The sequence below is a fragment of the Acanthochromis polyacanthus genome, chromosome 2, assembly GCF_021347895.1.
Source record: "Acanthochromis polyacanthus isolate Apoly-LR-REF ecotype Palm Island chromosome 2, KAUST_Apoly_ChrSc, whole genome shotgun sequence".
NCBI lineage: Eukaryota > Metazoa > Chordata > Actinopteri > Pomacentridae > Acanthochromis > Acanthochromis polyacanthus.
The window spans coordinates 44,177,595-44,321,773 of NC_067114.1; the positions used below are offsets into that span (position 1 = coordinate 44,177,595).

The following is a 144,179-nucleotide window of genomic DNA, read 5'->3' on the forward strand; positions in this document are numbered from 1 at the left end:
TTACACAGAGAATAAAACACACTCTTTAGCTGCTAGCGATGCGTTCCCGGCTACATATTGTCATAGTAAATAGATCTCCGGATAGAGAGATTAGAAACGGCTGAAAATAAGGCGCCAGGACACTGCAGCCGGCCAGAACCGCCTGAATCCTCGCTGGCATCGATCGTATGGAGCGGCGTTCATACGGAGGAATCTCCTCCAGGACCGGATCAATCATCTGATTAATAGACGTGTCAATCAGCAGACAGTTAATTTGCAGCTATTTTGAAAGCCAGTTAGTCACTGAATTCATTTTTAGCCACACGAGTTTGTTATGTTGGCCAGTCTGTTAAAATCACGTGCAGATGAGTCTTTCTGAGTAATAGTTCTGCTAGCAGGCTGACGTTCATGATTCACAATGAATTTTATGAACTAATGTTGCATCGATTGTGATTCTTGTACAATCTAATGTCTCCATCGAGTTGAATTCTTCATTTTTTTAAAACACTTTGGTGTCTCTAATAGTAGGTTTTTCACTTAAAGAGCACCTTAAAAGTCTCACATGATGGAGAATTTGTCCATTTTTCACCTGTTCTGACTTGATTATTTGCTGGTTTTCTGATTTCTAGTTCCAGATGCTGAGTTTTTGGACTGAATTTTGGCCACAGAAATTTGGGATTTGTGGAAACTGTACCAGATCTCTTGTCTTCAAATGTTTTTTTTTTTTACCAGCATTTGTGTTCCACAGATGACGACAGAATATTTCATGTAGCCACCAGCAGGTTGACATTCATGACTCAGAATGAATTTCATGAACAAATGTTGGATAGGCTGTGATCTTTATGCAATTTAGTATTTTTATTGGGTCAATTTTTTAGATTTATCTAATACTTTGGTCTATCTAATAGCACGTTTTTCACTTTAATTGCAGCATAAAAGTGTCACCATCCATCCATTCTCTATACACCGCTTTATCCTCATTAGGGTCGCGGGGGTGCTGGAGTCTATCCCAGCTGACTCGGGCGAAGGCAGGGGACACCCTGGACAGGTCACCAGTCTGTCACAGGGCTACATATACAGACACACAATCACAATCACATCTACAGGCAATTTAGAGTAACCAATTAACCTCAGCATATTTTTGGACTGTGGGAGGAAGCCGGAGTGCCCGGAGAAAAGCCACGCATGCACAGGGAGAACATGCAAACTCCATGCAGAAAGATCCCAGGCCCACCCCTGGATTTGATCCGGGGATCTTCTTGCTGCAAGGCGAAAGTGCTAACCACTACCCCACTGTGCAGCCCCCCTAAAAGTGTCACATGATGTAAAATTTGTCCTTTTAAAATCAGAAATGTAAAAAAATTCACCTGTTCTGATCAGGCGTGAACTAACCGTGACGTCACCCGTTGGTTTCAACGCCGAGAAAATGAAGCCCGGATTTTGCTACTTCCTGGTCGCCGTTTTGGATTTTTTGGAGCCAGTGACGTAAAAAGCGTCCTCAAACAGACTGGACCGGAGAGCAGCTAGGGGCAGGATTGGCTGAAAACTCTCTTATCCCACCCACATTTTACCGCAGAGGCTTCTGTTGCTGTCTATCAAGTATAGCCACGCCCCCTGGCTCTGCCAACTTTAACAATTTATTTAAAATTCAGTATTGATTTATTTTAAGATCAGCCACCTGATCTCTCATTTTGACCATGAAAACTAACGGGAAAAAAATCCTGAGCTGTAGAAAATCAGTTTATCACATTTTATTTTTTCCGGTGATGAATTGGGGTCTATGGAGCAAAAGCTTTTTGGAGCCAACCCTAGCGGACGGCGTGATATTGCAAGTTTTTGACACTTCCGGGTTGGCTTCAATTCTGGAGCCAGATGCTACGTCCACTATATATAGTCTATGGTTCTGACTTGAATGTTTGCCGTTATTCTGAATTACAGTTCCATATGTTGAGTTTTTGGAACGGATTTTGATCACAACAGCCTCAGATTTGTGGAAACTGTACGAGATCTATTGTCGTTAAATGTTTTTCTTTTACCAGCGTTTAGGTTCCACACGATGACTAATATTTCTTGTCGCCACCAGCAGGTTGACAGTCATGATTCAGAATGAATTTTATTGTGATCTTTGTGGAAATAATCTGCCATTATCAAGACAAATTTTGTATTTATCTAACACTTTGGTGTATCTAACACTTAGGGCTTTTTTCTAACTTAAAGAGCTCCACAGTGGACCGTTGGTTGCCGAACTCCAGTGACTTAAGTTTGCGATAACTTTTTTTATTGTAAATACGAACACAATTTTGCACCTTATTTCTTCTATGAGCACAATTTGCACGTTACTTTGCACTTTCTTTTGCTCATTACTTTCCTTATTTTTCTTAAATGCAGCGTGTAAGCTAGTGGATACCTTGAATTTCCCCAAGAGGATGAATAAAGTATATCTCATTATCTATCCATAGCACTCCCACATAATGGCTTACTTTTTGTCTTTTTTAATCAGAAATGCAAACAATCTACCCGCTCTGACTCGAATGTTTTTGGATTGACTTTTGATCACTGAAACATATGGGATTTGGGGAAACTGTACTATTTTTGACTGTTTTATATATAGACAAAGTGATAAATCTAGCAAATAATCGCCAAATAATTAATAAGGCAGCTTATCACGGCCTGCAGCCCTCATGTGGTGTTTTGACGAGGCCGATGGGGAGCTCTGTCTCACATGTCAGTCCAAAAAAATCCCCCCATTGGTGCGAATCTTTTGATGCTGTGACAGCGAAGGCCACGGCGATGCAGCTCACCTCATTTTCATAGCCGTCACGCCAGCAGAACGTGGCCTTTATGAAAGCTGTCACTGCTTTCGTGCATCTCTTTTCCCCGGTCTACCAGCTCTCTACAACTGGAGTCATTTGCTTTACAACATGCAATCTGACTGATTCACGCTCGTCTTTGTCTTCCGTCGGCCTCGGGAAGCGGCAGTGACCAGGAGCCGATGCAGCAGGTTTGCGGTTCATTATGTCACCTAATGAGACAGGCTGTTCATCTCAGATCAAATAAAACCGCGCTTCTGTCTGTCATGCACCCTCTTTAACTCCAACACCGCTCTTTTAATTCCTATTTTATAACCACCGGTAAGCAGAATTCAGCGGTTCATCCACAAATAAATCCCCGTTTGTCATGCTACAGGCACACAGAAGAGAATCTGTGCAGAAATAACAAAAATAACTGGTGATATTACACTGGAAGCTCGTATTATTTTCCCACTGAGAGCATTTTTATTTGCAAACATGTTCTTTTTTAATCATTACAGCGTCAGCGGGGTCGAATTCTGCTTACTGGTGGCAATAAAATGGGGTGAAAAAAAGAGCAGCGTAGTAGTTAGAGCGGTTTCTTGGCACGCAGGAGTAAGGGATGTATTTATGTTGCATTTATGTGCATAAGGAACGCATTTACGTTCCTCAGATGATGACTGATACTCGTTCTCTCCACCAGCTGGTTGACATTCATGCCTCAGAATGAATTGTATTGTCAGATGCGTTGCGATCTTTCTCCAATCTACTGCCTTTATCTGGTCAAATGTTTTGATTTATGCAGTTATTTGGTTTATCTAGCAGTTATTTTTCTTCACTGAAAGAGCACCATGCTGACTGGACTGCTGTAAATCCATGCACAGTTTTGCACCGTGTAATTTGCATGTTTTTTTTTTAACATCAGTTTCCTTAGTTGTCCTAAATTTTACATGTGTGAGCTGCTGGATACCAAATATGCCGCCTTCATCAGGTCAAGTATTGGATTTATGCAGTCCTTTTGTTTATCTAACAGTTTTTTTGAGCTTAATGAGGGCCAACAATGTCTCACATAATGTCGACTCTTGTCTGTTTTTTTAATCAAAAATGAAAAATAAACAATAATTTTCATTTCAACATTAATATTTACTGGTTTTCTCAATTTCAGTTGCATAAAATGAGGTTTGGGGCTGAGTTTTGATTGAACAACTTGTGTAATAAAATCATCAAATGTTTTTTACTGGCATTTATGCTCCACAGATGATGACTCCCTCTGAATGAGTCACGGCTCACAATGACCTGTATGAACAAATGTCGGATGGATTGTGACTTTCTTGCAAATATAGTGTCTTTTTCTGGACAAATTTTGGATTTATGCAACACTTTCCTTACTCAACAATCATTTTTCTTTAAGATCACCAAAATAATCTCAGACAATGTAGAATTTGTATCTTTTTAATCAGAAATTTAAATGATTCATCTGCTCAGACTTGAATATTTGCCATTTTTCTGAATTCCAGTTCCTTAGGTTGAGTTTTTGGACTGGATTTTGATCACAGCAACCTGTACTGATTGATGTCATTAAATGATTTTACCAGCATTTATGTTCCACAGATAATGACTCTTTCTGACAGATTCATAACCTTTATGAACAAATGTTGGACGGATCATGATCTTTGTGCAATGTAGTGTCTTTCTCAGATCAAATTTTTGATTTTGGTTTATCTAACAATGAATATTCTACTTAAAGAGCACCACAATGGTCTCACTTTTGCCCTTTTAAATCAGAAATGCAAATAATTCACCTATTTTACTTGAATATTTGCTGGTTTTCTGAATTCCAGTTTCATTTACTGACGTTTTTGACTGGATTTTGATCACAAAATATTGGGATTTGGGCAAATGGTACTGATAGGTTGTTCTGAAATGTCTTTACTGATGTTTATGTTCCACAAATGATGACTCTTTCTGAATGAGTCATGGCTCTAAATGATCTGTATGAACAAATGTAGGATGGATTATAATTTTTGTGCAAATATATTACCTTTATTAGGTCAAATTTTGGATTTATGCAACAAAAGAGTCTGTTTTGAATTAGACATGCAAATAAATCACCTGTTCTGATGTAAATATTTGTTGGTTTTCTCAGTTCCAGTTCCAAGTATTGAGACTTTTGATGGAATATGACGACACCCACTTGGGATGTGGGGAAACTGTACTGTTGGACTGTCATTAAATGTTTTTTTTTTCACCTTTATTTATGTTCCACAGATGATAACTCCGTAATACTTCTCCTCACCACCAACAGGTTGACATGCATGGCTCAGAATGAACTGCATGAACACATATTGTCCTTTTCAGGTCAAATTTTAGTTTTTGATTTATCTAAGAATTAATTTTTTACACCATAACGGTGTATTTTAATCACAACTGCAAATTATTCACCCTTTGTACTTGAATATGTGTTAGTTTCCTGTATTCCAGTTGCATGTGTCGACATTTTTGGCTGGATTTTGATCAGAAACACTTGGAATTTGGGGAGACTGGATGGATTGTCATGAAATGTTTTTTGTACCAGCATTTATGTTCCACAAACTCTGAATGATTCACGGCACAGAATGAATTGTATGAACAAATGTTGGCTGGATTTCAATCTTTGTGCACATATATTACCTGTATCAGGTCAAATTTTGTGTTTAGGCTTATGTAACTGTGACGACCCTCCACTTGGACACCAGGTGTGCCTGTTCAGGAGCTGAGGGTCGTCAGCTGACTGAGCCACACCTGGGATCAAGTGCCTCCCTCATTTCTAGCATGAGCTCTCTCTAGCTGGGTTTCCATTACAGTTTTTCGCAAAATAAAAGCGATATTTCTAAAATTTGACAAAGTATATTTGCGCTTTGAACGTGTTTCCATTGAAGGTTGTTCTGGGCAGAAGCATCGTAACTCTCGTAAAATATCATCCCGTGAGATTTCACTGCAGGAAATCATTTCCGCTTCTATCTCCTTCTAACACTCTGCATTCCTCTGCTGTTTGCTGTCTAGTATGGCAGTGATGTTTTTCTCAAGAATAATGGCAAGAAAAGTCTCAGTCTGCTCTTCTGTCCACACGTACCGCTCCATGTTTACTCCAAGAGAACTGGTCATGTGACCAGGTACGTCACGTCCCGTGACGCATAGTTGCCGAAAAAGTGTTTCCATTGCGCTTTTGCGATATTTTTCAATATCGAAACGTCTGAAAAACCACCTCATGAGAGCGTAAAAACTTTTTAGCCATATTTTAGTCCTTTTTCGAAATTCAGGTGTTTCCATTACCAGTTTTTAATTGCACTATTTACATTTTGCGCATATCTAAGGGTAACGGAAACGCAGCTTCTGACAGGCGTTGCTTCCTTCTGGAGCTCCAGCAGCCTGGTTTTAGTTTGGTTGGCTTGGTTGCTTTACAATAAAACCGTTTTGTTTAGTCACCACCTTGTTGTTGTCTCCCTGTTTTTGTTGCAGCTTCAAATGTTGGTTCGTCCACACATTAGGACAACCAGTATAAATGTTGGTAGCTTTGCTTGCGGACCATCGTGGGCAGAGACTGGTCATTTTTTGTGAATGAGAACAGGTGCTGTCTCGTGTCCTGGCTGTTCAGCATTTAATGGAGGTCTGTGCGTTCTGGTTGTTGGGAGACAACGTGTATTTTCTGGACTTAAAAAGCAGCTCTTGGTGAGTTAAAGTGATTCTGTTTATTTGCTCAGAGGAGCTGTTTGCTGCCAGGCTGTGATGCTGGTGTTTGTGTCTCCAAGTTGTGTGGATTCTGTAGCTGTGCAGCTGTGAGTGCGGCTACCCGGTCAGTGTTTGGTGGAGAGGCCGAATCAGGTCCCAGGCAGTGAGGTACAGAGGATGGACGGTCCTTCACTGTGGTTATACCTGATGTTTTCCCTTCACTTTCCTGCTGTGACCTGGCAGCAGAACAAAAAGCTGCTCCTTCCCTCAGTGCAGTATGACTCTGAGTTCTTGGACGGGGAGAGTTCTGGTAAAAAAAAAAAAAACGTAGCTTCAGAGCCGCGTTGTAACGCTAACAATGAGCATTTTACTTGAAGAGCACATAAAGGTCTCACATGATGTAAACTTTTGCCTTTTTAAATCGGAAATGCAAATAATATACCTGTTTAGACGAGAATATTTGTCAGTTTTCTCAATTCCATTTGCATATATTGAGGTTTTAGACTGGATTTTGATTACAGCAGCAACACATCGTTTGTATATATTGTATTTATCAATACTCTATTCTTATATCATCTGAATCATTTCAGTATGAGTGTGGCTGGATTCTGCTCACTGGTGGCCATAGAAAAGAAAGTAGATCGGTGTAGTATTGAATTTCCCTTTGGGGATTAGTAAAGTTATTGTAGTAATGAAGGAGGTTTCTTGATGGACAGAATTAAGGAAAATAATCCATTTATGTTCTGCTGATGACTATTTTTGACTGATTCATAGCTCAGGATGAATTTTATGAACAAATGTTGGGTTGAAAGCATTCTTTGTGCAAATACATCATCTTTATCAGGTCAAATTTTTGATATTAAAGGCATTAGAGGAGATTTAATTTCCTACGACTTTGAACGTAGCATGCGCATGCACACATACAACTTCTCCCTCACCCCCCTCTAACCTCCCCCCTCTTAACATTTACGAAGAAACGCCCCCCTCCAGAAACTTGCGTAGGACTCGTGAAGTTGCCTACAGCCGCAGTATAATCTTCTCGCGATCCAGTCATCTTTTATTTTCTCTGACCTCAAAAAATGCCTTTCTTTTACGGCTGGGTCCCCCTGGATCTTTATCTGCCATTATGTAAAAAAAGATGAGCAAAACAAGTCGCCAGCTAACTACGAAGCTATACCAAAGCAACACATACACAAAACACGTAAGTCCAAGGCGTACGTAATCTACGTAACTAGGCCTGAGCCGAAAGATTTTTGATTGACAGGAAAGGGGGCAGAGCAAACGCCTCGGTCCGAGCGCATTGATTGGCTGATGTTTATCAGGTCCTGTCATGTCCACAGTTATTTATTTTTTTAGAAACCATACATACAAGTCCACTAAAGGTCAGTATATTCATTTTATGTGAACCAGACAAATTAAACAACAAAAACATCCTCCATAATGCCTTTAACTAACAATTAGTATTAAAGAGCACCAGAATTGCCTCACATGATACTTGCTAGTTTTCTGTATTCCAGTTGCATATGTTGAAGTTTTTGACTGGATTTTGATCCAAAAAACTTGGAATTTGGGGCAACTGGATGGATTGTCATGAAGTGTTTGTACCAGCATTTGTGTTCCACAGATGATGACTCTTTCTGAATTCTGTGACTGGATTGCAATCTTTGTGCACATGTATTGCCTTTATTGGGTCAACTTTTTGATTTTGATTTATCTGACATTTAGGATTTTACTTAAAAAGCACCAAAACAGTCTCAAGTGATGCATGCTTTTGCCTTTTTAAATCAGAAATGCAAATAAATCACTTGTTCTGATGCTTTTTTTCTGAATTCCAATTCCATACGTTGAAATTTTACACAAGATTTTGATTCTACAATTATACAATTTCATTTAGCAGATGCTTTTCTATCAAGTGATGTAGATCTGAGAGTGGATACAACACAAGCAAAGAGCCATAAAACAAGTTGTAACTACTTTTCTAATACCATGTTCATTTCATCATGTGTGGCTGAATTACTGGTGGCCATGTACTTAAAGGAGATTTCTCGTGGTTTCATTTGAAAATGGTTAAAAATGAACTTGTTTGCAAATAGACGTGCTCTCTGGTGTGACTTCTCTGTGCTGATTCCCACTCTGGTGCTGCTGCTGAATGTGGAGGAGGAAACATGTTGAATGTGTTTGTGGATGCAGACTGTGGACCGTTCCGGATGACTGAACAGAGAATAACGCCTGTAGGTGGCAACCATACCTCATCAACAGCTGACTCCCAGCAACACGCACCGATCAGACAGCAGATCTGGGCCTTTCTTTTTTTCTTTTTTTTTTACGCCTTAATGCTATTGATCCCTGATAATTAACGACCGCTGGGGTGGTTTTAAATGGACGGACGGACGCGCGGGCAAAGTGGTCAAAGTTAAAGTGCTCTCCCCCTCCTCTCCCCTCCACCTCTCGGGAACACGCCTACACATGCATGCGCGCACCTACCTACGTACACTCCTCTTACCTACACACGCACACGCACACGTGACTCCGACGCGCAGATCTGGTGCCTGGAGATTTCAACGTGCTCGCTATTCAAGTCATGGACTGCAGCGAGCGGAGGGACCATTAGGAGCCGGTGGCAGAGAGAGAGAGAGAGAGAGAGGAGAGGGGGGGAGAAAAAGAAGAAAAAAAGCAGCAAAAGCCGCTTTATTTGTGGATGATGCTGCTCCACCGCCCGGATCCCGGACGCACGGATTTATCCCCAACAGCCGCTCTTATGTAATCAATACACCGAACTGCTTTTGGGAGGGAACGCAGCACCTGCTTAATCGAAAAATACTGTATGCCATATGCTGTGCCGTTTTTTCTCTCTCCTCTCTTCCAGAGCAGCCTATGGCAATCCATTTGTCCTGATGCGACGCGTGTGATGGTTGCAGTGGGACGGATATCCTTAATTTGATCCAATAGGCGTTCTCAGGGTTTTTTTTTCTTTTTTCTTCTCCTCGTCGCTCCTGTTTGCACCTCTTCCACGCTGACCTTATCAACAATGCTTTAAAAAATAGGTGATTGTTTATCCCCACTACGTCCCCAGTGTTCATTGTTTTTGGTTTGGAGGAGAAACCCCCCAAAAGGAAGCCTCGGACTGCCCAAATTCCACGAGAATCTCACCACTTTTTTTGGTTCTTTTTTTTTTGTTTGTTTTTTCGCTTGGATTTGGAAGGAAACCACCAGTGGGAGTCAACTGGTTCTGGAGGATAAAGAAGCAGAAGAAGAACTGGGCCTGTTTGGACTTGATTTGCCGTCAGAAACTCTGCAGGATTTCCTCCTCCTCTCCAGTCCAGAGGAATACCTTCAGGTCCGGGGAGCCGCTGCTGATTCTGCTGCTGCTGCTGGTGCGTTTTTTCATCCATCCGTGGGAATGGTGGCCGCACCGCGTATCCACGCAACTCTTTCTGAGTGTTTGGCGTCTATTCGCAGGCGAGCATCTTGACTTGTGATCGACAGAGAAACGCGGACTGCAGCAGCCTCCTTGTGTGTGTGGTTTTTTTTTTTTTTTGCTTCTTTTTTTTTTATCCCCCCCCTTTTCACATGGAGATTTGTGCCACGGTCGCACCGCAAATCTTGAAAACGGGGAACCGGGGCCCTGCCGCTGCCGCCGCCGCCGCTGCTGCTGCTGATTTTTCCTGCACTGCTCTCAACCTCGATTTCATTCATTCGAGAAAAATGCGTAAGTATCTGTGATTGAATCCAAATTGCAGCCCTGATGCGCCTTTGCTGTGTGCGTTCCCCCATGCAGACCCATCTCTCATCGCCATTTAACCCGTGATTGTGATTCTGCGCTTGGCTCACTGACTTGAATGCACAGAGAGATACTTTTCCTCTTTTTTTGGTGGATTTTCTGGCTCCTGTGAGCTGGCTGTCGCATCCTGGTTCGGGTGTGAGCGGATTGCTCCCAAACGCGTGTGTGTGTGGATATATATAGAGGCAGATAAAGATAGATGGGAACAAGAATGGGGGAGGGAGGGAGGGAGGGAGGGGGGGGAGTGGAGGGGATGTAGGGGGTAAACTGGTGCAACAAATTGCGCGTCTGAGCGCCTGGTAGAGGCTGTGGGTCCGTGTGGTACAGTCCCTGTTGCCAGTAGGACATTAGTGCTGGAGAAAGGCCTACGTCATATGGTAATTCAAATTCAGTTCAGGTATTCTCAGCATACACGTTTGCAGCAAAAAAGGGCGCCGGATTGGCCAGGTTGGACCGGCTGGGTCCAGAGGAAAAGGAGGAAGGGGAAAAAAAAGGGGCACTTTGGAGTTGTGCATCGGGTCACGCTTTATTTCACAGAATCTTCTCCCTTGTTTTTTTTTTGTTCTGGAAACCTCAGCCAGCCAAGCCACCCTAAGGTGATACAGCAGGTTGTTCTGTCTCCCCACCACCACAGCCTGAGCAGGGTAACCAGAAGTGTGCATTTTTAAAATTCAGTTGTTGCATTGGAGATGAAGCCTCAGAAAGAAAAAGAGAAGCTGTGAATAGGAGCTGTCCCTCAGTGGGAGGTGCTGAAAATGCCCTGATGCTGAAAATACATGTGTGTTGGTTGGAGAGGCTGCATTTGGGGCATCACATCACATATCTGGAGACTTGCTGCTGCTAGTGGTGGTGGTGGTGATGCAGCCACATTCCTTCCACTCCAACATGAAGCCTTCTCAAATGTCCATATTCACATCTGGCTATTTTTTGCTCTCGAGCCGCCTGTAAAATGAAGGACACGGTCTGAGTGTGAATGGGTCGCTTATTCCATAATATCTGCATGCAGCTCCTCCATTACACGGCATCTGCACGTCTGCTGGGTTAAATCATTCCTAAGTAGCTGTTTGAGCAAAGTATTCATCGGTTACCCATCTTATCCTGTATTATTCAGCATCCGTGGGCTCTCTGAATGGCTGAAAACTCAGAGAAAATGGTCACTTTGAGGTAAGAAAGTGTCATTTTCAGCTGTGTGGGATTCTATTCTGCTTTTTTTGTGTGTTAAACATGCAGGTGCCCTGTTATTCCAGTGCTCTGTAACGTACTAGTAAATTAAGGCCACACACCAGTAAATGTCTCAATAGGGCAATGGGCCACCTGAGCAGCTACACTCGGCTCTTAGATTCTGATGGGGGAAAAAAAGCGAGAAGTCTGAAGCTTGACTCGACTGGAAGGATGTGACTGTCCTCTCACCAACTTTAAAGGCAGTTGGCATCATTGTTTCTAGAACAGGCGAGGATTTATGAGCGTCACAGGCGGTAAACATGATTTCTCAACCTGTCGTGACGCGTGAATTTGGGTTTTATCACCTCGTTACGTTCCTGAGTCATCAGGAGCTGGGAGGAGTGTGATCGGCCTGACAAGCGCCGTGGCTTCTGGCGTTTACCTGCATGCCGAGGAGCCGGTGCCAGGACGGCTCACCAGAACGGCCCTGACAGAAGCCCTCACTGTTGGAAATAAGCACTCGGGTGAATAGATTCCTCCTCATGCACATGTAGTCCACCACTGGTTCAGAGCAGGGTGACTCATCTAACAATCCCAGCTTTTCTGTTTCCCCACACACTGAAACCCTGCTTCTGTCTCTTGCTGCTTAAAACGGGTAATTCATGCTATGATAGGAGCTTCACGTGATTCACCTCCGCCACATTCCTCCTCACTAAATGTGACAGAACGCCTCCTTCTTCCTCACTCGTAACCGGCTGATTCATGCTGCTGTGTCAGTTTTTCTTGCATTTAGTGCAAACATCACAGCCCAGGGCATCCCAAACATACGGCTCGTGCCGTTGTCACCTTGAGCTGCCTTTTTCCGATCATTAACACAAACAATGTAAATCGCATAAGCTCCATTGATCAACTGATCAGCCCTCCAGTGGAACTCTCAGGTTCCTTCTTTGAGCCAAAATTAAGAGCCAGTGGATTTCCACACACAACACCGAGCATAATCACTGCACAAATCGAAGTCCGGTCACACACGTGTGGAATAGACTGCATATTTTGCTTGTTTGACATCAAAAGACCAGCCTTTAACACTCGGATTCTCAGTTAATTCTACTCAAATCCTCAAGTTATGGGTCAACCGCAGAAAAGTTCAACGTGGCTGCAGCCAAGTCTCCGATTCCAGCGTGACATTTTCAAGAAAAACTGCAGTTCAGTGCCAAGTAATGATGGTTCAGTTCAATCTAGAGCTGGAAATACTAGTCAGTGATGAGAAATGAATGCATTTATCCATAAAAAAGCCATTTGTCAATCAAAATACCAAATACTCCACGATATAAATCGTGAAAATTTGCTGATTTTCTTATTCTGGATTGATTGGATATTGATTGCCAGTGGGGTTTGTAATTTAAAGACTTGGGCTTTGGGAAAATGGCAACCATTTTTCATTATTTTCTAGCAGCGTAAGATGAAATTATTGATCGATTTAATCAAAAACAAAACAATCAGGGGGGATTAATCCCGGTTGAAAATAGTAAATAATGAATATTTCGCCCGCCGGCTCTAGTCGAGTGGCTCCAGCTTCTCCCTTTCAATTAGCAAATGATTGACGAGGCCTCTGACAAGCCTAAATGTCTCTTTGTGCAACGGCGGGCGTTTGTTCAGTCACAACAGGTCATTCTTCCCTGAAACTGCTCGTGCACATTAAGGCACGTTTCTTCAAAGACTTTGGTTTGTCCACGGTGAAAAATGCTGATTCATTTTCAAATGGCTATCTTCTCCGGGCTTTTATTTCGAGCAATTAATGGGGGCAAGCCAGTGCTGTTTCATCAGTTCATACCATCACCCTGGCCCCTCTGCGTACCTCTCTGTATGATGTGATGGGAGTCTGTCTGGATGAAGTGAAAAGCAGCACAGCTCCCTGCAGGCCTTTATCTTAACTAATAACAGAGGGACTGTGCATTTTCTGCACGCATGCCCACAGCGTTTGTGGACGTAGGTAGGTGAGATGCAGCCCGGGGAGATTAGAATGACTTCCACCCGTCTCCATTTTGATAGATAGCTCTCTGTATCTTTCCAGTAGTACCTCCACAAAACATGTGTTTGTGTCGAGTCGAGAGACAGGCCGATCTGAGCGAGTTGGACTGCTCGGGTGTGAAAGAGTCCAACGCTTGCCAGGCTGAAGAGACTTAGTATTCACTGTAGCAGCTTAAGTTATGCCTTTGTGCACCAGAAAGGGGATTATTCAGCGAATCCCGCTCTGTGTCATTCACGAGTCTGCATTCCTAAATCAACAAATATTAACGTTGGCGATGTTCGGAGGCTGCATGTGCCTGTAGACCCGCTGCTGCTCGTTGCAGCTACGTGTGACTTATGCGGGGCGACAGCGTTGACGCCGGTTAAAAAAAAAGAGATAACTTATGGCACAAATGTCAGAATTGTTTTGACTGTGGCTGTTGGTCGCCTTGTTTCGCTGTCTGTGTCGTGTGCCATGTGTCTGCAGTGGCCTGCAGCAGGAGCCAGCGATCAACTCCGAAGAGAGGCTCTGATAGAAAGAGTATGCTCAGGCAACGGGTGCCATGTTTCTGCCTCTTCAGCATCCAGCCACTCTCTGAAAATGCCATCTTGACCTTTTATAGATTCCTCCACAGATTCCCAACAGCCTACACATATACAGTTTAGCAATAATGCTCCAGTCAACATTATTTTCTGTGATTATAGGTATGGCAGTGCTGTGATGTGAGGCACAGCTGAGTTCCGCCCACTGCTCCGAAGAATGCATAATCACAGTAAACAATGTCCTGGAGGCAATTATGGCTTTCATACAAACGTCTCATTGCTTATTTTTGTGCCATTTCAAAAGTTTTTTTCTTCCAAGTGCAAGAATTTGAACAACTGCAGAGACATTTCACAAGTACTTAGAGGGAAAACAGTTTCTAAAACTGCTTTAATTTGAGATCTGTGGATAAAGCAGACAAGTTAGTGGAGTTCAAAGTCATAAAAACACTTTCTTGATACCAGTAAGCACGCTACGTCAACAGATGTCTAGGCATGCAGTAAATAGCTGGACTAATTTAGCATTTTGGTTACAAATGTATGAATATTTAACTGTTTTACTATCAAATGCAAATGCAGCCATTGGAAATCAATAGAGAGAGTGTCAGTGTGTGACCTAGATATCTGAGAAATGCACAATAGTTAATGTAATTCATGTAGGAAGCCTAGAACTCGCCGGGATGTCACATTAAATCTCATTTCTTTGAAAAGCTTTCTATTTATATTTTTTATATTCATAACTTCTTCAGCTTTTAACTGTAAACAGCTAAACCATGATTAGATTAGATAATGGATTTGATAAAGAAAAGGATCGAACAAGATTCTAATTTAAAGCTGCAGCGTGGAGCTTTTGTCTCCACCTTCTGGCAGTGAAAGTAATGACACCAACACGCTCGCTGCTACCTACAATGTTTGTTCCAAGTTGTTTCCGAGGCGTTTCCTTCGTAGTTTCTAACTTTGTTTTTGCTGTGAACGTTGTCTTCTTCTTCAGCTTTGGCTAATTAGCTATTGCTAGCTGTTCCATCCATCCATCCATTCTCTATACACCGCTTTATCCTCACTAGGGTCACGGGAGGTTCTGGAATCTATCCCAGCTGACTCGGGCGAAGGCAGGGGACACCCTGGACAGGTCACCAGTCTGTCGCAGGGCTACATATATAGACAAACAATCACACTCACATTCTATTGCTAGCTGTTGTGAAATGCATTTCCACCAGTGTGCTAACATGGAATTGTCGCTTTAAACCCTTCTGGTGTACAGAACTCTAGTATATTGCAAAGTACAGAGATTTATCTGGCACTGTATGGCTTAGTCAGCATTGTATGAACTCATTTAGTAAAGATTTGAATGCAACAGATGTTCATTTATATGTAAAAGTCCTGCATTCAGCTTTAAAGACAAGATGAAATGTTAGAATAAAAATTAGAAAAATGGCTATACTAAATTTGACATAGCCGAACTTTCTTCGTGTTGGCTTTTTGATGAAATCCAAAACCTAAATCGGAAATATTGAGTATAAAGATGATGGTTATTAGCAAAAAATGAGGGCGTTTAAAGTGCCACTTGAGTCTTTCTTTGTTTTTTTTGTTTTTTTCTTGCACAAAATGGACCAATCATGTGATGCCTGCTTCAGTAAAGAGAAAGAGGTTGTTGTCATGGAAATCTGTGAAGGAAAATAAAATAATATTATGGTACAAAGTTACTGCAGATGATGCAAGAGAAGAATGCTGGTAGAAAACTGTTAATTGCCCAAGTTGATATATTTGTTTTCCCACTCTCACTTATTTCTAGCATGACACTTTGCACCTTTAAATATGACATTCAACAAATGCAACAAGTGTACGTCTGTCACTGTCCCTTCATGACAGATACATGGAAACCCAAGTGAAATTCGTGTTACTGATTGTATATTAATGTGATAAACAGCTACAGATTACAGCAATAATCACTTTTGTAATCTGTCTTCTATTAGCTGCAGTGTAAAATGATTTTAGACCAAGCTTTAAAACACATTTATGCATTTTAAAGATTTGCATTTAAATAACTAAGCTTGCGTCAACCATCTCATGACATACAGTGGTTATAGAAAATTTTATTGTGGCAACGTTTTTGATTTATGGCTCCTCTCAGCTCTGACAAACAGGAAACGAATAGAATATGCAAAAGCACATGACCAAACATCATTTGTTCACGTGAGATTCCACGTGCAATTCCAATGCATATCTCTAATTGATGAAATATTGTAGTCATTAGTCAATATTGTAATCACATAGTGTGACTAAGCAATCCATAATATAAAGAATATGCAAAGCAATGATCTGAGTATCACCCGGTCTCGGATTGGAAGATTCATGTAAGACAGCAGCTTGAATTTGAAATTCACAGAGAGGGGAAAAAAGTATGAAGATGTCCATAAATTCTAAAACTCCTGCAGTAAAATCCACTTCCCTCTGTCCATCTGTGTAGTCAGTATGTTCCAAACAGAAAGACTTCTGGCAGAATGTGGCACCAGTCCGAGTTTGGAGCATGTTTGGAGGGTATGGACGGGCAGTGGAGAGCTAAATCATGTGGCAAGAGAGACTTTGGAAAGTTTCTGTGATTCTTTTTAACCATCAGTGTTGGAACTGCAAGTATTTAAAGCTGCTGTTCCTTGTAAAGAGCTGCACAGTGGAGTGGTGGTTAGCACTTTCGCCCTGCAGCTAGAAGATCCCCGATTCACCTTCCTGGGATCTTTCTGCATGGAGTTTGCATGTTCTTTCTGTGCATGTGTTTGTTTTCTCCAGGTTCTCTGGCTTCCTCACACAGTCCAAAAGCATGCTGAGGTTATTTGGTAACTCTAAATTGTCCGTAGATGTGAATGCGAGTGTAATTGCTTGTCTGTATATGTAGCCCTGAGAGAGACTCCAGCCTGCCCACGACCCTAATGACGATTAAGTGGTATATAGATAATGGATGGATGTTCCTTGTAAAGGAGCAGGATATTTCAATAGCTCTAGTTTTTGGAATGTTTTTTGTATGCATGAATTGATTTCAGTGATTTTTTTTAAATGGACTGCAGTCTGAAATGGAACAGAAACTACTCCTTCCAATCTTGCAGATGCAGAAATATCTCACTGCAAGTAAAAACCTTGGCCAAACTGTGAGTATGTGTGAGTCAGAAAATGGCCAATTTGGGGATTTATTCTTGCAGCTTATTCTTTATTTCTTGGCCAGATGTTCTACAAAAAGCCAAAAATATACAGCCATGGCCATAAGTTTGGACACAGCATGACTTATGTCTGTTTTGATGTCTATTACAGAACATAAGTATATTGTAAGTGACAATTTTGTGGTATTTTCTAAGATTCACAAGCGTCATGGTACTTGTGTCCAAACTTATGGCCATGGCTGTACAGTTCAAAAGGTTTGGGCTCACCAAGACAATTCCATGTTTTCCATGAAAACGCACACTTTTATTCATGTGTCAACTTAATTGCACATGGATTTTCTAATCATCAATGAGCCTTTCAGCACCATTAGCTAACACAATGTAGCATTAGAACACAGGAGTGATGGTTGCTGGAAATGTTCCTCTGTACCCCGATGGAGATATTCCAACTAGAATAGTCATTTATCACATTAACAATGTCTAGGCTGTATTTGTGATTAATTTAATGTCATCTTCATAGAAAAATAAGGACATTTCTAAGTGACCCCAACCTTTTGAACAGCAGTGTACGTGGTGGTGCAAAATGTCACTAGATCCCGAAAGTCAGTAGCGGTGATCCTCTGGAGAGTGTCCAAAAATTGTTGAAACCAAAGTGGTGAAACATGTGACTCAAAATCAAACAACTTCAACCGAATTTCTTGGTTTGGAGCAAAACCCTTCACCGACACGCCAAGAAACTCATGACCAGATGTGAGATGTTACGCTCCTACCTTTAACTTCTCGTGGTTGGACACACTGTACCCCCAAAAAATTCTGTTGGGTGCTTCCATGGCATTTCCTTCATAGTTGCTGTGATCAACTTTATTGTCGTCTCTAATGATGCCTTCTTCTTTAGCTGTTGCTAATTAGCTATTGCTAGCTGTCAATAAATGCTGTCTAACACCTCTGGTACAGCCATGGCCATAAGTTTGGACACAAGTACCATGACGCTTGTGAATCTTAGAAAATACCACAAAATTGTCACTTACAATATACAGCCATGGCCATAAGTTTGGACACAGCATGACTTATGTCTGTTTTGATGTCTATTACAGAACATAAGTATATTGTAAGTGACAATTTTGTGGTATTTTCTAAGATTCACAAGCGTCATGGTACTTGTGTCCAAACTTATGGCCATGGCTGTAATTGCAAAATATAGAGATTTATCTGGCATTGTGTGGCTTAAACGGCATCGTGTGAACTCATTTAGTAAAAGCCTGAATAACAGACGTTCATTTATATGTAAAAGTCCTGCATTCCAGCTTTTAAAGATGAGATTAAATGTTAAAACCAGAATTAGGCTTGACTATGAGTATGAACCAGGGATTTGCCAATTTGGGGATTTATTCTTGCAGTATATTCTATATTTCTTGGCAAGATGTTCTACCAAAAAAACCAAGAAATACATAGTGGAGCAAGAAAAAAATGTCTCTGGATTCCCAAAGTCAGTAGCAGTGATCCTCTGGAGAGTGTCTGAAAATGTTAAAACCAAAGTGGAGAAACATGTGGCTCAAAATCAAACTACCGCATTTCTTGGTGTGGAGCAAAATCCTTGACTGACACAGCAGGAAACTTATGACCAGATGTGAGAAATTACGCTTCTGCCTTTAACTTGTCATGGTTGGACTCATTGTGCTAATTAGACTGAGACTCGTGGAGGGCAGAGGAGAGACCATCAAATCCCACCGACAGTCTGCTTCACCAACTGCACGGCAGAATCCCGAATCCTGCAACGAGGAGGGGAGTCGTACGAGCCGTTTGATGCGTCAAGTTCAAACCTCGTGTAGGTGAAAATCGAGCCCTTGGAAGGGCTTTGCCTCAAAGCACGGGCAAATCTCATTGTCTGCTTATCGGCCTCAAATTTACTCCGCCTTACTGAGATATTCCCTTAGAGAATTAGGGATAATAGCTGAAGTGATGACTGTCATGATGAGTCTCTATCTCTCTCATGTTCGTGGCCCCCTCCTCTCCCCGTCTCCTCTTTCTGAGATCCCCCCTATTTATCTAATTCCCCACATATTAATATACATTTTATCTCCTGCCATTTCATTGAGCTCTGATGCCTTTGATGGGGAAGGTCTTTCATGTTGCAACTCACGACGAGCAGACAGTAGATTCGCGATCCATCGAAGAAGGGAGTTTCCAAATCAGCGTAAGAATGAAATTAATATCTAGTTCATTAATGCTTTGGCAACCGGCGCAGATTGTAGTTGTTGGAATACACTAGATTGGCTTAATTGGCAAAGATGAAACCCCAGAAACTGGCGCCAAGTCAAACGCTACTAAACCGAGAAGGGAATCTTGTAAGGATGACAAGATTGCCTCTTTAGTGTCGCCTCTGCTGCATTTTCCCCCCTTTTTTTCATGACAACACTTCTCGTCAAATGCACTGTTTTTGTGGGCTCCAACAAAGCTATTAGTACATCATGTTCCCCTGTTGCCATGGACTGATGCATTATTGGTGAACCTCATTGTTTGTTACAAGAGGACTTTGTCCTTCAAAAATCAAAAGAAAAGAAAGAGAAACGCTCTTATGCTGCTTTTTTCTTCTTTATCTTGTATTCTCAATAATAACACAAAGTCCCTTTCAGTTGCCATAAAATGTATTAAGCCTTGGCTAAGTATCCAAAGGATGCTTGGGATAAAGGATAGTTGCAGAGCATTTTACTTTTACTCAATGCCCACATCCAAACAATAACATCCCAATCATTGCTTTGCAGTTACTTTGAACTTCTATTGATCCTCTGCCATTCAATCTGATAATTAACTAACTTAACGTAGGTGCTGAGCGCATACACGCCTTAGCTGGACTATTTGCTGTAAGTATGCGATGTGTAAATAGCTCCGCTTTAAGAAAGTACAGATCTACAAGAGCTGAGCTTGTTGTGGAATCTACTCAGGATTAAGCTTCTCTTCGGCTCCAGTATGAACACAGTTTTCCCCACATCGGCATCAAGACAGAGGCGTGATGTTCACCTATAAATCATGATGAGATCGAGCAGCGTGCAAAAAAATGTAAAAACCAAAGTCAGGGGTGGACGTTCTCAGTCCGTTAACTTTGTACAAAGTGCAGTGAACAGAAAAAACTGTAATTAAATCAAATGACACCTTTAGCCTTTAAAACAGCCCCTGTTCTGCTGGATAAAGCTTTTTTTTTTTAAGGTACTTGGCAGGCTGGTCGGACCACTCAGCTTCTCAGAACTCTTCGTGAAACCCCAGACGGACTCCATTATGCCACCGATGATAGTTCTGTAAGATTTTACTGATGCAGAATGAATTTGGAACTGATTGGACGCCTCCCTCACCGCATTGTCTTAGATTCATTCTTTGCGTTTAACTCACGGGTCGCTGGCTCACATAACTGCTGGATATCAGTATTTGAAAAAAAGAGACATTAACAGAGCTCAGACAAAAAGAACAAAACATAGGACTGAAAATAGAACAAGCTTATAGCCGTTACCGATCATTAACCCTCTGAACCAGCAGGTTTTTAACATACAGCCATGGCCATAAGTTTGGACACAAGTACCATGACGCTTGTGAATCTTAGAAAATACCACAAAATTGTCACTTACAATATATTTATGTTCTGTAATAGACATCAAAACAGACATAAGTCATGCTGTGTCCAAACTTATGGCCATGGCTGTATATTGTAAGTGACAATTTTGTGGTATTTTCTAAGATTCACAAGCGTCATGGTACTTGTGTCCAAACTTATGGCCATGGCTGTCGCAAGAACCTAAATCAATGGGATTTCAACTTCCTGACAACTAGCCTTCAACTTTTTGTACTTATACAAGAAAAATCTGTGCAATATTAATACTTCTCTATCAGTATTTGAACCCATTGTTACCATTAATATGTGCAATATGTTTTTTTCCACATCCGGAGGAATCTGGAGAGTCTGGAGTAGTACTTAAATTTTGTATATTTTTGGCTTGTTTTTTTATTTTTCTATGGATATTTCTTAAATATTTGTGCTGTACTGCTGTAAAAAGGCAAATTTGGTTATTAAACAATCAATGAATGCTTAGTGTATAGAATCACAGTGTATCTGTTTTGTTTGGCAACAACAACCAAACCTCAGCTTAAACTTGTCATCAAAATCATTTTATTCTACATGTGTCAATTTTTAAAAAATGTCAAAAATAGACAATTTGCAGTAACTGTTCGTTTTGTAAAAAACAAAAAATTTTGTACTTCTTGGTGTAATCAAACATTCTTGAGTGACTCAGGTGTGACCAACAGTCACATGACAACAATTCAGATAGTTTTTTGGCTGTACTGAGTTGAACTGCAGGCAGTGTTTACACAAAGTGGTTAGCAGATAAGTATGGAAACAAATTAAGCAGGTAAAAGGTAACATATCTATAGTATGTAGAGCCACAATTTGATAAATGCTGTAGATGATGATTCCAGTTCTTTCTATTTCTGCAAAATGAAAAATCAACACCTTTTTTAAAAAAATATTCATTCCATCATACCTTTATTATACTGTTCTATTTTTGTCTCGCCGTGGCTGTGCTGTTCCCATAGAGGTGCAGGACTTTATACTGCAGAGAAAAATGAGCCCACAGTGAGGAGAACAATTTGACAGGAGCAAAAAGAAACTGCTTGGGGTTTCCAGGGAGTTCAAAAATGTCTGGACGGTGTGAAACAAATGCTGTCTCAGTACTACAAGGCAGAGCAATCATGCAAATTGCAGGCTGGAAATATGTCAGAAATTAAAACTACAAACAATGTTCCAATTATCTCTCCCTCAAAAAGTGCCTGCAGGTATCTCAGATATGGACATCTCCACACCGCAGCACATGCTGTTTATCTACAGTATGAGCTTGTTTAATTAATGATGAAATACTTTTGATAGGTTGCCAAAAACATCCCTGCTTCTCAAATGACATAAACATCACCTTTTTTTTTTTTTTTTTTTACATACTATTGACTGCCATCTGACAAGTGGGCAGTCTAATTAATCTGGAAAGTAAACAGCAGATTAATCATTAATGGGACTAATCATTAGGTGCAGTTTGAGCTTACTAAGTGTTATGCATCTCTTGCCACGTCTTTAAAGAATGCACCGTGAAAGCAAAAATCCTGCAAGCTCATCTAACCGGCACCTGGTGCGTGGACTTTAATTACCCCGGCGCGAAATTCCGACACGAACAGAGGTCCCAAGTCTTTATCTCATTCACACCTTGGTAATGAAAATGACTAACAATGCGAGGCAATTAATAATGTCAGAGAAAGAGGCGCTGTTCGACTCGCCGGCCCACCACTTGTTGTGCAGGAGTTTCATTTAGCAGGTCCTGTTGTGCGATTAGATAAGGATGCACCAGCGTCCTGGATGCAGAAAACACACACACACACGCACACGCTTTGTTTCTGGGTCCCATCAGGCAACACATTTTAGTCTGGTTTTGCTTTTCTGCCCTCGGTGACGACAAACGAACAAGCTCTCCGCTCAGTTCAGTTCAGATGTTCAATCTGATGCTGGTTTGAGGTGAAAACTTCTCCTAAATGTCTTTTCAGGCACTAAAATCAACTTAAATACAACGTTATGTGACATTACCACACTGATTTAATCATAACCTTTCTTTAATTATGGATTATTTCTCCATTATTTCCTCAGTAAATGTGTAATTGGGTTTTTATTTCCTAAAGCCTGAGGTGAAACCATCAAATCCTCACATTTGACAAACCATAAAACACATAAATGCATGGAAAATGACTAACAATTAACGGAATATTCAATGTTTATTTACACCATTTCTATTAACTACATCAAATTATAATAAATGTGTCATCTGATTAGTGTTTCTCTGATGGCAATTTCTTAAAGTTTTTGAATTTTATTCTTTTATTTGTCAAAAAATTTTAAAATAACAAATTATAAGAAGCTGCAATGGACATTTTCACATTTTTTGATGTTTATAATATTTGGTTACATTAAAAATATAAATATTGATCAGTTTATTGCAAAAAATGCATATTTGCATGAAAAAACCCTTAAATTAACTGTGAACTCAAAGTTAATTTATCAAATTTCTGACAATCGATCAATGATCTGATTATCAAGCAAAAATGTTTGTCCGATTTCAGTTTCTTGCATTTTTTTTTTCAATTTTATCATTTTCTTTGTCAATACATGATTTTAAATTACATTTTTGAAATGTTGGTCAAACAAAATAGTCCGTTTTATGATGTCACAGCGGACATTTTTAATTAAATCTTTTGGTTTTAAAATGCTAGTCAAACTAAATAATACATTTTAAGGTGTCACATTGGGCTCTGTGAGTTTAAATATGCAATTTTCTCATATTTTAAAACAAAATTACAGACAAATTTACCACAAAAGGGAAAAATGCATATTTGACTGAAAATATACTTACCACTTGTTACTTAAAGTTTACTGAACAAAAATGCGAATATGCGACTGTTTTAATCAAGAATGAGTCATCTGAATATCGTTTAATTTCTTGAATTTTAAAACTTTGCCTTTTTTCTGTCAATGCTTGAGTGTAAATTGATTTTGTTTTTTTACATGTAAGCCAACCAGTAAAAGACTTAAAGCTTCCAATGGGTATTTCTCACAATTTTCTGCTACTTTTGCTCAAAATCACTGACCCATTTCTTGCAAAAACAGCCGACAGATCAGCTGAAAATGACAGAAATGCAGTTTACACGTCATTCCACTGACAAGCAGCACAATCTCTGATCATTCAACAGCGTCCCCGAGTCGTGTTCTCTCCTTCTCGGGTAGCGATGATATGTAGACGATGTATCATGAGTCATTTAATATAGCGTGGAGCAGCTAGGCTAAGGGGCATATGGCCATGCTGGAGCTCAGCCATGTGGCTTAAGGCGGGGTAAACGCATGGGCAGAGACTGTTGGTGCATTAGCAGTTCAGCTCTGCATCATGTTTCAATGTTGTTCCTACAGCGAGAGTGCTGTTTATCCAACAGCAGTAAATAAAACATTACAATCATTTTTTTTTCTTTTTGCAGCCACGAATAGAGAAAGTTCGGAGGAATTAGGGCCATCACACTGTAAATACCACTTGTCTGTGCATGGAGATGAGACGGGGGAAAAAAAAGGGGAGACAGAAGGAGAGGGAGAGCGCCACTGAAATATCCTTGGCCACGAAGGATGCTCCATTCGCATGTTATTCACGGACAGTTTGTACCGGCGCTAACATCCTGCTAAGGCTCTGATCGGCTGCGATTGGCTAAATGCACCAGAGAGAAACGCTGCCGCAGAGTCGCAGAGCCGACGCCGGGACTGTGTGTGTCGACTGTTGATTACTTGGAGGAGGGGGGGGAGTGTAGAGCCTGTGCTTCCATCTATTTCATATTCATGAGCCAAATGGTGCACGTTGTAATATTCATGGACAAATTAGGCGCCGAAACACAGCGGCGTGAGCGGGACCGGAAACGAAACGGGGACCTCGTGAACTTTCACTCCTGCCACAGTGAACACAGATTTGAGTTTTCTTTTTTTGGTTTCTTTCCATCACTAATCCTGGCTTCCCCATCCTGCAGAAATGAGCTGCTGATGCTGAATATATCCCACAGATTTATTCAGTTATTTATTTTTTGTAGCGAGCACCATGTACTAGCAGCAGTGGTGAAGCGAGGACAGTGACGAAAAAAACCCCTAAATGTCCCGTTTACTGTACAAGAGGTTGAGAGCGGGCTGGCTTGTAGGAGACCGGCTTTGTTCTGCCTCTCTGATCAGCTGGCTTGCTAGCAGTCGGGAGGGAGCAACAGAAGTGTGTCCAATCAAGCTGAGCCCTGTTTTAAAAGGCCCTGCAGTCCTTGGGCAGAGGCCGCGTTTATGACCCAAAATCGAGGAGACGAGCCTGGCCTCTGTCCAAGCCCTCCAGCTCGTATATTCTGGTCGAGCATCCAGAGGAAAGTGCAGCACTGCAAAGGAAGGCCCCCCGAGACACCTGTACATGTGTAACTGGCTGTGTGTCGGAGTGTGTGTGTGTGTGTTTACAGTGTGCAGGATGAAAGAAATCCTTGTTAAACTTCAACCCTGTGATTTTTTTTTTCAGTTTTTCAACAATGAAATCATCAAAATCTACCAATAAGAGAAGCTATGTGGTGCAAATAGTGTCAATTCAATTTTATTTATATCGTGCCAGTTACAATTCAGACTGTCTCAAGACCCCAAATGGCAATCATGTCAAGAAAAATTCAAAATATGTGCTTTAAATATACACTAAAATCTAGACAATACTGTCACTCCCAGCCATCATAAATACAATCTGCTCAGTGTTGCTAGAAATCACATCTGACTTAACAATCAAATTAAAAGGCAACTCATTTACATTAGCCAAGTGGGAATCTACAGTAATTTTTGTGATTACACTGCGGTTGGTCTATTACTGTAATGGTGTGGATTTATGGCACATTTTTTCCCATTAGGTGATCAAAGCGTTTTGTTCCATCTATTCCACAGTTGATCCCCAAACCGAAGGTCACAATCACGACTGAAGGACCTTGTGGGCCTGAAATCTGTTCGAACGGATGCATTGTGAGAAATTGACTGTAAATTAAATAGATTGGAAGTGGTTACTGACTGAAAATTTGGTAATGGATTCCAGAAATGATACTTGGAAAGGACTAAATATATTTTCATTCCTTGATATACAGGGTCCATAAAAGAAAGTTTTATTGCCTTTCAACAGTGAATCAAGGTCAATTTAACTGTGCCTTTTTGACAAGAATTTAACAAGAAAAACTCTTCTGTCAAACTGAAAACAGATTTCTGCAAAATGTGAGGTGACTGCATAAGTGTTCTCCCCCTTTAAAGTGAGTAGTTCGACACAGGTGCTGCTAAATGGTGCTAGAAAGTCTTACAAAGGCTGATTTGGAGATCATGTGAGGTCAGTGAATGAGTCTCAGTGATTGTATCTGGAAGGTCCAGTTGCTGTTGAATCAGTACTCCTGGATAGAACTACACCATGAATACTAAAGAACAGAAACTCTGTGAAAAGGTTACCTATGACTTCTCTGGAGGATTCACAAGCTTCAGCAGCTGAGATGAGAGAGACTGATTCAACAACTGATTCGTATCTTCACCAGTCAAAACTTTATGAGAGGGAGGAAAAGATAAAGACATTGTTGAAAAAACCTGTATTGAATCTGGACTAGAGTTCACCAGAAGACGTGGAGACTCTGAAGTCAACTGGAAGAAGGTAGATTTTATGCTTGTTGGACATCAAACTCTGCACATAATCGCAAACACACCATTCTAATTGTAAAGCATGGTGGTGGCAGCATCATGGTGGGAAGCAAAAAAAGTTTCATATACAGCAAGAGAGTGCAAAGTAACCGGTGGATTTATGTCTGATGTGAAGTTCATGTGGGTACAGCTGACCTTGATTTTAAAAAAAAGATATTTCATTTATTCTACAAAGGTAGCATTATGGTGTGAAGCGTAGTGGTGGCAGCATCATGGTGGGAAGCATGGTGGTGGCAGCATCATGGTGAGAAGCATGGTGGTGGCAGCATCATGGTGGGAAGCATGGTGACGGCAGCATCATGGTGAGAAGCATGGTGGCGGCAGCATCATGGTGGGAAGCATGGTGGTGGCAGCATCATGGTGGGAAGCATGGTGGTGGCAGCATCATGGTGAGAAGCATGGTGGTGGCAGCATCATGGTGGGAAGCATGGTGGTGGCCGCATCATGGTGGGAAGCATGGTGGCGGCAGCATCATGGTGGGAAGCATGGTGGTGGCAGCATCATGGTGGGAAGCATGGTGGTGGCCGCATCATGGTGGGAAGCATGGTGGCGGCAGCATCATGAGGGGAAGCATGGTGGTGGCAGCATCATGGTAGGAAGCATGGTGGTGGCAGCATCATGACGTGAAGCATGGTGGTGGCAGCATCATGGTAGGAAGCACGGTGGTGGCAGCATCATGACGTGAAGCATGGTGGTGGCAGCATCATGGTAGGAAGCACGGTGGTGGCAGCATCATGGTGGGAAGCATGGTGGCGGCAGCATCATGATGGGAAGCATGGTGGTGGCAGCATCATGGTAGGAAGCATGGTGGTGGCAGCATCATGACGTGAAGCATGGTGGTGGCAGCATCATGGTGGGAAGCATGGTGGTGGCAGCATCATAACGTGGGGATGTTTCTCAGCAGCGTCTCCTAGAAGGCGTGTAAAGGCAGATGGTAAAATAAATGCTGCAAGGTCTTGAGAAATCCTGAAGGACAACCTGATTTGGTTTGCAAGAGAACTGAGACTTAGGAGAAGATTTGTTTTCCATCAAGACAATGAGCTGAAGCAAACAGCCAAAGCTCCACAGAAACGGTTTACAGACAGCAAGGTGAATGCTCTGGAGTCAGACTTCAGACCTCAATCCAACTGAGAGTTTGCGGTAAGACTTGAAAAGGATTGTTCACTCTTGATGCCCATGCAAACTGACGGTTTTACAAAGTAGAATGAGGTATAATAGTAGCATCTCGATTTTTCAAGGCTGATTGACAGTCAGGCTCAATGCTGTAACTGCAGCCAAAGGTGCATCTACTAAATACTGACTAGAAGGAGGTGGATACTTATGCAGCCACCTTACCTTTTATAACTTTAATTAAGAATGGTTTTTTTTTTGGTAAATTCTTGTAAAAAAAAAAAAAAAAAGCCTGATGTTGAAAAGCAATGAAAAGGAAAGGGTACTGAATACTCTTTGTAGGTACTGTATCATACCTTAAATGCTCATTTTATCCCCAGAAATGCTTTGCAAGATGTACCACCATTGACGATACAAGGCCTATGAGATCTGAAATTCCACCAAAGTCACAGCAGGAATGTTATGTGGACGCAGCCACCCAAACTGTTTTGTTGTACTTGTGACGGTTTGTTTTCCCCAGAGCGGATCCATGCCAGCAGGCCCCTCAATTTTGCCTCGCTCACGGTGATCAATAAGCATTAGCTCGAGACATGTGTTTTGTCAAGTAGGTTGTTGGGTGAATGACTGGCAGCTCTCTGCCTCTCCGAAACATCAACATGAACTCTGACTGAGCGAACACACTCCTCGACTTGAATGAGTGACTCTCGCCGGGCTGTCGTTGTTGTTATGTTTCGCTGTTTTTCAGAACTTGAAAATCATTGCAGCTGTTCTGGAGCTCTGAAATAATCTGTATTTTGGATCAGTTTTAGGTGGAAAAAAGGTCGAACTTAGAGCACTCTGATGCTGGGTTTGAACATCGATCTGAGTTTTAACCTTTTTTTTAGTTTGTATATCATCATTTTATTGTCTTTACCTTTAACCGAACTGTACTGGTTCTTAGCTGCTCTTAAATAACAGAAGAAAACTGTCCACTGTATAAAATTTGGTATTTTCAAGAGGTGGGTAAGAATTTGATTGATTTTCTCAAATCCACAAACTGCAGCTGCAACTTTAAAGATAAGATGAGCAGCACAAGATGTGATATTTACCTGCTTACACCTCATTCTTTTAGGAGCTACTTTATCTTGGGACGCTTCATCATGTGCTAATTCATAATTAAAATTTGATAACACGTTAAGGAAAAACACAATCAGCTAGATCATTTCTCTAGTGAAATGCCACCTACACTGGTTTTAATTGAACTACAAAAACACAATCTACACATGTGGTGCTTCATGCACAAGCAAATACTTGAATGTTAAACCAAAAGCTGCCATGATTTACTTAGAACTTTGAACACAACACCACCAAACAAAGAAGATACAGTCAAAATGTACATCTGTCCAGCTGCCCACATGTGTTACCAAAGCTGAGAAAGGCTTTAATTTCATTACGAGGTTTGTCATTTGTTCTACATAGCCTGGAAACCTTTTGTTGTGTGTCTGTTTTTGGTTAAATACTTGATATTTTTGCATAGTCTGGTGGAGTAAACAGTTTATTTTTGACATTTTTAAATAAGTCATTTAGGAAATAAGTGGTTTTCATGAAACATCAAGATTTTAAATTTATATCTGATTTTTTTTTTTTGCCCTGATAGAACATCACAAGTGAGTAGTTCAGTCACTGTTGGAAAACGTAAGGACCAAATTATTCAGTTTTTATGGTTTCGGGCTGTAAAGTGGTGTAATTTCTTTTATTTTTTTAAGCTACCATGTTTAAACCTGCCAGCAGATTTTGGGGTTCCTTGACCATCAAAATAAAAAGGTGTTCAGTTTACAAGTTACAGCTCATCAATGACCTGTTTTGTCTTTAAAAACAGATGGAGGGCATTTTCAGTCAGGATTCTTAATATGCAGCCACATGTAAAATGTGACTCTGTGCTGCAAAATTCAAAACTTTTTCATGATCCAGCGCTGCAAATGTGAAGATGATTTCTTTCTTTCTTTTTGGTTTACGTATATCTTGAAAAACTCCCATTTTTTTTTCTATATTTATAATAACTGATAAAGGAAAACTAAATAACTAAGCTGATTACTTGATAATGAAAACAGCCGTGAGTCACAGACCTTGTGCAAGTTGTGATTTTTTTTTCAGCTATTTTTTACTCACAACATATTTATGTGCCTTAAAATGAGAACTGATTGTATCAGTGAGTTTAGTGTTGATAATGTGTGGCCCAGTTACATAAAAACACATTAAACAAGTCACATGGAGCAGATCTGTGCAAATTTGCTCCTAAAAGGAAACATTTTTTTTGTTAATGATTAATAGTGTTGGTACACGATTAACAAAAGCTAGCAAACAGACTTTAGGTTCATTACTACCTACTGGGCTGGACTGTGCATCAGTGTACTGGTGTGGCAGAAATTAGGGAACTGAGAAAGGTTATAAGAAGATGTGTTGTTTTTAACATGTTAATACTCTACTAAGGAATGCAGCGGAGTTATGTGATGATCGGCGTGCGTTTGTCTGTCTGTCTGTCTGTCTGTTCGCTACATTACTCAAAAACGGAATAACGTATTTTGATGACATTTTCAGTGAAGGTCAGAAATGACACAAGGACCACCTGATTAGATTTTGGCAGTGATAGTCTGGAACCACGGATTTGTGAAAAATTTCTGTATTGTTGCAAACTAGTGGCATGGTGTCACTGTAACCATGACAACAAGTGAACACTACATCAGCTGCCTGCTGGTGATCACATGATTGTGATCCTACTACAAACCCACCACTGTGGACTTATCAGGACTTATCCCTCAGAAATGATACAAGAAACAACTGATTAAATTGTGGGGGTGTTTCTGAGTCCCATCAATTCCTATCGCCCGCTACATATTTAGATCACGTGATTCGGTATCCGTACACATCTTTCTTATTAAAGATTTCATCCATTGGAAATGATAAAACGACTGAGCAGCCTTGGCGGTGTACTGCATTCTCTGAGTGCTTTTCTTGCTTTTTCTGTAATTAATTAGTCGAAATTAATGCGTTAAAGTACCAGCCTTTATAATTAAAATTTGCAGCCGGGTGCCTTTTTTTTGTTCCTAGCTACTTTCTGAAGCACACTAAGAGTCAGAAAATTTACTGCTGCCGTAGAAACATTAAAAAAAATTGAGAAAAGTGTGTGGGGGGGGAGCATTTCCATGAGACTTCCTCAGCTTGAGTTTTTCACCAACCAGATACAAAAATAAGTGCATCTGCCTGCTGGAATTTTCGAGAGGCCTTGAGTCACGCGGTTAGGTAAAACGCTGAATTCGGCAAGTGGTCTGATGAGGATCCTGCTCTTATTAGTACAATCGCAATTCTGCTCCAAATGTGACTTGATTGCGCCATCATTTATTTGCTCATTTATTTGCCTTCTTCGAGTTTTTTGGCACATTTTAAAAGAAAGACTCGTCGAAGCAGCCCATCAGCGTCTTTTCTCTCCTCTGATGGTGAACCTTGATGTTGTTGGGCTGTTTTTTCAGCGACACGGTGCGATGTGATCTGTCTGTGTAGCTACATTCAAACACCGGTTGTGAATAACAAGGTGTGTTTTTTAAATCATTAACATTCCATTTCTTACATGTATGATAAAATGCAGCTCCAGCTGAGTTGGAGTTCTTTCATGTCTCTGTTGCCGTTTCCATTCTTTCTTTGCAGCAACATGTAATGATGCCGAAACCAATTTGCACCTGTTTTTTTTTTTTTTACATCTGCCTTTCACACTCGCAATCATACCAACATGTAAGTTGCCTGTGCAGTTGCCTTTGCTGAGCTACAAAGCGGAACGGCTGATAACACCCCACTTCCCATGTCAAATTTATTAAATTATAAAGCAGCAGTATTCATGTGCAGCTCTCTGTGCAGAAACAGCGTCTGAATCCTAAGATAGGATGCGTTGAATCGGATTTTTTTTTTCTTTCTTTGCACAACAAAGACCCGATCTATCAGAGGCAGAGAGTGCGGCAACCAACTTCCAGATGTGCAACAGGAGAGATAATTTAATTATTGAAAATCTTGTGGCCTCGGCGTTCAAGGTTAATTGTCGTAAGTTCAGGCCAATCTACCACCAAGGCACAAGGGAGCGGACCAGAGGACAGACGACACACCAGAATTCAATTTTGTCAAGATGATTGTGCATCCAAGCAATATTTTCCATTAGAGTCTTTGGGAGCAGACTACTTTCAAGCGGTTTCAAAGACTTTCTCCAATTTTCTACATAAGTTACCGCTTGTCCTCTCCTCTCACTGACATCACAGCTAATAAGAAAACTAACGCGAGCAGATCTAGCGAGGAACTAAGCGCAAGTAAAAAGGTGATGTGCAGTGTTTTCGTAAGCCGAGACTCTTGGCTGCAAGATTAACATAGGCACCGTAGATAGATATTCCACTCAGTGGCATGTTAGCTCGTCTCAGCCGTTTAGAGGATTGCTTGTGTAATGCCATCTGTATTCTGGGGATGAACACCCACTTTTACACCAGGACGGAGAGAGAGGAGCAACAGCGACTTCAGCCAACATCTTTTTGCTCGCCTTTCTTTCCATCTCCCTTTCAGTCGTCCGCCGGTTGCTTTCATCCACTCGAGAATGTGACACAAGCCCCGGATGCATTGCTGAGGGAACAATTCATCAAACATGTGACGGATAAAAAGCAGTCGTCAAACACAGAACGCTGTAAAACGCAACGGATGATGGGTGGCTGATACAAAACGCTTCATACATAATTGTTCCTCCACAGTTAAGGAGCGAGCTGTGATGTAGACGACAATAAATCACATGACGCACACGTGTCGCGTTTCATGCAGCAGCAAAGACTTGAATATCAAACCGAAAGCTGTAATTATTTACTCAGAGCTTCCGCTAGAAAATGGAAACTAAAAGGATCAGTCAACAGATTTTTAAAAAAAGATTTTGATAGTCAAATAATCATTTCTTAAGCAAAAAATACCAAACATTTGCACGATCGAGTGCCTCAAAAGTGAGGATTCTTCTTTTCTGACACTTTACTTGATAATAAAAAATAGCTGTGAGTTGTAGATCTTGTGCAAGTTACAAATTTTTGCAGCATTTTTGCCTCAAGACACACACCTTAAAATGCAGAAGCACTAGTTCAATCTATGCTCTGCTTCAAATCACATCAGATTGGTGGCATCGGTATTGATAATGTTGCATAAAATGCATTAAAGATGTCAAATGGTTCAGATTTGTGCAAATTTGCTCCCAAAGTGAAGCATGTCGGGCGCTGAGCTTTTTTTTGGAATTAATAATTCAGTTTTGCAGCCAAGGAGTAATATCTGTGGGTCAAAGTCAGACATTTTTGAATATTCTGTGAGATTAAAGTGGAAATTTTTTGAGTGAAACTTGAATATTTTCAGTTCAGTGCTGAGTTTTATGCCTGCAGACTTGATGTCATTATACTTTGCAATTAGAAAAATACTAGCCAGAATAACAAGCCATAATGAACGGCTGGCAGGTAGCCAGAATAACCATATTAATGTAAGAATTCAGACTCTGAAGACTCTTTCAATGTCAAACTAAAATCATTTGCCATAAAAGATTCAGGTCATAAGTGGGTTATAGATGCTGCAGTTGATTTCTTTCCAACACAAAAAATAAATCTGGTTTTTCAGAATATTTAAGTATTTTTTTCTTGTAAATTTAACTACGGCTTCAATCTGGGGAAATTCAGTTTTTTTAATAATAAATATTTTTTAAAAGTTTTAATATCCCTTAAAATATCATAATTTATGAATATTTATAAATTTGTAATGTTGGCTCAACCACATTATTTCACAGATGCTGGTCATGTATTTTTTTTTAAAATAAATTTAAAAAATGTAAAAATCATTTGGAATAAGTAAATATTCTGGAGTTTAGCCAAAATGTGACTTTAATCTCGGAGAATATTCAACAGAAATATTTTCTTTTTAAAAAAAAAAAAAAGAAGAAGAAAAAAGAAATATTTTTATTGTAAATTTCCATCTTCAATCTTGGAAATTCAGCATTTAAAATAATAATTATTATTTTTATTACATTTCAAAACGCCCTTGTTGGCTCAACCACAGTGTTTCACAGATTACTGCCTTCAGTGGATGACTAAGTAAATAAATTAAAAATATCATTTCAAATCCTTTTTCATATCAAAAGGAAATGCTCAGAATTTAGGCCAGAATCTGACTTGAATCTCCGAGAATATTCAATAGAAATATTTTTCCTGACAGTTTACAACTTCAGTGTGGGAAAGTTTGAGTTTTTCTTAACAATTGTTTATTTATTTATTTTAACTTACAAAGGTCCTAAAACGGCCTCGTGCAAACTGAAGCATACGTGATGAAGAAACCCTTAATGCTCTGGGCACAGATAAGCTCCAAACTCCCAGAACAGGCTGGAGAAGTCTGCAAATTCTGCATAATGTATTAGGTAATTGGGTGTTTGGCTTGTAAACAGCATAGTGGGACTTGGTTGTGGCTATTAAACGACATAATGAACGGCTTTTTTTTCCCTAGCAAGAGAATTAAAACAAGAATAAACCGTGCAGCAGCTCCACAGCATTGGTAATGTTGGGTATCATGTGACTAAAAGGCTCACATCATTGGATTTATAACAAACCCGACCCCACAGATCCAACCTTCTGCTGTGGTTTTACCTTCCCTTTCCAATAAATTTCTTGTGTCAGTCAGATCTTTGCTCCAGAACAATTTGTAACCAGCAGAATTAACCTTTTTGGAAAAGTGCAAGTAGACCAGATCTCCAGGATAGGCGAGTAAAGCTCCGCTGTCTCTCTGCTGCTCTTTCAGCCGAGCATTGAAGTCAGCAGCGAAATCCGGAGACTGTTCAGAAGTTTACGGAGAGGTGACGCCCGTCATCGCTGTAATGGTGAAACAGCACGGCCCATGATGCAGATCCATATGAAGCTGTCATGCTCACACTGCTGTTATTGATGCCAAATTGTTTTCGAAACCCTTTGTGTCTCTAAATGTGATGAGATTTTTTTTCTCCTTGTCTTATTTTGGCGGCGGCTTTGCTGGTGATAAATGATCATTGCTTTGTGGGACCAGTCTGTTTTGTTCCTCATTGTTCCATTTCATTCTCAAGTGCTTTTCATCTTCCATACTCAATACCAGTCACTCCGTTTGTCTGGGCTTGGACGCGGTTATTTCCACGTTTAGAAATTCGTGCATCCGTACGTTTTGTGTTTTTGTAATCTCACTGAAGATGCCATCTCTTTCTTGTGTGTGTGTGTGTGTGTGTGTGTGTGTGTGTGTGTGTGTGTGTGTGTGTGTGTGTTCAGTCGTGTGGCTGTCGGTGCTCATGCAAACTTCCCAGTTCCCAGGTCTTCCTCTGTTTATTCCAAACAAGCTGCTGTTTCTGGTCCAAGGAATTCAAATGCATAATTTTCTGGGCTAAGCAGCTTCTCGTTTTTGTTTTACAAGACCTGCAAGGCACCGGGTGCTAAGAACAGAAGCATTTCCAAGGCCTGATACGTGCTGCAGCTCTGCAACTTTATTTTAGACTGGCTTTGCATTACAATGCAATCAGATAATATAGATATGTATGGATGGCTCAAATGAGTTTTGGTGAGGCTTGCACATTTGTATTCTGCAGGACTCTCGATTGATTGTTATGCTCCGTTTCATAAATGAGGAGAAATATTGCTCACACATGCGCTACACAGAAGAAGATTTTTAACTGGAGTCAACAGATAATACAGCAAAAAAAGAGAAGCTGGAGGTTGTAGCCATTGATCTTAATCACCTGCCAGCCAGGCAATTAGTCTAATGGTTGGAATAAACAGCCGCATCACAGACACACTCGTACTGTAGGATTATTTTCACTCCAGCCTTTAACACCGCTGTCAGAACAAGGCCAAAACAAGCAACTTTGTTGTTCAAATATAGCTCAGACAAGCACCTCGTTTTTTATTTCCCCACGGACTGAGCAGGGGGACGATCACCCTCGCCCTATTTTTAATTGACACGACATTATTTTGGTCTTTTCAGACTCAAATAAACACGTCAAAGGGCTGCGTGACATCTATTTGTACATGATAACGCTTTTATAGACAAGACAAGTTGGAATATATAGCTTTAAGGTATGTAAATCAGCTGCATGCACAAGTTTATTTTGACAATTTTAGTTTTTAATTGGTGATTTCGGTAGCGATGCTATGTAATAAATATGCAACAGTTTGTTTGTTATTTATAGGTCATGTTGCACATTTGCATACTTCTATTTTAGATTCATTCTCATGTCAGAAAGACGTCGTCCCCATGTGCTTACTCGCTGCACCAGAAGAGTCCTGACAGCAATTTGCTGGCTTTAAACACATAAACATGATTTCTAAAACCCCGAAACATGAGTGCCTAAAAAACAAGCCTTTTCAATATTGTACATAGAAAACCAGTTTATCATAGCTCTTTCCATTTTGGAGCAGGCCCTGATTTTAATTACTATACATGGTGAATTAGCTAATGAATAATGAATGGATTCCTCACACTAAGTGCTCTGACTGCTAATGCACTCGCAATTCTCTCACTCTACAACCCCCTCACACACTGCCAATGTTGCTTTCTGATTCTGTCTTCTTCTTTCTTTTTTTTTGAACCCACCACCCTCCATCTCCCAAAGTCTGATTCGTGCACACACCACTTCTTCCCCCATCTCGGCTTTTTCTCACTCTCTCGCTGAGATTTGATTAGATTTTCCTCTGTAAGGAATTATTTAGTGATGAGAGTGGAGAATGAGAAGGAGACAGAGAAAAGGCTCCGGGATAGAAGGAGACGGATAGTGGTTCTCGGGGGAGCGAGGGAGAAAGGAGAAAAAGGAGCTTCGAGGAAAAGAGAGTGGGGGAAAAAAAGGCTGGAGGCTTAAGGTGCAGTGGAGCTGCAGACATGCAGAAAGAGACGGAGAAAGCTAATGTACTCGGTGCTCGGTGTGCATAACTTCAAATTCCATTGAGTTAAGGCATACATACACAAAGAGAAAAAATCTACAAATATACATCTTCAAATGTAGGAAAATATATGTAATACAGAAACATACAAGGGTTGTGTGTTTTACTCTGACAGCCTGCTGGTGAAAACAAGTGTAAACTCCAGACTCAAAGGCTCTGGTTGACTTATTTCTGCATATATTTTCTCATCCTGTGCTCCAGTTTCCTCCCAGGGGCCAAAGACATGGAGGTGAGGTGACCTGGAGACTCTAAAGTGCATCTAGATGTGAAGATGTTTCTCTGTATATGGGATAGACTCCGTGGTTTTCAGCCACTGCATGATGGGATGGACTCCAATCCCCCTGAGGCAGATAATGCAACAAGTGGTGCAGAAATGCTCAGGATAACAACACCTGATAGAGTCTCAAGTATTTTGGGCTGTTTAAAGAGCCCATGTAAAGCAGACTTGTGGATCTATAATATTATTTCTGGGGGCTACTATAACATGTTTAGATGCTTTAATGTTCAAAAAACACATTTTTTTTTCTCCCGCTGTACATCGCTGCCGTGGTATCTTTTTCTCATTGTCTGTCTGAAACGTGATTGGTCAAATTAATCGAGGAAAGTGAGGCCACGTTGGTTATCTTAACCCCAAATATCTGAGTAGTAGAGCAAATAATGGAAACTGAAATGTACCTGCTCATTTTTTATTTGAGGGTCTGGCTAAGTAGTTACTAGACAGTCATTAGGCTAATAATAATAATAACATTAACGATAATAATATCAGCTGGTTAGTCCAAACAGAAAGGAGAAACATTAGAGAAAGCCATAAAAAAGTGGAGAAACAGAGTTAAACATGATAAAAGATTTTATAAAAAGGAATCGATACACCAACACCAGATCGAAAAATGAAAGATTCAAAACTGCCATGTTTAAGTGAGGAAAAAGAACAAGTGGAATAAAAGAAAATAGAGGGTAAAACCATAAAAAACAAAGCTAGAAGTAATAATAATAAAAGTAATAGTAAATGAATAAAATAAACACATAAATAAAGAATGGAGGGTAAAAGAATAAGATGAATAAATTAGATGATAACCAGTGCATGCTGATGATGTGAATAAGTGACAGAAGGAAAGTGTCGACTTAAAACAAGACATGTGAGGCTGGAAGGAAGCAGAGTTTACTACTGGAGAGAATAACTACCTTTGGCATTGACCTAGGGCTTTGTAAAGCACAAAAAAAGTCATACAGTGACTGAAAACCTTTAAAAACATAACATGGGTTGCATTTAAAATCAGTCACTACACACTATATAGTACACTAATGTTAAATGTTAAGTTACAGTTGTTACACCCTCTAGCGCCCTCAAACATCCCACAATGCACTGTGACAAGTACTGAACAGCCGATTGTCACTAACCAGCAAAATATATGTTGTTGCATTGTGTTGAAGGAGTCAGCTGAGGATTGCATTTACACAGATTTCTGATGGTTATTTTATAGTGTTGCAACATATTTTCTATGAATATATCTTTTTCATATGTATATATCCAAGAGTTATGTCAAGAAACTATTCAAATTCATAATAATTTATATTAGCGTGTTCAACGGAAGCAGAGCGGTGTATCACAACACAATAATTTGGGAAAATACACTTAGTCTAGCAAGAATTTCTCACAAAAATGAATGTCGGTTCACTGCCATAGTCGGCATTGATCTAATATGTTTAACTTCAGTGGCAGCAGTGATAATTAATAGCGCCGAAAATCGAATAGTGCCTGAAAGTGTTTACTTTAGCTGAGGATAGGATATAGTAGTCCCTGTATAGGAAGTAGGAAATGAGTGGATGATTGTGCACAAAGCCATGGGCTCTTTAAAGAAGCTAACAAAGCTAACGGTGGCTCAAAAAATGGCAAATAGACACAGTCCACCTATAAAAAGGATGGAAAAAAGTCAGTGGGTTAGTTAGTGACCTGTATTGACTGTTGATTGTAAAAGCTCCATCTACTAGCTGTAGTAATTAATTATGAGGAGAACAAAGGAGGATTTGGGATGATGTAGTTACAGAACCACAAAATTCATGTAGGGAGGAGACGGGGGTGGATGGATGGGACGACAAAACATTACATATGCTGTAAGCTGATAACTACACCCCAATCTGTCCCTAAAGCTACCCAGGTTGTTTTTGTGCCTGACCTGAACCAAACAGACATTAAAAAATGCCTGTTTTATATTAGCCTCCTGTGGGTAATGCAATGAGAGTATTGACAGACTGCTTACATGCTCATTAGGGCGGTCAGACTTGTTTGTGTAAAGTGAAAAGTGTTGCTGGAAGTGACGAAATCTCCGAAAACAGGCTCTCGGAGAGTTGCAGCATCCCTCGGCTCACTGTTGTGGTTTTCCGGTCCGGAATAAATTGTGACTCACAGCTGGCAGCTGTTTTTAGGCAGAACAACTCAAAAATATCCAAACCTGGTCAAACAAGACGCAGAAACAGTGGAGATTATGGTGCATCTGGCAACTAAAAAAAACTCAAATTTGTCTCAGTTTTTGATGAAGATCAACAACAAAAGTCAAGCAAACATTGGGTTGCATTGATTAGGAGTCCAGAAACTTCAAATGAACTCTAACGTTGCTTCATGAATAGACTGTTGTTTTAAGGTTTTAGGCAAAGCCATTTACAGGCATTTATCAAGAAAATCAAAAAGTTAAAGTTCTGGGACTAATCTTTTCTGTGAAATCCTTTAACCTTTTAGTCCCTGAGCCCTGTTTTTGAGGCACCTGCTCGAAAATGAAAAAAATAAATAAAAAGGCTATATCTCTGGAACCTCTTAGTTCCAGGGCTCGACTGCAAAATCACACTTTTAAAAACATTTGATTCCATTTTTATTGTCAGACTTTTATTTATATGTAAAGGGTACAGGATGTAAAATAGAAATTTAAACAGCCAATCAGAGCGTTCGACACGAGAAGAGTCGATTGATAGTTTTCTAGTTTTTTAAGAAAAGATAATGAAAGAGCAGATTTGTTAGTCCCTAGAGCCCCCGCTGGTGGGGATTCTAGGGACTAACAGGTTAAATATCCCAGTGGATTATCTTGAAATCTCAATGTGTGTATGTTTATTCATAAGAAACCAACATATTCTTTGTTTTCACTCAGTCGAATAAAAAAAACAACACATTTGTTCAGTTTCATACCAAGAAAAATCAGCCCACAAACTGGTGTGATGTAGTGGATTTTTTAAACTACTGTACCTGCATCATGTAATATGCATTAAAGCCGTAGCTGCTCTTCTCAGATATAATCGCTTTAATGTGTTCATGAAACCAGCAGGGAATTTGTCTAATATCTGCTGTGTTACGATGTTCACCGATCAGCGCCTACGGTGGAACCAGTGACGAGTGAAGTGAATACCACTTATTATCTCGTTACGGTGGCACCTGTCAAGGTGTTGGCTCTATGAGGCAGCAAGCGAACAGTCAGGTCTGGAAGTTGACGTGTTGAAAGCGGGGGAAAAAGAGCAAAGCGTGAGGACGTTGTGTGGTGTTTTCAGCGTGCAGTGGTCACCCAAAGCGGTCCGAGGCAGGACGACCAGTGAACCGGCGACAAGGTCACGGGCGCCCAGGGCTCGTTAAAGCGTGTGGGAAGCGAAGGCTGACCCGTGTGGTCCGATCCAGAGGAGCTGCTGAGGCACAAACTGCTGAAAGCCTGAAAGCCGGCTTTGATAGAAAGGTGTCAGAACAAACAGGGCGTTGCAGCTTGTTGCCCATTTCGACGTCTGTCCGTGGCTAAAGGCGGCTACAATCGGCACGCTAGCTTCAAAACTAAAAAAAGACAACCCTGGATTTATTTTTCTCTTCACCCAGACCCGCCCACAGACACTCCACCAGCCCACATACAAACACACCACCACTCATAAGCGTAATGGATGGACACTCGAGGCTACTTAAACGCTAATATGCAGCTATTTTAAGAGCAGGTGAAAGGTTTTGTCACCGGCAGGCCACCACAGTGAGGAGATGATAGATTCATGCTATCATAGTGTGGGCTTACTGTTTCGTGATGAATGTCTATATTTGCACAGGCTGCATAATCCATTTCCACACAGTAAATAAGTCAGATAATGCCATCGCCAGTTCCATCACTTTAACCTTGAAACTTGAAGGTCTTTGCAGGTCTGGAACTAATAAATAATTACAAACACCAGAATCTGACTACACACACTCTTGTACCTCTTTGAAAGTGCGGGTAAACAATGAGTAATATTTTTTAAAAACTCCAAATAGTATCCAGATTTCAGCAAAAATAATTGCAGCTTTCTGCTAAGATACAGACCAGAATGCCTGACCTGAGTTCTGCAGCTCAATGATCAAAAAACTAAGTAAACAAACACCAGCTTGTGTATATTTGTAACAGTGTTTTGGTATTGCTAGTAAATTCCAAATAAAATCCAAAAATGAGCAAAAATTTGGTTCCTTCTTCTGTAAATAATATCCGCAATCATCTATTGTCACAATATTGCAAATATTTTACAGTAAAATCAAAAATAAAGAGCTGACATGCACTGAAATGCAGCAAGAATTTAAATTGACAACAAAATGTGGAGTTTATTTCAGAAGCTGTGCATCAAAACAAGGCTTTGTGCTAAAATTTGCTTATTAAATGGAGGAATTTAGAAATGAATGCCTGTCTAATCCAAGCCTGCTACCTTCTGCAGTTGACTTTAAGTGAATTAAACCTCACTATTTGAGGAAATATGCCCCAATACCACCAGGCTGCAAATGTAGAGAGCCTGACACCTGGAAGAAAAAAGCAGCCTACCCCATTTTAACTAAACTCATACAACACATCGTGATGAATTCCTCTTTGTGCTTGTCATTATGAGCCTGAGGTAGCTTAGCGGCTAACGTAAAAACAGATACACAACTGCAGTTTATAGCTGCATCTCATCAGGAGCTGGTAAACCTGTTACCTGGGAGGATGGTGAAAAAACCATCGCTGAGCATCGCTCCGTGTTGTTTCTGTGTAACAGGCTACTCGAAAAATAAATAAAAATAATGGCTTTCTCAAGCAGCCCACAGAGGGACGAGTCCACGGGGATTTCTAACTGTAATACTAATCGCCGGTCCGACTGTTTACGGAGAGATGGAATAAGGCGGCTCAGTGGAATGAATCTGATTTTCCTTTTAACGTCGTGTGGACGGTGCGGTGTGTAGTTTACCTGCAGAAGAGATGGCAGCAAGAAGCCTTCCTGGTAGTAATGTGGAAGGTACTTTGGCACAATGCATCAACCTGAACATCGCTGCAGACCGTTGCAAGTGTCCTCAGATGGCACTGAGGATAAAGAGCCCTGCTGCTCAAGAATGGTTTGACTTCAAGGTCGTGCCTTTGGCTGTGTCCGAAATCATCCACTTACTCCCTGCTTCAGCTGTGGTAGTGAACCGACTGCCGTTTGGGCGATGAATTCATGTAGTACTACGTGTATTTTCCAAAAGTGATGAATGAAAGCACCATTGTTTTTCTTCTTTGTGTTTTGTTGTGGAAGTTCAGCGAGGTCTAGAGAGGATGAGGAGGCAGACACAGAGAGACACACTGGAGACTCGGATGACTTAAGGTTGTGATTAAGGTTTACTGATATCAGGAGAAGTGACACCGACAGAGCAGCAGTACATGCAGGCAGTGCCAGCATCAGCTCTGAGGATTCTCTCTGATCTTCAGGTTTATATTATAGTTGGGAGAAGGTCAGATTTAGACCAGACCAATATGGAGACAGCTCGTCTGCTTAGTCGCTTCAGGATAGACAATATCTACCCTTGACCAGAGCAGAAGGTCCTGGCATGTCTTCCTGAAGCTGCAAGGAAATGCATTAGAAAGGGGAAAGAGTTGTTTTCCCTTTACATGTTGGGATACATTGCTCTGCTGCCATAAAACCTATTAATACAAATTATTATTATACATTTTTAGATGTGGACAAGCTACACACATATAGAAAAAGATATATTTGTGGAAAATAGATCTTAACTCTATAAAATATACATTAACACTATAAAAATAGTGTCATGAATACATAGAAAGGTCAGCAATGCATGATGGAGCAAAATGATGGTTAATGACCACTGGCTGTCCATTACTTTAAATGGTGCATTATGGGATATTTTGAGTACACTATATAGTGTGTAGTGACTGATTTCAGACACAACTTTGGTCTCCAAATTAGCCAATCTCAATCTGATCGAGCGTTTTTGGAATCTGCAGGAGAAACAAACTCACTGGATTTAAAGGCTCTAAGGCAAACCTCTTGGAGGTTTTTGGACACTTTAGGAGGTCTATGGAGTCCAGAACTCAGTGGATCAGAGCTGTTTTGGTGGCACAAGGCAGGTCTAAACACTGTTATTCAGGTGGTTTTAATGTTGTGGCTGATCGCTGTATAAACACAAAGGCTGGCTGCAGCCTTCAGATGAATGCATGTTTTCCTAAAATCATGAATAACTGAGACCAAGAGGCACACTGGTTGACAAATGCAAACACTGGTGTCAAGTCCGCTACATGCCTGACTCACACAATCTGGCATGAAAAGGGGAGAACAACAAGTTACATCAGATGAACAATAATCAGCGGCACAGTGGCTGGACAAACGGAGCCTCGGGCCAACCGGGATTAAATATAAATAGCAACAAACATGTCAAGATGACCCAGGGCCACTTAAACTTGGTTGAAGACCGAGGTTAGAAGCTTCAAGTGTGAAAAGACACAAAAAGTGTCTGGAGCAGGGACTGTTCCACTTGTGCCCATTAACATCTGAACCAGGATTCAGTCCAAGTTAGTGTCTTTATGCACAAACACAAGTCCCACATGACTACCATCGTCATGCTTGTGGTCATATGAGGCTCAGCAGTGTGTATGTTAACGTTTCAGGGTATTTTTTACAAAACTAAACTATTTCTAAGCCATGCAAACACCAAAAAGCGACTTACAGAGGGTCAAAAAGGATACAATGTTCTGATTCTGTGCTTTGTTTTTAAAAGAATTGCAAAGAATAGACAAAAAATGTATAGTTTTTTTAAAAGACGATGCATAAAATGTAGCAAACAAACAGCAAGGGCAAAGACCAGGAAAGACATTTGAGGAGGAGATTTTCAGTTCAACTTAGTATCTTTACAAACAACAAAATTCACACATTACCACTATTATCATGGTGGCTGTGGTCATATAAGATCAGTATTGTGTATGTTAGCTTTTCAGTGTAATTCTACAAACAAAGTATTGCTAATGGTTGCAAAAGTTACTCATAGAGGATCTGAGGGGACTATTTGTGCAACAGTTGCTTTGTCATTTCATTTAATATGGTCAATGAGGTTTTTAAAATGTTTGTTAGGATTGCAAAGAATAGAAAAAAATCCTAACCTAAAGTATTTCTGAGGCATGCAGACATGAAAAGCTACTTACAGAGGATATAAGAGAATAAAATGTTCAGATTGTCTGCAATAAGTGCTGTATTTTTAAAATAATTCCAAATAATAGTAAAGTCTTATAGAATGTCAGAACAAAGATTGTGGTAGTTTGTGATTTACTGTCACTTAAGTTGTTTATAAATAATACATTTTGAGAAACAACTCATAAAACGAAGCAACAAATAGCAACAGCAAACAAGGACAAAAGACATTTTAGGAAGAGATGTGAATTTTCTGTTCAAATATAAGAATATCATCGAATATCATAGAATATCTGTACAGAAATGACACTATACTATATTTAGATATACATTTAAAAAAATCAACAAGGCATAAAACAAGGCAGCAAACAGTAAGGACAAATCAACTGGGAAACACATTTTGGGAGGAGATTTTTACTTCGGTTTAGTTTCTTTGCAAACAACAAAATTCGGACATCATGATTACTGTCATGATTATTGTGGTCATATTAGAAGGTATCAGTGTGTTTGTTAGCTTTTCAGTGTAATTATACAAAACTAAAGTACTGCAACAGTGTGCAAATGTCCAAAAGTTACCCAAAGAAGACAATATTTTGCCCATTTTCTGCAATAATTGGTATATGCAAAAATATTTATATTTTTGTGATTTTTTTTCAGTTATTAGGATTGCAAAGAACTCAAAAGTCCTATCGAATGTCTATACAGAAATTACACTATATTACTTATAAATAAGTCATAAAACGAAGCAGCAAACAGCAAGGACAAACAAGGACAAACCAACCGGCAATCGCATTTTGGGAGGAGATGGGAATTTTGGCACAACACCAATTCTTAACAGCTTATTAGCATACCAGCTGAGACTGCTCACCGTGAACAAATAACGAAAGGAGAAAAAAAACAAGCATGATGGACTACCTACAGTATGTTGTCAACACGGGCTACACACAATCAATCAGCTTTCAGCAGTGAGCAGCCAAACACAATCCCTGACGAAGCACAACCACATCTCGCCTGTTGGACAGCTGGATTAACACTTTCTCTGCCAGCGATACAAAAAGAGACACTGATCAGAATCACGCTCCTGTTGCTAGACAACAACAAACACCAGATGACCTTGTGCTAGCAGGCCGATAATACGGCTCACGGTGCTGATTTGCCACGCTCTCGGTACGCTGGAGATGCCGCTTCTTCTTTTTTTTTTTTGCAAGAAAATTGTTGACTGCCACTTGAATAATTGTATTTTCCCATGCTTTGATTCCTGACTGACTTCAAGTCGGTCTCCCACCAAGCGTCATGCATTCACTGTCGAATTATCAAAGCAGATTAACAGAGAGAAAAGAAAAGAGCAGGAAGAAGAGGGGGAAAAAAGGGAGGGAGAAAAAAATCATCTAAATCTCTCCGCTGAGAAAATGTCTGCTCTTCAGCTTTCATTTATTGAGTCCAAATATATTTGATGGTGGTTATTTTTAAACAGACCTTAATCCTCTGCTCACCCTTCATTGTGAGGTAGATAATTATAGTAATCTGGTCGAAGGGAATTTAATTTCCAAGCTGTAAATCGTTGCAGAGGGAAGGACTAGTTGCTTTATGAAAGGAAATGTGATGGCCTACAATTTCCACAGTTATGTGAAAACACGTTTGCGACACGGGACTTTGTTCTGAGTCGACTTTTTGCAGTTTTATGATTCTAATTAGCCCCGATGTCAGCAGGTACCAGTACGAGACGATGAGGCAGATATATACTTTGAGAGGAATAGTTGAGAAGTACCAATTGTTCTTTTTGTTCTATATAGAGCTGAATAGATTGCTTTAGAAGTAGGACAACCTCATAGCGCTCCCCTAATATTCACTTCAAATAGAAATCTCACCTCCACTCCTTGAAGCTTGTCTTGTGCAGATGACTTTCTCTTGAAGATATTCAGAGTAGATTTGAGATCCAGCCGTAGCCGTACGATTGAGCGCTTGTCAACGACCCAAACTCTGACTTCCCTGGAGGAAGCAAAAGAGAGTTTCACTGCAGGGATCGATAGAAGCTTTGCATTGTTTTCAATTTATTAAGCAGTTTTGAGGAAGGCGGGTTCAGATATGTACGCATCAATCAGTCATTGTTTAATGCTGTGGCTGCGTTCATTAAATGTGAAGTTGATGAAGGGTTGAAACTCCTCGTGCTGTCTGAGTAAAACTTCCTTGTGCCAAATATTGCTCAGAAAAGACAAAAGACACAACATAAGCAATAAGAAATAAGTAAGATACAACACTGAACTCAAGTAAGTAAGCTAAATAAGAATAAAATAGAACGATAAAAAGTAAAAAAAAAAAAAGAAATATTGCACCTGAATGAAAGAAATAAATATCTCATGTGAACTTAAGTGCTATACATGAAGCACTGATACAGTGCTGAGAAAAGTAATGTTGCAACTGATGTTTATGTTATTAGATGCTTCCAGTGTTTTAGCTGTACAGTGGAATATTTTTCTCACATTTGCTTCTGTACACATAGGCTCCCAGGTGCACAGTGATGCAACACTGAAATCAAATAAGTAAGCCAAAATAAGGCTAAAATAGGACAAAAAAATGAAGTATTTGCACCTGAAAAATTAGATAAAAATGAGATATTGCATGAAAGTGAAACATTGCACATGTAATCCAAATTTTACACATCATAATGAAATATTACACATTAAACTGAGGCATTGCACCTGTAATATTTGTATATATTAGTGTCTCTTTATACTTATATTGTCTTTTATGGAAGTGTTTTTATATTGTCTTATGGCTGAAACTGGGACCAGGGTCTAATTCCGTATTGTTTCATGTGCAAATGTGGAATGATATGACAACAAAGAACCTTTGACCTTTGGAAAAAAAAAAAGAAAAAAGCACATGAACTTAATGCTACACATGATGTTGTACTGAGAAAAGAAGTATTGCAACTGATATTGATGTTATTGTTTAGAAGCATCCCGTGTTTTAGTTCTATCATGGCATGTTTTTCTCACTGCTTTGTCAGTTTTTCAGTGCTACGTTTTCTTCTCTACTCATAAGCTCACACTGAAATGAAACAAGGAAGCTAAAATTAGGCTAAAATAGAACAATAAAAAGTAAAAGAAATAATAATATTTGAACTTGAAAAATGAAATAAAAGTGAAATATTGTGTGATACAATAATAATGTTGGACATAAATGTGAAATATTGCACATACATTCCAAAATTTTCACATAATAATGAAATATTGTACATTAAATTGAAATACTGCACCTGAGAAATGAATATTTAAAACACTGCACATGAACATAAATGCTACACATGGTGCACAAACTGATATTGTATCGAGAAGAGGAATGTTGCAGATGCTATTTATGTTTTTGTTGTATTTTCAGTTTTCAGTTAACTGCAACATTTGCTTCTCTGCTCATAGGTTTGCAGATACACAGTGATACAACACCAAAATCAAATAATTTAGCTAAAATAAGGCTAAAATAGAATAAAATAAGTTTTAAAAAAATGAAGCATTTGCACCTGAAAAATTAGCTAAAAATGAAATATTGCATGATGCCGTGACAGAGTTGTACAAGAAAGTGAACTATTGCATAGTTTACACATGATAATGAAATATTACGCATTAAACTGAAATATTTATGTGTTTTAGCTGCACAATGGCATATTTTTCTGACTGCATTTCATTTATTTTCCTTCTTATAGGCCCGCAGGTGCTCTTTACATGATTGGATGCGGTGAGCTTTTATTATACGTATCAAAGCGATTAACTCTATAGGAGCCTTGTGTTCTTCTAGCTTTAACCTTATGCCTTTTATAAGACTCCAAACACGATTCTGAGAGCGACCTCAAGCATACAGATCTATTCATCCTCTTAAATTTTGAAAGAAGTGCTCTTTAACATTATCTATTAATGCTTATAATCAGGAATGGTGTGCAGTTTCTGGGATTTCTTGATTTTATTACTATAAAAAGTAATGCTTAATATCATTCGTTTGCTGTTCCATTTGGTCAAGTCCACTTAAAATCAAGTCAAGCTGATGGATGAACTTTAGCGAGATGCTTCCAAAGGTGAAGTATTATGTTTGGCAAAACTGGCTTAAAATGTAAATAAACTAAAAATCTAGATTTTGGGAGAAAAGGGCATCTAGGCAGGCTGAATATTCAGTGGAATCTTTTCGGTCTCGTTGTACCTGTTTGGAGGCACAGTAATAATTTAAGAAGTTTGTGGGCATGTGAGTAGATGCCGTTTGTATTATTAATATTTTCCTTTATTGACCTTAAAGACTGAAGCAAACTTCTTGTTTAACTCGGAGTACACAGAGGTGGCTTAATGCTACACTAAGCCAAAGCTGTTTTGTCCTCGCCTGTCGTTTAACAAGAAAAATGCAAGTTCTGCCATTTTAAATTCACGCCATAAATGCAACCTGCACGTTATTTCGGCTCATGTGTGCACAGTAATCAGTGTTTCAGTAACTGTGCTCGCTTTCTGGATTTTTGAGAACCAATCTTCATTCCGAGTGTGCACCAGCACAGAGATACGCGACGACGCAGCGGTCTTGGCGTTGGCCTTATTAGCGCCGTGTGAATGGCTTCTCACACACCGACAGACATCGGGCACAATCCGGAGAAAGGATTTCCAGCGAGAGACAGTAGCACACTGGTGGGCAGCAATCTTAGACAAAAGAACAAAAAGGCTGCACTACGTATGGTGTCATCTGTTGTCACTATCCTGTCACCCCAATGTGAACACAAAAGCTCCAGAGAGAACTGCCTGCGACTTCTGCTATTCAATCAATTTGCAAACTAGAATGGCCGGAATTCATTGGCAAGTAGCTGTGACTGAACAGAGGACACTTCAGTGAACTAATCCCTTTTAGCACTCTGCATTTTGGAGGGAGTGGCAACCTGCCAACGCCGGCCATTGAAGCTTCATTGCTATTGTGTCATTTTTAATGCAGCACTGTTGTCTCTCTCAATACCGACAATGGATGCCGGCCGTTTGGAGGCATCACCACAGAATACCGCAGCACCGGTGGATATCTCAAAGATTCCGACATGTAATTTGTCTCCCCGGTCATGAGAATGTGAAACTTGCAGTGTTGTGTCATTAAAACCCCAATTCCCTGGCTGATTTTCTGCAGCTCATGAAACTGAGAGGAAGCACATCCGCCGTGTTATTAGCATCATTGGAAGGAGTCATTGGTGAAGCATGAAATGTAACAAGGGCATAGCTGCTCTGTGGAGGTAAATATTTAATAATTCAAATAGAATGAGTGTCAAAAGTTCACTCAGGGTTCTTTCGGCGGCAGTCGGTCCTCGGCTGCGTGTTCACCCACTTCACCAGTCCTCTGCTAAAACGATGATTAGTCTAACGGCTGGGAGGAAGGCAGTTTACGGAGGCTGTGCAGCTCCTTATTCAGCTGCTCTCGTCTGCCTGACGCACACCGCTACCTGCCTTCATGCACCACATGTGGAGAGGGAAGTCCAAGCGCGTGCAGCCGTTTACCGCGACTGCCACCGCCGCCTGAGTCACGCTAACGCACCGCCTTTTCATTTAGTCCAATCAGCCTCGACTCTGCCGCGATGCCCTTCCACCTACAGTCGGACGATCCTGCAGATCTCTTTTTACAAGTGCAGTCATGGGAGCAGATTGGTGGGCTAGACAAGTGACACGAATACTAAGAGCGCCCTCGCATTCAGTCAGTCTGCCACCCAGGGCATCCTGTCTTAATCCCTTTGCGGAGACCAGACAGAGCCTTGGCAGAGTGCATTTGAACATGGAGGTCTTTGCAGATTATTTAGCCCATGCAATTATCATAATGGAGGCAGCATAAGGTAATATGTGAATAGGAATTGAATTATCACTTGAAAGGTGTCTCTTTAGCCCCTCGCTCTCCCTCTTTCCAGGGCTGGCGCAAGATAACAGCCCGCCTCTACTAAACCTGAAATTAAAGCACGCTGAATAACATACAAGAACTCTGTGTTCCGTAATGAGATACTGTTTAACACACAAATATAAAGCCTGAACAACTGCTGCAAAAACACTGCACATACTAATGTAAAGACGTGTGCCTCCTGGAATATTTGCTAGCATTGTTGCAATGCACAAGCTAACCTTCTTTTCCATTCTATTTAAACACAGTGGTTTGATCCTTCACAATCCCTCTTAAGATGTTCTAAACTTTATTTAACTTGGTTTCCTAAAGAATGTAAAATGAAAAAATCTTGTCCCCTTTACTTCTTAATCTTCCTGTTCCACTAAATTGGAGTCATAAATGGAGGAAATAAAATGCTGTAATGCACAAGCTAGCCTGGCTAATACATATATTATATTATATTTAAGGCTGTTACACAGTGGTTTGATGCTTCATAAACCCTCCTAAGATATTACAAACCTTACTGAATTATGTCTACGAAAGGTTTTTTGTATTAGAAAATGTTGTCCCCTTTACCTCTGAAGTTTCCTGTTCTGCTAAATTGGACATACATAAGTCACTTAAATGGTCATTTAACAGATGTACAGAAAAAATGCTGTAATGCATAAGCTAACCTTGCTATTATATATACATTATATTCTGTTTAAAGCTGTAACAGATTGGTCTAATGCTTCACAAACTCACTTAAGATGTTATAAATGTTAATGAATTAGGTCTCCTAAAGATTTTTTGGATTAAAAATGTTGTTCCATTTGTTTCTTAAGTTTCCGGTTCGACTAAATTGGAAACAGATGTGGCTTTCATAGTCATTCATGGTCGCCAAAACCGCTGCAATGCAGAAGCTAACCTGTGTTCTAGTCTATTTAAAATTGCTAGATGTGGTTTGATGCTACAAAAACTGTCTTAAGATGTTATAAACTTTAATTAATCAGGCCTCATTGAGCTCTGCTAAACAGTTTTTCTATTATTTTTACCTCTCAGGTTTTCCTCTTTTGCTGTGTTGGAAATAGATATCATGGCACTTTCATAACCATTTAATAAAAACGGCTGTAATGTAATAATGGTGCAGACATAGGCTGGGGCTCATACATCATCACTCTATAGGGCAAACCGGCTGATAATTATATCACAATCCTCATCAGAAACAAGAGATTGATTAAAAATAACGTCTTTTGTTCTGTCTTCACATGTAATGTCGCAGCTTATTGCCCGATGGCAAATTAAAATGTGTCTATAGGTTTTTGTGCTCGCAGCAATTGTCTGTCCGGCTCTAATTCCAGATGGCAGTTTGATTGCTCTCAATTCTGCCTTTCTTTTAATTTAATCTCCTCCATCACAGACTGGAGAAAATGAGCGTGGTCATCTAAATAGATGATGATTTTCAATAATATGATCGCACCATCTGGGAGCGCTGCTGCCCCGAGGGGATGGTGGAGGTTACGGTCGGGTCAGGGGGTCAGCAGCACCACCTCTTCATCTCATGATGAAGAGTCCACGATTATTGTCTGTTCTGGTTTTCTGGGCGGAACAAATAAAGCTTGTTTGGCTAGTTAGAGGCTCATTTTTTACATCAACTCAGAAACATATTGTAGATATACACTCACCGGACACTTTATTAGATCTATTCAATTGTTAGCTTGTTAGCACAAATAGCTAATCAGCCATGGATGCATTCAGACATGTAGATGTGGTCAAGACAACTTGCTGAAGGTCAAACCGAGTATCAGAATGGGGAAGAAAGAGGATTTAAGTGACTTTGAACGTGACGTGGTTGTTGGTGCCAGACGGACTGCTCTGAGTATTTCACAAACCGCTCATCTACTGGGATTTTCAGCCACAACCATCTCTAGGATTTACAGAGAATGGTCGGAAAATATCCAGTGAGCAGCAGTTGTGTGGACAAAAATGCCTTGTTGATGTGAGAGGTCAGAGGAGAATGGACAGACTGGTTGGAGATGATAGAACGGCAGCAGTAACTCAAATAACCGCTCATTCAACACGTCCAACCTTGAAGAAGATGGGCTATAACAGACCACACCAGGTGCCACTCCTGTCAGCTCAGAACAGGAAACTGAGGCAACAATTTACACACACTCACCAAAATTGGACAATAGAAGACTGGAAAAATGTTGCCTGGTCTGATGAGGCTCCATTTCGGATGGTGGGGTCACAGTTTGGCGTAAACAACATGAAAGCATGGATCCATCCTGCCATGTATCAATGCTTCAGGCTGCTGCTGGTGGTGTAATGGTGGAGAGGAGATTTTCTTGGCACACTTTGGGCTCCGTAGTCCCAAATGAGCATCATTTAGACTCCACAGTCTACCTGAGTATTGTAGCTAACCATTTCCTTTACTTTATGACCACAGTGGACCATCTTCTGATGGCTCCTTCCAGCAGGATGTTGCACCATGTCACAAAGCTCAAATCATCTCAAACTGGTTTCTTGAACATGACAGTGAGTTCACTGTACTCCAACGGCCTCCACAGTCACCAGATCTCAATCCAATAGAACGTCTGGGATGTGGTAGAACGAGAGATTGGCATCATGGATGTGCAGCTGAAAAATCTGCAGCTACTGTGTGATGCTATCATGGTAATTTGAACCAAAATCTCTGAGGAATGTTTCCAACACCTTGTCGAAAGCACCACAAAGAATTCAGCAGTTCTGAAAGGCAAAAGAGGGTTCAATCTTTTACTAGCAAGGTGTACCTAATAAAGTGGCCAGTGAGTGCAGTTTCTCATGACCCTGGTAAAGTTGGTACTGAAAGTGGTTGCATGGGTTTTCTATTTACATATTGATTGGCCAGTCACAGCATTAAAACCACTGGCATTGATCATCTTATTCTCATTAAAATGCATGTTCTGCTGGAAAACCTTGGGTTTGATGCTGCTTTTGTACCTGGATTATTCCACCTCAATCCACCAAATTTAAAAAACAAAACTTCATGCCTGATCACCTCACATTTGTCTGATTTTCTTTTTGTATTCAAATGTATTTTGTTAAGTAAAACATGTAAAATATATGATCGCAGGTCTTGTATGTACAGAGCAGAGTGTGGTCATGTCAATTTTTGCATTGTTTTCTTCAGAGGATTCGCACCAATCTTTCATAACTTTGGAAATAATGTGGCTAGAGTCCTGAAAATTTGCATCTTCATTGATATGCACATCTGGCCTTCAATGCTACAACCTTGCCTTGATAGGATAATACAAACCAGTTATATGATGGATTGAAATCTAGTCATAAAATGTCAATATTTCTGTCTACTCTGATATTCCATCAACTATAAAACCTTCATTTTTAACTCTAAGAGACTGAATTGGTTTCCTGTGATTGGCACCAACAGGCTTTAAAAATGTAGAGAATGGTGCTGGTTAGAGGTATGCTTTATGAGTAAAAAAGTTATTGAAATTCCATTTTTTCTTGTATTTATAGCCGATATTAGGGTGATTATGGAGGGGGTTTGATGGTGAAACGACTCTAATAATGTCCCAGCTGGAAGAGCTGGAGGCTAAAAGAAAAATCATGGTTTTCCAACTCGTAGAGCTTGAAATAATTTTATGAAAAGTGGTACCATAAGTATAGCAACAAAAAACCAGCCTGCATAATCCAAAGGATGTGTTGCTAAGTGCCAGATCCCCGAGCGTCCTGGTTTTGACGGCACCCAATCATTGTCAGATGGTGAATATGGTTCTGATCCCTACACCTATTTTGAGCTAAACCCCAAGCTCACTCTAAAGCTCAACACCTCTAACAAATAAACTGCATTGAAGGAATTTGCTCCTAGTGCTGAAATCATGCCCCAGTGTCAGCCGTTCCATAGGTTTCCAAGCCCAGCTTTGTATTTTACAGGATACAAATTCACTGCGAGGTTGGGTAGAGGTATTTATGAGCTTGTTTTGATTTTTATTTTGTTTGTTTATTTGCCTCGTTGAGGTCAAAATCAGTCAACACAACTTTAAGATGAATGAAAGGAGTGAGTGGAGCTCCTGTGAAAGCGCTGAGTTTTAATAAATCTGGAGTGTTCCTGCAGTTGTCATAGCATCCTGTGCCCTATGGTTATATAGCGCCACTCCACCTTTCCACGAACGCCCTTGGCAGTCATTCATTCATGAGGCATTTAATCTCTGCACAGGTGAGAGAAAATACATAGCATAAACCCACGAGTTGTACTTTTTTTTTTTCATGTAATGCCTATAGCCGGCTCGGTGACTCTAAATCGTCTTCCAACAAGGCGCTATAGGACGTGCCACATGGTTGTATCTCCCATGCAATCAGGATGTATCCACTAAAAATGAAATACTGTGGCTCCAAACAGCTGTACTTCAGCAGTTTCACCAGGATGTTCACGTTACTTTCATCACCTTGAAAGAGAAATACGTGGCGGCTGCTGTCAGCCGCACGGAAATTATTTACATCTGGTTTAATGCGGAGATTAAGCAGTGATTTCTCCAGTTCTCTGTGGACGTTCTGATAATTTAAAGTCCACATGCAAAATGTGATTTGCATCACTCCTTCTATTGTGACCCAGACGTCAGCGTGCTGCTGCAGTGGCCTGTAATTATTTTCACAGAGGAGACAGCAGAGAGCCGCTGCTTTGGCAAAACGCTCACTGAATGTGTCGAGAAAGAAATGTCCTTTTTTTAAAGCTTCGTCAACAACTGACCCAACCGAGCCACATGATGAAGACATAAAATGTGCAATATGTATATAGATACATCTGGCTTAAACTGGGAGAGAAATGATACCAGCGACTCCACCAGAACCGCTGACAGTAAACCGTGCACATGACAGCCGCAATAAGGCCAGTAGTCTAAAAACCTTAACCTAGTTCCAGGCATAGACACACTTTTAAAAATGGCTGCAGCAAGCAAGCCAGTATTTTAAAAAAAAGAAAGAAGTGTTGGATAACACCATCTCGAGAGAATGAAAAATGTTCAAGAAAATGCACTTCATTTTTTGCTGTTCTGAGACTTCTCCGGTCAACAAAAGGGCCATCATTTCCATTCCTGTTAAAAGAATAGAGTACGGCTGATAAGTCAGCAGCACCCGGCAGCCTCCTACTGCAGATTTATTTCCTTAACACCAGCACTCGGAGAACTGAGGCCAAGATGGAGGAGGGGAATTGCTTTATTTTTTTCTTTCAGGTGGAGCAGAACTGGAGAGTGAAGCACTTCCAGTCTGCATGTCACTGATGGCCGCTAGTTAAGATGGACGATTTTCAAGCCCCCAAGTCCCCCAACATCCACCACACTGGGACTTATTCAAACAGGCACGCACACGTGAACACAGCAGAGAGAGGGCAACATTCATGCTGCAGGATTTGAAAGTCTAGTGTTCACATTAACAGCAGAAACACAGTCACAACATCAAATTGCCATCTTAAGAAAACCGGTAATTATTGTTGGGATGTTTGCACACATTTACACTCCTACCGCTAACAACCGAGACACAAAGCTGCAGGATTCTGAACCACGGTTCAATCATATAGCGTTAATATCTGTCTTTATAATCTTTATTCTAAAAATATTGTGTTTATCAATCCATCACCACCATGTGTCCTTTACACATTACTGTCTAATTGTGCACAATCATTTTCTTAAATGCATGATTTCAAAGAAAAAATCTTATATTTCAAGGCTATTATTTTCAAATATGTAATTAAACTGACAGTTATTTTCTTTTAATCAGTTAATGGTTTTGCTTATTGAGAAGAAAATGTATAAAAATGGTCAGCAACTGTCTAAAGTCCAAAAATATTTTCTTTGCTATTACGTCAGACTGTTGAGCACGAGGAAGCGTTTGGCATTCTGGCTCCTCAAAATGACTGAAACAATAAATCGATCGGCAAGCTAATTGCAGATTATCTGTTAAGCCGTTTAACGGGAAATTAATCAGCTAATTGATTACGCTCCACTTTCTCCGAGTAATTAGGTCAGGAATGCGGGGTATTTTTGGCTTAAATTAACTTTTTTTTTGGTGAATTCCATGGAAAAACAGCAAGCAAAAAATGGATTCAATCGTATTTAAACAAAAATTCCACCCAAATTTCTGCTATAATCTCCTGTTTGAGTCAGATTATCGAGAAAAAAGTAATAATTTGTGTGGGAATCTTGAGGATTGGGGTCTTCGGAAGGGAGAAAAAGTAGACTTTGAGTGTCACAGATTTCAAATCCTGTAATTTGTTTAATCTTTTAACATGCAGACGTTAGAGGGCTTCGGTTCTTGTGTGTTTATCCGCAGATTTAGGTTAATTCCAAACACTGATACAACAGGCCTGTCATCCATCTGTACCTCCGAGGATGCCACCCGTGCCCAGGTCTTGTAAACCCCAGATGGCCCGCGAGGTTACACCATCAGCGCAAACGAGGTTAAAAACAAGACAAGCAACAAACGTATGCAAATGTAATGAATCGGTAATGTGTTGAATGAATTAGCAAGTTGATATTCAGTTCACCAGACAGGCCCTCTTAGTGGCCACGGGCTTCTTTCTCCGTCATGATGAGTCTTGCCACATTTCATAACGCTTCATATTTTACTCATTCTTTCAATTTCATCCTGACTGGATCAGCAGCAAACGGCCGATGAGTAGCGGTCTAACAAACGACGTGACTTCATTTACATCGCCTTTGTTTAGACGCTTTCTCTGCTCCAAAATACGCCAGAAAGTAAATGATAAAATAATGTAAATGCACACTTCCATTCAAAAGTTTGGGGTCACTCAGACAATTTCATGTTTTCCATGAAAACTCACGCTTTTATTCATGTGCTAACATAACTGCACAAGGGTTTTCTAATCATCAATGAGCCTTTTAGCATGATTAGCTAACACAATGTAGCATTAGAACACAGGAGTGATGGTTGCTGGAAATGTTCCTCTGTACCCCTATGGAGATATTCCATTAAAAATCAGCTGTTTCCAGCTGGAATAGTCATTTAACATTGTCTAGACTAAATTTCTGATTCATTTAATGTTATCTTCATTAAAAAAAATACTTTTCTTTCAAAAATAAGGACATTTCTAAGTGACCCCAAATTTTTGAACAGCAGTCTTCATGTTTTAGTGACTTTATTCGTCATAAATTATCATTCTGTTTCATGAAGGAGTGTGAAAATGCGTACAGAAAGCCCAAAATTAGTCATTCATATGTTTTTTTTTATTATTCAAGGTGATTTTTTATTAGAAATAATATAAAAAAGTGGCAAAAAATGGCAGGACAGTATGTTAGAAATGATTTTTTTTTTTAACAATTTCTGCTTTTCTTGTTGTTTTTCACAAAAATGACATATACAAAATTGCTGTCTTACTTTTTGAAAATCTAGAAAATGCAAGTCGACCGTGTTGTAGAGAGTTCTAAAACACTACTGGAGTCCAGTCCTGAGAGAAAGATGCACAATGTGTCTCCTCAGAAGCCTGGAAAAGCCTGTAAAGTCATTTCCAAGTGTTTTTTTTCCCCTTTAGTTGCTACAGTGCAAATCATAGTGAAAGAACAGAGTTGCACAGTGTGAGAAATATCAAAAGGTTGTGGTAGGAATCCAAACCTCTATGGTGGCAAGAATGGTCATGAGAAAAGCCAAGAACCATTCAAGGATCAGCACTGAAGCTATCTTTGTGAATCTGAAGCAGACACAGAACAAGGCATGGACTCCTCTTCCGCAAGACAGACACACAAAAGCCCACCTGGACAAAGAAAAAAGCTTCTAGTCTTCAGTTCTGTGCCTACATGAGACATAAATGGAGTTGCATGGACACAAGGATGTGGCTCTGAGGTGGAGAAAGACGGGAGAAGCACTCAACCCCCAAAGAACACCACCCCCCGGTCAAGCACGGTGGTGGGAGCACAACACTTTAGGGGTGTTTTTTTTTAGCCGACGGGCCTGGAAACCTTGTCAAAGTAAATCACGAGAAAAGAGGACTACATTAAGATTCTGCAGAAACACTTGGCCCTGGGCTGCAGTGCACCTTCCAGTAAGACAAAGATTAAAAAAAAACATGCAGCCAAAGTGATGCAGAAATGGTTAGAAGAAAGCAGCATCGACACTTTGGAGTCCAGGTCTGCATCCCATCCAGGATCTGGGGACACGGAGAGCAGAGTGATGCAAGGAAGCCTTCCAACCTCCAACACCTGGAGGTTGCTGCAAAAGAAAGCTGGTCCAAAATCCCACTGGGCACCTGCAAAAAGCTTGTTAGCGATTGCAAGAGCTCCTTAATTGCTGTGGCGGCAAACTGATTGCTGAGAATTATTCCAGATGCTGCATTTTTCCCCAAAAATGTGAATGTTCTTTAAATATTTCTATTTTTGCAGTAATATTTCTAACTAAACGCCTTTCTGTCTTTGCCGTTTTCACCGTAAATCTCAATTTTGGCACTCGTATGAATAATTTTGGGCTCAAGAGCGTTTGACGAAGGAGGTGAAAATGATTTGTGCTTCCTGCAGAGCGCTAATGACATCAGGTGTTAACTGTGACAGAATCAGGGTTTTAATCTCGTAACAAACATGAGATTAGCATCTCGCTGTCGAACATGTGACTTTGGTGTTGTTTACTAGATTTCAGATGTTTACATACATTTTTTTCCCGTTGTCCCTCGGTTGGAATAATCCTATTGTACACAAAACAAATCCAAATTCCCCCTTTAGAACTCTGAGGGGAAATGTCTCACCGACAAGCTCCTGTGAATTTGACAAACAAGAAAGTGTGGCTGCAAAGCGAGTCACTTCATAATTCAACGTTTCTTGTTGCATTTCTCCCTCAAAGATTTATCTTGCTCGATTTGATTTGTGTAGAGCAGTTTTGACACGTTTCTTCTCGTGTTCGCACCGTGAGAATACAAAACTGTTAGTTTTTTTGAGCAGTTATCTCGACATTTGTGCTGTGAAAATGTCTAAACCAGGGGTGTCAAACTCATTTCAGTTCAGGGGCCACATTCAGTCCAATTTGATCTCAAGCATAATACCCTTTAAATAACCACAACTCCAAATGTTTCCTTTGTTTTAGTGCAAAAACAAGTGCATTCTGAAGATGCTCTTCAAGGAATGATCTTTTTACAAAATAGTATGAACAGCATAAAATTTCTTCATAAAAATAAGGTTAATTTCAACAACGCTATGCCTCAGTTTATCATTTACAACATACAGATCACAATTTATCAATGAAAAGGCACAAAACCTTTAGCCACAGGTATCTGTAACTGAACCATATTGTGTTTTACTTTCTGATCAAAACAACAAAAGTCAGACAAAAAAAGACGAAAACAACAAAAGCGAGAAATAAAATGACCAAAAAAAATCAGAGAAATGACATGAAACAAAACAAAAAGAGGCAAAAATTTGATAAAATAAAGTTACAAGGTGACAAGAAAGTGGAAAAAAACAAGCCAAAAAATTACATAAATGACACAAATGAGACAAAAAAATGACAAAAGAAACAAAATGACGGAAAAATAAACGACGCAAGTGAGACAAAGAAAAACACAAAACGATAAAAAACAGCCCGCAAAACAACGAATAAAGCAACACACAAAATGCAGAAAAAACACAAGCGACACAAAAAGAAAGCACAAAAAAAGAAACAAAACGACAAAAACATGAGACAAACGACAAGTCAAACAAAAATAAAAAATGAAAAACAAAAAAATGAGACACAACATTACCAAAGAACAATGTACAACCTAGTATTTCACTTTATGATCAAATCAACTTGAATTTATCGTTTTAAAAATTGACAATTTCTACGCTTTTCAAAGTTGTCCCACAGGCCAGATTGAACCCTCTGGCGGCCATTTTTGGTCCGCGGGCCACATGTTTGACACCACTGGTCTAAAACAACACATTTTGCTATTAGAAGTAAACTGCAGTCATCTGACACTGACATTTCAATGCAACCTAAATGCTGCTGTTTTCTTTCCCAACAAGCGAACTGGGAAAAATCACAGCATTGTCCGACGCTGGTGGCTGCTGGTGCAGAAGCAGGAAAGTAAAGGGTGGGTGTGTTTTTATGTTGCTGGCAGGATTTTCGATGTAAACAGCTCCTGCTTTCACTGACTCTGAATACATGTTGAGCGAGCCTGGATGGAATTAATCCACGCAGTGTTGCACCAACAAAGAGAGGAAGGTGGTTTTGAAGCACATGTTTTATTCTGCAGCTATATGTGCCTTCCCTTTATGTAATGAGCCATTGTGCTGCTGCTGAAATGCTCGCGGCCAAAAGCTAGAATTACGCCAGAAGTGCTCGTTTCTTGAAGCGTCGGAGTGTAATTGCGGACTGATGCGCTTTATTGACAGCAGATAATCACTATCGGTGTGTTTGCCGTGTCTGACATTTTCTTCTCTTAGGTGGCAGCGCGGGGTTGTTGTAATTCCAGCTCGACAAAATGAGCTCCTGCCGGTGGGAGGCCTTATTCGATCTGATTCCCCAGCAGAGGCTCGTCGCTCCACAAGCCTCCGCTGCATCGCCAGGCTGGCTGGTGCAAAAAACCAGACCACATGTAGACTCATTTCTACTGATTAAGTCAGCCACTCATCCTCACCGGAGAACATTTCCACCTCAGTTAACAATTCTCACAGTTTAGAAAACACCTGTCATAATACACTTGTTTCTCCTTGCTCGTGGGTTGACAGAAAGAGATGATTAGCGGATAACTCCGGTTGTAGGAGTTCCAAAGAGAAAAGGAGAATGCTTAAATCTGAGCACCTAGTAGGCAGGGTTAATGCTTTTTGCAATAGGTAAGGCTGCTTTGCTCCAGGCAAAGGCATTAACTGCGCTGAGGAATGGTGTCTGTGGCACTTACGAGCACAGCGTGACACAACGCTGTCACACTTTCGTCACATATATGATGTGTTTGTCGTACTGCGTGCATTGATTTATTTGTAGGTTACCGTCTTTGGGGGGCAGGAATAAAAAATGAGGGTTGATAGCAGCACATCAATGCTGCAGTGTGGAAGTGGGAGGCTCAGGCTGTACTGTATGTGTATGAATCCCTGCTATTTTTATCCCCAGCATACTCAGGCATATTCCTAGACATGTCGGCTGAATGGACTAATCTAATCTAATTTAATCCAATCTAAGATAGCGGGGTAACGAGTTTCTTGTTAGTCACTTGATTTGGGGGATAATAAATTCTGCAGGAGTTATGCAAGGACAATATCAGACCTCTGCGCTCTCTTGAATTGAGTTATTTGTCAGAGATATTGGTGTGATGATAAAGTGGATCGCAATGAAAAGTAAACAGCGCTGCAATATTGCTTTGAATCATGAATGACTAAAAAATGTTGTTTTTGAGACCTAGGGAAATTAATCTTGTAAAATATTTCAAAGGCAATTGACAGACTGTGGAATACATTAGCAAGATAGTAAAAAATTAGCCTTGTTTTGCTGCCATTGGAAAACACTCAGCAGTGACTTTGCTATTTCTTTGTTGTGTTTTTGGATCAGAATATAATCCATAGCACAATTATAGCCAAGAATAGATGGACTTTCTGTCTGCCAGTGCATACATTTCACAGGTTGCTTTGCTTTTTTTTTTTGCATTGTTTTAAGTAGATCTGTGCAAATTTCTGTGTGTTTGTAAAAGCGCAGGGCTTCATTCAGCGTAATGCTCCGGTGTTAGTGACATGAGTCCTAATATAACTCGTAATGCGCTATATCCTTTGAAACTTTCATGACTAAGGCTTTTGTGTATTAAATAATTCCAGGCTAATGACTAAAGGGGCTTACGAGAAATTCTCAGGTCCAGATCCAATGGGAGGCAGATGCTAAGTTCTCGTTTTTCATTTTCGGTCTCCTGTGTAGATGCATCACCTTCTGTGAAGTCTGGAAATCTGGGACAATCCAGGTTTAGTGAGCCGACAAAAGGAAGCCTTTTTATATCACACGAATGGGCAATATTGACAATTAATTTAGGCTTTCGATTCATCTTGCACTTGTTCTTTTGTCATTCTGTGCACGTTGTACTGTATAAATGCATTGCATAATTCATCATAAAATAATCTGCTGATAAATTTTTGAGGATTCGTTAGATCTAATGTGTCAAAAGGAAATGTTTCTATGATTTCCCAGAGCTTCGAGTTGTGTCTTCACATTGTTTGTTTTAGCTGATCAACAGTCCAAATCCCAAAGATATTAAATTTACAATCATATAAAACATACAAAAGAAGCCACTGTACACATCGGAGAGGCTGAAAGTGATTTTTTTTTCTACTGACTGACTAATCAATGCTGCGCTGAAGAGGATTTTTTTTTTTAAATCGTATAACGGATTAACTGGTCACTAACTATTCTTCTCTCTCTTTTTTCTTCTTGTTTGCAGAGAACACAAACAGCAGATGAACTATGAATGCTGAACACAATGATCTCCTCCCTCCAGCGCCAGACAATGAGAGGTCGTAGGCTGAAGGGGGCGCTCTCCAACCCCCTCTTTGTGCTGCTTTTGGCCCTTCAGATCCTGGTGGTGGCTGGGCTGGTTCGCGCTCAGACCTGTCCCTCCGTCTGCTCATGCAGTAACCAATTCAGCAAAGTCATATGCACCCGCCGCAGCCTCCGAGACGTCCCCGATGGCATTTCCACCAACACTCGCTACCTGAACCTCCAGGATAACCTTATTCAGGTCATCAAGGTGGACAGTTTCAAACACCTGCGCCATCTGGAGATCCTGCAACTGAGCAAGAATCACATCCGCAGCATCGAAATTGGCGCCTTCAATGGGCTAGCCAGTCTCAACACGTTGGAGCTCTTCGATAATCGGCTCACGACAATCCCCAATGGAGCATTCGAGTACTTGTCCAAGCTGAAGGAACTGTGGCTACGGAACAACCCCATCGAAAGTATACCATCTTATGCCTTCAACCGGGTCCCCTCGCTTCGAAGGCTGGATCTAGGTGAGCTCAAGCGTCTGTCCTACATTTCTGACGGAGCTTTCAAGGACCTGAGCAACCTGCGCTACCTGAACCTGGGAATGTGCAACCTCAAGGAGATCCCCAACATCTTACCTTTGGTCAGGCTTGAGGAGCTAGAAATGTCTGGTAACCAGCTCGCTGTTGTCAAGCCCAGCTCATTTACAGGGTTAGTGAACCTCCAGAAGCTGTGGATGATGCATGCCCAAGTCCAAACCATCGAGAGGAACTCCTTCGATGACCTTCAGTCGCTGGTGGAGCTCAACCTGGCTCACAACAACCTTACCTTTCTACCGCATGACCTCTTCACGCCGTTGCATCGCCTGGAGCGAGTCCACCTGCACCACAACCCCTGGAACTGCAACTGTGATATTCTGTGGCTCAGCTGGTGGCTGAAGGAAACAGTACCCGCTAACACCAGCTGCTGTGCACGTTGCCATACTCCTACAGTCTTTAAAGGTCGCTACATTGGAGAACTGGACCACAGCTACTTCCAGTGCGACGTTCCCGTTATCGTGGAGCCACCCAGTGACTTAAACGTGACAGAAGGCATGGGGGCGGAGCTTAAATGCCGCACCAGCTCGCTGACCTCCATCAGCTGGCTCACACCAAACGGCTCTCTGGTGACTCATGGGGCTTATAAGGTGCGTTTGTCTGTACTCAATGATGGGACCCTGAACTTTACCAGCGTCACAATGCAGGACACTGGGACTTACACCTGCATGGTTAGCAACACGGCGGGCAACATTTCTGCCTCCGCCGTGCTTAACGTCACCTCCGTGGAAAACAGCGGGGTGACCTACTTCACCACAGTCACCGTGGAGACCATTGAGCCCCCGGGGGATGACAGCCAAACGCCGCTTCCACCTTTCGGCTGGGTGTCATCGTCGACGACAAAAGGCACTCCCGTTTCCACAAGGACCACAGAGCGGACTTACACCATTCCGGTTCTGGATCTGGATGGAGAAGGATCCCCCAACGGCCTGGACGAGGTCATGAAAACCACCAAGATCATCATCGGCTGCTTCGTGGCCATCACGCTCATGGCCGCCGTCCTGCTGGTTATTTTCTACAAGATGAGGAAGCAGCATAACCAGCAGGATCCCGACGGGCCGGCCTCCTCCATGGAGGTGATTACGGTGGAGGAAGAGCTGGCGGGTGTCGCTGCTATGGAGAGACACCTATCGCTGCCCCCTCTGGAGCACTACAACCACTACAACACCTACAAGAGCACTTACCACCACCCTCCCATGCTCAGTACCATACACAGCTCAGCCACACAGGAACCTTTACTGATTCAAGCCTGCTCAAAAGACAACGTACAAGAGACTCAGATCTGATCTTAAGTTTGACTAAATATCCAGTATCAGCAGTTTCACACTTGGAGTACAATGGACCAAATATGTGAAGATAAAAGATAAATCAAATGCCGTTGACTTGACAGAGTTGATGTCGGCAATTAATCAGCATTTGGCAAAGGGACGACATATGATACTTTAACAAGTGTCTTTACAAAAACAAAGATTATTTATTAAAAATATGTCTAGTGGCTAAATGAAGAAAAACAATTTGTGATAGCTTTTTAGCTCATTTTATTTCTCTCTCTCTCTCTCTCTCTCTCTCTCTCTCTGTGTAATACTGCACAAGGGGAAGAATGGTTTCCTCAAAGTGAGAAAAGTAAAGGTTTAGGTGTGTAGATTTTGGCCTTAAACTAATAGAATTTCAACACTTTGCTTTTACCTGATGATCGCGTTTACTTGCCAGTTGGTCACCGAGTCCAATTTGGAGGAAGTTCAAGAGACATAAAGCTGGTTTGTTGCCTCTCACCATCATATTCTAGCTGTCACTTAACACAAAATTAGATCTCTTAATGGCACGGCTCTGGATGATATCACAGTGAAGTCAGCATGCCTGAGGAGCGAAGCTGCTACGAGTAAATGCGCATTTCCCCCGTGGCTCCTAAACAACAGCCACGCAGCCTTCACTTCAATTAAGATTAAGGTCTTGCTCCCACTTTCCCCTCCTACATTTTCTTTGCACTTCACCACTCCCCCCCCCCTTCCTTCTAATCCTCCTCCCTTCTTCTTCAATCCCACCCGTCTACCCCCTCTCTTATTTCCTCCCTGTCCTCTCGCTTCTCCGATTGTCTCGCCGTCATGTTCCTCACCCCCTCGCCACGTCTCATTTGTCTCGCTTTATCCGCCAGGCGTGTGCCGCGCGACCGGCAAAGAATATTGCTTAGGAAAATGAAGGGGAGCATAAGGCTGTGGTCTGCGGCCTCTCCCGTTAACCCAGCCATGATCTACGTCCACTCAGTGTTGCGTTACCTTTGCCATCACCCCGGGGTCGCGCGAGCTGAGGCGCTGATAGTCCATCTGTTAGTCCAGATAAAGAGGCAAATGAGGCTGCTTTGTAATGTAGTGTGACCCTGTCCAAGTGACGGGGGCTAACGAAGCCAGTGGAGCAGCTAGAAAACCTGCAACAAAATAAGGGGGAGATGGGTTATAGCCCATTAATCTGTATCAGCAGTTCATTTGCAGACTAACAGAGGAAAGCTGATAAGAAAACAGCATGAGACTTTTTCACTCTCCCCATGCCCAACATCTAAAGGAGGGGCACAGGCCTTTGATATTGAAGCGACCCCTGCTCGGTCTCATTTTTGTTGGAGGGAAACACACACACACTTTGATGCTGCATCATTTATCATAACATTGTCTCTCCCGTCTGTTTGCACTTTGCTTTTTCATTTAGTCTTTCAAAGAGGGGCGGCTTAGGGAAAGAGGAAGGTAGGAGCGAAAAGTGAAGATGAAGAAGAAGAAGAGCTACCGGGGGTGGGGGGTGGGGGGTGAGGAGGTAGAAGGGAAGCCAGACTCACAACAGTCATGAGGGGTCTTCAGAGATATTGCAGATATGAAGAGAGAGGAGTGAAAAATAGATAAGGAATAAGGAGGCAAAAAAAAGAACTAGCCATCAGCCTGTCGCCATGGAAACAGTGACCTTGTGCAGAAAGTAAGAAGAGGTAGATATGCCTTTCGCTTTGGTCTCCGTGCAACAAGCATATTTTAATTTCCCACCGGCGATTTTCACAAAACGCGGCTGATTATCGACAAAAAGCGGCGTTATGCGATGCATGTTTACGGAGGGGCTTTGGTTTTTTTGTTTGTTTTTTTGAAGGGATTCGACCCACACACGATGTCACTTCGCGTCTGTTTGAGTTATTTAAAATAAATCTCCCTCATAAAGCAGAAAAATAGGACAATTTTAACAGTGCGGCAGGCAGTTTCCACTCGCCTTATTGACTTTCATCTCTGTGAAAGACGGCTACCATGGCTTAAAAATATGAGCCAAAACAAAGCGCTGTCACTCACAAAATCAGAAGCTTCTGATCAGCCCGGTCTCTTAAAACTCATTCTTTTGTCTCCTACAACAGCAGTGGGATGGCGAACAAACACAGATGAGAAGCGAAAACATGCATTTAAAGACTGGTCCTCTGGTGGGGACAGATGAAGCTGTAAATGGAGCAAGAACAATTGAAACAGAAACCTATTCACCGGCAGCCCTTCGGGGAGCGTTATGAATGATGGGAATAGTACCGTCAGTGGTAATGTCAGTGAGTAAACCATTCTTTCCCTTTTCCACTGTTTCCTTTTTTCAATGCTCAATTCCTTTTCAATGCTTTTGGTGGCTTAATGATTCAATGTTGACGCTGGCTACAGTGAAAAAAAAAAGGTTCAGATTTTTTATATATATATTTGGGAATGAGGGTTGTGAGTTCCTGAGAATGAATGGAATATCTCTGTGTTGGTATTTGCTTTAGCAGGATGGAATTATGCGGGGAGGAAAAAAAACGCCAGAATGAAATTAAGACTGACAAGCAGAATGTTGGACTTGAAATACCAGCAGAGTGAGCTTGATTTTTTTGTGCGAAACCCTTAGCCAAGGTGATCAAATTCTTGTGTGTTATTCTGCCAACTGTCCATGTATGGGGGGGGTTACTGTAATGTGGGAAACGTTCTCTCTCATTTTTGGAGAGAACAATCATCACACGGTAAAAATTTCTACAAAAAAAATATTTTCAAAAACATAATGCAAAAAAAAATCTTCAGATCATAATTTTACATGTGCTTCAATTGTTAAAAAAAAGACAAAAAGCAAAACAAAAAGAAGAAAAAAAACAACAACACCAACAACGAGAGACTGTGCTTGTAAGGAGTCCAACTAATTTCCCTGAGGATGATGTTCAATTATTGATACCTGAGATTGTAGTTCATACTGTACATGAATACAAATAAAAATTGCAATTCTTTTTTTTCCAATAGGTTTCACGGGATGTATTATTAACTCAGATGTTGTCACCATTTTGCTGTCCTTGTCCCATTTGCACGTGAACACGTGTATAGACAGAAAAAAAGGATTGCTAAGCAACTCCCAGAATGCTGAACCGAGAAGAATGTGCGAGGAAGTAGCTTATTTTATGAGGTCAGAGGAGGGAAGTGGATCTCTTTAAGGGGAAAAGGAAGTGCTCTCTTTCTGCATTATACATGGGAAGTCAGAGTCTTTTATCTAATTTGAATCACTCCATCTGTTTGACAGAATCACTTGAATCATGTGGGCCAATCTGAGAATTTCCTCACCAAACAGCACAATAGGCTGTTCCAGCTCCCTCAGCTGACTCAGTCGGATGAATGCTTGCAGAACGTCGGAGAACATTGTCAGAGAAATGCAAGCCTCCGCTATCCTCGCTGGCATTTTTTTATTTTATTTAAAGTTGAATCAATTAAATCTTGAATCTCCACTGGAAACAATCGTGGCCGGTGAGTGAAAAATTACAGCAATCCAATGAAGAGACTGCCTGTCATTATGACATCCTCGCTACCCAAGTAGCACAAAATGGCTCACAGTTACAATTGCCTTTGGGATTGCTCCATTTCATTCACAAAGTACTTATGAGATGGCTGCCCATGTCGGCGCAGGCTTCAAGCAGACACTCTCAGGTCAGTCTAGTGTCTTTTCCAAAATGATCATTAATTCATTTGCTAAGTGATCAATTTATCAAGGTGAAAACGCTCCGGCTTGGTGAAACGATGTCGGATCTAGTTCAGCAACACTATTAATATCTGGGAAGTTATAGTATGTATACTGCATGAGAGGGATCAAAGTATTTTCACTTGTAGCACAACAGTTTATAATTTATTTTCTGTGGAAGCGGTGTTGGTTTGAAATTAGACTTTTCAGTTCTCAAAATTGATGTTCCTGTGCAACATGTCAATTTCTTTTTGGAGGAAAGCCAGATTTTAAGTTTGTGCACAAATACATCTCAAGTCAACATATATTTGCTTTTTATTTTCTTTCTTTAGATGCTTTAGTTGAGGCAGAATTCACCCTTAACCCCAGAAAATAAAGAAGACGCTTCAAATATGCTGTAAAAGATTTTAACACAAACCATGATATTTTCCTAATCTTAACCACATAGTTTTGGTGCCTAACCTTAACCAAGCTTCTAACGTGCATTTATCTTTGTGAAGATGTCAACAAACCCATATTTTACTAAACCTAACCATGTATCTTTCTGTCTGAACCTAACCAAACGGAAAAAAAACCCAGTCTCCTGGATGAAAGTCCTGCAGCTGACTTATGTCTCCATCCAGCCTCCTTATCCAGACTTTATGGCTCTTTTAAACTGGAAGCCTTTTCTGAGATAAGATAAGATCAGCCTTTATTAATCCCACAGTGGGGAGAAATTTGCAGTCCTACAGCAGCAAAGGGGATGATGCAAAAATGTAGGGAACATCAGTAGAAAATACAAATATCCATAAGTACTGATACTTCAGTGTGTGGATATTCAGATACTGCAAAGAAAAAAACGCTCTTCTGGATGTGGAAACAACAACATTACAGAACAGATTCTATCACATGTAGACACACATTTAAAAGTAGAAACATACTGATATTGCACAGACTCTAGTATATGTAGAAAAAAAATGTTGCACAATTTTTAAATGTGCAAACCATTCATAGTGCGCAGTCATGTGTTTGTTTTTTTCAGAATAAAACTTAATTTCTTTCAAAATGTAAATGAAAATGCAGCTTAGCTGTACACGAATGTAATTTTTGTGAGTCAGGGTTGCATTGTTAGTACACAGAATGGAATTCCTCAGATCAGACATTATCAAAGGTACAATAAGAACAGTGAAAATACAAAATGCAACATCTGGTTGAAAAATTATTAAGTGCAAGTGTAGCTATTAAAACAGTGGGATAGTTTATTCTAGAAAATCCACAGATGTTGCACAGAAAAGTAACAAGTTGCAGCATACTTTTGAGCATAATCCAATAAGAAGGGCTCGAAGTAAAATATTAAAGATCTGTTGGCTGCTCTTGTGTGGCTGTGAGGCTTCACGGCCTTTTAATCAGTCACAAAACTGCACCGCATTTTCAAAAAAAACTACACTGATAAACAAGAAATAGCAGCCTGGAATACACGACCAGTATGGTGATTTGCTGCAAGGATCTTAGTTATGTAGCTCTCTTTGTCTTTTTTCTGCATTCAAAGGACTACTGCTCGTCAGATGATAGCTGGGTCTTAAATGTTTGAGATGGCTGTAAAGTACAGTAAACGCACAACGAGCGTCGATGCAAAGAGCAGCCTGCAGATGAAAGGCTCGCAGAAGAAAGCAAACATCTGGACTACACGAGAGCTGGAGCCACAGCGGCCACGTTGCCACAGGTAACGGGTAAACAAAAAAAAATCTTCAGCAAGCAACAGCGAGTCCACTTCAGGCTCTTCTATTACCAACATGCTGCATGGTGGTGTATTTACAAAGCCTGGCATCATGTGGAGTAATCCCAGCTCCTTACCAGCTCTCCTTCAGCATTCTGAAAAAGGAAAAGATGTTCCAGCTTTCAATGTATGACAAATATGATAAAAAATAGTCTATTTCAGCACCTGTTTATGTCACCTCTCTTGCTGTGATCTGTTACGTCCCCAAAGCACCTTCACCTCCCGCCCTTCCTGTCTGTTTTAACCCTCCCGTTGTCCTCATTTACAGGCACCAAAAAATATTGTTTCCTAGTCTGAAAAATAACCAAAAATTCAGCAAAAAATTTTCCCCAAATTTCTGAAAAGTTGTAAAACCTTCAGAAAGAAAATTCCAATAATTCCTTTAAAAAATTCTTAAAAGTTTTATTTTTTAAAAAAATCCCTAAATTTGGCAAGAAAATTCTTGTAAATATTTTTAAAAATTAGTAAAAATATTTTTAAAAATTAGTAAAAAATTTTTTTTAAAAATGTTTAAAAAACCAAAAATATCTAAAGTGATTACATATATATCAGTAAAACTTCAGATTTTTTTCTTTACGAACATTCACAAAAAAATCAACCAAAATCCAGCGAGATTTTTTGTGAATGTTCTTAAAGAAACATTTTTTTTTACACTTCTTTTTTTCCACCAAAAGAATGTTGAAAATGTGGAAGTTTTCACTGTGAAGTTAAATATTTTTTCCCACATTTTCAAATTTTAAAATGGGTAAATTTGGCCCACAGGATGACATGAGGGTTAATAGATTCACAACTTGACTGCTCTGTTCACATCAGCTTCTGGTTAATATTAATCATCGTTACGCGTCTCACTATTCGGATAAATGGAATAAATCGTGCCGTACACTCTTGAAAAGGACCAGATTTGTCGGCACTATTGCATTCCCACAATGCCGTGTGATTTTTAATTACATCCTCTGCCTTCTGGAAGAGAATTCGGAAGTTTTACTCTGGCTCTCTATTATCCTGTGAGGCTGGACTGTACATCTCCAAACAAATGATCAATTATTTCCTGCTTTGCCACCTGAAGGCACACGATTTCCTGCCGCAGAGTCGCTGTGGAAGCCGCCTTATGTCATGTGCACATTGTCCCACAACAGACGAAGACCAGAAGTCATTAATTAATGGAGTAGAAGAAGGAGGAACTTGGAAAATGACTCATTTCTCTACATAAAAGAATGCAATTAGACTTTTTTTTTTGCAGCAAGACCTTCACTACGGGTTAATAGTGAACACGACCGGGGGCCATTTATGTTATGGGAAGTGTGGAATAAAGCTAGTTTCTACTTCTATACAATCTGCAGTTGAGTTTCATTGTGGCATATTCCCACACAGTTCAGGTAAATAGTATAAAATACAAACTATCAAACGCTAAAATATAAATATCTCCAGAAAACATGACAATGACCTCCTGACAGTATAAAAAAACAGAAGTGCTCCTGCATTGTGTTTTGTTCAACAACAAAGCCGAACAGAAAAAAGAGAACTGAGTGCGACCGCTTAACAAGAATAGCATGTGGAACAGGGTACATACATCATGACCTACATACTGTGCACAAAACAAGCGCCTTACTGTTCTGCTGCATGCTGAGCGTACAGTCCATGCAAATTTCGGGACTTACACAGAGTCTGCTCACACACTTGCAGATAAAATTTCCATCACACAAGCTCTTTCATACATGGAAAACCACGGCCTGGCCACTGCTATGCTGCCTGAATGTTGATTTAAGGTTCCATTAAGGAGAAAGAGAGACTGTACATCAGGCAAAACACAATCGTGCTGTATTTGCTGCTTCTTAATCAAGGTTAAACTGTGTTTGATCATGTTCAAAACAGACATGATTAGAAAAACAACATGCGACCTGATATTCAAGCCTCTCGCTCAGCTGAGGGAGAGTCTGGTGCGAAGAGACAAGGCAGTCGGGTTAAATCGACCACCGGCAAACTGTGAAACAGATGGTTTCCCGCTGCTGTCCATAATCAGGCGTCTACCAACACCTGTTACATATATGAACAGAAAGAGAGAAGGTGAGGCTGCCAGCGAGTAGAGTGCACGGACTGATAGGTGTGGAGTGGAGAAAAAAAATCCTCTGAAAGGGTAACTTGTGGACAGCGCTGGTGGCCCAGATGCCTTAAGCCATGTCAACACAGAAGGCGTAGTGTGAGCAGCATGTTAGCAGAACAGCAGCAGCAGCAGCTCTGGTGCTCTGTGTGTGTCTAAATAAGAGGCATTAAGACACAGTATTGAGTCAGCAGCGCTCAGAGCCTAACACCAACACCATAGTTATGTCCATAAAAGGCAGGAAAATAGACTTTCAGTGTGAAAACAGGCTTGGAGTCATGTTTACACGTACATACTGTAGCACCGGTGAAGCCATTACTGCACTTGACTAGGCAGTTGGATTGATTAAAACATGTCAGTTCCATTAGACATGCATGAGATAAAATAGAATTCATCTTTTTCTGTGGACACGCCTTAGGGTGGTCACAAGCCATGTAATGACAGCAATCGGCCACAACATTAAAACCACTGACAGGTGAAGCGATAGCATCGATCGTGTCGCTACAATGGCACCTGTCAGCCAGTGGGGTGTATTAGGCACCAATTGAACAGTCAGTCCTTGAAGTTGATGCGTGAGAAGAAGGAAACATGGGCGGGAGTAACGATCTGTTGCATTGTGATGACTGAAAGACTGAACATCTCCACAATAGCTGATCTTGTGGGGTGTTCACAGCAGGCGGTGGTCAGTATGAATCAAAAGTGGTCAAAGGAAGGACAACCACTGAACCGGTGACAGAGTCATTGCAAGCTCACTGATACTCATGGAGAGCAAAGTTAAAAACCCTAATGCTTGCTATGATGGCTTGCTGCAGACTGGTCACAATGCCCACGCTGACCCCTCTCCAACACCAGAAGAACCAACAACGGAGCAATGAAAAGACGGTGGCTTGCTGTGTCAAACTAAGCTAAACACGCCTCTGGTTGGAGCTAGTGTTGCCCTTTGTCTCCCCTCTTCTATGTGATATTCATAGACAGGCTCTAGGCGGGGCGGCATGGCTCAGTGGGTAGAGTGGCTGTCTTGTAACTGGAAGGTTGCTGGTTTGATCCTTGGCCTGCCGTGCTCATGTGAAGGTGTCCCTGAGCAAGATCCCTAATTGCTCCTGATGGGTCGTGGTTAGCACCTTGCATGGCAGCTTCTGCTGTCAGTGTGTGAATGGGTAAATGTGACATATCATGTAAAGCACTTTGGATGAAAGTGCTATATAAATACAACCATTTATCTTAAAGGTGAGGAAAGAGTCCACTTTAGGGACCTCGTGATCTTTTGCAGGTGATGTGTTTCTGTTGGCTTTATCAGACTGGGAAGTTCAGCACACAACAGGGAAGTCTGCAGTAGAAGCGATGAGAGTCAGCGCCTCAGAGTTTGAGATTTTTGGAGGTTTGAATAGCTCTCTCCGGGTAGCGAAGGAGTTCAAGGATCTAAAGATCTTGCTCATGATTGATGGGAAGGATGGGTGCAGCCCTGGCAGTAATGCAGGAGTTGTAATGGATTGTTGTGGTGAAAACGGAGCTGGAGCTGGAAGTCGAAACTCTTGATGTACCAGTTCGTCTTTGTTCCAACCCTCAACTACCGTCATAAACTCTGGGTAATGACTGAAAGAATGAGATTACAGATACAAGCGTCTGAATTGAGGACTGAGGTGGTTTAGGCGTCTTATTGGGATGCCTCCTGGCCACCTTCCTTTGGGAGGAGACCCCAGAACTTTATGGAGGTATTACACATCCCATCTGGTCTGGGAATGCCCTGGGATCCCTTACAAGGTACTGGAAAGTGTTGCTGGGATGGGATGGGAGACGGACCTGTTGCCTCGGCAAGATGATGACAGATACACGAAGAAAAATGGATCAGTGGAGGCATTTTACATCATGTGGATGTGGATGGCTAAGTACACACGTGGACAAAATTGTTGGTACCCCTCAGTTAAAGAAGGAAAAACCCACAATTCTCACTGAAATCACTTGAAACTCACAAAAGTAACAATAAATAAAAATGTATTGAAAATTAAATAATCAAAAACAGCCATTACTTTTGAATTGTTGATTAACATAATTATTTAAAAAAACAAACTAATGAAACAGGCCTGGACAAAAATGATGGTACCTCTATAAAAGATTGAAAACTATTTGACCAGAGTCACATGATTAACTCAGGTGTGTCATTTAATTGACATCACAGGTGTTTCCAAACTCATAATCAGTCAGTCTACCTATTTAAAGGGAGACAAGTAGTCACCCTGCTGTTTGGTGAAAAGGTGTGTACCACACTGAACATGGACAACAGAAAGCGAAGGAGAGAATTGTCCCAGGACATCCGAAAAAAAATGATAGACAAACATCTTAAAGGTAAAGGCTATAAGACCATCTCTAAACAGCTTGAAGTTCCTGTGACAACAGTGGCTCATATTATTCAGAAGTTCAAGACCCACGGGACAGTAGCCAACCTCCCTGGACGTGGCCGCAAGAGGAAAATTGATGACAAATTGAAGAGACGGATCGTTCGAATTGTATCCAAAGAGCCCAGAGCAACCTCCAAAGAAATTAAAGGTGAACTCCAAGGCCAAGGTACATCAGTGTCAGATCGCACCATTCGTCGTTGTTTGAGCCAAAGTGGACTTCGTGGGAGACGACCAAGGAGGACACCACTGCTGAAAAAAACTCATAAAAAAGCCAGACTGGAATTTGCAAAAATGCATGTTGACAAGCCACAAAGCTTCTGGGAGAATGTCCTTTGGACAGATGAGACCAAACTGGAGCTTTTTGGTAAGGCACATCAACTCTATGTTCATAGACTCAAAAACCAAGCATACGAAGAAAAGAACACTGTCCCTACGGTGAAACATGGAGGAGGCTCAGTAATGTTTTGGGGCTGCTTTGCTGCATCTGGCACAGGGTGTCTTGAAAGTGTGCAAGGTACGATGAAATCTGAAGACTATCAAGGCATTCTGGAGAGAAATGTGCTGCCTAGTGTCAGAAAGCTTGGTCTCAGTCGCAGGTCATGGGTCTTCCAACAGGACAACGATCCAAAACACACAGCCAAAAACACCCAAGAATGGCTGAGAGAAAAGCGTTGGACTATTCTAAAGTGGCCTTCTATGAGCCCAGATCTGAATCCCATTGAACATATGTGGAAGGAGCTGAAACATGCCATTTGGAGAAGACACCCATCAAACCTGAGACAACTGGAGCTGTTTGCTCATGAGGAGTGGGCCAAAATACCTGTTGACAGCTGCAGAACGCTCATTGACAAATACAGAAATCGTTTAATTGCAGTGATTGCCTCAAAGGTTGTGCAACAAAATATTAAGTTATGGGTACCATCATTTTTGTCCAGCCCTATTTCATTAGTTTGTTTTTTTAAACAATTATGTTAATCAACAATTCAAAAGTGATGGCTGATTTTGATTATTTAATTTTCAATAAATTTTTATTTATTGTTACTTTTGTGAGTTTCAAGTGATTTCAGTGAGAATTGTGGGTTTTTCCTTCTTTAACTGAGGGGTACCAACAATTTTTCCACTTGTGTATGTGCATTAAGCAGGGAAGGGGTAAAGGCAGGAAGCACGATAGAAAGAGAGCCAACAGGTAATGTTCTTATTTGAAATATACATATAGACACGTACCGTCAAAATTAGTCTGACTCGCCAGATGTTGGATGTAAATACTAGTCTGCAACTAACTGAAGGCTACCTACAGTTATAGTTTCTTTGCTGGTGGAAAAAATAAACCCCCAGGAAGCAACTTACCACAGTGAAAATTTTCAGTTTTACAGAGGATTTGGATTGTTTATTTTAATCCAAGTGGTGCTCGTCAAACGGAAACAATACCACCTGTTTTTATTTTCAGTAAACACTCCTTCGCTTGGTTCCAACCATGGTGACTGCGATTGGTTTAATGAGATGCAAACAAGCCAGAGCGTTTTTTCACCCTAGAGCACAGCGATAGCGTGGTGGGCTGTCAAGGCGTCCTTTCATTGGAGCAGTATTCTCTGATGGGGTTATTGTTTGCTAAGTAGTTAAGGGGCTTTGGGGTACTTATCAGAGGTCAGGGATTCATGCCCCGACATCACCAAGTCGCCACTGCTGGGCCTTTAGCAAGGACGCCTTAGTCTGGCTGACTCTGCACTCTGATCCAAACTCATCCTGTTGTACTCTGTGCAATGACAAAATTAAATGTTAATCTGATTGCCGTGGCTTCTTTCAGCAGGATAATTCTTGCTGCCACACTTCAAAAACTGCTCAGGAATGATTTGAAGAACATGACAAAGAGTTCAAGGTGATGATTTAGCTTCCAAATTCCCCAGATGTTGATGCAATTGAGCATTTGTGGGATGTTCTGGAAAACAAACCTCACCTCATGAGTCACACAGACGGTCATTGTCTCTGTGAAATGCACCCCGTTGCATGCTGGTTGCTTTGCGGTGCGTCGCCCTGGAGCTCATTTGCATCAAGTAGGTTTGACTTCTACAAATTAGGTGAATTAGGCGTTTTGAGCTGCATTGTGGCGCATCGCCCCGCAGCTAATTTGCATAAAATAGGTTCAATACTATTTTATGCAAATTTAGTGCAGGGAGCGGCGGTCCAACACTGAAATTAGCCGTTGTTGAATTAAAATTAACACAGATTCAGCAGCTTTTTTCTCGCCTCAAATGCTTTCAGATATACTTTTCGCTGAACTTTTTTCGTAATAAAATAGAAAGTTTGCGACTGAGCAGCCACAAATAACAAACCTCCAGGAAGCAGCTTACCACAGGGAAAATTTTCATTTTTACGGAGGATTTGGACTGTGTTTTGTGTTTCGATGGATTACTCATTTTCATCCAAGTGCTCGTCACATGGGAACAGTTTCACCTGTTTTTATTCACAGAAAGCACGTATTCGCTCGATTCCAACCACAGTGACTGTGATTAGTTTAATGAGATGCAAACAAGCCAGAGCTGTTGCTGAACTAAAATGAGGACAGATACGTCAACTGCACAGCTTACGTATTTCTCGCTTCAAATGCTTTCAGAAATACTTTTTGCTTAACTGTTTTGATTTTTTAAAAAAAGGAAAGTTTGGGACCGAGCTGCCATGTTGGTCCGACTCTTCCGCTGGACTGAAGGTACGTGTCGACACGATCTGTCAGTTTCTCCATTCATTGTCTATGTGAAACGCATCGCATTGCATGCTGGTTGCATTGTGGCGAGTTTTGAGCTGCGCTGTGGCATGTTGCCCTGGAGCTAATTTGCATAAAATACTTTAATTTCTACTTCATGCGCATTCAGTGCAGCGAGCAGAGGTCCAACGCCTAAACTAGCCGTTGTTGAACTAAAATGAGGACAGATTCAGCAGCTTATTTCTCGCATCAAATGAAATACTTTTTGCTGAACTGTTGTCTTAATAAAAGAGAAAGTTCATGACCGAGCCGCCCTGTTAGTCTGACACACCTAAGGAACTGAAGCTAAAGCGCCGTCATGTGACCACCCAGTGGCCTGCAGGTGACCCGCCCACCAAACCGGCGATATTCAGATGCGGTGTGTTTCCATGCGAGAGAAAGCGCCCCTTTGGACACGTACCATTACAGGACTTAACGGATCTGCAGCGTAATGTCAGGTAACGCATCACACATGCAGAGATCTTGTGGCATAATTACTTCGGACGGTTTTTGGTGTCACAAGGAAGACCTATTTTGACAAGTGGTTTTAATATGGTGGCTGATTGGTGTAGGTTCTTTTTAGCTGTAATCAGGCTTGAAAGCTTAGTTGGTTGCGTGCTGTTTCTCTTCTCTCCTCTCACAACAAAATACTAGAAATGCTCTACAAATACCGCTTGAAAGGAATACAATGGAACCGGGGTTGCCACCACTAACATCAGACAGAGTCGACGTGAAACAGACGCAAGCCAAGGCCTACAATTTGTGTTCCAGGCACTGATAGTTGCCCTTCACTATAGTTGGCGTCTCTCACAGTTTTGGCAGCTTTCAGGCTCAAAATAACTTCAGACATTTGTCTGTGCAGACTGGATAAGAGACGGAGCCAAGTATCTTACGATTTTATGGAGAAAATATTCATGTGGCCCGAATGCTCGCTCTGCATGTGAGTGTTGTCTGTTGTGTTGTGTGTGTGAGGTACCAGATGCTTTTTAAAATTTGGTTTGATTAATATGCTAGTTAATGGATAATTTACTGCAGTATCACTCAGCTGAAAAACTGCTTGGGCAAGAAAAAACAGATTAAAGGTAACAGCAACTTTAAAGGCCGCAGACATTTGGAACACTTTTGTGCAACATTTATCAGTTTTTCCCCCCACTCACAGCTGAAAATGTTCACCGTTATCACAAAATATTACGGAGTGACAGAGGAAAAACAACTCAGAGGGCTCAGTATTGGAACATATCGGTTTTAATATGGGAGGAAAAGCGGTGATACCAAAGTTGTACCGTCTCTGAGACAAACCGTCGCTGCAACAAACGATCCAAAAGTTGATTTGAGCAAACTGGCAGAAGCAGCAGAGGCATGTGGCTGCTGCCTGAAAGTGATACGCTCTCAACATGCCTGTTAGACTCACGTGGGCTGGAAATCTAAAATGTGTGTTGCAGAAAGCAGCTCTCCTTAAGAGAGGGGAGGCTTAAAAGCTGCATGCTGATGTCAGCCAGCGTTGCCCTTTGGGTCGGAAGAAGACATCTGTTTTCTTTAATGTGCAGAAGTCAGTGTGGTTGTTACAACAAAAACCACTAGCAGGGAAAATATGACAAGATGAGTATCATCTGATAAAAAAGTAATCATTTTATTTATTTAGGACTTTGCAGCAGATAAGCACAAAGTGAATTTCAAAGAGAGAGAACGAAAGATTGCCATATTTACAGACGACGTTTTATTTTCAAGATACGGAGCTACACTTGTCTTGTCCAAATCCATCTTCATTTTGCGTTGGTTCTTCTAAACTTTAATTTGATACTGAGCTATTCCTCTGCAAACTTTCCTCCCATGCAAACAGGCAAAGCAAACACAGAAGAGTGTTTAATATTAAAGACTGCACACACTATTGCAATTATTTTTTCCAGGCTTGTATCAGGATCAAAATTGGTCTCATCCCTTCTGCGACGGAGCAGAAGGAACGTGGCCGGGCTAATTGGTGCTGACAAATTGGAAGCGAGTTAAACATGAAAAGATTGTCACATTCAGAGGAGGACAAACTGTAACAGGACCTCACATGTTGTGCTGACAAATCAGACTGTTATGTAGCAGATAAAAAATAAACCCATCCCATAGTCTGTGCATTTATAACTGTCATTGTACAGACAAAGGCATGAATTCCAACAGTCGTGTACTGTCTTTTTACAAAAAAATATGGTGAAAACCTGTAAAATCTGATGCTGTTTTGGAGACAGAGACAAAAGATGACAATTTACAGCAGACTAAAGTAAAAGATGCTGGTGTGAACTGAACAAAAACTGTTCATCGAGCACTGATCCCAGCAGCTTGAATCAGGCACTGAGAGTGGCCTTTTTCACTATTTTTTTCTTTTTCTACATAAAATTATATTATTGCTCCTTTGTTTCTAAAATATATTTAACAGATTAAAGTGTGCCATACATCATAGCCTTTGAACAAAGGTCCCCAAACCATAAAAATGTACAGCACTATAGGGTACTTTTAAATGGAGTTTTCAATTTTGGCTCATAAAGATAAAATATGCCTTGTTAGCCATAGAATATATCTGCAACTCATAGTTTATACATTTTAAAAGAAGAAAATGTTGTAATTTAAAGGCAAATACAGTTAGAGTTAAAGCTGATTACAATAGAAACACTATATAAATACAATATGTTACCGGTCTAAACAGTGACTGTAGCAAACAAATTTACCCTCAGGGACTAATAAAGTATTACTAATCTCTTCTATTTCACACAATATTCACGATTTTATGAAAAAACTACAAGTGAGACACTATAAAAAATACTGTGAAGTATTAGTGAAGACCACTGCCAGTGCTTTACTGTAATTTGTTACATTTCTGGTATAGTTTCATGCAGCACAGACACAGTTGTACAAATGTATAATGCATCGAGGTTAACATTTTGAAGGTACTCTCTGGATCCAGTGGAAATTTGCAGCTTTTCTCAGCTATATATCAGTGTAGACAGCATGTATTTTGATGTTTTGGGGTGTTCCTTGTTTGAAATTCAATATTTTTGCATTTTTTATGGGACTTTAAGATGTCTAATATTTCACTGAGTAAAAATTGGTTTTCTAGATCACAGAAATGGTAGAATTCTACATCATAAATATAAAATACACCTTGGTATTTATGTTGCATAACAGCAATTCATACCTTATGCATTTTAAAAGAAGAAAATGTTGTAGTTTACAGGCAAATACAGCAAGTTACTGATCTATTTACAGCACTAAACAGTAACTGCTTAGAGCGCTGCAATCTTTTAGACAATATTCATGATTTTAAGTAGATTATGTATGCAACACTGTGAAAATACAGTCAAATATTCTATAATTTTATGGGAAAATTTGTTACAGCTCTTGAGTTTTAGCATAACAGGCAAAGCTGTGAAAATACACAATGCATTAAAGATATAGGCGGGCAATGCTAAATATCCTCTGAATCCACCTTTTGAAACTGAAATTCAGAGCTTTTCTCAATTTTATGTCAATGTTAACTTCATATTTTGAAGTTTCGGGGTGTCTGTTGGTAAAACTTCATCATTTTTGTGCAACTTTAAGAAGATGTTTAATATTTCACCGAGTAAAAATGACCATAGCAAAGTGAAAACCTGAGTAAAGACCATAAAAATGGTTTTCTAGATCACAGATATTCTAGATCATACACCTTGTTATTTATGTTGTATGACTGAAATGTATAGTTTTACATTTTAAAAGAACAAAATGTTGTAATTGAAAGCCAAATACATAACACAGATAATGTTGATTACAGTGAAAACATGATATAAATGCAGTATATTAATGGTCAAAACACTACATGCTGAGAGTGCTGTAATCTATTATACAATATTTAGGATTTTAAGTCGATTATGTATGCAAAACTGTAAAAACACAGCTGCCAGGATTCTACAGGAAAACTATAGCAGCTCTGGTTTTAGACATAACAGGCAAAATTGTAAAAATACACAGTGCATTGAGATTAAGATGTAGGAGGGTAGATAAATATCCTCTGAATCCACCCTTTGAAACTATTTTACATCAGTGTAAAGTTAATATTTTGAAGTTATGGGGTGTTGGTTGGCCCAACATTCCTCACTTTGGGCCTGTTGTATTCTGGTGGACCTTTAAGAAGACGCCTAACATTTCCCTGAGTAAAACATCCCTCTGATTAAGTGCCAGTTGTTGCTTGGGCGTGTGCTGGACAAATGTGAGGCTGTGGATTTACACAGTCGGTGGAGGAGTGTGAGTGCAGCTGCTGCAGCGGCGGCTGCTGTGAGCTCGGATGCACCAGGAGTGTCATATGCTAAACAGGTGGTTACCTGAGTTGGCAGAGACAGTTGGCAGCGGCGGCAGCGATAGTCTGTGCCCTTTTCCGTGCTTTGATGAGCTGGCAGCGGACTAGCCGACTGTTCAGCCGTTCAAATGACAAGCTGCTGCTTCGTTCTGGCACTTCTAATGCGGGAGCGCTGTTCTAGCAGCAGCGACCACCACCACATCATCACACCAGCGTTTGTGGAGGCAAAGCCGGAGTGAATTACAGATGAGCAGACCTGCTCTTACATGCTTGATGAACGCCAGACTGTGAGGCATTACGTCAGGGTGAGCAAGAGAAAGACAGAAGCACTGACCACAGAGGAGAGCTACAGCAGCTTTGAAAGCAGTTTAAGGCAGCTGTTACTTTTCAATATTAACATTACTGGTATTATTCAGAGCTGCACAGTGGCGTCGTGGTTAACACCTTCATCTTGCAGCTGGAAGATCCCCGGCCTTCCCGGAATCTCTGCATGGAGTTTGCATGTTCTCCCTGTGCATTTGTGGGTTTTCTCCGGATACCTCGGCTTCCTCTCACAGTCCAAAAATATGCTGAGGTTAATTGATTATTCTAAATTTTCTGTAGGTGTGAATGCAAGCATGATTGTTTGTCTCTATATGTAGACCTGCGACACTGTTGACCTGTCCAGGTGTCCCCTGTCTTCACCCTAAATCAGCTGGAATAGACTCCAGCCCCCGCGGCCCTAATGAGGACTGAGCGGTGTATAAATAATGGATGGACGGATGATATTATCTATGCTATATAAATGAATAACAATATACTGTAATGGGTAGTCTGTTAAAGAAAAAACTTTCACTTCTTCCAAGGATTTTGTTTTCTTTCTCAATTTTTAGTTGTTTTAGAAAGCATTCTGAAACAGAAAAATAAAGTGAAAGGGGGACACAACAACTTACCCCCCTTTTCTAATTTTTACTCCGCTAAGGAGGCGGAGCCAAGGCGGAATTATGTGACGATCGATGTTGGTTTGTCCATCTGTCTGTTTGTCTGTTAGCAACATTACTCAAAAATGGACTAGAGGATCTGGATGAAATTTTCAGGGAAGGTCAGAAATGACACAAGGACCAAGTGATTAGATTTTGGCAGTGATGCGGTTTGTAGTCTGGATCCACGGATTTGTTAAATATTTCTGTGTCATTGCGAGATAGCGGCATGGTGTCACTGTAACTATGATTAGAAGTGAACTCTACGTCAGCTGCCTGCTACAAATCCACCGCTGGACACTTATCAGGACTTATCCATCAGAAATGATACAAGGAACAGCTGATTAAATTGTGGGGGTGTTTCTGAATCCCATCAATTCCCGCATGGCCCAAATGAGTTTTTACAATATTCTTTTATCAGTGTAAATGTCAGATTTTGAAGTTTTTTGAGGTGGGTGTTGGTGAAAACAATTCACTGAGTAAAAATGACCATAACAAAGTAAAAACCTGAGTAAAAACTATAAAAATGGTTTTCTAGATCATAGAAATTCTGGAATCCTAGATCACAAAGACAAATATTGTTTTTGTAATTAGTATAATTAACATTACTGATATTACTCATACTGTACTATATAATACATGGTCCAAATGAGCTTTCCAAAATTTTATATCAGTGTAAACTTCATGTTTTGTAATAGTTCCCAGTAAAATCCTGAATAAAAGCCAAATAAAAATGATTTTCTAGATCACAGAAATTCCAGAGTTTTCAATCATAGAGGAAAATAGAATTTTTTGTCATTAATTTTTATTTATTTTATAATTAACATTACTGATACAACTCTTACTATAGCACTATAGTATTAGTGTAATCTTTATATTTTTAAGTTAAGGGGTGTGTGTTGGTGAAAATTCATCATTTTATAACAGCTCAAAGAGTAAAGATTAGCAAAACAAAGAAAAAAAGATTAAATATTCATAGGAAACTGCAGAGAATTATGAGAAACAAAATACATTTTATGTTAAAAGTAAGAAAACTGACATAAATAAATTTGGTCTGAATGTGAAGGTTGATTTTGAAGGTGATGTTTTTCAGCAGTAAAAGCCCAGCCAGCTCCACTTGTTGAAGGACTCATGCCAGAAATGCAAAGCGTCCGGCGGAGGTCATGCCTGAGAATCTCAAGAGCACATTCTTTTAAAGGAATTAAAGCATTTGAGGAATGGCTTTGCCTTGTCAGGACTTAAAGGGAATCTGTAAAATCTAATAAAAAAACTGGATTGAGATGGTGGTGCTGGGATGTGGGCTGGTGGTAACATGGTGCTACAATGTGCTTTCTTCACGGTCTACAGCAACGCCACAGCAGGTGGGACAGAAGAATCGCTGGAGTCAGGATGATGATGTGAAGCCACTGAGAAAGTCGAATTGAAGTCTTTGTGGGTTGTTAAAGGAACAGTGGCTGAATCAGCTTTTTAGCAGGTTGAACCTACTTCACACACTGTACTACACTTAACCATCTGATGTTAAACTTAAAATCGCTCTCCAGTTATTCATTAATCCCCTAAAAACTCATCTTCATGCATCAAAATTATACATTTAGAAGGGGGTTAAGCACAGGGGGTTACAACAGATATTTTGGGGGGCCACCGAAAAGTTGTAAGAAAAAATGACAACTGCAATCGACCTCTCGCTTGTACAAAGTATTTTTCATGTTTGTTTGTTTTTGGCTCTTTAACCCAGTAGGAAAGCTGTATATGACCTTTTCATTTTGGACTGTGTAACAGGGGTAAAAATCAGGCTCTTTTCCCCAAACTTTTGTCTTCCCCACACTTCTTAATAACCGATGCCGATGATGTACTTCACATTCTCGGATCGGTCAAAGCTCGGAAAAAGGGTCAAAAACGTCAACGAAAACCGGGTCGGGAGTGATCGGACGCAGAAGAAAGTTAAAAAAGAGAAGGTTACAGCAGGAAACATCAACTACTGGAGTCCTCCTTGGCACTTGAGTTTAGTGAGTAAGGTAAGAGCAGAAAGGGAGCTGCCACTCGGACACCGTTCTCCCACCCAGAGAGGACCTCTTTCTGCTGTCGCTGCTACACATACTGCCCTAGTAGAGGTTTTAGGTGGAATATTCCTTTTAACCAGCCCCTCAGGTCTCTTTGAGGATTTTGGATGGAAAACTCGGTTAAACCAACATTTTAGGTGCATGTCCAGGGATGTAAGGTGGAATGTTCCTTTAAGGTGGATGTGTGAGGACCTTGTAGGTGGAATACTTCCTGAAACCAACCTGTTAGGTCAACATTCAAAGATTTAAGGTGGAATATTCCTTTAAACCAACCTAAATTTCATGTTTTGATCATTATCAATTGAGAAACCTCAATCCAGACTCCTCACAAACACGTCTGAGATTTATGCTGCTGTTATTTGTTTAGTCCAGGCTAAATGACAGAAATCCACAACTGTAATTTTATTTCAGGACTCTGTTATTAAATGTCAAAACAATCCATGTGACTCTAAAAACTTAACAGCTTTACAAACTCTGAGATTAAACTCTCCACAAGGATCCAAAATTAGTTGGACTTCTACATGAGAGCTTTAATTATTCTTCATCTACTTCCTGAAAAGTTTGGTCAATAAAAAAGACAAAACTAATATTTTCAGCTGAATAAAGACAGACTTTGTGATTTTTCTGCTCACATGTTGTGTTGTTGGAAACTCACTCTTTCAACCCCCTGGAAACCAGTGTTTGTCCTGTTTTTGTGTCGGCGATCCTAGACAGCCGGTCATAATGTTTTTTGAGCAACACACCATACTATGATGTTTTTACAGTGAAGGTTCTACTATGGAGCCAGTTTGACATGTTCAGGCGTTCTATGTGTCAAAACTCAGAGATTTCAGGTATCAGAAGGTGGTTTTCAACTTTCTTTGTTAACTTTCTGCTTCAACTTTCAACTAAATTTACTTCACTAAGCCAGCCCTCTGGACTTCCAGTAAGTTGTGTTCCCATTGGCTGTCCAGGTGGCTGCTTGTCACATGCTTACCACATGTTGAAAAAAATGGCATTTTTTTCCGACATACTATACTATGCGGTTTTTTTTGGACAAAATTAATGATGTTTTTTTTTTCAAAGAAAACTGCTCTATAATATTTTTCACGGCCTACTTTACATTATTTCATCATATGGCATGTTTTCATCACATGTTGAAAAAATCGCAATTTTTTTCGACATACTATACTATGGCGTTTTTTTTGGACAAAATTCATGACGATTTTTTTTCAAAGAAAACTGCTCTATAATATTTTTCACGGCCTACTTTACATTATTTCATCATATGGCATGTTTTCATCACATGTTGAAAAAATCGCAATTTTTTTCGACATACTATACTATGACGGTTTTTTTGGACAAAATTCTTGACGATTTTTTTTTCAAAGAAAACTGCTCTGTAGTGTTTTTCATGGCCTACTTTACATTATTTCAGCATATGGCATGTTTTTATGATATGTTGAAAAAATGGCATTTTTTTTCGACATACTATGCTATGGCGGTTTTTTTGGACAAAATTCATGATGATTTTTTTTTCAAAGAAACCTGCTCTGTAGTGTTTTTCACGGCCTACTTTACATTATTTCATCATATGGCATGTTTTTATGATATGTTGAAAAAATGGCATTTTTTTTCGACATACTATACTATGACGGTTTTTTTGGACAAAATTCTTGACGATTTTTTTTTCAAAGAAACCTGCTCTGTAGTGTTTTTCATGGCCTACTTTACATTATTTCAGCATATGGCATGTTTTTACCACATGTTGAAAAAAATGACATTTTTTGTGCCTTTTCAGACGACGTACTAAACTATGAGGTTTTTTGTCCATTTTCGGAAAACAAATGATGTTGTTTGTCCATTTTTGATGACGTACTCAACTATGATGGTTTTTTTTTGTCCATTTTTGGACGACATACTAAATTTTGATGTTTTTTTTTTTAAAAGTCATTTTTTTAAAGAAAACTGCTCTATAGTGTTTTTCAGGGCCGACTTTACATTATTTCATCATATAGCATGTTTTTACGACATGCTGAAAAAATGGCATTTAGCAGTAAGCTGTGTTCCTATTGGCTGTCCAGGTGGCTGCTTGGTGCTATCAGGAACACCTGAGTAGCTCAATGTCTTCCTGCTTTATGTCTGCAGTCAAACATTTCCTCTGCTTCTCTTCACTGAACCGGGTTTGGCTCCGTTGCTTTAGTTTGTTCTTTAGGCGTTGGCTTGGAGCTTCCAGCAGTAAAATCCTCTTTAATGTGTTTCTTGGTGTGTTTTAGGGCTTTGTACTGGATAGTTGTCTTGGTAAATGTGGTTCTTTAGCCACAGTTAGCACATGGTGCTAATGTGTGCAGTGATTAGTGGATTTGGTGCAGCCGAGTTGTGTCTTTATCTTGGCTGTAGTGAGTCTTTAGAGGTTTTTGGTCAGACACATTCTGTATTCTTGTTTGTGAACCAATGTTGGTTGTCCAGAAGGTAAGAGTTCCTGTCCTGATTCTCTGTTTAAAGAGCTTCTCTACTAGGCTGCAGGACACTTTAGCGTTTGGGTTGTGCTAGTTTGGTTTTTGTACGGTTTCATTTGGATGACTATCTTGAGGCCCCTCCATGTGGTTTAGTGAGGTTTTCTGGAACAGTTCTACAAAGCAACCTGCAGCAGAAGAGATTTTGAGAGTTTTTAGGAAGTTCTAGAGACCAGACTTTAGAGCAGCAGAAACATTTGTCAGCAGTTTGAGAAGGTGAGCTTCAGAGTAGAAATGAGAAGGAAACCTTCTTGACCTGTGCGGTGAGGTCCTGTACCAAGAGTTTGAGCAGGTTGTGAAGAGTCTGTAGTTCTTTGGTCTGAAAGCACCAGAAGAGTCAACTCATTAAAGTAGAAAACAGGAGATATTGTTGGTTCTTCTGTTGCTCTGCAGTTTCCACTTTCCTTAGACTGAATATCAAGTTTCTATTTTCAATGATTTACCGTGTGAGCCCAAGAAGACTTCAATAAACTCCCTCCATCCCCTGAACACAACACATTTTATTACCATGTTAAATCATTTTTTTAAAATATGTTTGAGTTTTAATCATAGTTTTACCATAGTTGTTTTGTCTTTGCTTGTTCAGTTTTGTCATCTGTGTGAAAGGTGCTAAACAAATAAAGCTGAATTGATAAACTAAATAATTGACTAACTCATGATTGTGACAACAGAAGTATTTTCATTGTGATTTAAGGGTTTTCATTTTTAGGGTTGTTGTTAAAATCTTTACAGAAAAAAAAAGACTAAATAAATAAATTACATTAAGAAAAGCAATTAAATCAAAAGAAAAAAACATTTAATACAAAAATGTTCAAAAACAAAATTAAACATTTAATACAATGAAATTATATTAAGAAAAAATAGTTATTAAACTGAAGATACAACACATGTAATGAAGAAATGAAACATTTTTCAACAAAAATATTAAACATTAAAGATTAAATATTTTAGATAAACATTTAAAAATACAATTAAAATATATCAAACATTTTTAAAAAATCAAACATTTAATTAGATTATTAAACCTTTAAAAAGACAAAAACACTTAATTAAAAAATTAAATGTTTAATTAGAAAATTAAATCTTAAAGAGAATAAAACTTTAAATAGGAATTATAAAATACAATGAAGCATTTAAAAAGAAAATTAAACATTAAAAAGTGATAAAACATTTAAAAAGAAAAACCTTTAAAGATTTAACCGAAAAATTAAACATTGGGAAAGAAAAGGAAAGTTTTCAAACAAGCCGATAAAAAACAACAAACATTAAAAAGAACATTTCAAACATTTCAAAATCACACATTAGAAAAGAATAAAAGGTGAGAAAAGAGCAAAACTAAACATTTAAGAAGAATCAAACTAAAGACAAAACATTTGAAAAGACACCAGTTAGACTTTAGAAGATCAAATTAAACAGAAGAAACGATAAAACGATCAAAAAGAGCAAAAACAGATAAAGGTCTTAAAGCGTTTTCTAGTCTGAAATGAAAACATCAAATTGTTTCTTCAAACATTTCCTCTTTCTATATTCTTGGTTTGATTTTGGACAGATTTACTAAGAGCTCATTTAAGAAAACTGCTTTCCAGATAAAGTCTACTCGTAGTTGAAGGCATCGATCAAACTAATGTTACCTTCTGATCTCCACAAACTTTACTGTTCAGTGAAGAGAATCAAAGTTTGTTCAGGATTTCTCAAGAACCCACAGGTGAAGGTCTGAGAAGAACTCAGATGGATGGTCTAAATGTCAAATCAAGACTCATGGTCACAAGTTTTAAGGCTTCTGTTAACCACAAAGTTCAAATCAACAGTAAAGTACTGAGAAACTTTTAAAATTTCAGCCCTCGGGCTGTCTGAAAGCTCAGGTCCTGAGGACTTGGGAGGTCTGGAGGCTTTAGAAAGTCTTGGAACTGAGGGTTCAACCCAAAAAATGGTCGAGACGAGACGAGAGTTAAAAAAAAAACTCGAACATAACAAAAACTAGATGATAAATGCGCAAAAAAAAGAAGACTTTATATCTGAGTGAGTGGCTTAGGGGATAAGAAGAGAGACTACAAGGTGGAAGGTTGTAGGATCAAACCCACCACTGGCATTTTTCTTTCTTTGTCTAAGTTTTTCAAAAAATTTAAGAAGGGTCTGGTCTGGTCTTGAACCAGCAACCTACAGCTCCATAGGCAAAGCCTCAACTCACTGAGCTACAGATCAGACAAAAAGAAATAAATTCGTCGTCCCTTTGTCATCGTAGTTTCCAAGTGACCACATGGGTGGAGCCAAGGCAGAGTCTGGGTGGAGTCAGGGCGGAGAGTAGGTGGAGAGGTGGGTGGCGGCCTCCCCCCTCTACCCACCTCCCCCCACTGCTCCCACCGACCGACGAGTTTTTCGAAAATCCAAGTCTCGACGAGTTATCCTGAGTTTCTGGAGTTTCCACCAGGTCAGAGGCAGAACAAGTTGTCATGAAGAGGTGTTGAAGTTGGCGAGGATGGAGTGACTTTTTACAGCGACTAGAAGGAAGACGACTAGAAGAGCAGGTCTTTAACCACAAATCCCTAAAATTCATGGAGTCGGCTCCAGAGAAATGAAGGGAGGTCAACTTTTATCAGCCTCCATCCAGATGTTCAACTTGATATCTTTACTTTGAGATTTTTAGCACCACAAACCTTTAGTATCACACTTTATGATCATTTATTAGGACTTTAATGGAATCCAGCAGCAGATTTAGTTTTTGTTGACAAACTTTATTCTTGTCGTCGTGGGACTGCAGGATTTAAACTGTTCGTTCAATTTGACCTCATGTTTTTTAGTTTTAGTGGAGAAAGTGATTTTATTTGTCGATTAGTCTCTTAAAAACCAAATAATAAATTGGATTAGTCAACAAGTCCTCAAATTCATACGACCGCATCGGTCCTATGCACCGTGCACCGGAATATGACCCGTGAGAGCGTATTTACGTTAGCACCCCTACGGGGAAAAGGAATGTATTACGGGATTTAATTCACGAAACGGGTTTTCCGTCGCAAAACGGCTTTTTCCTCACTTTCCCAACACGGGTTTAGGGTTATGGTTAAGGTTAGGGTTAGGGACAGGGATAGTGTTAGATAAAAGTTTGTTCATGGTGACGTTTCACCTGCGACTCCGGAGTGTCGATATTTACTCAACCGCTAGAGGTCGCATAGTCAAAACGTAACACTGGGTCGTAATGCGGGCATGTACAGACGACCTATGTGGTCGTTTTTTGTTTGAGGACAGGCTGGGATTAGTCAAGAGGTTTAAATTTCTTACTTTGACATATTTTAAATATGACAAAAAAAATATGAAAATAAAGCGTCTTGAGACAATTTGACCTGTAATTGGCATTATATAAATAAAACTGAATTTAAACTGTATGTACCTTGTAATGTTGGAGGAATTCAGCCATATATGTTGGAAAACACATTTTCTTTGTACATTAATCTGTTGATTGTTTTCTCCAGTAATTCATTTCCTGTTTTGGTTTATAAAATGTCAAACCCAAATATATTTAGTTTACCATAATAAAAACCAAAAACATTTACATTCATGATGCAGGAATCAGGCAGTTTTTCACTTTTTATCTTAGTTTAGTCAGAAAGATAGTTGATCATGTGTGAATTGTTGCAGCTTGTGAGCCGTAAAAGGTTTTAATCTTTGGGGCCGAGTGTCAGAAAACATTTAGAAAGTACTTGAGTAGTCTTTTCACCAAATACTTTTTTACTCTTACTTGAGTAATTTTTTAGATGACTACTGTTTACTTCTACTTGAGTGATATTATTTTGAAGTAACGTTACTCTTACCTCAGTAAAATTTTTGGCTACTCTGCCCACCTCTGCTCCTCACCTACTTCAGACAGCCGGGACAGAACAACGTTTGGTGGACCAAAGGCTAAACTATGATGTTTGTTGGGCAACCTGCTATACTAAAGGCTTTTTCTATTGACATATATCTATGACGCTTATTTGCTTTTTGTTTTTGTTTTTTTTGTTGTTGTTGTTTATAAGTAACATATAAGAATTTGAACAGTATTAAAAATGACTATACTTTTACTTGTGCAATGAACTATTATTCTATGGCATCTTTTAGACCACATATTATACTCTGACGTTTTCTTGAATAACATACTATTTTGACAATATGCTGCACTATGAGATTTTTTGAACCACATATCATACATGACAGTTTCCTGTTTTTTGACGGGATTACCACAGACCTGACCGTGAACACCGTTGACACCCACCTGAGGGAGACGCTGCCTAAGATGTCCAGGCTGCTTGGTCGTGGTCTTTCTGCTCAAGAACTTCTTCATCAACTACGTCTTCTTTTGAAGAGGCCCTCAGATGCTGCAATCTCTGACTTTAAGGAGGAACTGCTGCTTTTACTCTGTAACCAGACGGCGGTTATTTTAAAGACCCAGCTCCTGGCGGCTTTGAGTGAAAATTTAACATACAATCAAAACGGAACTGCAGACAGTTAAATCTGAGCTGTCGGTCAGTATTTCAAACATCAAGTCCAACCCGGGTGTCCTAAGGCACGCTGTGGGTGAAACAGAAACTTCAGTCTCCACATCACCGACGACATCGTCACACTCCAAAGCAGAGCACCTGTCTGCTGAACTTTTAAAAGTGGATTATAAAGGTGAAGAATGTGAGCAGCAGAGGAACAGATGTGATCAGAAAGAAGTCATTTTCTATTTTCTTTTCTTTCTGGTTGACCTGATGCTGTCAGATGCAGATGTTGGAGCTGATTCTGATCTTTCAGGATAAAAATCTGCTTTTCCTTCACAGACTTTTCAGGAAATTATTCTCTCAGGTTTTCTCTGTTATTTATATTTTTATTATCTGTCATTATTTCATTATTATAAAATAAAGTTGGAGGCATAAAGACTCATTTAGTCATTCTATTCCTGAAATCTTTGACGTAGCAGAACTAAACTTCGATTTTCCTTCTTGTACTTCTGATACTAGAACTAAACGTGTCTTCAACACGGATCATCTGGTTTGAATGAATCAGCAGCAAAATCACAACAACAAAGGAGACCATTTTCAACACATTCATGAAACTGATGTCATTTAAAACTTTCAGAGTCAGGAAACGTCTATTTCGTTCTCTTTCCCTTTTAAGAACATGCTTTTTTCTACAAGAATGGGCAGATTAATGAAGTTCCTGCATCCTCCTCCATCACTCACTGCAGCTCGAGCACACCAGCTCACCTATGAATGCTTAAACATTTTAAACCCTTGAGCTGCACAATTTCAAGTTGTAGTAGTGCAGTTTTTCAGTCCAGAAATAAACTTTGAATGAAAATAAGCCAGAAAACACAACCTGACAGGAGAAGTTCCTTTAGTTGGTTACATAGAAAGCCTTGACTTTCACTGCAGCTTCAAGCCACAAATATGGAACAATGGTGGTGGTTACTTATTTTTCTCATCGTATGGCATCTAGCATGTAATAAAAGCACCATATGGGTACATTAATAAGGTAAAAATAATGTTTTGTTTTGTTTTTACCAGTAAGTGACTTTAAACACAAGCTTTGACCACTGCAATACATGGCCAAGAGAAAACTGTGCATGTACACTACAGGCCAAAAGTTTGGAAGCAACCTCAAGTTTCTGTTCACAATGTCGTTTTTTAAAAACCAGGATGAATTCTGTGGATTTTGGGATGTATTTACTGCATGATCATACTTTGATTTCATTGATATGCACCATTTTCCTCAATTTACCTTGAGGTATACGTTGATGTTACTAAGCAATTGCTGAATAAATCTTAAGAAGCGTCCTTACTTTAAGGATTGAGAAGATATACAAGAGACAAGTAAAAAATAAATCACAGTTTGCATTATTCAGACACTCTAAGTTTTGCATTATCATTCACTACTATTCACTTATTATTCGCTTTTGAGAGTTTGCATACAAAAATCTCAATAAATCTCTCTACAACAACCACAGAAATGGCTGGAAAGAAACAAGAAAGAAGAGTACAAATATAAATACCTGATAATTACAGTGAAAATGTGATGAATGACTCTTTCTATAATACTCATGTCTATTGTGTTGCAGAATGAAACTAGGATCTTTGTTTTGTACAAATTTGATCTTGCTTCCAAACTTTTGGCCTGTACATGTATACATGTGTTTTCTCCCTTTTATTATTACTATTATTTTAAAATAAATCTTAGTATGCATTTTGTGATGAATTGGTATTCTTCCTTCTCTTTCAGTTGAAATTTGCAAACTCTAATCGTCCACATCAATCACTTCTCTGTAACAAGGATTCAGAGTAGCAGGCTATGTAATCAGATTACAGCAGATTACTGTACAAGTCTCAGTAATCACATTACAGTTACTGAAGCGGTGGATTCATCTTCGTCTGCACATCGCATTGAAATTCAACCAGAAAATACTCCATGATGCAACTTTTATCTAATAGCCTATTCACTGACTGTTGAATATTGTTTTTATGTAAATATTAATATTCTAATGCAGCCACGAGCTGTTGCCTAGCAACAGCTGCTGTAAGTGGAAGAAGACAGACGAGTGGTGGGAGGACAGACGTTGGACAGAATTTTTAAAAAGTAGTGGAGGGATACATAGAATACCAAATAAAGAGCGCACTCGTTATTAGGAATGATTTCCAGGAGAAGACTAACAGTGTTGGGGGGGGCAAAGGAAATTATTAGCATCAATTTCTTAAAAAAATTCTTATAAATGCAAGGAAAATGCCAAAGCATTTCACAAAGCATGATAGAATAAAAATAAATAAATAATAAATAAAAATATCTCACATTTTTAATGACGAATTAAGACACAAGCAAATCAACTTGGTCCATGTGGCGCTCTTTAAAAAAATATTTACAGCAGTGATAAAATATGTTTTCGTTAAAACCTACAATACGAACATTAGAAAGGGTGCTTTGGTGAATAAACATAATATATAGTAAAGAAATATATTTGTCAAATAAAAATACACATGGTCGGTCCCACACACTATAATGAAAAACTGAGTATTATTCCTTACTACTACTTAGTACACAAGTAATTTTTAAACTAATTAAGTAGTAAAATAATTATAATTTAGAGAAAAATCATGCTAATTAATTAGGTTTTCAGGATAAATCTCATCCCTATGGTTAATCGTACCAACAACATCATCAGGGGACGTTGCAACAGTGAGTCAGCTATCATTCTGTGTCATTTCTGACAGCTCTTAAAACATTTTAACACCGTGCATGTGAATAACGTGCAGAGATGAAATCTTAACTCAGCGGTTTGATAACATCCACTTAAAAAAGCAGCACTTCGGTCCCCAGACATCCTCAGAAAAGCAGCACTTTCAAAGTATGCTGACATGAAATAAAATGGAACACGTCACTCAGGATGTGCTGTACAGTACTACTGTAAATCCATATGTAAGGATACCAAAATAATCCCTTTAAAGCCAGAGAGGGAGAGAGGGAAGGGGGAGTGGGTGTGCGGCAGAGGAAAGTGGGATCACAACTCAGCGTTCACCTCCAGAACTTGGAGTAAGCACTTTTTCTTGTGTCAGAGCCTGGAGTTGCGCCAAGCTCTAACCAAACACCTCATCACCTTTTGAGAGGATTACATGCCTTGACATTTTGACATTTGTATACATACAAATGCATCTTCCCTTTCTGTCTCTCGGTGGGTTTGTTTCCTGCCAAGTGCACATGCAACGGATAAACTGTGCTGCAACGCATTCAGTGCCCTACCTGTTACATGATTCAAGACAAAACTGTTGGCATTTTTTGCATTTTTTTCTAAATCTGACATTTTGCACATGCAATTGACAAAGATGTATAAATTAGGTCTTGGATTTTTTTCATTTTTTGTTTTGTTGTTTTGTGTATTTTTTGGTATTTCTTTGTGTTTTATGTTGCATTTGTATAGGGATTGTATTATAAGTGATGCAATTGCATTGACACATTGTAAAGATATTGTATGGACCCCAGGAAGAATAGCTTCGGCATTGCCATAGCTAATGGGGATCCAAATCAATCAATCAATCAATTAATTAATTATAGAAAAAAATATGCGTCAAAAAATTACTCATTTAATCGCAGCTTTCTCAGTTCCCTAATTTCTAGCACACAGGTAACACTGATGAACACTCCAGCCCAGTAGGTGGTGGTAATGAACCTAAAGTCTGTTTGCCAACCATGAAGAAGATGCACAGAACGCACTGATGTCAGCGCACAAGAAAGTTTGCTGAACAGTGAAAGATGACAAGACCGCATTGAGCTTGTTGGGTGGAAAATTTTCTTTTGAAAATCTTTCCGATATCAGCTTAGATAAAAGCGTGGTTGTGTGCAAATTGTGCAACAAAGAGTTTTCTGATCGCTGCAGCATTCGAGTCGACGGCATCACCTCAATGTAAAACATGCTGCTGTTAGCACCAGAGCTAACGTTAGCTACAACAGTCCTGGTTGTGATTAACTGATATTCTCCACTCTGTATATGTACAAGTCACTGCCATTTCCACGAGCAAGACTTTTGCAAACTTGCACATCAATCCCTTTTCGGTTATTAAGTATCCAATGTAATAGAGTATGTAATCAGATTACACTGCAGGAGATTACAGCATCATAATGTAAATTTAGTTTTAGGTGGATAAATTTAGAGTCTGAATGATCTATCAGTTGGTAACTGTATCAGATCACAAATATAAAATAGCATCAACTCATTTATTATTTGTCTATTTATCTATTTCACTGAACATAATGCAGGAAAAGGATGCTTGAAATAACTCAGAAACAGGATCATCACAGTTTGCTCAGCAGACTGACTCCATATGTTCTGCAGCACATGTACAGTAGCAGAGCGCACATCACAGCCGAGCAGGCGGTGGTGTGGAGTCCAGTGTTGCCTTCCCACTAAGTTGCTAACAAAGTGAGCAGTACTTTGCTGCTGCAGAGCTAATAAACGATGACCTCCATCACTCTTCCTTTTCAATATAACTCTGACACACACCAGTCAGTCACAATAATAAAACCACTGACAGGAGAAGTGATTGATTATCTCGTTGCAATGCAATATTCTGTTGGGAGATCTGGGCTCCTGGATATTACTTTGACATGTACCACCCACCCAAACGGGGTGCTTTGTTCACGCAGGGCCTTTAGCTCAGCATGTGGGTCTAATGGTGAAGAATATCAGCCAGTATAACGATTTCAGTATATTTTACTCCCTAAAATCAGCGCTGCCATCGGCCTCTAAAACGGGGTGTTGGTTGGGCTACAATCAACAAGTTGTTAGACATTTTTGCAAAATTCTTTCATCTGTAAAAATATAATTGGACCCTCCAAATAATCTTCTGACAGGCAGATGCTGTAGGAGGAAGATATGCCAGGACTCTCTGCTCTGGTCAAGGTTAGATATCGTCTATTCTGATGTGACTAAGCAGACTAGCTGTGTCCATATTAGTCCATAATCTAAATCTGACCTTCTCCCAACTACAATATATACCCAAAGACCAGAAAGAATCCTCAGAATTGATGCTGGCATTGCCTGCATGTACTGCTGCTCTTCATATCAGTAAACCTTACTTGCAACCTTTTTACCTTCACTTTATACCCTAATACTCTGTATTGTCTTATTGTTCAACCCTTTATCGAATATCCATGCTGTTGTAACAACTTAATTTCCCTCCTATGATTAATAAAATCGTCTTCAACAGGAAAACATGTCCAATAATTCATATAAATGCAACAGTTTCACTTTTAAACACTTACATTTGGGGGTTTGCACCATTCTAAGTGCTTAATTTTCACATTAAAAGTCTAACAATATGTTTTTACATCATCAAAAGCAGCTGTTTTGGGTTGGTTCATATAAAACCCCCAGAACCGGTGCTCTGTATGTAGAAATTGAGCCGACACCACGACATCCAAATATTAGCGGTGAAGCTAAAGGGGTCAGAAAGTCCTGCAACAGGCTGCTGATGTGCTATTCTACAAATTCATACAGTTTCTAAGAGGAGGATGAAAGTCTGCGTTATGTAGAACTGACAACAGCTGGTCATCAAGAGCAATGTAGTGGTTAAGTGATTCTATGATTTGAACAGAGCATCGGTTGTCTCTGGACATTTCCCTCCCCAGCGTTTCCCACTGCTAGCATTAGCTCGAGCCGTCTGATGTGTCGACTCTTCAGATGTTCATCAGAGGAAGTTATTTTTCACTCCTCCTCTTGACAGCTTAGCAAAGCATAGTTTGCAGTCTGATTCACATCTTTATTATTTTTATCATCATGCCTTTATCCTAAAACATTTCCAAACTGCTGACTCCTCCTCTGCCCACCTGCTCAGCTAATGGGAGTTGTCATAAAGTGGTGGCAGAAGCAGTAGAAGTACATGACCACAGTATAACGAACGCTGGGGTCAGTATTGGTGCAGCCTTAATAATTCAGATTGCATGTCAGGTTATAAAACTAAATGTTTTAGTGCTCCCAGAAGCAAAGTGTCCAGATGAAAAAACCCAGAACTTTGCTGAATAGACCTGCAGATGGCAGACAGATCCGTCCAATTTTTCAGAGAAGCTGCCAGGAAGAATAAAAAAAAGGAAAACTGCCCCGAGCTAAGTGTGCAAAGCTCGTAGAGACTTAAAACTGTAATTACTGCCAAAGAGGCTTCTGCAAAGAACCAAATTAAGGGCCCAAATACGTTTGCAAATGAGATATTTCAGTTATTGATTTTCAGTATAATTGCAAAAATTTCCCAAAAACATGTTTTCACCTTGTCATTAGAGGGACTCGAGTGCAGATCGATGGGCAAAAATTGCCATTTTCATCCGTTTAAAATTAAATCTCCAACGCAATAAAGCATGCAAATAGTGAAGGGATCTGAATACTTTATGAATCCACTATAAAAATATGATCATAAAGGTGAGCGGCCTGCAGAGATGGCCCCCTGTGTGAATGCAAAATGGCTCTGGATGGAGCTGCAACCATGACGGATGGTCGGTAGTCCAACAGGTGAGCTGAGACTGAGTCCAGGATCAAGTATTTATAATAAATCAAGAAGTTTTTGTAGGTTCTGATTATTTCCAGTTACTGAAAGGTTAACACAGGGGCACATGTGAATGATGTGAGGATCCGAGCTGCTGAAAACACACTGCGTCCTCACAAAAAGCACTGGATAACATTAATGGACAAGCAGAATGGAGGGAATATTGCCCTAGCATGAAACACTGCATAAGAAAAAAAGGAAAAAACGCTCAGTCACTATCCTGCAGCTGCTGCTGACGTTTGCAAAAAAGTGTTTTCATCATCTGTGGGACGAGGACTGGGCAGGAAGTTGGCCTGTGAGGATCCATATATAACATGCAGGAGGAGGAATTGACTTTATATAACTCTTCAGCGGCTGTAAAAGGTTTGCCGTTCTGGGGAGAAATCTTATCCAAATCTGCATCAGCATGGCGACAAAACAGCCAGCCTCCCGAGGCTTTTACTCCATTTTCCTAATTTTCCTAAGAAGATGTTAAAAAATCACGGCGATGAGAGGCATTTTTATCGAGATAATTATCTTCCGCCAGTTGTTGACTGTTGTCGTCGCGTGGCTCACACATCAGGCGGCGCACAGCTAGCGTAACTAAAACACCCCAACATGCTGCTTTTACTGTCGATGTGCTAAGTACCGAGATGTGAAGCTGTAGACACTAATCATTATGGCTGTTATTTTACATTTTTTAACCGTTGGCAGGAAGACTCGTTAAATGGCTCGTGCATTTTATATTTGACTCTGTTTAGCGTTGAGTAATAACGCCTATAAAACAGAAAAGAAAAAAAAGAGAATTCTTGTTTTCCCTCATGACAATTTTCCCTGCATGTGACCGATATTTACTTTCCCAGCTGAGTCTTCTCATCTCTCTTGAGTACGAGCACATGACAGTTGCAGGCTTGGAGTGCAGGATATGAAAGATCTCTCTGTAGATTAATTAAACGTCAAGTTTCCAAAGAGCTTATATATGCACATAATACAGCCAGTTCGAACCAGTTAACAAGATGCTGTCCCAGGTGCAGCATCTGTGGTCTTAAAGGTCTCCGTCGGTCGTCATCACCTCCATTCTCAGCGGCTGAACGTCGCCTCATTTCCACGACAACAACCAGCATCGCACGCGTGAAGCGAGAATCATAATGAACACTTGAAGAAGCGATGCAACGACAATCAACATACCTTCTGTGATAAAAGCTTTAATTTCCACGAGCTGTTTCTTTCTTCTCATGCAGATCGCATGCAAACTTTGGCAAAACACCAATTTAAAGACGTGTAAGTGTCGCACACAAAGGTACTCCCTGGGTACAGTACGGACGCTGCTGCTTTTTGAGAGGCCGGACTGCTCAATCGACAACACCTGCATGTGACAAACAAGTACGCTTTGCACTCGTGCACACTGCTGGAGCTGATCTGATCCGTCAAAGCAGATGTTTGAGAGGTGAAATATGACAAAATATGAAAGACTGAGCGTTTCAGAGCAATGAGACAACACGTCATTCATTCTAAAGACTGTGGAATTTTACAGCCTTGAGTTTCAGAAAGGCCAAACATGACTGCACAAAGCTTTAATCTCCTTCTGTTTGACATCAATGGGCACTTGCTGCATTTTACTGTATGCTACAGCAAGCTGGAATGAACTGCCTACCTACTGCACCTTCTGCTCCTGCTGCAGTGAGCTTCTGTAAGCCAGGAGTTCTTGTGTTGTTGCTGGCACGATGCTGTTTTGTTGCTCTGCTGTTCGGAGAATTGCATCAAAACAGGTAGGAGCTGCATTCCGCTGTGCTGCACAGATCTGGACGAGCAGGTAACCTTTAAAATCAAAGGAGGCCTGGTGGCTTCGACACACGCCATGCATCTGCGACATCACCAATTCAATTTCGTCCTGAGACCTTTGTTTCATGTCACACTCCTTTATCTGTCGCCCTGTTTCTGCTACATGCCGCCACCTCACTGTCCAAAACAGGTAAAAATGCCACCAAAGAAATCTAAAAATAATGTTAAGATTGGGACTGAATTTCTTTCACTTTTCTTTAATTACTCCCTTTGTTAAAGATGCAGTTTTTAACCTTGTTAGTGAATCCTAACAGTGTTTTTTATGTGTTGGAAGACAACTTATGTGCAAAATAAGCCTGCAAATTCATGGGTGAGCATTTCCATCTTGAGACAGGTTTGCATACTGCCACCCCCAATGTCCAAAAGAGGCAAAAATACCAGACAGGAAATCTAAAAAAACAAAAACAAAGGTAAGACTGAGGTTTAATTTCTTGCATTTTGCTTTAGGGACTCCCTCTGTTAAAGATGAAGTTTTTAACCTTGTTAGTGTATCCTAATGGTGTTTTTCATAGGCTCCAATACACCTTATGGGCAAAACAAATCTACAAATTCATTGGTGAGCATTTCCATCTTGAAAGTGGTTTACACACTCAATCTTTTGCAGGAGATTCAAAATCAATCTCAGTAAAATATAATAAGGCTGCTCACTTTATTGTGGATCCAATCATATTGTAATTTAGAGACATAGCAGTTAAATAATGTAACATTCAGAGAAGCAGCGTTAAATCACACCACAGGTTCATCTCCATCATGTAATATGCTGGTTTTACACTCAAACTAGAATCCATCGAGGCAGAGAAACCGTCACTGAAGTCCCACAGCTCAGTTAAGATGCTAAATTTATTACGCTTCAGTATCGTTTCCTCTGTGGAATCCTAAGAATCCCTCACTTATATACGGGGAGTTTGCAGATTATACATTTCAGGTGAAAAACTCGAAGGAGGAAAGCAACCGTGGAGCTGCACATTGAAAAACAACCTCTGCAATAACCTCCATAAGCAGGGAGCAGATATACTGTCCATTCTACCTACAGAAAACCATGTCCATCCTCTTCTGGGATATTATAGCGCTGTAATTCCATAAGTCCAATATAATTCAATCGATCACCACCTCCTTCATAACTGCCCGGTTCTCCCACTGCTTCTGCCAAATCCAAGAGCAAACTGCAATGCATCATAAAGCGAGTGGAAAAGTGTGACCTCTCCCTCTTCAGAGCACACGGGGAAGATTTCCACAGATCTTATCGTCTTCCAGGAGGCAAAAATGTTAATATCCGTGTCTATCGGTGCAGTAATTATCACAGTATGATAGCGGTACTTAGTGTTTTACCGCCTATAAATCAATAAAACATACAAACAAAAATGAAAAAAAAACACTGCATTCATACAAAAATTTGCATTTCTGTTTGTTCCAAGTGAAAAGCCAACATCTGCATATACATCGATTTGAGTGCTTTTCCTCCCTTCACTCAGTTCTTTATTCAGAAATTCACGCTGTGGATGTTGACATTTATTCAGAGGGCAAGGAAACATGGATGACAAGGATGAGGAAAAGTTTGTTAGAATGATTAATGGGCCTGTTGACTCAGGAAAGACACACCCCATGTTTGCAGAAAGATAAGGATAAAAAAAGGGGTGAATTTTGAAGCAGATTGTTCATTAAACATGCATGAGTGTACCACGTGCTTCCTGTATGTTTAATGGGCACCTTGAAAAGAGGATGAAAAACAAATACGTTGGTGATTAGATGTAAAGAATGTCCCGTTGACCGAGCACACTGAAGGTGAAAACTCCAACGAGGCCACCGCCGCCAGCTGAAAATCAAAGTAACGTCACCGTGTTCAAGGCAGAACTGGGAGAGGAGTTGTTTCTATGAAAGACTGAGCATCTGGGATGCTTTTTTCTTTTTTTCTGTGATTCAGCACATTAGAAGAAACAATTTTGAAGGAGAGTGGGCAGACGACCATGCACTGAGCAGGGTGACCTCCTGCCTTTGAAGAAGTCTCAAAAGGGTTTTTGAAGCTTTTTTTTTTTCAGTTTCAAAAGTCTGCCTTCATGTGGCCTGCAAGGTTGTGCACAAAAAAGGCACAGATTCAACACCGGGCTCTGCTATTTTATACCTTTATGCAGCTACATCTTCTTTTTGTTGTTTTTTAGCATACACAGCTCTGCAGGAAACAGTTCAAATATTAAAAACAGGCATAATCACACGAGGAAATCCATTTTAGAATCTAAAAAACGTACATGCTCACTCTGCGCGACGACAGCTACACTCAAACATATCTCAGTGAGCTGAAAGACCAGCCTCGCTCAAGGCTGTTAGACCTGGCAGCACCACCAGGTTCTGAAGTGTCTGGCACTAGTGCTGGAGATGCCGTGCGTGACTGTCAATGCTCTTCAAATCACGTCGACCATGGCAAGAAACAGCATTTGTCCAGGACAGTGAAGGTCTTCTCGGGCAGGCCCCTCTCGACTGCCCAGATCCGGGTCAGTTGAGTGGGGTTAGCGACTGGAGGATGCTGGTAGACCTGGACCAAAAGCTCTGCTTCCCACCTGAGATCACATCCACCTACCTGCGACCAGACCTGGTGCTATGGTCAGCTTCACTTAGGAGCATCTACATCATTGAGCTCACAGTGCCCTCAATAGAAGAGGCCAAGAAACTGAGCTATATGGAGCTTGCCACCAATGCAAAGCAGCAAGGCGGGAAGGTGAGGGTCCAACCAGTCGAGGTAGGCTGCAGAGGCTTTGTAGGCACCTCGACATCCAGGCTTCTCCGAGTGACGGCCCACCAGCAGACAGTCAAGGACCTCCCCAGAGCCGCTGAAAAGGGAAGTCAGTGACTGTGGATGAAGAGAAAGGACTCCACCTGGGCCTTCAGGTGAGTAGACGGCATCTAGGGGGTGAACCTGGGACGCTGGGATTCACTGCTGAACCCTCTGGAGGTGTCGTGGGCCTATCAGCGAAACACCGAGGAAGGAAGGCGCCCACAAGGATGCTCTCACTCACTGGACCATCCCACAGAGTCTTAGGTGTTCACGTATGCATGAATAGATATCAACATCTAGTCCTACACAACAGATCTAAGTATCAGCCTCAAGGTAGGATTTAACAGAACTTGGAGGGAAAAAGGCTTTTGCTAAAAGAAAGAAAGAAAATTCTGAGTACAGGAGGCTGAAAGCAGTGTGCACTGCATTTACGAAGGATTTTACAAGAACAGAGTCGATACCAGAAGTCCAAAAATGTGAATGTATTGACTTCTTTTTGGTTTCATAAAATGCTGGAAGCACCAGAGATGCTGGACAATAACAGAGTGTGGAAGAGTTCAGGTTCAGCAACAGGTCTGCAGCAGAGTTTCACCCACATCTCCATAAACACCAGCGAGAGAATCGAAAAATCGGAGCCAAGTTACAGGCAAACAGTGCCAAAGAACATTTTGAAAAACAAAAAAGCATCAAACTTATCCAAACACCCCAAAGACAGACTTCTGGATCTGCACACAGTCAGTCATTTTGAGCTTTATTAAATCTAACATATATATTCAGAGAAATCCACCTCAGTCCTTATGAAATATATTTTATATTTAAACTACTGTTGTGTATTTTATGCTCTCAAATGTGGTTTATTGAGAGATATTTTTGATATATGCTTGGTGAAGGTTGTCTGGGACCTCAGGGGTAGAGTCCTCATGCTGCTGTGTTTGGTTGATGTATTTAACTCCTAAGAAGGAGAACAAACTGCTCTGTATGTCGGAATTTAAATGAATTCAAACTTTAGATTTTTAGTCTGACCACAAAAGAAAAGGTGCAAACTGAATGTGTTCAATATATTTTAGAGTTTTTACTTCTATTTATCATTATTACTATTTTTATGCTTGGTATGTCCACGATCTTTTTTTACCTCTCTTTTGTACAAATATGGATTGAACTTCAAATTTTTCTTGTACATATACAATGACAAAGATGCCTTCTTCTTCCTCTTTTTCTTGTAGCTGTTCTTTTTGTAGTTGTCCTTGCAGTTGTTCTTTTTCTTCTTGTAGTTGTTCGCCTTCTTTGGTAGTTATTTGTTCTTCATGTAGTTCTTCTTGTAGTCCTTGTTCTTCTTCGTCTTCTTGTAGCAATTGTTATTCTTGTAGTTCTTCTTTTGGTTGATCTTCTTGTAGTTGTTCTTCTTGTAGTTGTTTTTCTTGTAGTTGATCTTCTTGTAGGTGTTCTTCTTGTAGTTGTTTTTCTTGTAGTTGTTTTTCTTGTAGTTGATCTTCTTGAAGATGATCTTCTTGTAGTTGTTCTTCTTGTAGTTGTTTTTCTTGTAGTTGATCTTCTTGTAGTTGTTCTTGTAGTTGTTTTTCTTGTAGTTGATCTTCTTGTAGTTGATCTTTTTGTAGGTGTTCTTCTTGTAGTTGTTCTTCTTGTAGTTGTTTTTCTTGTAGTTGATCTTCTTGTAGTTGATCTTCTTGTAGTTGTTCTTGTTGCAGTTCTTGTTGTAGTTCTTGTTCTTCTTGTAGTTGATCTTCTTGCTCTTGTTGATGTTTTTGTAGTGTTCTTTCTCCTCTTCTTGTTCCTCTTCTCGCATTTCTAGTTCGTCTTCTTCTTCTTCTTCTTATCATTATTATTAATATTGTTGTTCTTCTTATTATTATTATCATCATCGCTATTATTGTTAATTTAAAGAAAAATAAATAAAAACATCTCCCCAAAAAGAGCCTTAAACTGATTTTAGTGATTTAAATCCTGAAAGATCTGTGCTTAGGGGAACAAAATATACTCAGAACACATTTTCAAGATGAGTGAGTCTCTATTGTTACATTTATATTAAAAACATGTCATCACAATGCTCGTATGCTGAAATTGTACCTGTATTTTTTCCAGTGTCTGACAGCTGCATTTGTCGAAGCAATGATCCGCACACAAAGTTTACAAAGATGAACTTATAATGCATACATGCAATATTGATAATGTTAACACTGTGTGTGCATGTGTGCGTGAGCTCTAAGGATGTGAGCTATTAGTCGACTAAATAATTGATTAAGCAATTAAACAATCAGTTAAACTAACCATTAATATTTAATTAACATACAATGTCAGCTCATGTTTGCTTCAGATGTTAGGAGCAGCAGGATGCTCCCCGCGACCTGCAGACGTCGGTGAAAATTGGTGCAGTTTGACAACATTTTGCCTTTTGAAATGAAAATAAGGTTGTATATAAGCTGTATCAGAAAAAAATGGGATATAATAACTCCACAGCGGCAATATTAAACCACTTTCAGCACAGGCCTGTTGAGGCTAACCTGCAGAAAATCAAAAAGAAACAAGCTGCTGGAGGTAGCACTGCTAACAATAGCCACAAAAAGCTAAGCTATTTTGACACTGTTATTTGTGGAAGCTATGATCCTGCATGCAAATTATCACAGCAATGACTGTGCAAAGGCTTATGAGACTTAATGGAAGATGCTGAGCCAGAATACAAAGTGCAAGGATGCAAAATTCTAATCAAGATTAGAGAAAAATCTGTGTTTTCTTACTTTAAGACTGGTCAGCTACCCTATAATTGAAATTTCTGGAGCAAGAGTTGCCGCTAGCAGCAGTTTTTCTAAAAAGTTAAGGTTGAAATGCATTAATTTGACTTGTTTTCTTTGTTGGTTTTGCACCAAAAATCATGGCATTTCTGCTACTGGTGCCTATTACTAAATTTCTGGCATCACGACACCCCTGCCAGTTGGTCATCATCTGCGCCTCGAACAGAAATATCCTTTAATCTGTGCTGCTCATTCGACTTGGACTTGATGATGAAAATCAAGTTGTTATTTTTTTTTTCCCCCCAAATGTGTCCATATGGTGTTTTTTATGTGCTAAGTGGAATAAGCTGACAACGCCATGACGGACCATTTCCACTGCTGTAGCTTAAAAAAAAAACAGATTCAGGGTTTCAAGCCTAACAAACCTGAGGAACCAATCCTGTCAACTCGCAGGATGATACTTTGCATATTAAAGAATTAATCCACAAGTAGCCTTTGTGTATGTGGAGTAAATTCATAGAACAGAGTCAAAGGTGAGCAGGTGCTGAAGCTGCAGGAAACAGCGGAGGGACGGGCGGAGATAGAAGCAGCTAATCTGCATATTTATACTGAAGGAGGTGAAGAGCTGCATCTGCAGGGATTATTTTCATGGAAACTCCATTAAACATGCAATTTAGATGAACAGGATGAGTTTTTATTGGGCTTAATCAATGCCGGAAGAGAAAGTTTAACTTCGCATTGATGTAGAGATGCAATTTGTGCCATTTGTACAACTATAAATTTAAAATAATTTCCAGATCTTGACAAGTTGTTTTGAACATAAAGTAAAATACTACATTGCTCATTGTTCGTTTCTTGTTTTGTGTGTATTTTTCTAATATTTTCGTTTTGTTTTTGTTGCTTTTTTGTCTTCTTTTGGTCTGATTTTTGTCATTTGTCTATTTTTTTGCATTTTGTGTCTCAATTTTGGAATATTTTTGTCTTGTTTTTGTTTTTTTGTCTTTTTTGTAAGATTTTTGATTGTCTAATTTTTGACATTTTTGTGTCTCATTCTTCTAATATTTCATCTTGTTTTCCATTTTTTGTCTTTTGTTGTCTAACGTATGTTGTTTGTCTCATGTTTTTGTTGTTATATTTCTCATTTTTGTCATTTTGTGTTTCCTTTTTTTGTCTTGCCTGTTTTTTGTCTTACTTTTGTCGTTTTGTGTTTTGCTTTACTCATTGTTTCGTGTACTGTTTTTGTCATTTTGCGCCTTTTTTGTCTCGCTTATCCATTTTCTTGTTGCTTTGTATATTTTTTGTCAAATTTTTTGTCCCTTTTCCGTTTTGTTCTGTGTCGTTTGTCTCATTTTTTCGTCATTCTGTTTCTCGCTTTTGTCGTTTTGTGTCTGGTTTTTGTCATTTTGTCTCATTTTTGTAATATTTTGCTTAGTTTTTTGTTGATTCTGCCGTTTTTTTATCTGCTTTTTGTCATTTGATCATGAAGTTAAATACTGTATCATTCAATTCCAGATACCCGTCACTAAATGATCTGTTAGTTGTAATGTATAAATGATAAACTGAGACATAATATTGTTGAAATTGCACTTATTTTTCTTAATAAATTTTAGGTTGTTCATAATGTTTTGTAAAAAGATAATTCCTTTAATGTTAAAAAAAATCAGAGCGTACTTTTTTGCTTGAGTTGTGGTTATTTATAGTTATTATGCTGTGGTTTTACCGGTTTTCGGAACACTTGAGATCAAATTGATCTGAATGTGGCTCCTGAGCTAAAATGACTTTGACAGCCCTGCCTGATCTTATTCCATTTCTGTGGTGTCAACAGTTCAAGATATTCCTTAAAGCTTTTGGCTGAGCCGCTGACACACAGCATCTACGTAATGTAAGACGCATTTACAGACCGGCAGAGAGGACAGCTGTGATTTGAAGAGGCAGACGTACCTGCTGTGCCGTTGTCGACTAATTACAGTAATGCTGGCATTACTGCCATCTGAGTCTTTTCACTGCAAACACTATAATTTCTCTGCCAATTCGTCTCTGTTTCTTTATTAATGCTTTGCCATTAAAAGCAAGCAAAGTCATCTGACTAAAGAAACAGTTTAGCGTGATTTTACATCACGTTTAACCCGTTCATGTTTGAAAATCTGGTTTCCCTTCTAATTCTCAGCGAGTGTTGCAGCTTTGACACCTAAAACTGTCACTGTTCTTCTTAAAGTTGCCTCACAGACCGCAGAAATCTGTGGAAATGTCAAATTCCGACACTGTTTTAGTCATTTTATCTTTCTTGGCAGATAATAAGTACAATGTGGGAAGGCAAAAATATCTTTGAAGATGCAACCAGCTGCTGGATAATAGGTAGAAATACGTTTAAACTGTGAGACCAGAGTAACAAACTAAAGCTTCCTAAACAGTGAAAATAAAGGCAATTTGAGTGACAAAAATGTAATCCTCTGTCAGTGAGCTGTTACATAATCCTTTATGTTTTTAAATGTGGGTCTTTGAGGTAGCTAAAGCTTCATTTTACACACAAACTTTAAGAAACTGAGCCTCCCGTGTATGAATAAGTACCGGCAGATGGTGGAAGCTGCTCTGCAGGACTTTGCCAAATGAATTCACACAATGCTGATTGAGCCTATCAGTGTCAGATGAATGTGTCTGTGTTGAAATCTGGTGTCCTTCCTGTCCTGACGCACCAAGTGGGGATGCATTTTACGTCAACCGGTGACGTTTTCCTCAAAGAACTGAAGCGGGGTGTAACCGTAGCGACAGAAACAAAGTATGGCAGAAAAAAAATGATGAAACGGTCCAAGAAAAGTTACTGAGGATCCGGATTATTAGGAAACTCTGCCTTAATTAATGTCTAAAATATGACATAGATCATGACAGTGTTGGTGTAATTGCTTTCACTGCCAGAAGAGGGCAGCAAAAGTTCTGCACTGGAGATTTAACAGAATTTAAGCAGCAACTTGTGCCGTAAGTCGGAATTTGTGTCTCCATGGCGATGGCTTTCCTTTTCTTCGAAGCACTGCCATCAGGTCAGTCTGACTTATGCAACACAAATGAAAGAAAGCGAATTTAGCACAATCCAATGTGTACAACCGGCAAATGTAAACAAAGCTGTGTTCCTCGTATGGCGTCGCATGATAATGTATTTGTCCGTTCTGCTCGCCAGCTAGCTCCCGCGCGAAATTTGTTTTGACGTAGCGAACGATGTGTGTTGGAATGATGGAACAAGACTTTCATAATAAATTTGCAGGAGATGGCTGTAGGTCGAGGACGTCGTAAACCGAGGACCTACTATATTAATATGTCTGCCTTACTAGGGCACATATTGACAAAATCTGCTGATAGAATAAGCATCCTAACAGAAGATGTGATTTAGCGTTGTGCATTTTTATAAGCAGTGACCTACAGTAATTTTATAATTCTAGAAAAATTGTCATTGCATAAACGATAGGATACACCATCATATTTGTGTAATGAGTTTTAAAAATTCAGTATATTTGATTCAGTATATTGCAGTTTCAGAAACACGGTGATGAACTGCATTATTTAAATGAGAGTGGGGCTATACTGCAATTTTAAAAATCTAAATTCATTAAAAAAATTGTCATAGCATACAGAATACACTAACATATTCATATAATTTGAGTGTAAAAAGAAAAACATGCAATCAGAACAGTGAGATCTACATTTGCATTCATCGCTGTGATCCCTGTACACTTGCTGTGATCGTATAACTTATGCTGCTCATTTTGCAATTAACGTGTCATACTCAGGCATTTTATATCGCGCTGCACTTTCACTGCTTCTTTTGGTTTGATGCTAGACAATATTCCACTGAATCGAATCAAATCTTTTGTAAAAAAAATCATGTAAGCCATTGATTCAAAATTTATGCAGAAACACTGTGATCCTCGAGTGTATCGATATTTTCTTGCAGCAGGTTTTTGTGCAGCCTCTGATTCTGTTGAGGAAGTTGTCAGTGTCTTTGCCAGCGACTATATTTTGTGTAATAAAACTCAGAGAATCCTCCATTTGACATTCATTCAGGAACTGAATGAAGCTGCTGCCTTCACTTCAGTCTCTTAAAGTAAAACAATTACTGCACTGTCCTTTATGAACGATACGAAGGCTGCAAATTCCCTGCATTGATGCTCTCTCCTCGTTTTATCAGCAAAATTCGGTATTTTGTGTGACTTTCATGGACTACAGGGACTCACAGTGACACCATATTGGAGGAGCTTATTACTGAACCTATGAGAGCTGAGGGAACAAAGGGCTGAAGGGACCAGAATTGGGGCAAAGCATTTTGTATAACACTGCAAAATGAGATCAAACTGACTTTTTTCGGCGAGAAGATGAGTTTACATCCAGCTGCAGAAGTCTCAATTGCCCTAAAACAGCCACTGTGGGCTTTTCCTGGTGGGCTCCACTAACTAAGATAAGGACATAATGTTGAAAATGGCTGACTTCCAAGAGATGCGCAGCGTAAGCTCCGAGCCAGAAGATGTGATTTAATGGGTAAGTGTGAAACTCGGGGAGGCACTCTCTCGGCTGCACTCTGAGGACAGCGAGGGGCAGCGGACAGGATGGCGTTTGTCAAGGGGCCGGAAAACAGACTTGATTTTTGATGCATTTTGCACAAAGCTGCTCTTGCGTTTCGTTCCATTTCATCTCCTTTTGCTGAGAATCTTTGGGCATTTTCATTATCAGATATTTCCCCATGAGTGGTGTTTTTCAGAAAACACTGCTGGGACCCATAGGCATGAAACAATAAAAAGGACTCGGGAGAGACACAGATGGAAACTATTCTCCAGGCTTGTAGGTATACAGCCCCAAAGCAGAGTAAATTATGCTAAACTAGTCCAACCTGCTGTCTGTAGTGTGACTATTTGCCTCTGTGAGCATTAGACTCATCTGCACTGTTAAAGCAGAAATTCAATCTGTTGTTTCGGTGCTCTTTTTTTTCCTCAAATTGAGTCTGTATAAAGTGGCTGCTTTGAAGCGACGAGGTTTAATTAACTCATAGATGCAAAAGTGGATCAAAAATGACCCAGTGAGGTCGTTTTCTTGCAAAATCTTTGAAATGAAAAGTTTTTATCATTTCATATTCCAGTCATTTTTCAAAAAAAAACATGTTTTTGATATCATTTTATTCAAATATTCATTTTACCTTTTATGCTTTCAAAGAAATTGTAGTATTGGTATTACTACCAGAAGCTCTTTATCATTGATATCATACAAGAGGTGAGGCACAGACTTAGAGGGATGGAGAGCAGCAACAGCTGGAGGAAAAATGGATGTTGACATGTTTCTATTGCTGTTCTGTGTAAAATTCTTCTTTTTCAACTATCAGAACGTTAACAAGAAAAACACTGAGTGGTATCATTTCCGACACATGAAATCTTTAAAAAATTCATAGTCCACAGCGGTGGATTTGTAGTAGGATCACAACCATGTGATCATCAGCAGGCAGCTGACATAGTGTTCACTTGTTGTCATGGTTACAGTGACTCTGTGCCACTGTCTCACAATAACACAGAAATCTCTCACAAATCCACAGATCCAGATTATAAGCCACATCACTGCCAAATTCTAATCAGGTGGTCCTTGTGTTATTTCTGACCTTCCCTGAAAATTTTGTCTAAGTTCATTTTTGAGTAATGCTGCTAACAGACAGACAGACAGACAAACCAACGCACATCATCATATAACTGCACTGCGCTCCTTGGCAAAGTAAAAATCTCTTACAATGTGAAAAACATGCATATTTCAAACATGTAATCATTATTGTGTGGAAAAAATATAACACAAACAATAATACTAATTAAAGCTGCAGGCAGCGTTGATCGGGTCCTCACGTCCTCGCTGATCAGAGAATCCAAGAAGTCCACCAGGTGGCGATGCTATATTTCGGCCTATGGATGTGACCGGACTCACACATCACACATGTAAAGTTTCAGGCAGATTGGAGCATGTACAGGCTAGATATGCAACACTCCCTGTCCTTCCACCAGGTGGCACTGTCAGCGTGACTGTATATCGGTCTATGGAATTCATCTGGGCCGGGCTCTGTTTATGTGCAGAAATTGGTCCAAGATCCCCCAAAATATGACACATAATTCAAAATGGCCGACTTCCTGTTGGGTTTTTGGTATTTGTGCAGGAGGCTTTTTGCACGTCCTGATGTGTTGCATATGTGTACCAAATTTCGTGGCTGTAGGTGAAACGTGGTTCGGGGGCTGAATTTTCATAATATTGCAGGTGGGGCTGTTGAACCATTTTGCCACATACATGTGCAGTTCCCTTGAAATATCAAAGTTTTTTGTGCAAACCTTCACACGTTTTCGAGTATACTTAGGGTCTCACAAATGTGTTTGTTTCGTCCAAAGAAGAAATTCTAATCATTCCTTGCATTTCGAGAGTGTCCTATGCACCTTTGGCGCTCGGACCCTAAAATGCCACAAAAACACACTGGTTCTTATACGGGTGATTTTTGGCCCACTTATGGAGGAGTGTAGGGTCCAATCACTCATGCATCTAAGGGTCAGTGCAGGTGTTTGAATGAACATCGAATCCTCATTATCTACAAAAAAATTCGGTTGTTTGTCTCTGGGGTTTGCAGCTACAGTTTTTCCAGAGCTTGTCCATCACCGAATATCTCCCGCTCATGATCACAACACGATAGTCTGAAGGGTATCCAGGCACAGCGAGGTAGAGAAACTTGTATGAGGGGAGAACCTTGTCTTGTCAGCACTAGTAAAAGTCTGCAGCTTTCTGAGAGTGCAGTGTCAATCACTGCGAGGCACAGCTGACAGGGTCAACCGATCCGTTATGCAGTATGTGCACTTTTCAGGCAGACCCAAGGGAGGTGCCAAGGGTAGCTTAAGAACAGCCTCGCCGTTCGCAAGACTACCAATGACCTCCAAATCTCATTTGCTGTTCCTATAGGATTCCACATATACTCTAAATACACAGAGCCTGGTGGGAGCTTAGCCTTCACCTGCAGTCAGCACAAACCATTGAATTGTTTTTGAAAGAATAAAAAATACATTGCAGTCTCTTATCGGGCATATTTAAGATATTTCTTGGGTCTTATTACCGACCGTCTTAAGACTTGACATCTGATCTTTTTTTATCTTCTTTTTTTCAGTTGGAATTCATGAACTGGACCTTGGTGGACATTCGGCCTTGTATTTTCAAAGTGCATAGAAAATTGGTCTCATCACTAAAGCATGTGTGGTCAGTCAGCTCAGGTTATCCAGCAGGAACAGGAAAAAAAAAAACAATGTTGTTTACCAACAGGAATTTTTGTTGGATTTTTTTCTCTTTCCTCCTTCTACTGTACAACCCAGTTTGTGGGTTTACAGTTACATTTAAGTGGGTCAACAAAAAAAAGAGAGAGAGAGAGAGAGAAAAAAGAAAAGTTTGGGAACTCAAGTTACCAAAGGCTTAAAGCAACACACAGGCAGAGGAGGAAAGCAAACAGCTTACTCTCCTATCTTTCTCCACTCTCTCCCACACTGGATTAAAGGAAGATAGGAAAGTTGGGCATGGAAATGGAATGATTTATTTAAGACAGGTCGCTCCACCAGGAGTAAGCGCTGTCCCCGGGGATACCCTATTTTCTGTACGCTGCTTCCTCTCCGTCACCACCTCCCTCACTCACAGCACATGCAGCCATTTCCATATGCATTTCAACGGGAAAGAAGCAATAAAGACGCAAGACAGCCGACGACGTCATGATGAACGTCTGTGCCGTGTTGTTAGTCGCTTTATTCTGACTTATTTACTGTCACTGTGATTTATTTTCTCATTTTTCAGGTCTCTTTGTGCTGGTGTAGCTTAATGTGCTTCTAATTGGAATGAAGCCTATATGCATGTAAAGCCATAACATTAAAACCACTGACAGTGAAGTGAGCGTCACTGATTATGTCGTTAAAACCCGTCACAGGATGGGATATATTAGGCGGCATGAGAGCGATCAGCTCTTGAGGTGGAAGCGTTAAAAGCAGGAAAAATGGCGAAAACAGACTTTGACAATGGCCATAAGGGGAAAATATTTAAAAAAATCATAACTTTGTGCAAAAAAAATCAATATAAAAATGCTTCTAGTGCATTTCCTGTTTCAGTGACAGAAGTACTGCACAAATATTGACCAAATTCTCAAAAATTAATACTGTTTAGGGAGGTTATCCCTTAGATTTGGATTTCAAATCTAAGGGGTACCCCAGATTCCTCCTCCTCTGACCCACAGAAAACCTACCCAGGAATTAGTCTGATGTGAGCATTTCCAACCACATCTTCATTCCGAAACTGGATCAGATCAGCACCTGACCTTTGCTTTAAACCTGCACTCTTTAAAGCCTATGGATTCACTTGTTGTGCACAATGCAAGAAGACAAAAATACAGAAAGGCACGTTCAGCAACATTCAGTTTAAACACTGGGTCAGAGCACCTCCCAAACAGCAGGTTTTGTTGGGTTATAATGCTGTGCAGTGGTGTTGACTTGGCCTCCAATTCCCCCAGATCTCAAGCTAATCATGCATTTGGAGGCCCCACCTTGCATCTTCCAGATCTGCTGGTAATCTTGTGGTGCCAGAAACCTCAAGAGACCGTCAGAGGTCTGTGAAGTCCATTCCTCGAAGGATTAGAGCTGCTTTGGTAGCACAAGGAGGAGCTGCACGGTGGTTTTAATGCTTTGGCTGATATACAGGTGCTGAAATAGTCGCTAGGTGTGACATTTCGGAGGTAGAGGGAAAAATTAAGCACCAACATGCTTATTTTCTTACTTACAGACGCTTCTGTCGAAACCAACAGGGCCACATACCCAGAAACTAGTTCTGCAAAGTGTACACAGCTGTTAACCGACTCAAACTGGCAGTATCATTTGCATACGCGCATTTAGCAAATGGCAATATGACATTTCAGTTTCCCTTTTACTGGGTGTGCTGCAGTTAACCAAATTTGAGGCTTTGGAAGCTGGGGACAACAGTAATTTCCATGTCAGGCACATTGTATTGTTGCGTAATACAATGAGTTATTTTCATAAAATTGCCATTATCAAAATATTCAACCGAGCTGCTGTTTCAAAGGGGAAAAAACAACTTAAAAGCAGATTTCACAAACCATTACGGTCATGGGCAGAGCAGTAGATTTATGAATACGAAGTCTTTTTTTTCTAAAGCGAAACACAACACACCTGCGACTTAAACCCACCTAAAACACAAGGAGAGAACACGACAGCTGTAGAATACGGTCTGTACATCCTGTAGGTATCACAGTGGCTCTATCTCACTGCCAGGTGTGGCTCTGTGATCTGAAATGACAACATAAACCTCTAATATTCAGCTCCACTCACCTCACAGCTCTGAACAGTGTGCTTCCACACATTCCACAGAGTTCATTTCTCATTTTTATTTCGCCACAAATGACCTCTTAGCGGAGGATTCGGGTGTCTATCTGTCCGACCAGAAGTGATGCCTTTGGTATTGTTATCGCTAATTCTTAATTGTATTAGAGATTTTGAGGAAATTGCAGACAGCTGTTAATTGGTTTATGTTCCATATCTTGCAGATAGGTTGTCCTGTCTTTCAGTCAGGACTGTTTCACTACAGAGGTTCTTCTTTCCCTATACATGCTATATATTGTTTTGCCTGCATGAAAACCCCCTTTTTTTTTAAAGTGATGTAATTGAATTGACATGGAAATCGTGGCAGAGTGGCAGACATGTGCTATTTACTTGTTCCTGGCTGGAATTTTAAAGACTGAGGCCAAAACTCCTGCAGGTCTGGAGGGGAATTTGCAGCTCGTTGCTCTCTGCTTAGCTTTGCTTGTTGCTGGGCTGGTAGCGGGTTCATTAGAGGATTTTTTAGCAGAACGGAGATGATGATGAGAGCAGCGAGACCTGAACTACAACAGTAAAGTCGTGAGCCGCAAAACTACAACAACAAGTTGGAGACGAAGCCGAAGGGAGGCCAGGTGGTAATTATCTGCTAGTTCATCGCTGCACCCGACCTCCTTCACCGTTACACAAATTAAGGCGACCCGATGAAATAACATTGATTACAGCAGCTTTAAAGACACAGCTGTACAGACAAGAAGAGCCCAATTATCACCTGAGTGACACGGGAAGAATTTCCTCGAAACTCGAGGCAGAAACGACTGAACGGTTACAATATTCGCCACAACCAGTGGAGCTGCCAAACTGCAAGACTTAGCACAGCGGGATTTAACTGCTGGCAGCCTCGGCTCTCTCCGTTGCACAGCGTTTCCTTGGTTTAAACGTTAAACCCAAGGCTTTGCTAACGAGCAATTAACAATGCATAAACAGTGTGCAGACTGCTGGTAGGGTTTTACATGCAGATAATGTCCTTTTGAAAGATGTCAAAGACAGCCAGGAGGTAAGAAAATCTGCAGACTCACAAAGGAACTGATAAACAGCAGGCATTTTACTAAATAGGAGAGGTAGAAAGAGAAACTTTTTGGGAATATAGAGCTATTGTAGTCTTAAAATGTGTACTCAGACACTAAAGTGATGGCCACCTGTTGCAAATTAAAGGCTATAATTTTCAAACCCAGTTAAAACTTCATTTCTTTTTGTACTTGAGAGCTAAATGTATTATCGTTGCATGCAGAGAAACTTTATTTGAAGCTTCTTTTTTCCTTCATTTTTTTATCGCGGTAAAGACATGTTGAGCCCACGCCCAGTAGCTTCTCAGCACAGCAACAGTCTTTTCCTCAAAGCCAGTGAGCTGCTTCACAGCTAGGGAGTAAGAGCTGCACTCAAAGCCATTTGTGGTGTTCTTTATTGATTCATTTTCCAAGATTTTGCAGCCGTTTCTCCTTGACAAGCTTGTTTTTTTTGCCCTTGCAGAGCAGCTTGGATTTTTTTGCCCTGATTGCTGCCAAGTTCACGCCAGGTCTGTGACATTTTGCAGCTACTTGGATACCAGTTAACACAAGGAGAATTTACTGCTGCCCTCACATCTGAGCTATGACACACCTTTGACATTAGTATCAGTGGCTGCAAGAAATCCTTTTCGCTTTTGTGCGAAGACTCGGGATCTGACTCATGTGCGCCGCAGTAAAAATTCAGTTTCAAGCTCATCAAATGGTAAATAGGGTCAGGCTCTCGTCAGTTCAAACAGAATTCGCAATAGTTTATATAGGTTCTGGCTTGATTTTCTCCTCTATGGAACCAATCAGAAACTCTCCCACCGTCTATGCCCAATTACACCCCCGAAAAGCATGAGTCAACTGCAGCACCTAACACGGAGCTGCCTTCCTAAATCTGCATTAAAAGCTCCAGCAACCACATCACTGTGCGAGTGCCGAGCGGTCCGTTTGAGCAGCATGCTGACTCATAGCTGCAGAGCAAGTAGAGCTGCAGCAAGGAGGGAGGACGACGTGGAAATTTTGCACGAGAATCTAATCTGGCATGAAATTTTTTTCAAAGCACAATGAATTCTGCCCACCGAAATGTTCTGGATTTTGCATAATTGTGATTTTAATTTGCATCAGTGACCAAATAAACAAAGAATCTGAGCACATTTCTGCGCTACACAGACTAAAGAACAGAAAAAAACGTTCTTAAGGGACTCGAGGACAGTAGCATGAAGACATTTACTGCCAAGTAGATGCTTCTGCAATAGATGTACCAAGGGACACCTGAAGGACAGACTGAGTGGACACAAATCTCATTCATTCCTGTGGTGTGGCGTGGAAGTGAACATGCAATGACATTCTCAAGAAGGAAAAGCAGCTATTAAGGAATCCATCACAGACAGACAACAAATAGGAACGTATTTTTAAAGGTGGCACAGTCTGAATGGACCGTATGACATTCCAATTAACAAAAGTAATAATCATAAGTGCCGACTGGGTGATATGACGTGCCGTGTTTTCGTTATTTCTTTTCTTTTTATAACACTTGTGTTCTGAATTCGAGTTATTGCGCTGCATTTTGAAATGCTGCTATTTCCCAGTGTTTTATCTATAAAGAGCAGCAGGTTTAAACAATCTGTTTTGACTGTTTCCACCCTGAAGAGGTGCCAGTGAGGTCACTAATATGCATGACTAAATAAAGGCTTTTGATACATCTCCTCTCGTCGCTCTGACTAAGAGCGCCTGAAGAACGTTCTCTTTGCTGTGATCACTTTTTCATCTTCAAGAGCACCTCAAGGCTTCCTGGATTCAAAGCAAGCCGAACACCGTGAGCACTAGGTCTCTCCTTTTGTCCTACAACCGAAAAAGAACTGAGGTTTCATACCAGGGCCTATTCATTCAGCATAATTGCCTAATAATTTTCAAGAAGTTTCCCTGGTGAAAAATGTAATTTGCCACTCTTTTTTCCTCCACAGAAACAGGCAGTTTTCAGTTCTAATTAACAAATTGCTCGTGTAATGTGCAGAGTTGTTTAGCCAAAATAACAGCCGGTGAGCCAGTTCAGTTTCCAGTTTCTTTTTTCAGGTTTATACTGCGTCAGTGTCGGCCAAAAAGTTACAGAAAACTTGCAGCACAGAAATGCCAAAGATGTGTCAGAGATTAATAAGAAAATATGTCTCCTTGACATAGTTTTTCCACAGCAGAGCAGCCACAACTTCATTTTTCAACCAGAAAAATGTCCCACTCGGTATGCACAAATAAACAAAAAAATAAGCTTAAAAAAAATCTTATTTTTATCTTTATTTTAAATCATATTAACATAATGTTCCTCTATGCAGTCAGGTTTCAAAAAACATTAACAATGACTCATAATTAAATGTTTTAAACTCCCAAATATCAATAATAATACCGACATTAAAACCTCAGTGCAATCTGAATAACTCCAGGTGATAGTATTTCCCCTCTTGTTATGTTCATTTCTCAGAAAAAGCAATGATGTTCCGGTCATGGTTAATTATCCAAAAATGGCAAAAACCAAAAACCCCCCAATAAACATTGTCTGTAGCTCATTATTAACTCCATTACTGACCATTTCTATCAACCTTTAGTGCAGTGGTGCTCTTTACCTCTCACAGATCATGGTTCAATGAGGACTCGTTTATCATTTAAAAAACATGTCATTTTTTTAAAATGTACATTGGAAAGATCTATATAAAAATACAATAGTTTTCCATGACATTGATTTTTTTTTTAAAAATTGTATTTTACATTTTGAATTTTTTGCTTTTTACAGAGATGATAAATTAACACCTCTACCGCTCAGCGTCAAATTGGCCTGCTGATTTGAAATCAAGACAAATGAGGATTTGTATTGAAAGTAAACTGTATTTAAGCTCTGTTTGTGAAACAGAAACGTGAAATTAATCATTTTCATTTTATATATTGAAGCTTCCTACCAAGATAATACTTTGAACAATTTGTTTTTTGATTTTATTTTTAAAGCGGTTGAATTTGACCCGAAATACAACAGGAGGGTTAAAGTAAAATCTTGATTTTTGAAGTTTTTAAATCCAAAATTATGTCACAGTTTTTAAGAATAATCACAGTTGTCAAAAAAAAAAAAAAAAAAGATACTGGGGACCACTGTTGCTCTGGCCATAGCTACAAACCTAAAACTTAAGAGAATGGCAGCTGTACACAAAAATCTAACATTTTTGCTCAAAAAACCCCTTCAGAAAAAACAACTTGAACAACTAAACCTGTGCTTCTTTTTATTCTGTACTGTCTTTAAACTCTTTTTCTCTCATTTGAAACTGCTGTAACAGTGAACTTTCCGCTCTGTGGGATAAATAGAGTTTATCTTGTCTTATGAAATCCTTATCCTGCAACATAAACCAGACAAAATTTAACAGAACATCCCTTCGATTAACACATTTATGTTTGGCAGACTGAATTTTAAATCGGAAATCTGCTTGGTCCAGCTTTACTTGGGAGCATTTGGGGTGACTGCGTCCCCTTGCTGTTCTGAATATTTGCTCAAATGCTGCAGTTGAAGCGCTTATGCAGTAACATTTACGGGCAATAACAGATATTTTACCCATTTTTGTCGCAACTTTCTTGTAGCGAATAGCGCATACACATTCGTCCCTGTTGACTAGCTCACGTTTATCACTGGATCTGAACCCAGAATATTCCCAAGCAGAGGCAGAGGCATTTCTCTCTTCTAGTGTCCCGTATTCCCAGTGAGGCTTGCAGTCTTTCTCAGCTCAGCCTCCTGCCTGTTCCACCAGTGGCTTAGAGAGACTATAAAAAGAATTCACTCCACTTGGATGTTTTTTTCCCCTTTTTTCTTTGCAGTTCAACATCGAATCATGGTGGATGTAATTTGGCTTTTCTGAGAAGAATTTACAAAAAAGACTGTTTCAGGTTAAATTGAAAATGGACCTTTACAAAGAAATGACAATTAATTAAAAATCTAAAATGTAAAACGAGTCACTGCAGATGTATTCACCTCCTTTAAAGGGACTAATTCAAGAACACTCTGTGATAAGGTTATTGAAAAGCATATTTCAGGAGATGGATACGAGAAAATATTTAAGTTACTGAATGTCCCTTGGAATCAGGTTAAATCCATCATTAAGAAACGAAGGAATATGGAACATGAATAAATCTGATGAGAGCAGGACGTCCTTTCAAACCGATGACAGAGTTTCAGCAACGAAAATGGGAGAGAATGTGCAAACATGATCTGTTGTCTGTTCTTTACTAGTCAAAGCTTTATTGAGGAATGACAAAGAGAAAGACACAGAAGAAAAATACTCACATTAAATCTGGACTAGAGTTCAGCTGAAGACATGTGAAGACTCTGAAGTCAGCTGGAAGAAGACTCTTTGGTTTGAGAAGACCAGAATTGAGCTTCTTGGCCATCAGACTAGACACTAAGTTTGGTGGACACCACTGTACATAATCACAAACACACCATCAAAAACACCAAGCATGGTGGAAGTGGCATCATGATGTGAAGCACGGTGGTGGCAGCATCATGTTGTGAAGCATGGTGGTGGCAGCATCATGATGTGAAGCATGGTGGAGGCAGCATCATGATGTGAGGCATGGTGGTGGCAGCATCATGATGTGAGGCATGGTGGTGGCGGCATCATGATGTGAAGCATGGTGGTGGCAGGACCATGATGTGAAGCACGGTGGTGGCAGGACCATGATGTGAAGCACGGTGGTGGCGGCATCGTGATGTGAAGCATGGTGGTGGCGGCATCATGATGTGAAGCATGGTGGTGGCGGCATCATGATGTGAAGCATGGTAGTGGAAGCATCGTGATGTGAAGCATTGTGGTGGCAGCATCATGATGTGAAGCATGGTGGTGGCAGCATCATGATGTGAAGCATTGTGGTGGCGGCATCATGATGTGAAGCATTGTGGTGGCGGCATCATGATGTGAAGCATTGTGGTGGCGGCATCATGATGTGAAGCATGGTGGTGGCGGCACCGTGATGTGAAGCACGGTGGTGGCAGCATCATGACGTGAAGCACGGTGGTGGCAGCATCATGATGTGAAGCATTGTGGTGGCGGCATCATGATGTGAAGCATTGTGGTGGCGGCATCATGATGTGAAGCATGGTGGTGGCGGCACCGTGATGTGAAGCACGGTGGTGGCAGCATCATGACGTGAAGCACGGTGGTGGCGGCATCATGATGTGAAGCATGGTGGTGGCGGCATCATGATGTGAAGCATTGTGGTGGCAGCATCATGATGTGAAGCATGGTGGTGGCAGCATCACGATGGGAAGCATAGTGGTGGCGGCATCATGATGTGAAGCATGGTGGTGGCGGCATCATGATGTGAAGCATGGTGGTGGCGGCATCATGATGTGAAGCATGGTGGTGGCGGCATCAATATGTGAAGCATGGTGGTGGCGGCATCATGATGTGAAGCATTGTGGTGGCGGCATCATGATGTGAAGCATGGTGGTGGCAGCATTTTATTGTGAAGCACGGTGGTGGCAGCATCATGATGTGAAGCATGGTGGTGGAAGCATCATGACGTGAAGCACGGTGGTGGCAGCATCATGATAAAACATATCATGAGCATCATGAGCAGCAGGCCCTTGAAGACTTGTACAGGTAGAGAGTAAAATGAATTCAGAAATTCTCATATGGAGGTAATCCCAGAGGACAAACTGATGCAGTCTAAAGAGAAATGCCACTCGGGAGATTTCCTTTTAGGCATAAAATGACCCGAAGCAAACAGCCAAAGCACCGCAGAAATGTTTAAAGACAACATGGTGAATGTTCTGGAGTGGTCGAGTCAGAGTCCAGACCTCAATCCACCTGAGAATTTGTAGCTGGAATTTAAAAAGGAAGTTCACTCATGATCCCTGTGTAACCTTTTGCAAGAAAGACTGAGGTGAGATTGCAGCCTCCATATTTAGACCTCTTCACACAGGAGCAGCTACAGGTGGATCTACTAAATACTGATGTGAAGGGGCTGAAAACCTACAAAATCAATCATGCAATGCTTTAAATCTTCAATCAACTGGCATTACTTTGACAAGTAATAGTCATATTTTTGGAAATTCACGTCAACAAAGGTAAATTAAATTGATTATGATTTAATTTTTTAAAGAATTAAAAGAAGAAAACTTCCATTGGAGGTGAAAACTTTTAACAGACACCGTATATCTTCATTCACTTCGGTCAGGTGGTGCGTGATGCGCCCGACAATCCATCAAATTAAAAGTGTCGCTTTGATTGAGGATCGTGCTTTATTGCCGGCATTGAAAATCATACCTTCCAGACTTCTGTAGCGCCGTGATATCACCCCAACCTAGCGACTGTTCCGCTTCCTTCAGATGCACACACAGTCCCAAAATACACACTCCGGATAAATACTATGTGGGAACCATCTGCCCCCAAAAATAGAATCTAATTTGATGCAATCTCTCAAGTGCCAATCAGTCTTACCAGCAAAGTGCCTGTACAGAGTTTTCCGTTAACATCAAACGTCCTCTCATTCCACACCAAGAGTTTCCTACCACTTGCTGAGTTTCCAATCTTTGCACTCTTGCCGCTACGCTAAGTGAGCACCGCCTTGCCAGGAAAAGAAGCCTGTAGGGTGTGTGTCAGTGTGTGTGTGTGTGTGTGTGTGTGTGTGTGTGTGTGTGTGTGTGTGTGTGTGTGTGTGTGTGTGTGTGTGTGTGCGGTGGGGGTGCATTTGTTTGTGTTGCACATGAAGGAGCATGCTCTCTTTCTCAAAAAGACCTCACAGTTTAATGGAATTGTGCGCGGTGAATGTGAGACAAGACCAAGAAATGAGCCACCAGCAACCCCACGGGTATCACTTTTCCTTTCGCTGAGCTGTGTGTGGAGATGAGACCGAACATGAACGCGACGCACCGCTTTTGTGAAATGCCACCGAAGCAAGAACCTCCTGGTTTTCTTTCAAAAAACATACACAGATTACAGCGAGTAGGGGATCACAATTACGGCTCGACAGAAAAGATCTTTGTGCCATAAGTGCTGCTTCACATGAAGGAGATAATGGATCCTGCATGCTGGTTTTAACAACAATTATTGTTATACTCACTTGGAAAGAAAAAGAAGAATCTTGGACCTCCTTTTGCCTTCAGAACTGCACCCTATAAAACCAGACCCATCGGATAATAGCAGAAAATTCAACTTTTTTGGAACTGATATGTTTGTTAACCCTTTTAACAAAATACACAAAAAATTAAATCTCTTTGTTATTGTTTTTTTTCTCATTTTTTTTTCATTTTCAATCTGTTTTTGTTGTCTATTTTCTTTTTTTCCTTTTTTTTACATTTTCAATATCTTTATTTTTCATCTTTTTTTTGTCATTTTCAATCTCTGTCTTATTTTTTGGTAATTTTCAACCTTGTTGTTTTATTTCTAATTTTTTTTCTCATTTTTACAGTTTTTGTTGCTTTTTGTCATTTTTTGTTGTTTTTTGTCAGCTGTCTTGTCATTTCTGATCTCTGTTGTTTTTTGTCTAATTTGTGTCATTTACCGTCTGTTTTTATTGTTTTTTGTCTAATATGTCTACAATATCTTTTTTGTTGTTTTGTTTTGTGTCACATTTTGTTTTAGCATTTTTAGTCTGTTTTTCGAAAAATTTCTTGTTGTATTCAATCTCTGTTTTTTTGTCATTTTCAGTCTCTTGTTGTTGTGTTTTTGTCTATTTTTTTGTCATTTTCAGTCTCTTTGTTTGTCATCAGATTTCTTGTCAGTCAATCTCTGCAGTTTTTTTGTCATTTTCAGTCTCTTGTTGTTGTTTATTGTGTAATTTTTTTGTCATTTTCAATGATTTTGTTGTTTTTTTTGTCAGTTGTCTTGTCATTTTCAATCTCTGTTGTTTTTTGTCGAATTTTTGGCATTTACAGTCACTTTTTATTGCTTTTTTGTCTAATATTTTACAATTTTCAATCTTTTATTATTTTTTTTAATCTAATTTTTTGCTCGTGTTGCTTTCGCAAAGACACATCTGAAACATCAAGACTTTTGGGAGAATATTCCGTGGACTAAATGACTGAACTTTTTGGAAGGTGTGTGTAAAAATAACACAGCATTTCAGAAAAGGAACATCATAGAAACAGTCAAACATGGTGGACACTGTTGACAGCTTTGACCTGAATTTTTTTTTTTATATTAACACTTAAATTGCTGCCTGTTTTTGTTAATTTAATATTTATTATCAGTAATTTCACAAAACAAGACAGGGAATATCTCTCAAATTACAGTAAAGTTTTTTTTTTTTAAACTGCTAAATAAAGGTTGTTTTTCACAGTCGAGTTTGGACGTCTTCAGTATTGTTGTACGATGTATAGAATAGAATAAAGAAAAACTCCTGAATGACTAATGTCCTTCAGATTATTTACTTGTGTTGTATATTAGTAGTGGATATGTATTTTGCATCAGAATCTTCCACACCTTCATTTTCTGAAAAGCGAAACGTTCTTTTTAAATCATCGTAACACGGCTCTTTAGATATCCAGCGTGCTGTCGCTTCTGAGACTCTTCCACATGGAGATTGAGTCTATTGTTGACTCTGTATTTTCACAACCAGACTGTCATCACTCCACTAACAGTAATGCCTCCCAAAAGGACTGTTGATTAGTCCATTAGCGGAGCTGCAATTACTATTGTACCTGCAGTCATTTGCTGCTGAAATGAGAAATCAGCCCTCACAGGCTCTCTCAGATATCATCTCTCTCAGATATTCACTGCGGTTCACGAGTTGTTTTGCGATGAACTGTTTGATTTAAGTTTGTAATTTAATTTCGCGATGCACAAACTTCCCCTTGACCCGGCTGATATATTTCTCCTTCAGTTTGTGATTTCTTTTGTCACCAGAAATGACTGAGAGGAAGGAGGGCATGAACTTATTACTTTCAATCAAAGGTGGGTGTAAAGAAATAATTGTCTCACCAGTGCCTTTTGAACACAGGGGGGAGTCTGTGATTGTGGCCGAGCCCCTCACTCAGATGTCTAGTGGCCATGTAGTATTATTACTGTTTGCTATATTACTACTAAAGCCGGTGTCGCTGTAGAAGAGGCTTTCTTTGCCTTTGTTATTGTGAATTTTCTCCTTGTATTTTGGTGCAAAATGGCTGCAGTGAACCCCAGAACTTACTATGATGACAGTTTTAAATATTTGGCTGCTTTTGTCATCATGCACAAACAGATCCACATAAACTCACCGGTCATTTTATTAGGTACACCTGGTCAATTGCTTGTTAGCACAAATAGCTAATCAGCCAATCGCGTGGAAGTATTTCGGCATGCAGACGTGGTCAAAAAGACTTACTGAAGTTCAAAACAAGCATCAGAATGGAGAAGAAAACGGATTTAAAAGAACAAAAATATGAATATTTTACAGAGATTATTTGAAAGAAAAATTATCTATATGAAGGACTGAAATATAGTAAATTATTTTTGAAATTATTTTACTTGTTCTTAAATTGCTGGTAATCTGTAGTAAAATTTAAAGAAAACAGTAATAATTGACTATAAAATAAAAAAGGCTCAAAACTGAACATAATGTATACATTTAAAATCTGTATTTTCACATACAAGAATTTATTCTTTCCAACATTTACCTGTGAAATTACACCATTTATAGCGTATTTAAAAGATCAAAAATAATATTTTACAGATGTTTCCCATTAATTGAAAGAATAATTATTCATATGAAGGACTGAAATGTGGTAAATTACTGTTGAATCAGGGTTTTTTTTCAGATTTTTTCCTGTTGTTTAATTACAGGTAATATCTAATAAAAAGTATTAATTGACTGCAAAATTTTAAAAAAAAATCAAACATAATGTCCACATTGAAAATCTGTCTTTTTACAAACAGGAATTTATTGATTCATTGTGTGGCCATAAAATTTCAGTTATATCCACTACAATTATTATTTTACAGACTTTGTTATTATTTACTTTTTTTTTTTTACTTTGTAGCATTCTGCTGTTTTTAAATGTATTTTTTCAGGTCCGTTTCTGACAGATTTTCAGCTTGTTCATGTTTTTTGTTTTCACAGTGCATGAAAAAAATCACATCACAATCAGTCTCTATTTTGCAGTAAAACAGTAGAAGCATGGCAGCATTGTACTTATTGGACTTTTACAGTGGAAACGGTTTGTGGTACACAGTGATTCATCAGTTTATGTCCCTACAGACAACAGAAAAAAATGCAGTTTTGCTGTGTACACACTATTTCTTCAAAGTAAGGAACTAGTGCTGCTGCTACGTGGCTTTTTTTCTTACAAGCGATGATTCAGAGCAGAAAAAAAAAGCGGCGATCAAAAGGCAGGAGCAGAAGGTCCGGTCTGGCTCTGAGGGTCACGGGGTTAGCTGACACCGAGGTCAGTAGACCTGGGAAATTTTCAGGAACTTTCAAAGCTTCTTCCGGTGCAGTTAGAAAGTGTCAGATGCTGTGATGAAACCGGCTTTCATGAGGAAGGACGGCCCCGGGAGAGGAAGAACAAGAGGCACCTCTATCGCAGAGGTTAAGATCTTCAGAGTTAGCAGTCTCAGAAATTGCCAATTAACGGCACCTCGGGTTGGAGCCAACACCCGAGCTTCCCGGAGACACTTTTCAACCAGGAGACTGTGAGAATCAGGCCCTCATGGTGGAGGATTTAAGACAGCACTTAACCAGCATGTTTACTACAAGATTCTGTAGTAAGTGCAACAAAGAGCTCGGTAAAAGTCATTCAAGACCTTTAAAAAAGCAATCTAGGAGACTACATCGTGACGCTTGGTGGCTGAAGCTTTTACTACATCATTTCGTAGTTGTTTGTTCTGAATTTTAACTCCGCCAAGGAACGTGGTGGAGTTATGTGACAGGCAGCATTAGTTTGTCCATCTTGTTGTCTGTCTGTCTGTTAGCATCATTACTCAAAATCGGACTAATGGATTTGGATGAAATTTTCTGGGAAGGTCAGAAATGACACAAGGACCAAGTGATTAGATTTTGGCAGCGTACATGGATTTGTTAAAGATTTCTGATCGGTAAATTGGTAATTTTACGTCTTTATACATCCTAGTTTGGTTGTTTATCATCATTTTGAGGTTGTTTTGTGCTGTACCCGCCCTTTGAAATGAAGGAATATATGACAAAAAAATCTGAATAACTTGTAAAAACGTGAATTAAAAAGTATAAACTCATTTTTTGTCTTTATGAGTTCATTTGGTGTCTTGTTTTGGCTGTTTTAAATCCTTTTGTGGTAGTTTAGCATCTCATTCTGGTTGTTTTTCTGTCATTTCGTGGTCTTTATGTGACATTTTGGTCATTTTACTTCCTTTTACTTGACAGTTTGGTTGTTTTTCATCATTTTGTGGTTGCTTGTGCCATACTTTGGTCATTTAATGTCTCTATGAATTAATTTGATGTCTTATTTTGGCTGTTTTATATCATTTTGTGGTTGTTTTGTGTCGTACTTTGGTCATTTAATGTCTCTATGAGTTAATTTGGCTGTTTTATATCATTTTGTGGTTGTTTTGTGTTGTACTTTGGTCATTTAATGTCTCTATGAGTTAACTGGGCTGTTTTATATCATTTCGTGGTGGTTTGGTGTCACATTTTGGTTGTTTTACGTCATTTGGTGATTAGATTTTGGCAGTGATGCGGCTTATAGTCTGGATTCACAGATTTGTTAAAGATTTCTGTATCATTGCGAGATAGCGGCATGCCGTCACTGTAACCATGACAACAACTGAACACTACATCAGCTGCCTGCTGACGATTACATGATTGGGATTCTACTACAAATTGACCGCTGCAGACTTATGGGGACTTATTTGTTGCAAAAATGATACAAGGAACAATTGATGAAATTGCAGGCACATTTCTGAGTCCCATCAATTCCCTGCCACCCACTACATATTTAGGTGATGTGATTCGGTATCCATGCATAACGTACACATGCATAATACACGCCTATGCTCAGCGCAAGGTCATTTTTTATTAAAGATTTCATCCATTGTAAATCATACAGCAACTGAGCAGCCTTGTACTGCGCTCTTGGAGTGCTTGTCTTGTTTTGTCTTCAGTATCATTTTGCCTCCAAACGGGGGGCAGAAAAGGCCATGGCCACCCCTCCAATCTCACTGGAACCCCTGATAGGTCATAAAACTAGAAAGTGCAAGTGAAAGCAGCCAGGATGACGTCTGTTAACATCACAGAGGGCGCTAAAAAAACAAGCTGCACTCAAAATTTCATACATTTTCTTCATATTTTAACCATACACACAGCTGCCTTACAAATACACACTATTTCTTGCAGTGTGCATACAACGGTAACACACTACTTTGTCATAATATGGCACTTTTAAGTTTGACAATTGCAGTCTGCAGTGAGAAATCAGTTGTTATCAGATATGACTTACAAGGATTGTGGTGCTGGTTTGCACAAGAAACTAGAAAAGCACTCAGAGAGTATTTCTGACCTTCCCTGAAAAGTTCCAAATCCGTTGATCTGTTTTTGAGTAATTCTGTGAACAGACAGACGGACAAACCAATGTCGATCATAACATAACGCTGCCGTGTTCCTTGGCAGAATAATAAAGACTTACCACTGAGTGATTTCTTCACTCTCATATTGGTATATTTTATAAATAGGTTTTGGACAAAAACAGCATGATAGATTCACTGAAATTCTGTTCTGGTTTTTGGCTTTTATACTCGAGAGGTTTCCCTTGTTCTATAATGTAAAATGATCTAGTGAAGCAGAGTTGAAGAGGAGTAGGTGTTTCCCAACTTTTGATGCCAGAACGAGCCGCTGTTGCCAACTTTTAACCAGAAATAATTGATCTGTGTGTGAGTCAAGAATTGATGAGGAAACACCACCAAATCTTCTGAGCCAAAGAATGAGAGAAAAAGTGCAGCAGATAAAAGAATAATCCTTTAGAAAGGCATCATGACAGAACTTCAGTTTCATTATGAACTAGACAGAACTTCAGTTCTATCATTAAAAGAACTCTGGCTGCTCCCAAGACACGCGTTTTCTGCCAAAGGAGGATGTTACTCAGAGATGCTTGGCAGAAATTAAGATTTACGTCTTTATTTAATTGAGATTTTTTGTTTTATTTGGTGTATTAAGCAGATTGGGAAGAAATCCATTGGAAGGAAAATGGATCATTTTTTATGATTTTTTTTTATTTGAAAAGAGTTTGCCTCTTCTCAAAGGTCTTTGTTGGTGACTTTTTGGTGTTTTGGTGGTGATTTTGCATTTTTGTGTGGATTTCATGTCTCCTTTTTTGGTGATTTCACATATTTTTGTGACCTTTTTGTCTTTTTGTGATGATTTTTTACCCAAATGTTGATTTTGCATTTCTTTTCGGCGATTTCACATCTTCTTGGAGTTTTTTGTCTTTAGTTTAGTCGTTTGATGGCGATTTTGCATCATGTTGTGTGGATTTAGAATTGTGATAGTGGTTTTGCTTCTTTTAAACGGTCTTTTTTGTTGATTTCACACATTTTCAGTAACTTCTTTGTGGCAATTTTTTTTGCCTTAAATGTGATTATGTGTCTCTTTGTAGCGATTTCACATTTTTTTAGGGTGTTTTTGTCTTTTGGTGGTGATTTTGTGTCGTTTTGTGTTGATTTCATGTCTTTTTTTGATGATTTCATATATTTTTTTCATGACTTTTTTGCCTTTCCATGGTGATTTTTTTTAAACCCAAATGCTGATTTTGCATCTCTTTGGGATGATTCCACTTCTTTTGGTTTTTTTTTTGGTCTTTAGTTTTATTGTTTGGTGGTGATTTTGCATCTTTCGGTGTGGATTTGAAGGAAAATGTCTTACATTTACTTCTCCTCGCCTGCACAGCCAAATAAATTGCATTATTTCAAATCTTTTCTTTAACATTTAAAAAAAAAAAAAAAAACAGAACACTTTCTTCTTCCTCTCTTGTAAAAAACGTGACCGATAAGCCTCCAAAAAACTCCAAACGCACAGTTCTTACACTCCATTTATTTGTACGAAAAGTCCCATTTATTCATATCTCCCTGTCTGGTAAATATTGCACATATCTTGCAGAAGCTCGTGCATGAATAACAAAGGGCAGTGAAACAGCATGCAACCACGCGAGATTGCTGTGGCGGATTATCGCTAAACGGAGGAACACACTTCCACAGGATCGGGCTTATGAAACATCCCTCTTCTCTACGGCTTTCCTTAGCCCTCGTGCGTTTAATCATCCGCTGTGTTAGAATGTTTGTGCACTAATGTCTACAAATACAATGCAGCTCCGTTCCCGCGGATAAGCAACTCCTGATGCTGTTTGCTCTCGCCTCGACAGAGGAAATTAAAGCATACAATCTAATAAAGAATCTACTCAAATGAAGAGAGTCTGCCATTCACAGTGCATCTATCTCACTCCACCGCCGCGCTGTCTGGTAAAGACAAGGAGAACTGGCTTGGGAGCACAATTAATTACACCATGATATTTTTCTAGAGGGAGAAGCTGAAAATAAAGTTTGCCGTGTGAATGACAGCACCTCTAATTTGCTATGACCTATAGGCACAGAACATTTGGAAACCCAGCCTTCATGGCCGCTGAACATTATTACGAATCAGTTTGGCTGATTTGTTAGACTTGATGGCTTCATATATTCTTTACTTTTTCATTATTCATGAGTATTTTTGTGACCGTGCTTAATGAGGATGAGCGCGACGATGATGTTTGAAAGCGCATCTGACATTTCTTCTCGCTTTAATTACCAACGGAGCAACTAAAAAAGAATGGCCCCCATGTATTTCCGGATCGCATTCAAGACGAGTGGTAATTGCTAAGTTTTTGGGGCCTCAAAGGCGACTACTTAAAGTTTTAATGGTCGACCAGCTGAGTGTAAAAAAGCAGCAAATTGTGATGTTTTGCGGCAGTGATAATGTAGCGTTTACCAGTTTCATTATTTAAGCATCGTTTTCAGAAAAGCTACCATTTCTGCAAATCATTAAGCCACACCGACTCCCTGCATCTAATTTAGCTCCTCTGTGCATTGCTCTTGTAATTAAATCACCCCAATATATTCAATAAAATGCATTAGTAGTAAGGTAATTAATACAACTACTAAATGCAATAACTGGTGAATTATATGTCAGCATGTGCGTGGACTCTGTACATTAATGCAAACTGTACTTCATTAATATGCACATGGATGGAAGGATCCGTTTAATATGCTTAAAAACAAATCAGTTCCTCCCACCTGAGCTCCTCAGAATCAGATGATTGTTTATTTAGAATACCTTCAGTATGTTTAATGAAAAGTTTTACCTTCATGCTTTGGATATTTTCAGAGTTACAGCTCCTCAAAATATAACAGGGTCAGTAGTGCAGCAGTGGTTGTGGGTTAAATATATATGAACTGTTGTGTTAGTAAAAGATAATAGACCATATATATTTTATTTTATTGCTATTATGTTTACTGTTATAACAACACAAAGTCTGGTCTGCCTCTCGGTTGTTGTGTGGAACCTTTGCTGGGGGTTTCTGTACCCGTACGTACACTTTTAGCCGCCCCACGTCGTCCTACAAATGAGCTTTTCCACCTTAAATCTCCCCTTTTGTCTCTGTGTTCTCTGAGAGAGGTAAGCGACATTACGCTGTTGTAATTTGTGTGTTTTAATGTCAAAAATTTCATCACTTTCCCATTCTAATATGGTTGCGCATTATTTAGTTTCTGTAGGAGCACAAGTCTTGTGTTGTTGTGTGATGGACAATTTTGTGTGTCTTTTTTTTCATAAACTGTAAAGGTATGAGTTCCCTCTTGTACTGTACATCTACTGTACATGCAGTGAATGCTTCCCGCCTTCTGGCAGGCCTTTTGTTTATGTGTTCTGGGAGAGATGAGTATTAGTCTTGTGTGACGGACTACATATATATCTCAACTATAAAGGGCAGAAATAAACGGAGATCACCTCCACAAAAAGACTCTATGTGTCACCTGAACTAACAACGCAGAAAAGAGAAGCCACCGGGTACATTGGGTAGAGCTGAATTTCAGTCCTTTTTAATTTGCATGATTTTTTCCCCCCAGCATTTTTGAGCTCTAATAATACAATCACTACAGGAGATGGAGACATGAAATTTTCACAACTGAAAAACACATCCGAGGTCAACCAAGCTGCAGCCGAATCAATTTTACATCCACTCTAGGACAAGATAAAATCTCATTTTTCGTCAGCACCATTGTTTTTTCAATAGCCAACTTTTAGTATCAGCATCATGGGGTATATCTTGGTTTCAGTGGCAAAACTGCTCCAGTTTAATGTCTCCAACAGAGAGTAATTTGGTGCTTTTTGGGTGAACTTTTAAGGCTCATATCAGTGTGTATGATCAGTGGTTGGTCTGAACAAGTCATAGCACATGAAAGATTTAATTTTTACCAACAATTTGATACCAGGATCATCTTCTACGCGATTCATTCTATGTCAGAATTATTTTCGACTATAATCACTAAAAGATGCACAAACAACACTAAAAGATCCAAAAATGACACTAAAAGATGCACAAACGACACTAAAAGATCCAAAAATGACACTAAAAGATCCAAAAATGACACTAAAAGATGCAAAAGTGACACTAAAAGATGGAAAAATTACACTAAAAGATGCACAAACAACACTAAAAGATCAAAAAAATTACACTAAAAGTTTCAAAATTGACACTAAAGTATACAAAAGCAGCACTAAAAGATGCAAAAATTAAACCAAAAGATGCAAAAATGACACTAAAAGATGCACAAACGACACTAATAGATCCAAAAATGACACTAAAAGATCCAAAAATGACACTAAAAGATGCACAAACGACACTAAAAGATCCAAAAATGACACTAAAAGATCCAAAAATGACACTAAAAGATGCAAAAGTGACACTAAAAGATGGAAAAATTACACTAAAAGATGCACAAACAACACTAAAAGATCAAAAAAATTACACTAAAAGTTTCAAAATTGACACTAAAGTATACAAAAGCAGCACTAAAAGATGCAAAAATTAAACCAAAAGATGCAAAAATAAGACTAAAAGATGCGCAAACGACACTAAAAGATGGAAAAATGACACTAAAAGATCCAAAAATGACACTAAAAGATGCAAAATTGACACTAAAAGATGCGCAAACGACACTAAAAGATGGAAAAATCACACTAAAAGATGCAACAATGACACTAAAAGATGCCAACCAACGGACCAACTAGGAACATAGCAGAGGGTACTGCATGGTGCTGCAGAATGCTGTGGTAACACATTTCGTGTCATTCTGACCGCAGTTTATCTTGTTTTTGGTGGATTTCAAGTCATTTTGGTCAAGTTTTGAGTCACTTTAAGTAATTTCGACAAACTTTAAGTCATTTTTGAAACGGTTTAAGCTGTTTTAGACAGATTTCAAATAATTTATGGAAAAATTCTAAGTAATTTTGAACAAGGTTAGTCCTTTTACCCACATTTTAGGTTGTTTTAGACATATGTTTTGTTTTGTTTTTATTCTGGCCACAATTCAAGTTGTTTTGGGCAGATTTTCAAGTTGAAACTGAGACTTGCTCACGACGACCACTATTAAGCTTTGCTTGAAGCTGTTGACTCTCAGAAACTTGTCTTCTGATTCTTTGGCTCTTCCAGATCTCTTCTTGTCAGAGTTTCTTCTAGTGTCTGAGTGACTGACACCTTGACTTTCTTCACATTTTCTCTGTAGGAAAGATTTACATTTTTAAGTCTTATGATGGTCTGTCTCTCTTCTGCTGTTAATTGCCTTTTCCTCTCCGCTTTTAAGGCAACACACTACTTTCTGCAGTACAATGCTGTTCTAATAATGCTCTGGAGGGTCTGGAGACACGGTGTGTTCCAACACTACTTTTATGCAGACAGAGGAGGCTGTAAGTAATCAAGACAAGTTGGGACTCCTGTAGGATTTGGTTGCACCAGCTTTCAAGGCTTCACAACCTCCATTGCTGCAGAACAGCTTGAAGTTGTTAACCTCTGGCAGTTCACCACTTACTTTTGTACTGTTTCAAGCTATTCTTTGGACTTGAACTATTTGAATTTTTTTTTTTTAAATGGAAAAATTGGAGTGTTCTAAAACTTTTGACCTGGAGCGTATAGAAACAGACATCTCTGGTTATTTGCACATAATTGCATTTCTTGCATATTATTTGCATTCTGTACAGAACTATGCCTTTATATTTTACATACCCCTATATCCCCTGTGTGCTCTGCTCTTATCTCTTATTTCTGTGTATTCTGCATGTTTAATACTCTGCTGGTTTCTTGAATTTACCTCGGGATCAGTAAAGTACCGACCTGCCTAATCATATCTTAACTCTGGTGGATGCATCTTCCTGCTGTGAAATGCAGAAACAACATTCACATGTTTTAATCTTGGTGATGAAAGCAGTTTGCAGCATTCAGAGCTTGTTTGAGAGATTCTCCTCTGGTAGGTTTCACTTCTGCTTCTGTCACTTTGTTCCGTTTCCATCCTCAGACCGTAAAAAATGGCGATGATGTGTCATCTTTTCTGCAGGGTGTGGGAACGATTGTGCACAAATTATGATGTTGTTTCTAGTGAATAGAGCAAATAGAATAAAATCAAGCAGCATTTTGAGTCTTCATAACTTTTGCTCTGTTGTTTCAGTCCGAAGATTTTGAACAAAGACAATGACACTTGAACACTTAAAAAAAATGTGGGAATTGTCATATTTTCTTTCCGAGAGTAAACAGGATCACAGATTTCAGTGCCGATATTAGAACATGTTGACACAGAAGTTGCAGTTGTTTGATGTTTTTCAGCCCAGAAGATTTTAATGTCTTTCTCCTTTCTCTTTTCAAATTATGAGCATGAAAAACAAGAAATTTGAACAGTTTTTATATACTTCAAGGGCCTGTAACCAAACTAAAATTGTGTATCGTAGTCATGTTTTTTTTTTGTTTTGTTTTTTTTACAAAATTCAGCTGATTGTGGGAACGTTTTCTTCATATTTGGTTGTTTTTATACGGAACAACCCAGGTACTGTTCAGCCTCAAATTTACCAGAATGACATCAGCTAAAAAGCATTCAGTACAAACTTTAATTGGATTTTATGTGTGTATCTTTGTACAATCGCAGCAGTGTATGCAGAAACGGCTAATTATCGCACTAAAATTGGTAGGAACGCCTTACAGATGCTGCAGATTTACCAAAAATTATTTTATTTTGCAAACATATTTTCACTTCTACATTCAGAAAAGCAAATATTTGCCACTACAGTGCTTCCATATACAAAGAAATAAACCCTGATGCTGATCTAGAACCCAAAATAAGATGAGATCTCATTCTTTTTTCTTTGCCTTTACTTTATAAACCTGCTTTGTGTTTCTATCTCGCTCCAAATGTAAATAAATGGCCAACCAGACCTGGCAGATCCCTCTGCAGAAAGACATAATGACTGTTCCCAGTGCTACTTCGTTAGCAATGATTTGGGTGAAATTATGAAGGGAAACACAGCAGGTTGAAATTAACTGGAATTGTCCTTTAATGGTTGTAATTTTCAAACATACATCACATGAAAGCGGCGCTACTTTGTGTGACTAGAGGTGGCCCTTTGTTGGTGACGAAATCTGTTTAAAATGAAAATATATTCTGCTTTCCTGTAAAGCAAGTTTTTGAAAGTATTACATCTATTTTGGGCTCCACCTGAGACACACTTACTGCCGGTGAGGAAAGTCAAGAGGCCTTCAAAGTCATCATGTGAAGTTGGTGAAAATTGTGAGTTAATGCATCCACAGCAGTAGCAAAGTAGTGGGTTTGAAGTGGCTCTAATAACCTGCATTTCCATTTGTAATGGTTACCAGTGTTTGAAATCCACATATTATATATGTATGTATATATATATATATATATATATATATATATATATATTGCTTTTGCACTTTTGCATATATATATATATATATATATATGTATATTTATATGCAAAAGTGAACCAAATACACACCAAGCAATACTCAGTGAGTATCTGCACAATGTGAGAATGGGTTTTGAAGGCCTATATAAAGGCCCAAAAAAGGCCACCATTGTTAGTCCAGTGAACAGCATCATGCCGCGTCTATCACATGAACAACGTCTCCGGGCACCGGGTATGGTGGAGGCCGGTTTGAGCTACAGTGATGTATCCAGGCGTATGGGCTGTTCCCAACCCACAATCAGAAGCCTGGTCCAAAGCATGCGCCGACGGATTGCTGGCTGCATCCAAGCAAATGGAGGCCATACTCGGTATTGACTGTTGTGACTTTGTGTTTGGAAGGTGCCGTTTTCTTTTGTGAAATTCTTTATTTTGAAATCATTCTTGAAACTTTAGATTTTTGTTTCTGTATGCCAATATGCTAAACAAATGATTCATATGAAGAAAATCCAGTTTCGGGCTTCAAAATAAAAATTATGTTGAAAAATATGGTCTCAAAGTTTCTATTGACTGTCAGTGTATTTATATATATGTATATATATATATATATATATATATATATATATATATATATATATATACATATATATGTATATGTATATAAATACAAAAACTACCAGTCAAAAGTTTGGACACACCTTCTCATTTAATGGTTTTTCTCTATTTTCATGAATATTTACATTTACATTTTCATGAGGTAGAACCTGAAATGGTTCTCCAACAGTCTTGAAGTAGTTCACAGAGATGCTGAGCACTTGTTGGCCCTTTTTCCTTCACTCTGTGGTCCATCTCATCCCAGACCATCTTTATTGGGTTCAGGTCATGTGACTGTGGAGTGAGCAGCACTCCATCACCCTCCTTGTTGGTCAGATAGTCCTTCCACAGCCTGGAGGTGTGTTTGATGTCATTGTCCTGTTGGAAACTAAATGATGGACCTACTAAACATAAACTGGATGGGATGGCATGTCTCTGCAGGATGCTGTGGTAGCCATGCTGGTTCAGTGTGTCTTCAGTTTGGAATAAATCCCCAACAGTGTCACCAGCAAAGCATCCCCACACCATCATACCTCCTCTTCCATACTTCATGGTGGAACCATGCATGTAGAGATCATCCATTCACCTTTTCTATGGCAGGTGGAACCAAAGATCTCAAATTTAGACTCATCAGACCAAAGCACAGATTTCCACTGGTCTAATGTCCATTTCTGGTGTTTCTGGGCCAAAACTAATCTCTTCTGCTTGTTACTTTTCCTTAGTAGTGGTTTCTTAGCAGCTATTTGACCATAAAGGCCTGATTGGTCAGTGTCCTCTAAACAGCTGATGTAGAGATGTGTCTGCTGCTAGAACTCTGTGTGGCATTTATCTGGACTCTAATCTGAGCTGCTGTTAACTTACCATTTCTGAGGCTGGTGACTCAGATGAACTTCTCCTCAGCAGCAGAGGAGACTCTTCCTTTCCTGGGCGGTCCTCATGTAAGCCAGTTTCATCATAGTGCTTGAGGGTTTTTGTGACTGAACTTAGGGATACATTCAAAGTTTTTGCAATTTTGTGGACTGACTGGCCTTCAGTTCTTAAAGTAGTGATGGTTCTGATTGGTTCTTCCCGTAACATGGATTCTAACAGTTGTCAACTAGGGCTGTCAGCTGTGGAACAGCCTGACTTCTGCACAACACAACTGATGTTCCCAACGCCATTAAGAAGGCAAGAAATTCCACAAACGAACCTTGAAAAGGCACACCAGCTCTCAGAAACCGACAGTTTCTTACAAGCTAGTTAATGTTTAGCTTACAAACAGACATTTACTTCCATTAGTGTCTGGTAGAGACCAAAAGCACGTCTTTGCAAGTAAAACTGTACCAAATATAGGACTGATAATCCCCAGGTGGCCAGAAACACAACTCTAAATGAAAAATAATGCAGCTCTGTGAGTCCTGAGTGTGCAAATAAGCAAATATTTGCTTGTAAGTTCAACCAACGTGAAATCTCATAAATCAGGGGTTTTGAACATGTGGACCCCAGGAAGACTAGCAACCACATGTGGGAGCTAATGGGGATCCTAATAAACAATAAACAATAAACAATGTGGCCCGTGAGCCAAAACCGGCCCACCAGAGAGTCCAATCCGGCCCTCAGGACGACTTTCTAAAGAGTAAAAACTACAGAGAAGACATTAACCGCAATTTGTAAATTTGTGAAACTATAAATTAAAAATAATTTCAAGACCATGTTTTGTTTATAAAGTAAAACATGATACTGCTCATTGCTCTTTTGTCATTTTGTGTCTCATTTTTGTAATATTTTATCTTGTTTTTGTTATTTTTTTATCTTTTTTGTCTGACTTTTGTCATTTGTCGTTTTGTTTCTCATTTTTGTCATTTTCTGTTTCTGTCCCACTTTTTGTCTTATCTTTGTCATTTTGTATGTTGCTTTATTCGCTGTTTTCAGCATCGTTTTTGTCATTTTGTTTCTTGCTTTTGTCATTTTTGGTCTTGCTTGTATCATTTGTGAAATTTTTTGTCTCATTTTTGTAGTTTCTCCATTTTTTTGTCGATTTGTAACTTTACCTAATTTTTTATCTCTTTCTGTTGTGTTTTGTGTCGTTTGTCTCATTTCTTTGTCTCGTTTTTGTCATTTTGTTTTTGTCATTGTATGTCTCATTTTTGTAATATTTTGTCTTGTTTTTGTTGTTTTCTTTGTCTTTTTTGTCTGACTTTTGTCATTTTGATCATAAAGTTAAATACTATATCATTCAGTACCATATACCTGTGACTAAATGTTGTGTTTCTTTGTAGACACTCTGATCTGTAAGTTGTAATGTGTGAATGATAAACTGAGGCTGAATGTTGTTGAAACTGAACTTACTTTTCTTAAGAAATTTCAGGTTGGTCATAATGTTTTGTGAAAAAGATAATTCCTTAAATGTGAGCATTTTCAGAATGAACTTTTTTGCACTGAAACAAAGAGAATCATTTGGAGTTGTGGTTATTTACAGGTTAAAATGCTCTGATTTTACTGGTCCAGGCGTCTTGAGATGAATTTGGGCTGAATGTGGCCCCTGAACTAAACTGAATTGAACACCTCCATCATAAATGGTGCAGGTTTTACACCCAACTTGTTCCTATTGCCCCCATATGGCCGTTAAAATCTGCCTTTACGAGTTGAAATCTGCAGTCAATTTGAACGCACTGTGTTGCAAAAATGCGTATCTTGGCATCCCTACTGCAAATTCTACATAATATGGTAAATTTCTGCATTAAAAAAAAAGAAAATCATCAATATTAACCAGAATCAGAAAAACTATTTGTCCTTTAAACTACAAGGACAGAGTATTTACCTTACACAGCTGTGGTGCTATTAGCTGGTATATTATTATTATTTTTAAATTCCTTATATTTAGGATTGCAGTTTGTTCTTTTGGGGAGAAAAAAACCCAAAAGAAACGCACACCTCTCGTCCTGTCCATGTTTCTGATTAGTCACCTAGTGTCATCATCACTTATTTCCTGTGATTTCATGCTCATAGAGTTGAAAATCACCTTCATGCGACTACTTAGCATCTTAGTATCACGACAGCTGAACAAACAGACATCCTGAGCATGCTGAATATGTTTTACAGTACAGATCTAGGGCCAAAAGCAACACCGCAATCTTTTTTTCATGCACCATGTTGCAAAAATAGCAATCTGTCCATACCAGCCATCCATCTCATATAATCTCATGAAATCTGCATTTTTTTACATCAACATTACTAATCAGAATCAGGGAAATTTGAACAATTTCTGCAGAGGAAGCATTCTATGACTGCTACAAAAAAACATATTAAAGCACAAAGCTGTGTAGTCTGGAGTCTAGCAGTTGCTGGTTATCAGAAGGAGGGATGTAAACAACAACCACGTCAGTATGCGACAACTCCTGTGCACGTCGTTTGGATGCAGCTTCACGGCTAACAGTCCGATATCTGAGCTGCAGAAACGCTCCTTCATGCTAATGTGATCACCACCTGTTAAGAGAAGCGACAAGCCATCTGCCTCCAATCTTGGATTTATTCCTGTCGGCAAGAAACCATGCGAAACCCATCGATGGTATCTCAAGTATTCTCCTGCAGCCGTAACTCAGAGGAACTGTGCTTTTACAGAAGTCCACTTTATTCCTGAGCAGACCACTTCGTTCCTCTGATTTCTGCTGGGACGTCACGCTGCTGTCAGGTGTAAACAATGCAAGCGTGGATTTTCAGAGACTTACGAAGCAGGATTTAGCGCCAACAAGGGTGTAACATCAAAGCATCGCCTTCTGACCTACCAGTTGTCTTTGAAAATGGCATCACCATTCCTATAGAAACCCACGCAGCTCCATGCAAAGACAGCCAGGTGATCTCCGAGAGAGAGGTTTTAGAGTTTATGTGCATATATAGGAGAAACAACTTAATGATTCTCTTTTTTCCCCATCTTTTCTTCATGTTGACAGCAAGAAAGTTCAAAGAGGTGGTCTCTGTGCTCCACTGATTAAAGCATGAAAGCCTTGCACTTGTTGACCTTGTAAGATCTGCATGAAGCCGACTTGTTGGTGTGAATTATGTTTTTATATTTGCTCTGTCTAAGGTTGCAGCAGAAAAAAAGAAGGCTAAAAGAATACATCCAAGCAACACATGAATTCTGTGGAATATCTAATCAGATTTACTTGTTTAGCTTCTGCATTTATCCACACAGTCTGCAGTTTTTGTCAGCTTTCCTTCCTGGTTTTGGCTGCAGCAGCTGTGTTGTTTTCTGTCTGTGAGCAGAGCCTGTAACCAAGCTAAAATTTTGCATGGCTTCATCAGATACACTCACGAAAAATCTGCCGATTTTCAAAGATAGTGAACAATAACAGTCTATAATATGCAACACTTGGAAAATGCAGGAAATGTTTCTGTCGTTGAGCAAACAGAATCACAAATCTTACATATTGACAGGGTCAAAATATGCCAATATTAGAAAATTTTGACACAGAAGATGCAGTTTTTCAAAATTTAAATGTCTTTTATCCTTTTGTTTCCTTTATGTCTCAAGTTATTAGCATGAAAAACAAGAAATTTGAACTTTTTTATGTATTTCAAGGGTCTGTAACTAAGCTAAAATTTTGCATGACTTCATTAGGTATATTGATCTTATTGTTCATAAAACAATCTGCTGATTTTTAGGAACTTTTTTTTTCAGATTTGGTTGATTTTATAAGGAATGACCTGCAGGTACAACCTTTAATTTACCAGAATGATTTACAGATAAAAACTAACTGGATTTTATGTGTAGACGCAGCAGATGTATCAGAAGTTATTTTATTTTGCAAAAATGTTTTCACTTCTACATTCAGATAAGCAAATATCTGCCACTACAGCTCTTCTACATAGGAAGTTAAAAAAAAAAAAACACTGATACTGATCTAGACCCTAAAATAAGATCTCATCAGTTTTCTTTGCCTTTACTTTTTTAACCCGTTCTGTGTTTCTGTTTCGCTCCAAATGTGAATAAATGGCCGACCAGACCGGTAGTTCCCTCTGCAGTTAGACACAATGACTGTTCCAAGTACTACTTTCTGTGTTTAAACTGATTCACAGAAAAATTATGAAGCTGCAGGAGGTTTCCATCATTTAAGGGAAACACAGCAGGTTGAAATTAACTGGAAGTGTCCTTTAACGGTTTTACTTCTCAAACATACATCATGAAAAAGCAGCAATAGTTTGTGTGAAGTGAAGTGAGGGCAGCTGTGTTGTGTTCTGTCTGTTTAATTTTTTGAATTCCTTATATTGGTTATAATTTGTTCTACTTTGGAGATCTACAGTAAACCTGTCCATGTTTGAAACTGGTCATCTGGTGCCCACATCCCATTTCTTGTGTAAACACGCTGGTTAGGAAAAAAAATCATAAAACATGGGTAGGATTAAAAAAACTGCTAAATGTAACCATGTAGAAACATTATTCTGGATATGAACCCTCCAGGCAACAAGAGAAAAGAGGTAAAAACATGACAAAGCATCAGAAAAGTCATCATGAATAATCCAAAAAAGTGTGACAAAACAACAAAGTTAACCCTCTCAACTTCAAAACTCGTCGAGGGGTGAGAAAATTATGTTGTGTTTTAATAAAACTGCCAAAACTACACCATTTATCTGAACGAGACCCTCCTAAAACAGACAGAATCATCTAATTTCAGTTGTACGACAGTCTATGAACTAAACATCTGTGACATGCCGATCCATCTAACCAAATCTAAATTTAAAATTAGGCAATTTCATTAAAATCACCGTATTCTACATGTATTATTTAACATTTTTGCAAGAAATAAAGCATGTGCTCCAGCCAGATTCTGTAAAAAAAAAAAAAAAATCTAAAGTCCTGCACTTATCACAGTAATTGTGACACAGTTACTGATTACGACTTATTGAACTGCAGGCTGCTGCTACTTAAACAGATCAGAAAACAGAAAACTAATTAAAAATATTAGTGGTGAAGGACTCAAAACTAGTTTAAAATGGGTCAAAACGTGTCCACAGTGACCCAAAACGTGTGGGAACAACCCGGTCTCACGGGTTGTTTCGGTTTCGTGCGCACCAACACGATTTCGTCATGTTTTTCGTGCCACTCACCACGAAATGTTTTTCGCTGTGGTAATCACATCTGAAAGTGGTTTATACCGGCGGATTCATGACGATCTAAGCTGTCCATCGGCGTATACTGCTTGTGCGATTGCGTTTGCGGCCGCCGGCCGCCGGCCATTCTTGAAATTCCTATGCAAATTGGTAAGTGTACCACCGGCTTATGGTTAGGTTATGGTTAGGTTATGGTTAGGGTTATGTTTAGGGACGATGTCATGCAAAATATAGCGTTGGATTCGCCACGGTTTTACATTAAAAATATAATATACACATTCTTTTGAAATACGTTCTGAGTGGCACGAAAAGTCCGCCGTTTAAAATACATTGGTGCGCATTTCGTGGTGAGCGGCACGAAAAACATGACGAAATCGTGTTGGTGCGCACGAAACCGAAACTAAAACTTACGTGACAGTTTCACGAATCCTCGTGAGATCGGGCTGGTGGGAATGTGTCAGAATGACTTGAAAACTAGCTGCAAGAGTGAACATAGGAGTCAAACTTGACCAAAATGACTTGAAAATTGTCCAGAAGGACACAAAACTGGTCCAAAATTGAATGAAATGGTTCAGAACTTGTTAAAAATAATTTAAACTCATCTAAAATGAGTGAAAATGTGTTTAAAATGACAAAAACATAGCCAAAGTGAGTTCAAAATAAACTGCAAGAGTCTTCATGGACTCAAACGTGGACAAAATGACTAGATATTTTTACAGACAGACTTGTCCAAAATGTATAATAAAACTAGTCCAAACTTAAATAAAGTGTGTTCAAAATGAGTCAAAACTTGTCCACAATGACTAAAATTTGTCCAAATTAGTCCAGAATGACTTGAAAACTCGCTGCAAGAGTGAACACAACCCAGATAGCAAACTATGGGTGAATCAATGTTGAATCTATGTTGAGACCTAACGTCGAAATTATACAGAAAGTGCAAGGTTGATAAAATGTTGAGTCAACGTTTGCTTTTCAACCATAAATCACACTTTATCCAGATAGCAAAAGATGTTAAATCAATGTTGAATTAGGGTTAAGAAGGTTGAATTGTGGTTACGGTTGAAGACTGATGGTTGGATCAACGTTGATTCAACAACATTTTGTCAACATTGAAGTTTGTGTTTAAAAGATACCATTGAATCTACATTGTATTTTGGTTTAATTAAAATGTTTGACAGGTCAATGTTTAATTAATGTTGAATCTATGTTTGCAAACATGTAATCTATGTAAGCAAACGTTGACTCAACATTTTATCAACCTTGCGCTTTCTGTATAATTTCTACGTTAGGTCTCAACATAGATTCAACATTGATTCATCCATAGTTTGCTATCTGGGAAGAGTCTTCCTGCCTTAAAACTCGACCAAAATGACTTGAAAATTGTCCAGAAGGATTTAAAACAGGTCCGAAATTAATTGACATGAGTTCAAAATGGTTGAAAATGTGTCCAAAATCATTAAAACTGGTCTAAAATGACTCAAAAATTTGTCTAAAATGACAAAAAATAACACCAAAATGATTTCAAAATGAGTCTGGAATGACGTGAAAACTAGCTGCAAGAGTGAACACAGGAGTCTTCATACCCTAAAGCTTGACCAAAGTAACTTGAAAATCTGTAAGTTCTCTCTCCTTCTTCATGATTTTTTTGTCCATAGGGGTGCGGGACTTTGCATTGCAGTAAAAAATGAGCCTACAGTGAGAAAAAGTGTGCTAAACATGCTCAAACTCAGCTCTAAATGGAGATTTTTGCATTTATATTCTCAAACCTAAGGGCGGCAAAGGCTCTTTAAACATTAATGTTGTACTAAAAATGAAGCTTGCCAATTTACCACAACATCTTTTTCTCCTCTGGGTACATTTTTGCATTTGTAAGCCTGATATTATTGGTTATTACATCTGAATTGGCCACAACAAACACTCATCTGTTATTGTTATCTGACCCGAAACTGCACAAAAGGTCCATTTTTAGATCTATGCTCAGAGCAAAGCAAATTTATTTTCCTCCCACCATCAAAACCGAGCGAGCACAGCGTTTCAAAACATTAGGATAATCATCTCATACTGCAATTTTCGACTTTCTTCTTATTATACAGCGGATAGGCATTCGAGATTGAAGCACTGAAGCATCTCTGGATGTGCAAAGCCACAGGTCATGCAAATTCTAATTAGGTTTTCTTATTTCCGGCAGCTATTTCCCTAAATAAGCCTGGGTATATATTACACAAAAAGCATGCAATGATAGAAGATTTTG

The 144,179-nt window shown here is 39.7% G+C and overlaps 1 protein-coding gene across 1 annotated transcript; it reads left to right on the forward strand.

Annotated features, from left to right (window-relative positions):
- Positions 1–8,874: 8,874 nt before the first annotated feature.
- Positions 8,875–67,047, forward strand: LOC110957805 (leucine-rich repeat-containing protein 4C-like). The gene is made up of 2 exons (XM_051939200.1): positions 8,875–10,185; positions 62,149–67,047. The coding sequence occupies exon 2, from the start codon at positions 62,176–62,178 to the stop codon at positions 64,069–64,071; it is 1,896 nt and encodes a 631-aa protein (XP_051795160.1). The 5' UTR covers positions 8,875–10,185; positions 62,149–62,175; the 3' UTR covers positions 64,072–67,047.
- Positions 67,048–144,179: the final 77,132 nt, after the last annotated feature.

Bases quoted from the DNA above. Each gene is read 5' to 3' on its own strand.
- LOC110957805 (XM_051939200.1), top strand. From the start codon at position 62,176: ATGCTGAACACAATGATCTCCTCCCTCCAGCGCCAGACAATGAGAGGT.